Consider the following 142,045-nt stretch of genomic DNA (forward strand, 5'->3'; position numbering starts at 1 on the left):
AGTGCCATCACCGTGTGGTTGTCCTGTGGGCTGGGATCTGGGAGTGTGTGCATGTCTGGATGTGTAAATCTGCACGTATGCACCTGTGTGTCTGAGTATCTGTGAGTATGTCACCGTGTAGCTGTCTCTGGACAGCTCTGTTTTTCTCTATCTTTGTATATATTTGTGTGTCTTCCTGAATGAGTGTGTGTTGGTTGTGCAAATCTGTGTGTTTGTGACTGTGTAATGTGTCTCTGGGCATGTGTGCCCCTGCGAGAGGGTCTGTGTGTGTCTGTGTTCTGTATCTGTGTGTGTGTGTTGTTTGGTGTATGTGTGTATGTGTGTGTGTGAACTCGCCTCTCCTTTGGATGTCCCTGATTGTGTCTGTATTTGTGTGTTTATGTTTCTCTTAATGTCTGTGTTCTGTGTCTGTTTCTCTGCCTGTAGGTCTGTGACTGTGTGTGTGTGTGTGTGTGTGTGCATGCACGAGTGTCCATTGTGTGTGGGATCTGCCCTGTGGGGCTGTCTCATGGCCTTGTGTATCTGTGATCTCCTGGTGTGTGTGTGTGTGTGTGTGTGTAAGCCTGTCTGTGGGCCATACCCGTTTGTGCTCAAGTGAAGCTGGAGCGGTTCTGTGCCTCAGTGTCTCTGTGCTTGTGGTGTCTGTTTATTTCCCTGTGAGTTCCTGGGTTTGTGCACCTAAGAAATTAGCAGTCACAGAGGGCCCTCTGTGGGTGAGAAGGGGACGATATGTGCTCCTCTCATTCCCGGGCTGGGCCCTTTCTGTCCTTGCTCTTCCGAGTTTCTGGTGACCCCCTGGTAGTCCCCTCTTAGGCCCCAAGGAGGGATGGATAAAAGGGTCAGGTTATAGAATTCCAGGCCAGGGATGTGAGGAGGGCTCTAGATGCCTGGAGAGGGTAATATTCAAAGAAGGAAAATTGTCTGCGGTCAAGGGATTCTGGGTTGGAGGGACCCTGGGTCCTGGGAGGGTGAATGGGGGGGGTCCTCTGGGAAGGGCTGGGGGACAGAGCTCCTGGGTCACTGGGAAGGTCTGATATGTAGGTTCCTACTGGGGAAAGCTAGAGGCAGGGCTCCTAGGCCCATGGCAGGGCTACAGGAGTCCTGGGTCCCTAGAGGTTGGGGCTCTCACTCACGCATGCCAGGTTTAGGTTGGGATGCATGTGCACATGGGCATTATTAGGGGACACAAAGGCAGAAGACCACTGGGTGGAAGCCCATTGGGTGGGGCGGCAGAGGTGGTCTGGCAGGCAAGTGTAGTCCCCAAGCCAACGCTGACCACCCTGGACATGCATCCTGCCCGGCCTTGCTGGGGCCTCACCCAGGCCATGGGCAGGTGCCTGAAGCCACATGGGCATCCCTCCTGGACCCGTGTGTCCTGGCTGTTGAAGGGTGCTTAGGGCTACCTTGAGATGCGGGTGCCAGGAGGGAGAATCTGGTCCCAAGATATCTCAGGTTGGAGATTAGGGAGAATTACAGAGGGAGGGCATTTAACATAAGTTAATTCCCAGAATAAATGCTCAACACAGGGTATTGTTGATATCAGTATTTTATTACTTGCAATCTGAGTGCTCACCTGGGAAATTCTAAAGATACAGAGGACTTGGAGGAAGCAGAGTAACTGAATTTAACTTGAAAGAACAAAAACATTGGAATTGTGGCACTCCTGATACTTTCCCAAATCAACACTCTCAATGCTCCACCCTCGTCTTCACCATAGCGGGGAGACTAGAGTGGCCAGGGATTTGCCTTAGGTGCACAGTGGGTTGGGAGTTCACTGCCGATTACATCTGACCCATCTCCTTTTTCTGAAGTTCTTTCCGTTTAATCTTGCCAGTGATGGTTTTTGGCAAATCTGGGACAAACTCCACCTGGTTGAGGATAAAGCAAATCCACAGTGACTCAGTCCTGCTGCCATTTCCCACCAATTCTCCACTCTCCTCCCCTGTCCCTCTGCAGCCTCCCATGCAGGCTGACACCATATGTTGGCCTTAATGGAGTCCCCAAGTATTTCAGGTTCTCCCCCTGACCCCTAGAAGGTGGATGTAGCCATGGGATTTGCTTTGACCCAGGAGATGTGAGTGGAAGTGAAGCATATAACCTTGAGGCAAAAGAGTTGGGAGCCATCGAGACTGACCACCCTCTCCTTCATCTCTCAGAGCAGCTGGCAGGTCTCACATGGAGGCTGCTCCTTTATTCTGGTGGCAGAATGAGGGGATGTGGAGGACAGGTCCCAGGAGAGCCATGGAGGACATGAGGCATGAGCAGAAAAAGAGCCTTCAGTGTTGTAAACCTTCATTGTTTGGGGCTGTTTGTTACCTACAGTGATACCTAACCCGTCCTAGCAGGGAACTCTTCAGGGGCACTAGATCCCTTCCATCTGCCCTCACTCACCTTCCTTGGGTACTTGTATGGGGCGGTCACTGACTTGACATGATCCTGCAGTTCCTTGGTCAACTGATCCTTGTCATGAGACAGGAACTGTGGGGTCAGGACAATAAAGGCCTTCACCACCTGCAGAATGAAGGCATGGGCTCACAGTGAGTGCCAACCTACTCCATAGCTTAAAAAGTCAATGTTTATTGAATGAGTGGTAAAACAAGGTGACATTGAACCCTACAGTGGTTTTTGGAAAAGGAGAGGACCAGGTGTAAATCCCTGTACTTCCAATTCCCACTCCATGCCTTGAAAAGTTATTTGACCTCTCCTTAACCTCAGTTTCCTTTTCTGTGAAATGGGGACAATAAAGGCTCCATTCTTCATTTGGTTTCTTTAAAGCTTCCAGGAGATAATACATATAAAACATCCAGCTAGTTTACATTTATTACTCCTGTCATCAATATTTTCATCATCATTTTTACTGTTATTATATATGTAATTCTGCGCCAGAAACCCAATGGGCATTTCATAATTACTGGCAATTTATTATTTTTCTATTAGCAGCGTTATCCATATTTTATTGCACAAGGCCTCACATATAGAAGGTGATCAATAAAGACTTTTTTTTTTTTTTGGAGATGGAGTTTCATTCTTGTCGCCCAGACTGGAGTGCAATGGTGCGATCTTGGCTCGCTGCAACCTTGGCCTCCCAGGTTCAAGCGATTCTCCTGCCTCAGTCTCCCAAGTAGCTGGGACTACAGATGCCCACCCTCAGTTCCACCCACCCGCCCCCACCACAGCTGGCTAAGTTTTTGGTATTTTTAGTATTAATTAGTATTAGAGATGGAGTTTCACCATGTTGGCCAGCCTGGTCTTGAACTTCTGACCTCAGGTGATCGGTCCGCTTCGGCCCCCCAAAATGTTGGGATTACAGGCATGAGCCACCGTGCCTGGCCTAATAACACTTTTCAATATACAAATGCATGTATGTTCTCGAGCCACATTGCTGAGATGCCATTCTGCCTCCACCCCTTACTAGCTGCGTGATATGGACAGGTTAATTAACCTCCTTCTGCTTCTCTTTCCTCATCTGTAAAAAGCGTAAATGTTCTTAGATTACTACATTGTGTGAGAGTTAAGTGATTTGGTATATATAAGTGCTTATTAAATAGTATCTAGCATCCTTTTATTCAGAGCCACAGAGAGTCCACAGTGCCCCCTGGTGACCATACCATGTAAGTGCACATGCACACTATGCCCTTCCACCAAGCCTGCACAGATAAAGCCTGGATGTTTCCCCTGCACCTGCTTTCCTAGTGCCCACGCGCAGACATGATGATCTCTGTGTTCTCCTCACCTCTCCTCGAATCGGGTCTGGGCTGCTCACCACGGCTGACTCCGCCACCGCTGGGTGCTCCATCAGAGCGCTCTCAACCTCTGCGGGCCCGATGCGATACCTGGAGGATGAAGGGTTCTGAGGCAGATGCCGGGGCTGGGGTGAACCAAATCACCAGATCTCCTGCTTTGGAGTCGCAGCTTCCTTTGGCACAGAGGGTGGAGGTCATAGGAAGCCAGAGACCCCTGACTTGTCTGTGTCATGGGCCCAAAGTGTAAAGACCTGGACATTATAGACTGAGAAATACAAGACTCTGGTGCTCCTGGCTTCTTGCCTCACTGCCTGTATTGATGGAGGAGGGAGAATGTTTTGTCTCCTCCGGGCTTGGCCCAAGCAGCTTCCCCCCAGTACGAAATCTCTTGGAAGCCTCAAACTTGGTATTAAACATTCATGCAAATTCTGCATTCTAGTTCCCATTGTATCAGCAGGATTTTCGTCTTTTGTTATATATATTTAAGGCTTACAACATGATGTTTTGATGTACATATACATAGTAACGTGATTAAAACACTGAAGCACACTAGCATAGCCATCATCTCACATAATTGCCTTCTTTTTTTCTTTTGTGGTAAGAGCATTTAAAATCTACTCTCTGTGCAAATTTCCAGTACATCATGTTTTAGAAATTAAAAAAACAAAAATCCCATCCAGGCTGGGCGTGGTGGCTCACACCTGTAAATTTAGCACTGTGGGAGGCTGAAACAGGAGGATCACTTGAGGTCAGGAGTTCGAGACCAGCCTGGCCAAGATGGTGAAACCCCATCTCTACTAAAAGTATAAAAATTAGCTGGACCTGCTCGCCTGAAGCCAGGAGGCAGAGGTTGCAGTGAGCCAAGATCAGGCCACTGCACTCCAGCTGGGTGACAGTGTGAGACGCTGTCTCGAAAAAAGAAAAGAAAAAAAAAATCCCATCAATTTCTTTAAAATATCCAAGAAAAATTGTTACTGTAGTGTAAATGTGCCTTTTTAAAAATCATGTAGGGGTTAGGGACAGGGGCTCAGAGCCAGACTACCTCAGTTCAAATCTGGATTGCATCCTGTGCTTTCTTTGAGTCTTTAGGCAAATTTTCTCACTGGTCAGTGACCCACTTTCCTCGTTAGTAAAACAGGGATAATAATCACATCTCCCATCTAGCGTTGAGAGGTGGGTTATATAAAGCATTAAGGACAGTGTTTTCACATAGTAAGTACTCCAGGTTAGCTAAATAGTTATAATGAATAATATATTTATACTAATAAATAATTTTATAATAATAGATTTATTAATCTATTCCTAATAGATTTATTATGCTCATACATTAATAACAAATATATTCATAATAATAATGAACAATAACTAAAGGTTAGCTATTATTATTACTACGTTTGCCCTGTGACATTTGGTGCTGCATTAGAGGGGCACAAACATGAAATAGGCTCCCTGAACCTATGGAGACCAAGATAGTCTCCCTTCTCAATTCCATTCCCTACACCCCACTTTAAATTGCAATGTCTTCTTATGGCTCCTCGTCCAGACCCTCTTGAATTTCATTTTGCAATCAGGGCACCATAGACACGGCTCTATTCAGATTTAGGCTGAGGGTCCCATCACCAATGCAAGAAAAAATGTCTAGGTAAGCAAGATTCCATGAGGCATGTGACAGCAACAACAGCCAGCCCAGCGTCAACCACACCTACCCGGAGGCATTAATGATGTCATCACTCCTCCCCAGGAAACAAATGTAACCCTCTTCATCCATCATTCCTGCGTCTCCAGTGTTGAAGAAGTCCCCACATTCCACTTCAGCTGTCTTCTCTGGGTTCCCCTGCAAAAAGAAGAGAGCTCCTTTATTGAAGGCAGTGAATTTGGAGGTGATGAGTCACAACTTCGGGTTCCAATCTGGGTTTGAATGCTGCCTCTGTTTCTGCTTGGTACCTGGGCAAGTTTTGCCATCTCTCTGAGTCTATTTTCATTACACGTAGTGCATGGTGCATGCCACTGTTCTATGAGTGGTTGTGATTAAACCGCTTTCAATGACAATGTTTAAAAATATCAATTCGGCCTGGCACGGTGGCTCACGCCTGTAATCCCAACACTTTGGGAGGCCGAGGTGGGTGGATCATGAGGTCAGGAGTTCAAAGCCAGTCTGGCCAACATAGTGAAACCCCATCTCTACTAAAAATACAAAAATCAGCCGGGTATGGTGGCGCATGCCTGTAATCCCAGCTACTCGGGAGGCTGAGGCAGGAGAATCACTTGAACCCGGGAGGTGGAGGTTACAGTAAGCCAAGATCACACCACTGCAATCCAGCTTGGGCAACACAGTGAGACTTCATGTATGTCTCTCTCTCTCTCCATATATATATAGTGTGACACTACACTAGAATGAAATTTCCATTATAGTATGAACCTTGTTTACTGCTATAAGCTCAGCATTCACAGAGTCTGGACAGATAAGAGGGGTCAACAAACATTTGCTGAGTGAATTTTCTTCCCTAAATACTATCTCATTTGATCCTCACAGAAAGCCTATGGGTCTAGTATGTTTTTAAGTTAACTTTTCATTTTAAGATAAATGTGGACTGGCATGTAGTTATAAAAAGTAATATGGATTGATGCTCTGTACTCGTCACTAGTTTTCCGCAGTGGTACCATCTTACAAAACTATAGATGAGTATCTCAGGCAGAATACTGACCTTGATACAATCCACCAGCCTTCAGATCTCCCATTTCACTTGTGTGTGTATTTAGTTTTATGCAGCTTTATCGCATATGTAGGACTGTGCCTTCCCCACCTCATCAGGAAGGTTTCTGATGTTGCTCTTTTAAAACCACATCCACCTCCCTCTCATTCCCTCTTCCTCTCCACGTCCCTGACCCTTTGCTAACAACTAATTTGTTCTCCATTTTTATAATTTTGTTGTTTCAGGCATGTTATATAAATAGACTCATACAGCATGTAACTGTTTGGGACTGTTTTTTTTTTTTTTCTCAGCATAATTCCCTAGAGATTCATCCAAGTTGTGTGCACAAATGGTTTGATCCTTTTTATTGCTGAACAGTATTCCATGTTATGGATGTAGCTCAGTTTTTGTTTAACCATTTACCTGTCGAAAGGCATCTGGGTTGTTGTCTTCAGGTTTTGACGATTTTGAGTAAAGCTGCTCTGTACATTTACATACCTGTTTTTGTGTGACGCTTGCACTTTCTTTGTAGCCCATTTTAAATAAGAAAAAACCTAGGCCTGAGGGAGGCACCTTTGCCTGCTCAAAGTCACTCAGCTGCTCACTGAGAGGGTTGGCATTTGAATGTAATTCTTGCTTCATGACCGATTCACTTGATGCCTAAGCAATACCTCTTGTGGAACATGAAATGGTTTTAAGAGCTACCTGAAAAAAACATTTTAAAAACATCAAATTACATCCCTTTTTGGGTTCACTTCTGATTGTTCTGAGTATATCAAGTTGATTCTTACTTTAGTGCTGATATGCTTTGAACTCTCTGGAAGTCTCAAGAGGAAGACATGCTTCAGGATCAGAGCTTTCAGTGAAATTGGATTTAGGTAGACTATGAGAAGATTTTTTTTTTTAAGCCTATAGTTATGGTTATAAATGCCTTCTGTTTATGACAAGTAATACTGTTTTCCACTTGTGATATTAGATCAATGTGAGTGCCTTTGTGGACTGAGTTGAGAGGTACAAGGTGACGACATCAACAACATAAATGGAAGACAGAACCGTACAGGAGTAGAGTTTTTTTTTATGCAATTGAAGTTAAGCAGGTGTTAATTCAAATTAGATTGTTACAATCTTAGGATGTTGTATGTAATACAGTAATCATAAAGAAAATATCTATAGAATATAAACAAAAGAAAATCAGAAGGGAAAAAAATGTGTCCCTACAAAAAGGAAACTAAATGTAAAAGAAGGCAGTTATAAAGGAAATGAGGGCCAGAAAATATTAAGCCACACAGAAGACAAATAGCAAAATGGTAGAAGTCCTTCCTTATCAGTAATTACTTTAAATGTAAGTGGAGTAAACTTTCCAATCCAAAGACAGGAACTGGCTAAATGGATAATAAAACACGATCCAAATATACACTATCTACAAGAGACTCATTTTAGATTTAAAGACACGAATTCCACTGGGTGCAGTGGCTCACAACTGTAATCTCAGCATTTTGGGAGGCTGAGGCAGGTGGATCACGAGGTCAGGAGATGGAGACCATCCTGGCCAACATGGTGAAACCCCGTCTCTGCTAAAAATACAAAAATTGAGTGGGCATGGTGGTGCCTGCCTGTAATCCCAGTTACTGGGGAGGCTGAGGCAGGAGAATCACTTGAACCAGAACCAGAGTTGGAGGTTGCAGTGAGCTGAGATTGCGCCACTGCACTCCAGCCTGGCAACAGAGGGAGACTCCATCAAAAAAAACACAACAACAAAAAAGACCAAAATACGTTGAAAGTTAAAAGATGGAAAAAAATATATTCCCTGTGAATAGTAACCAAAAGAGAGTTTGGGTTGTGGGTTGTTATACCAATATTCGACAAAAAAAATTTTTTTTTGTAGTCAGAGTTTCACTCTTATTGACCAGGCTGGAGTGCAAAGGCACGATCTCAGATCACCGCAACCTCCGCCTCCAGTAGCTGGGATTACAGGCGCCTACAATCATGCCTGGCTAATCTTTTGTATTTTTAGTAGAGACAGGATTTCTCCATGTTGATCAGGCTGGTCTCGAACTCCTGACCTCAAATGATCCACCTGCCTCAGCCTCCCAAAGTGCTGGGATTACAGGCATGAGCCACCATGCCCAGCCAAAATAAAGTTTAAGTCAAAAACAATTGCAAAAGATAAAAAATGATACTATATATTAATGGAAGGATCAATTCACCAGGAAGATATGATAATCATAAACATATAGGCAATAAACTTCAGAGCCCCAAAATACATGAAGCAAACATTGACAGAATTTAAAGAAGTGTCCAGTTCTACAGCAATAGCTGGAGAATTTAATGTACCACTTTCAATAATGAGTAGAAAAACCAGACAGAAGATCAATAAGAGAATAGAGGACTTGAACAACACCATAAATTAATTGGACCTAGCAGACATATACAGGAAACTCCATCTAATGGCAGAAAAACACACATTTTTCTCAAGTGCACATGGAACATTCTCAAGGATGGACCAGAAGATAAGTATTAACTAACTTTAAAAGACAGAAATTATACAAAGCATCTTATCAAGTCACATGAAAGGAGTTAACAGAAGGAAAACTTTTAAAAAATCACAAATTTTTCCAATGTTTGAAAAATCAAACAACATACTCTTAACTAACAAAGAAGACATCACAAGGAAATTTAGAAATTATCTTGAGACAAATGAAATAAAAAACACAACATATTAAAACTTACAGATTGTAGCAAACACAGTGCTAAGAAGGTAATTTACACACATACTGTCTTAGCCTATTCAGGCTGCTATAACAAAACGCCATACACTGGGTGGGTTATAAACAATAGATATTATCTCTTAGAGCTCTGGAGGCTGGGAATCCAAGATCAAGTCACCAACCAACTTGGTGTCTGGTGAGGGTTCATAGACGGCTGTCTTCTTGATGTGGCCTCACATGAAGAATGGGATTCTTCTGGAGAACCCTACCGGAGTTGCTTTTTAAAGAGCACTAATATCATTAATCATCAAGGAAATGCAGGTTAAAACCACAATGAGATATTACCTTACTCCTGCAAAAATTGCCATAGTTGAAAAATCAGAAAACAATAGATTTTGGCATGGTTGTGAGAACACTTTAACACTGCTGGTGGGAATGTAAATTAGTACAGCTGCTATGGAAAACAGTTTAGAGATTCCTTCAAGAACTAAAAGGAGAACTACCATTCAATCCAGCAATCCCACTATTGGGTGTCTACCCAAAGAAAAAGTCATTATATGAAAAAGACATATGCACATGCATGTTTATAGCACAATTTGCAATTGCAAAGATATGGAACCAACCAAAGTGCCCACCAACCAAGGAGTGGATACAGAAAATGTTGTATATATACACCATGGGATACTACTCAGTCATAAAAAGCAGTGAAATAATGTCTTTTGTGGCAACTTGGAAGGAGCTGGAGGCCATTATTCTAAGTGAAGTAACTCAGGAATGGAAAACAAAATATCGTATGTTCTCACTTGTATGTGGGAGCTAAGCTATGAAGGCACAAAGGCAAAGAATGATATAATGGACTTTGAGGACTAGAGGGGAAGGTTGGCAGGGAGGTAAGGGATAAAAGACCACACTGTTCAGGTGATGGATGCACTAAAATTTCAGAAATCACCACTAAAGAACTTATCCATGTAGCCAACAACCACTTGTACCACCAAAACTACTAAAATAAAAAATAAAAAGGAAACTAACACCATTCATGAGGACTCCATGCTCATGATATAATCATCTCCAAATATTACATTGGGGGTTAGGATTTCAACATATGAATTTAGGGGAGACACAAACATTCAGTCTTTAGCACATATGTTAAAAAAGAAGATCTCAAACCAAAACCTTACACTTTAAGGAACCAGAACAAGGACAAAAAACTAAACCCAAGCACAGCAGAAGCAGGAAATAAAGATTAGAGTTCATATAAATAAAATGGCAAATAGAAAAACAACAAAGAAAACTTAATCAAAAGTTATTTCGTTTGAAGAGATGACGTCTTCAGCTAGATTGATTAATAAAAAAGTGAAGATTAAAATTACTAAGATTTTCCAGAAATGAAAAGAATTATAAGAGGATACTATGAACAATTGTATGCTAAAAGGTTTGATAACCTAGATAAAATGGAAAAACTACTGGAAACACACAATCTACCAAAAACATGAATCACAAAGAAATAGAACTCTGAATACATCTGTAACTCGTAAGGAGGTAAAATTAGTAAACAAAACCCTCCAGCAGAGAAAAGGCCTAGGCCAGATGGCTTCACTGATGAGTTCTGACAAGTATTTAAAGAAGAATTAAGACCAATCCTCTTCCAACTCTTTTAAAAAATTAAAGAAAAGGAAAAATTTTATAAGTCAATCTATGAGGCCAGCATTACCCTGACACCAAAGCCAGACAAACACTACAAGAGAAGAAAACTACAGACCAATAACTCTTATGAATATTGATGCAAAAATTTCAGCAAAACACTAGCAAACCAAATCCGGAAACACATTAAAAGGATTATACATCATGACCAAGTGGGATTTATTCCTGTTTCAACATACAAAACTCAACAAATATAATAAACCACATTAATAGGATGAAAAGAAAATAACCACATGGTTTTCTCTCAATTGAGGCAGAGAAAGCACTTGAGGAAACTCAATACCCTTTCATGGTAAAAACACTAAATAAACTAGGAAACTTCCTCAACATGATGAGGCCACATATAAAAAATCGGCAGCTAATATTATTCTCAATGGTGAAAACTGGAAAGATTTCCTCCTAAGACCAAAAATACAAGGATGCCTGCTTTCACCACTTCTGTTCTACATAGTCCTGGAAGTTCTAGCCAAATCAATTAGGCAAGAAAGAGAAATAAGAGGCATCTGAATTGGAAAGATGAAGTAAAATTATCTCTGTATGCAGATGGCATGACCATATATAGAAAACCCTAAGAATTTTACACACTCAAAAGGTTAAAGCTAATAAATAAATTCAGTAAAGTTGTAAAAAACAGAATCCATACACACACAAAAACTCAACTGTGTTTCTGTGCACTAAAAATTAAAACTCCAAAAAGGAAACTAATAAAGCAATTCTATTTACAGTAGCATCAAAAAGAATACAAGACAGTAGTGCTAGTAATAAATTTAATCAGGGAGGCAAAAGACTTGTACCCTAAAAACTACAAAACGTTACTACAGAAAATTAAAGAACAGATAAGCAAATGAAAAGACATATGATACTCATTTATTGGAGACTTAATATTAAGATGACAATACTGCCTAAAGCTATCTACAGATTCAACACAATTCCTGTGAAAATCCCAATGGCTTTTTTGTTCTTGCAGAACTAGAAATACCTATCCTAAAATGCGTAGAGAATCTCAAAGGACCCCAAACAGTCAAAACAATCTTTAAAAAGGTGAATAAAGGCCAGGCGTGGTGACTCACATCTATAATTCCAGCACTTTGGGAAGCCTAAGGCAGGTGAATCGCTGGAGGCCAGGAGTTCAAGACCAGCCTGGGCAATATGGAGAAACCTGTCTCTACTAAAAATACAAAATTAGCCAGTCTCATAATCTGGTCTCAAAAAAATAAGTAAATAAAAAATTTTAAAAAAGGATAATAAAGTTGGAAAACTCACACTGATCTCAAAACTTACTATAAAACTATAGTACTAAAAACTGTGTGGTATTGGCATAAAGATAGACCATTGCAATAGAATAGAGAGTCCTGAAAGAAAATTTCCCATATATCGTCAATTGATTTAAGTATACGTGCCAAAACCAGTCCATGGAGAAAAGTCAGTCGTCAACAAATAGTGTTGGGAAACTTCAATGTCCACTTGCAAAATAATGAAGCTACCTTACAACACATACAAAAGTTAACTCAAAATGGATAAAAAATTTTCTGGTGGGAATGTAAAATGGTGGAGCCATTGTGAAAGTGGTTTGGTAATTTTTTTCAAAAAGTTCAACATAGAATTACCATGGAACCCAGCAATTCCACATCTAGGTCTATACTCCCAAGAAATGGAAGAAGGAACTTGAACAGATACTTAAACAATAGCGTTCATAGCAGCAATACTCTCAATAAGCAAAATATGGAAATAACCAAAATGCCCATTAGGAGACGACTGGGTACACAAAATGTATTGTATACATACAGTGGACTTTTATTCAGACTTATAGGGGAATGATATTTTGTTACATGCTAAGACATAGATGAAACTTGAAAACGTTATGCTAAGTGAAATAAGCCAGATGCAAAAGGACAAATGATGTATAATTTCACTTATATGAGGAACCTAAAATAGGCAAATTCATATATTATAAAAAGTAGGTTAGAGGTTATCACATACTGGAGACTGGGGCAGTGAGATGTTGTTTATTGAGCAGAATTTCTGTTTAGGAGGTAAACATTTTCTGGAGATGGGTAATCGTGATGGCTGTACAACACTGTGACTTTATTTGATACTACTGAATTGTACACTCAAAAATGGTGAAAAGAGTAATTTTATGTTATATTTTACATAAATAAAATATAAAGTAAAAAATGAAGTATCTGTTCAAGTTCCTGCTTCCACTTCTTGGGAGTATATAGCCTTAGAAGTGGAATTGCTGGGTCTCATGGTAATTCTGTAATACTTTTACATAAATAACAAGGGATAAAAACCCAAAGAAGTCTCAATGGAGGAACCCTAACATTTCATGGACATGTAGGTGTGGGTATATGTTAGGACACCTTTGGAAAATAAAATATGTCATGCTCAATCAAAAAAAAAAAAAAATTAGCTGGGTGCAATAGCTCATGCTTGTAATCCCAGAACTTTGGGAGGCTGAGGCAGGGGGTTTACTTGTACCCAGGAGTTTGAAACTAGTCTGGCCAACATAGTGAGACCTTATCTCTACAAAAAATCAAAAAATTAACTGGACATGGTGGTACCTGCCCGTGGTCCCAGCTAATTGGGAGGCTGAGCTGGGAATATCACTTGAGTTCAGGAGCTCCAGGCTACAGTGAACTTTAATCACGCTCCTGCACTCCAGCTCGGGTGACAGAGCAAGACCTTGTTTTTTTTTTTTTTTTTTTTCTCTAAATATTGCTTTGGATTATCCCCATTTCAGTTCAACCATAATCTCTGGTTGGATCCAAGTACTACTATTTTTAAAAATCTCCTGGAATTATTATAATAAGCAGATATATATCTGTGGTTCTCAAAGTTGCCTGGACATTGTATAATGTATATGTGTTACCCCATGTTTAATTTTTCTTTCTTTCTTTCTCTCTCTCTTTCTCTCTTTCCGGCGTCTAGCTCTGTCACTCAGGCTGGAGTGCAGTGGTGCAATCTTGACTCACTGCAACCTCTGCCTCCCAGGTTCAAGTGATTCTCCTGCCTCAGCCTCCCAAGTAACTGGGAGTACAGGTGCATGCCACCATGCCTAGCTAATCTTTTGTATTTTTAGTAGAGATAGGGTTTCACTGTGTCACCCAGGCTGGTCTCGAACTCCTGACCTTGTGATCCACCTGCCTAGGCCTCCCAAAGTGCTGGGATTATAGCGTGAGCCATCCCGCCTGGCCTAATTTTTCTTTTATCCAACCTTTAAGTTGTGCTGCTGAGAATCAAGGCTAATTAAGGCCTGTATGTCCCCTTTTGGTCAACAGTATCATAAAGGAACCATCGCTGCCTTGAAACCACAGTGTGAGGATGGCAGTGACACCAGGACAGCTGCCAGTGAAGTGTCTTTGGAGAAAGGAGATGAAGTCTGAAATCAATTTCAGGGTCTGGTCATCCTTCCATGGCCAATATTGGAAGCTAAGATTTTCCTCTTTGTGGCCATTCCTATCCTGGGAGGGCCATTGCTTATTTGATCAGGAGTTTCAGCAGGTTTCCTTATAATCCATCTCAGTTTTCTATAATCTCTGGGTTACTAATTTTTTAAAATCCTAAACCTACTATGTATTTGATGTGCAGAGGAAGTGCGATGCTTTTTGTCTACAGCTTTTCTCTCTGTAAAATCGGATAATAGAGTTCCCTGGAGACTCAGCGAGGATAAGTGATTTGTTTACACCATGTTGTTGGTAAGTGAGATGACATTATTTGAATCCAGTCAAAGCCTATATTCTTGACTACAGTAGATCATTGGAATGCAAGTCTGATGGTTCTGAAGCCAGTCTTCATTCTACCCCGTCAGCCCAAAAGTCCCAGGTGGGTTAGGACAGGAAAGGATGGGGAAATGCACTGTGAGCTTCGAGTTGAATGAAAACTCATTCATTTCACTGAGTTGGAGCAAATAAAAGAAGACTTGAAGAAGCCTCAGGATGCAGAGTTCCCTGTCAGGATCCTTGGGGTCATGATGGTGGCAGATGGGGGGTCATTACCTCATAGCCCAAGAAGAGGGTTACAGGCCTGGCAGGTTTGATTCTGATGCCAATGTTTCCTTCTGTGTTGGGTGGCAGGATGTTGCCCTTGTCATCAATGACCTGTAGCAAGAGGCCTGTGAATCGTACCCTGCAGGAGGCCCCAGCCCTTCTGTCCCACCCAAGCACTGTCTAGACGGCTAACGCATGGAACACCAGTGTGGATAAAATAATGGAAGAAACATCAGAAAATGGAATAAAACTGTCAAAAGCCTTTCAAATAAGCAAATGTGAAACTCAAGCCTGGGGTCTATGTTTCATGGGTTAGTAGATGTCACCAATGTGTCTTCAAGTTGGAAAACACTGATCAAGAAAAATGAAAAGCACCAGTTGCTAGAGAGGGCTGCCAGTGCAGCTTCTAGGTGTTCTTTCCTACCCACTGTGTGTGATGCCCTAGCTGCTAGGGTGAGTGGTGTTCATGCCCACAATAATGCAGTTTTCAACTGAGACCTCCATAGGAAACTGAAGGGAAAAATGAGAAGACAGGAGGAAGGATGACTGGGGCAGAGAAGTGTGGCTGGTGTTGTCACCTGGTGTCAAATTGTCCAACCCCCACTGAGCCCTAACTGCTCCCTGCCAATGCCCTTAGGACCAGACCTGGACGTCGTAGGGTGGACTGGCCTTCCCCAGGAAACCCGGCTTGATCTTCATTTCCCGGAGGGTGGCACAAATTATTCCCTGTTCACAAAAGAAGATTGGGGTTGATCAGAGAGGTCAGGCTGATCACAAAGCAGCCAGAATCATACACAGCACCCCCTGCTCAGAGATGTAGTATTCCGCTCAATGGACGCTGCACAAAGAGCCCTTGTAGGGAAGCTGGAAGGCCTGGGTCTAGGCTCAAGGTGTTGACCCAACTCTATTCCACAGTCATTTTCTGCAACCAGTGTGGTCTGGCTCTGTACTAAGTGCAGAGTCTACAGAATCCAATGGGGAAGCAAAGAAAGAAGAAACAGGGTATTCCCCTGGCTGTGGGCATATAATGTGGGGCATGCCCACCATTGAACAGGCATGTGTCAGTTTGCTATAGGAAGGCCACTAGTCTATGTAACAAACATTTACATGGGGCTGTTAAGTAGTGATAGGGATTCTGCCACAACTTCTTGACTGATCCTGATGCCAACTTTTCCTTCTGTGCTGGGTGGCAGGATGTTGCCTTTGTCGTCAGTGACCTGTAGGAAGATGTCTGTGAATCTCACCCTGCAGGATGCCTCAGTGTGTGTGGAGGTTGTCTGGATTGCTTGTGCTGTTCTCTCTGTTAGCACTGCCCTATCTTCATCTGTCTTCCTGATGAACTTGATTCCTCCTTTATTGTTCTCACAAATATATTTATTTCTATAGCTGCATGCTTTACGTTCAGACCAATGAGGGTTTGAATCTTGACTCCACCACACACTAACTGCATGCCAATTAATCCCTCTTGATCTCCTCCATCAAAGGGCAATAATGATAACACTTACCTCCCAGAGTGCTTGTAAGCATATGGAAAATTCTGCATAATACAAGGCACACACCATGTGTTCAATGAATGATGACTACTGGCTATTACTCAAGCTGCAAGAGGAGTCAAGGGAAAGATTCTCTTTCTGAAGCATTTCTCCCATACTTCCATTGCAGCCCACAGGGCATTATAATTATTTTTGCTTGTCTGTTTCCTTCAGCAGATAATGAGCATCCCAAGAATAGAGATTGCCCTATTCATCCCTGAGCTTCCAACATCTGGAACAATACCCATCAAAAATAGCAAGGACCACAGCAGCTGCAATGTGAGCATATACTACAGGTTAGACACCAGCCAGAGCATTATATACTTCTTTTTATTTACCTTATCACAATCTGTTAAGATTGGCACTATAATTTCCATTTAAAGGTGGGGGAGCTGAGGTGAGAAAGCATACATAGTATCCCGATGGTCTTAAAGCTATGGCCGTGTGCGGTGGCTCGAGCCTGTAATCCCAGCACTTTGGGAGGCCGAGACGGGCGGATCACGAGGTCAGGAGATCGAGACCATCCTGGCTAACACAGTGAAACCCCGTCTCTACTAAAAAATACAAAACACGAGCCGGGCAAGGTGGCGGGCGCCTGTGGTCCCAGCTACTTGGGAGGCTGAGGCAGGAGAATGGCATAAACCCGGGAGGCGGAGCTTGCAGTGAGCTGAGATCCGGCCAGTGCACTCCAGCCTGGGCGACAGAGCAAGACTCCGTCTCAAAAAAAAAAGCTATAATTGGCAGAGCTGAGACTTGGACCCAAGTCTGTGCTCCTGGGATAGGAAGATCTTTGCCCACTGCCACATCACTGCTCACACTGTAGGCATGTGAAAAACGTTGCACACATGAGTGAACAGATGTGAAAGTGTTTTGAGAAATTAAGTACCATCTAGTGCTGCAAATATCGGAGTCATGGATGTTGTGTGTTGTCTTGGCCCACCATCCTCCTTGTCCAAATATGACCTGTGAGCCATTCAAACATAGGCCCAAAGTGTCACCATTTTTCAGGTCTGGAAGCAGACAAATTAACTGAATTGCTATTATATTTTTTTGCAAAATAATGTCAGTTGAGTATGTGAGTTGGCACTAAAATAATAATTTTGCACAGGGCCTGGGATAGCAGTCATCCTCTATGTGCTAGAGGAATAATGGAGGCAGAGGGGGAAAGTGGCTCTGTCCAACATTGGAAATGGATTGCAAATGTATTGGAAGAGATGCTCACCCATGCTGTAACTGATGAGGTCCTTGAACTTCCAGACATGCATAATACTCTAAATGTCCCACCCACCTGGCAGCTCAGTGATACTCTGGAATGACACTGTTTGTGTGTATATGTGTTTGGTATATACAGAAAGTATCTGCTCCCTTATCCACCCTGCTAGTATTCCACAGTCAAACGTGTGAGTTGTCCTCCTAAACACCAAGCAATGAACTTTTGGAGCCAGCTTCCACTTGCCTTTGCAGCCCTAGGGAGGGTTAGTGGAGCTGACAGTACTTGCTGGAGGAGGTGGTCTCCACGTTGCTGGAGAGAGTCTCCTATGCCACCCACCTTCTGGGGCTCCTTTGAGCTGATGACCACAGGGACAGTGTTAAAACAGCCTTAGACCCCTTTTTAAGGTTTTGTCCAAGAGTTGTCAGCACATTGGTCCCGTGGTAAGATGATGAGTTACACATTTTCTTTCTGCAGATAGATTTGGGACAAGTTAGCCTAGAACTCTAGAGCCTCCGATTGGCACCAAACAATGCTGTGCATGCAATGGGGCTGTGTCCCGCACATGTGGCATAATTCAGCACATCTGCTGGGCTCAGCTGCTGAGCATATCATGACTATCCAGAAGGGACCTGTCCACTTTGAAAGGAAAACGAATCCCAGGACCCCAAAATCACTAAGCCAAAGGGAAAACTCAAGTTGGGAACTGCATCAGTTGAAACTGCCTCCCATTTTATTCCTAAATAAGAGCTAAAAAGATAAAAAAAAAAACAAAACCACATGCCTCCCCTGCAATTTTCCCACTAAGAAATTCCTTGTGGGCCCCAAAGATCATTACTGTAAAACAGTTCTGTTAAATTTCACCCTGACATTGATAGCTCATCTTCACATGTATAGGACAAAGAACAGAACTCAAAATCATCCCTCTGCTCTCCTGAGACAAATGTGTACCCAATTGCTTTCTCTGACTTACGTTTATCTTATGTAAAAATGTAGATTCACTGATCTAGATGAATGCACAAGTGTCTTTTCCTCTACCCTTCTCTCACATGTAAACAGCTGATCAAAGACTCACAAGAATGCAACCGTTTGCCTCGTATCTACCCACACCTTTAAAAAATTTCTTCCTTTTCCTCCAAATCTGCCCTTTCCCCTTTAAATATTGAAACCCTCAAAATCATCTTTGGAGAAAGGCACAAACCTGTTTCCCAGGAGCGTGTCCTTAACCTTAGCAAAATAAACTTTTAAATTAATTCAGACCTGTTTCAGATACTTCCTGGTTTGCACCACCTACCGTTTCTGACTGCCCATAGATGTCGTAGAGTGGAAGGCCCGTCCGTCTTTTCCACTCCTCCTGATCCTTGGGCCACAGGACCTCCCCACCAGTACAGCAGTGCTCCAGGGCAGGGAACCTGATACTTAGAGGAAGACAAGGTGCCAGGCATTGGTGAGCCACCCCGGCTCTGTGCATTCAGAGCTCTTAGATCTATCACCCAGATCATTCATCCTTCTAGTTCTTCACTTTCTTATTTGCCTTTTGGTCATTTTACAGATGACCATCGCCAAATGGACGTCACTCACTTCCTGCAGTCCCTGTGAACTATTCTGGCAGAGGGTGGTTGGGTGGTGGTGAGGCTATTGTGTTCAATTGGGAATGTTTGGATTAAATTTGAATATTAATGTAACAAGAGGGAGAACTGTGTATTAATCAGAACTCATCTTGGGGAAGCATTCTGTATAGCTAAGAAGGAAATTTTTATAATCATAATGGGGTAAAGGATGAGATCTTAAGGACATGCCAGGGTGATAATAGAACCATACATTCTTTTATGGAGCCTACACTGTGCTAACTTAAGGGCTTTTGTATTTCTGAATGGGGAATGCATGTTAGGGGTTGGAAATAAATTGCTCAGGACATCAGAGCAGATTGAGCTGAGTGTAGGGAAAGAGACAGAGAGAAGTGTTACAGAGAACAGCCCTAACAGAAGAAATTTCAGAAAAAAGAAAAGGTTGATGTGAACAGAAAAAATTAAAATATTTTACCCCAAAATATATTTCTTTGACATATTTTGAAATGGCTGCCACTTGGCTAGCAAATAGAAGTGCCCTGGCAAAACCATCTTTTATGGGGGAAAATGTACATCTGTAGAGAATATCTATTAATGCAGCAATGCCCTGCCCTCTTTCTGTTGGGAAAAAACTGAGTGTTGGGAAGAAAGCAGAGGCAGGACTCGCATGTCTGACATAGTGTCCTCTGGAATGTGTCTAGACTTGCTGGCTCCTTGCTTCTAGCCTTCCTAGGCTCCTAGATTGTTTCCCATTATCTCAAGTAGCAGAGCATGTTCCTTATAAATTCTAAACCATCACAACTGTAGATCATGCACCTGCCCTTTGATCTCCACATTCTCACCACCTGTTTCTTTGTTGGATTACCAATAAATAGCATGGGCTCCCAGGGCTTGGGGCCTTCACAGCCTCCAGTCACAATGGCTCCCGGTCCCACTTTACTTCTCAAACTGTCTTTTTCTCAGTCCTTTGACACTGTCAGACTTCGTTGCCCCTACAACCTGGTGTTGGGCCTGATCACCCCAACATTCCTGGCTGCCCAACATGGGGCAATGAAGACCCTGGTGAAGGAACGCTAGAGCACGTGAAATAGGAGGACACATCATCAAAGGACACCCAAGGACATCTAAAAGAAACTCGGCAGGAAAGCTGAGCGCTCAGAAGAACCAGTGTAACAATGGGACAAAGTGAAAGCAGACGTTCTGCTTATTTAAATTTCTCAAGGCATTTATTACAAAGAGGGGGAGTGAAAGTCAGTACTCAGAATTTGTTATCACTCTTTAGTGCACGAAAGCAGTTTTGCCCGTGGTTCCCAGAACGAGGGACTATGGAGTTGGATGAATGGGAGAGAATTGGCAGAGATTTTTAAAAAGTATATAAAGATGGAGCAAAAATTCCAGTCTCGGTTTAGTCATTGTGGGCGCTAATAAAAGCAGCTCTCGAATCATTTCAAACAGATGATGAGGCCCATTCAGATGAGGAAGAGGAGGACAAGTGTAAAATCTAACTTCAGATTCTGAATGTGAGGAACAGGAAATGGAGGAAATTAAAGAAAAGAAAGGGAAACTGAAAAAAGTATGTTTTACTAGCCCATCAGCTCCACCTGCTGAATTAAGTGACGAACCACCTCCTCTCTCTCCTCTTAATGGCTGAGAAGATGAAGTAGCTACAAAACTTACTGCTCCTGTAGTTGCAACATTAAAACCCGGAGCAATTGGTGGTTCTATACAAAATTCTATTCAAAAGGCTAGAGCCAAGGGAGACCTTGAAGCATGGCAATTTCCTATAACTACAATCCAGCAGGGAGGACAGAATATAGCTAATTGGACCACCTTTCCTTTTAAGATGTTCTCCTCTCCAATTTCTACCCAGCTTATCCCCCCTGGAATACAATCTCCAAGCCTTGGATCCTTGTCCAGGGCCTTAGAATTGATAACCCAGTACTTTAACAACTGAAACTGGGTCTATGACAACATAACAGATCAGGATGAAAATGAATTAAGTTAAAGGGAGGCACATATTCCTATAATGGAAATGGGGACATCCTTCCACTGTGTTTCCAAAATCCACTTACAAAGGAGAGAAAGAGAAAGAGATATATGAGTAATTAAAGAAAAAGAAGTGTACCTTATTCCTTTAAAACCAGGATAAATTTAAAACCTATAATTGATAATTGAAGGTCTTCTCTGTGACCCTATAACACTACAATACTACCTTGTTGTCAGTGTAAACAAGGGTGTAGTCCAAAAGCACATGACTTTGAGAGTTCTGCTCATGGCCCCAGCGTCAACCAACCTGTTGTTGGAACCCCGGAGCTGAATAGCTTTCCTCTCTGTCGACACTTGGCTCAGCCCAGAAGTACAGGAAAAGTGGAAGGTGGTTCCAGGCAAACCAATGCTCCCAACTCCGAAGAGTTGGGGGTTGTTAGAGAGCCCTTTCCCAGAAAGCCTGACACCTGTGTCTTTAGTCTGGCAGCCACGCCAGTTGCTTTTAACTGGCTGGCAGGTGCCTGGTATTTAGCCCCCAAATTCTAAAAAAATATAGGACAGAATAGCAAGCAAAAGGGGTTCAATGGTGCTCACCACTTGGCGATAGGTGAGCACCTATCGTAGTATCATAGTCACCAAAATGTGTCTGGAATTTATTCCTTCCAGTGGGTTCTTGGTCTCGCTGACCTCAAGAATGAAGCCGTGGACCCTTGCAGTGAGTGTTACAGCTCTTAAAGATGGTGTGTCTGGAGTTTGTTCCTTCAGATGTTTAGATGTGTCCAGAGTTTCTTTCTTCCAGTGGGTTTGTGGTCTTGCTGACTTCAGGAGTGAAGCTGCAGACCTTCGTAGTGAGTGTTACAGCTCTTTTTTTTTTTTTTTTTTTTTTTTTGTTGAGACGGAGTCTCGCTGTGTCGCCCAGGCTGGAGTGCAGTGGCCGGATCTCAGCTCACTGCAAGCTCCGCCTCCCGGGTTTTACGCCATTCTCTCGCCTCAGCCTCCCGAGTAGCTGGGACTACAGGCGCCCGCCATCTCGCCCGGCTAATTTTTTGTATTTTTTTAGTAGAGACGGGGTTTCACCGTGTTAGCCAGGATGGTCTCGATCTCCTGACCTCGTGATCCGCCCGTCTCGGCCTCCCAAAGTGCTGGGATTACAGGCTTGAGCCACCGCGCCCGGCCTACAGCTCTTAAAGGTGGTGCATCTGGAGTTGTTTGTTCCTCCTGGTGTGTTCATGGTCTCAGTGACTTCAGGAATGAAGCCACAGACCCTCGTGGAGAGTGTTACAGCTCATAAAGGTAGTGTGGACCCAAAGAGTGAGCAGCAGTAAGATTTATTGTGAAGAGCAAAAGCCCAAAGCTTCCACAGCATGGAAGGGGACCTGAGCGGGTTGCCTGGCTGGCTCCGGTAACTTTTATTCCCTTATTTGGCCCTGCCCACATCCTGCTGATTGGTCCATTTTACAGAGCACTGATTTGTCCATTTTACAGAGAGCTGATTGGTGCATTTACAATCTTTAGCTAGACACAGTGCACTAATTGGTGCATTTACAATCCTTTAGACACAAAATCCTTTAGACACAAAAATTCTCCAAGTCCCCACCCAATGCAGGAGTCCAGCTGGGTTCACCTCTCAAGACCATTGACAACCAATAGCATTCCTATCAAAAATCCTAACCCAGTAACCCATGGATGGCCCAAGTGCATTCAATCTGTAGCGGCAACTGCTTTCCTAGCAGAAGAAAGTAGACAAATAACTTTCTTTTAGAAGAAACCTCATTGTGAGCACACCTCACCAGTTCAGAGCTATCCTAAGAAAAAAAAAAAGCAAAAATGTAGCTTACTAACTCAAAAATCTTAAAGTTTGGGGCTATTCTGTGAGGAAAAGGCGATTTAACATTAACCACTGAAAATTCCCTTAACCCAGCAGATTTCCTAATGAGGGAATTAAATCTTAATTACCATACAGAGGACTAATCAGACCTAGCAGGAAGTCCATTCAGGACAGGACAATAGATGGCTCCTCCCATGTGATTGAGGAAACACACGCACGCACACACACACACACACACACACACACACACAAAATGAGTATTCGGTAATTGATAGGGAAACTCTTGTAGAAGCAGAGTTAGAAAAATTGCCTAATAATTGGTCTGCTCAAACATGCGAGCTGTTTGCACTCAGCCAAGCCTTAAAGTACAGAATCAGGAAGGAACCATCTATACCAATTCTAAGTTAATTTAGACTAAACAAGGTCTTACAGACAGCAAAGGATAATTGAAATTCCAAACTTACAAGGGTTTATACAGAAGTAAAGTTTGCTAAAAGTTAACAGTGTAACATGTATTATCCTAACTTCTAGTCTTGTGGCCTTAGATAGTTTAGTCCACAGACACAAAGGAAGTTCACTTTGGAAAAGTGGTTATCTAAAAAAAAAAAAAACAAAACAACTCTATCTCAATCCTGACTCAAAAGGTTACCTACACTCTCTCTGAAATGAATTTGCCTAAGAACGGTTGTTTATGGGAGTGCATCTTGATGGGGTAGCTGGGTTATTATGAAATACTCAGGAACCTAGCCCAGCTCTAGAACTCACCTCTGAGTGCAAAGGCAATGTTGGGCATGCTGGTAAAGGACCACTAGAATCCAGCAGCCCAGACCCCTTTCTTTGTTGTCAAGAAAGACAGGAAAACAGGTGCAGGACTGCTACATCGGTGAGCATAACTAATCTGATAAGCAGAGGTCCATGGGTGGTTATGCATCTTGGAAAGGAATAAGTATTATGACCATAGAGGATGCTCTAGGACTAATGCTCATCAGAAAATGACTAGGGGTGCTGTCATCCCTATGTTCTTTTTTCAGATGGGAAACTTTCCCACAAGGCAAAAACACTCCTAAGATGTATTCTGGAGAATTTGGGCCAGTCAGAGTGTATGTACCTTTTTCCCTCTCAGACTTGAAACAAATTAAAATAGACCTAGGTAAATTCTCAGATAACCCTGATGGCTATATTGATGTTTTACAAGGGTTAGGACAATCCTTTGATCTGACATGGAGAGATATAATGTTACTGCTAGATGAGACACTAACTCCAAATGAGAGAAGTGTCTCCATAACTGCAGCCTGAGAGTTTGATGATCTCTGGTATCTCAGTCAGGTCAATGATAGGATGACAACAGAGAAAAGAGAAAAATTCCCCACAGGCCAGCAGGCAGTTCCCAGTGTAGACCCTCACTGGGACACAGAATCGGAACATGGAGATTGGTGCCACAGACATTTGCTAACTTGCGTCCTGGAAGGACTAAGGAAAACTAGGAAGAAGCCTATGAAATATTCAGTGATGTTCACTATAATACAAGGAAAGGAAGAAAATCCTACTGCTTTTCTGGAGAGACAAAGGGAGGCATTGAGGAGGCATACCTCTCTGTCACCTGACTCTATTAAGGGCCAACTAATCTTAAAGGATAAGTTTATCACTCAGTCAGCTGCAGACATTAGAAAAAACTTCAAAAGTCTGCCTTAGGCCCAGAGCAAAACTTAGAAACCCTATTGAACTTGGCAACCTTGGTTTTTTATAATAGAGATCAGGAGCAGGTAGAATGGGACGAACAGGATTAAAAAAAGAAAAGAAAAGACCACCACTTTAGTCATGGCCTTCAGGCAAGTGGACTTTGGAGGCTCCGAAAAAGGGAAAGACTGGGCAAATCGAATGCCTAATAGGGTTTGTTTCCAGTGCGGTCTACAAGGACACTTTAAAAAAGATTGTCTGACTAGAAATACACCACCCCCTTGTCCATGCCCCTTATGTCAAGGGAATCACTGGAAGGCCCACTGCTCTAGGGGACGAAGGTCGTCTGAGTCAGAAGCCACTGACCAGATGATCCAGCAGCAGGACTGAGGGTGCCTGGGGCAAGCGCCAGCCCATGCCATCACCCTCCCCAGGTATGTTTGACCATTGAGGGCCAGGAGGTTAACTGTTTCCTGGACACTGGTGCAGCCTTCTCAGTCTTACCCTCCTGTCCCAGACAACTGTCCTCCAGATCTGTCACTATCCCAGGAGTCCTAGGACAGGAAGTCACTAGATACTTCTCCCAGCCCCTAAGTTGTGACTGGGGAACTTTACTCTTTTCACATGCTTTTCTAATAATACCTGAAGGCTCCACTCCTTTGTTAGGGAGAGACATCCTAGCAAAAGCGGGTGCCATTATACACTAGAATTAGGAGAAGCAAAAAGGGTAAATATATATACATATATAGGTATGCTTACCTAGTCCTCTATGCCCACACAGCAATATGGAGTGAAAGGGAATTCCTAACTTCCGAGGGAACACCTATCAAACATCAGGAAGCAATAGGCTCCCAAATTCTCCTTACCTCTGAATCTACTTCCTCCGATCCCTGCCTAAAGATAATTTTATGGGGAAGAGAATTTGCTTGTGTCTCTCCAGGTGACAATCAGGTGCCTGTGTGGGTGCCCACCAAACATCTGAAGATCTATCATAAGCCACAGCATCTAGTGGACCCACCTGTACAGTGCAAATTGAAGGTTTGAAAAGCCTCGATTTGCTTTCCCTGTGCCTTCTGTTACAAGGGGCCTGTTTCTCATTATCAGTGGCCTCCCAGCTACAGCCACAAAAGTTTTTGCTTCTGTTTCAGTAGATTTACTAACATGGGGGTGAGGGTATGCTTGTGTTTTTGCAGTAGATGAATGAACCATGGGGATGCCCTCAAGATGTGTGTGACCATGGAATGGGAGACTGGAGGGACCCATGGATTCCAACCATGGACCGGGTTCCCCCAGTGTGAGCCATGAGCCAGTTGAATCTGAATGTGAAGAAGGAACGAAGACAAACCAGAGTCACGGATGCTTAATGGACCAATGCTTTCTGACTCAGTTCCTTTCTACCCTGAATACAAGAGACCCTAATAGTTAGGCAGGAATATCATCACCTCTATTCAGCATGAAGTTACAGAAGATGGACCTTCATCCTTCTGCAACCCCTAGGATTAAGGGTCCTCTTGTAAAAGGGAAAGGGGAGATATGTGGGAAGCATTCAAACCAGAGTAACTCCAGTTTGAATAAGGGCTAAAAAAAATGAAGCTGGATCACCAACTGAAAATTAAAGGCTTCACAGCCTATAATTGCCTTGCTCAATTAAAAGAGGTCACCTTTTATGCTAGTAATAATGATAGTAATAATTATACCTTCTCTTTTCAAAAAAGAGAAAGGGGGCATGTTGGGAAAAAGCTGAGTGTTGGGAAGAAAGCTGAGGCAGGGCTTGCATGTCTGACATAATGTCCTCTGGAATGTGTCTAGACTTGCTGACTCCTTGCTTCTAGCCCTCCTAGGCTCCTAGATTGATTGTATTCCCATTATCTCAAGTAGCAGAACATGTTCCTCATAAATGCTAAACCATCACAGCTGTAGATCATGTGCTTGCCTTTTTGACCTCCTCATTCTCACCACCTGTTTCTTTGTTGGATTACCAATAAATAGCATGGTCTCCCAGAGCTCAGGACCTTTGCAGCCTCCACAGTTGCGGTGGCCCCCTGGTCCCACTTTACTTCTCAAACTGTCTTTTTCTCAATCCTTTGACTCCGCCAGACTTCGTTGCCCCCACCACCTGGTGTTGGGTCTGATAACCCCAACATTTCTATGCCTTTCTCACATCCAGGAGAGACTGAGAATTGATACCTTTAAAAGTCTGAAAAGAAACATTTACCATCTATTCTCTCTGAAGGAGTCTTCATGTATCTAACAAGGTCAGCTTTGCTAGCTAATGTCCTTCTTTTCTCTCTCTCTTAACCTTTCTTGCCACTCAACCTGATTTACCAATATAACCTGTTTCTGGTCATGCTCTCAGTCTGCATTCTTTTCTGAAGCCTCAGGATGGTACTGTAAACCAAAACTGAAATTTTAAGCACCCCCAGCAAACTGAATGGACCCCTCCTCTCAGTCAATGGCATTCTAAAGTTAACCTGAGACAGGAGGTCAGGCCATGATGGAAATGGGTCATTGGATGTACCTCACTATACCCTCCTCCCTTTGGAATTCAGGCACAACTAACCAGCATTAACATTAAAACAGAGACCTTAAGATAATTTATTCTCTCTGAAGCCTGCTACCTGGAAGCTTCATCTGCATAATAAAAATTTTTATCTCCACAATCCCTTATCCTAACCCTCTCTTGTATTGATCCCAGGTCTTGAGATAAACTCAACCAATTGCCAATCAGAAAATCCTTCTATGACCTGGAAGCCCCTGCTTTGAGTTGTTCCACCTTTCTGGACCAAATCAATATACACCTTATGTATAATAACTGATGTCTTATGTTTCCCTAAAACATATAAAACCAAGCTGTAAACCAATCACCTTGGGCACATGTTCTCAAGATCTCCTGAGGCTGTGTCACAGGCATGTCCTTAACCATGGCAAAATAACCTCTAAATTGATTGAGGCATATCTTAGTATTGGTTTACAGTATAAAAATTTCTGTAAATCATTGAGAAGCTGGGTTTTCATTCTGAAGGCTCCCATGCATACATGTTAAATAAATTTGCAATATTTGTCTCCTGTTAGTCAATCTGGCTCATGTCAGTGACTTTACAGTGAAACTTTAGGGGTCCAAGAGCCTATGGCCCTAACAGAATGTTGGTAGTGAGGACTAAGCTCTGGTTTTTTTTGTTTTTTTTTTTTTAATCTTGGCCAAATTCCTTGGCCAAAGGGTCTGGGGAGTCATGCTCTACAAACCATAAATTCTTACCAGATGGGTTTTATTTAACCCTTTATATCATGACTTACTTTCCAATCTGACTCTGGCATAGCATTATGAGACAAGGAAGAAAATCAAAATATTTACCCTGGAACATATTTCTCTGCCATATCTTGAAATTGCCCAGCAAAGTCTCTTGTTGGAAAAGTCCACATTCTATAGGGAATCCCATTTCCCCTTTGTTTTCCTTCTTTCCTTTCCATATGAGATAATCAACTAAGAGCCAGGCACCCTTTTAAGTCCAGTAAGAAGCATTTTACAACCTGCTCTCTCTCTCTCTGAAGTCTGCTATCTGAGAGATTCCTCTGCACAATAAAACTTGGTCTCCACAATCCTTTATCTTAACCTGAACATTTCCTTTGATCCCAGGTCTTCAGATAAACTTAATCAATTGTCAGTGACAAAATGTTTAAATTTCCAGGCTATAGCCTGGAAGCTTCCACTTTGAGTTGTCTTGCCTTTCTGAACCAAATCAATGTATTTTTTACATGTATTTGATTGATGTCTCATGTATCTCTCAAATATATAAAACCAAGTTACACCCTGACCACCTTGGACACATGTTCTCAGGACTTCCTGAGGGCTGTGTCACAGGCCATGGTTGCTTACATTTAGCTCAGAATAAATCTCTAAACATATTTTACAGAGTTTCACTCTTTGTCAACAATAGTTTGGTGCCCAAACACGTGGGGCCTCAGAGAAGACTCAGGACCCTGAAGGAGTTGCCCAAACTCAGAGCTGAGGTACCAGCAGGGCCCACTGAAGCCTACCTGACTTTGAGCTTCTCCTCCAGTGGAACTGGTAAGTCCTCCTGAACCCCAGACCTCCCTTTGGTTGATGGTCCTTGATTTATTCTGAGTTGGTTTTCTCTTAGGAAGTTGTTGTGTCAGGATCCTTATTCTAGTTCAGAGCTGCATTCTACATGGAATTCTCTCTTGCTTTTTCTCCTAAAATTTATCTTGATTTGGTTCATCTGTGTGCATTTGCATAAGGAACTGAACTGTTGTTTTCATAGATAAATGAGAGACTGAATTTTTCAGCTCCAAAGAGAAAGGGCATTTGCTCCTCTTAGTCAAAAATGTGCCCTGGGTGACCAAGGGCCTCGTGGGAGTGTCTGGGGTGTTGACCCTCCCCAACGTGCAGCAGCCCTACAGGGAAATCCCCAACAAAAATTAATTTAAAATTGCTCATCCAGGAAATGCATATAAGGGCTGATCACCCAGGGTTATTGAGCCCTCTCAGAAGTCATAGACCTCTGGAGAGAGAAACCCAGACACCTGGGAGGGCGGGAATGATTCAGTAGTGATACACTGTGGAGTCCTGCCCACAAGCAGCACACATTGATCCATCACACAAAAACCCTAGGCTACAGCTCAGTTCCTCCTTTTAAGAAAAAAAAAAAAAAAGTGAGAAACAAATGTAAGAATAAGGAGAAAACAAGGAGAATGATCCTTTTCTGGGCACTCTGTAGGTTTTATGGCACCTCTACTTGCCAGAGTTTATATAAAATAGAAGTAATATGGTCTTTGTGCACATTTACATTAAGGAAAAAGATTCCTAAGGTCAACCTGCAAACTGTAGAGTACCTAGGTTCTATTTTCTTTTCTGCCTGCTTTAAATCTGCTGTTACTTTTCTACTGAGATAAAAACCACCGTTTGGATCTAACTGTTTTTTGCAAGCTGGCAAAGTTGTATTTATCCCATGGCTAAAGTACTGAAGAAATAGCTATGGGAACTCTGTGTATGTGTGTGTGTGTGTGCATTTAAAGGCCTTTATCATAGGCTTCTATAATTTCATGTTCAACTGGCAATTGAATCCATTTTAATTTCCCTCTAGCATACCAGACTTTCTCTTAGTACCTTATGATGTAAATTTTACTATCTGATTTCACCTGAGTTGCCTTTAATATGCAAATTTAAGGCTATTTAGCTGACAACTGCCTAGGGTAAGATTTTTTAAAAATGGCAAAAAGAAAAAGGTCTTTATGAGTCTATACAATGTGCTTCTACCAGCATGCCTAATACATCATATATTTATGTGTGTGTATACAATATTTTCACGACTAAAAATATATGAAGAGGCTGGGCCCAGTGGCTCATGCCTGTAATCCCAGCATTTTGGGAGGCTGAGGCGGGCGAATTACCTGAGGTCAGGAGTTCGAGACCAGTCTGGTCAACGTGGTGAAACCCCGTCTCTACTAAAAGTACAAAAGTTAGCCGGGCATGGTGGCACATGCCTGTAATCCCAGCTACTCGGGAGGCTGAGGCAGGAGAATTGCTTGAGCCTGGGAGATGGGGGTTGCAGTGAGCTGAGATTGTGCCACTCCAGCCTGGCTGACTAAGCAAGATTCTGTCTCAAAAAAAAAAAAAATAATAAAATAAAATAATATCTATACACACACACATATACGAAGAGCTCTGATTAACTGGCTTTTAAAAAGTGCTTAAATCAGATACTAAAAAAAAAAGACTGGTTAAATGCTTTTTCAAGTTCACATGACTTAAGTAAAATCTTTACTTAAATAAGATTTTATTTATTTATAAATAAAATCTTTACTTAAATAAGATTTTATTTAAGTAAAGATTTAGCTGGCTTTAAAATTATTGGTCAAATATCAGCAATGTCTTTAGAATTGTTAGCATTTTGTTTGCACCTATTGATCAAGTCGTTTCATGTTTATTCCTGCAGAATATTAGAAGATTTGCTGTGTTATAAACTATAAAACCCAGCCCAAGACAGAGTGATCTTTGATTTTATATGCTTATGAAATATTGTTGGTTTAAATGAAAACAGCTAAATACTGAGTTATTGTATAAATATCCTTAAAAGTAACCATAAGTTTTATTACTTAAGTAAACACCTGAAATTCACAGCTATAAAAATGGTTAATAGAAAAATAACTTAAAAAATATTGGCTATCACTTTTTTGCAAATAATCTAGGTAAACTACTAAATTAATCAGGTAAATGTAATGGAATAAATGCTGGTAAACAAACTTGTCATAATTTAGGATCTAAGGTTATTATTTGATATTAAGTATCTGGGTAATTTCCAATTTAAGAATTTTTTAATGTTTTTATTGAAGGTAAAATATCTTCTAATTCAAACCTGATTTAAGGTTATATATGAAACAAGGTAAACCAGGTAATAAGGGCGATATAAAGAAAGTTACAAAAATAAACAGGTATTTTTGACAAAAAAATTTAAAAAGACTTAAAGAAAAGATATTTTATATAAGAAAGAATTTTGTGTGGTAAATTTTTGTCCAAAATAAAAATGATGAGATTGTACAAGAAAGAGGGGTATTTAATATAAAACAGTCTGAACACTTGTGAATGAACTAAGTCATAATAACATTAATAAAATAAATTTTTAAAGGAGTTATGTAATTCAGTTGTCTATAACTAAAAATAATCATCATAATCTTTCTAGAGATGGGTCTTTAATATTTTAAAAAACGCACTAGTACAAAACTAAGTAATTGGTTAAAACAAGACTTTTTAGAAATATTGACTTTTGGCCGGGCGCGGTGGCTCAAGCCTGTAATCCCAGCACTTTGGGAGGCCGAGACGGGCGGATCACGAGGTCAGGAGATCGAGACCATCCTGGCTAACACGGTGAAACCCCGTCTCTACTAAAAAAAAAATACAAAAATCTAGCCGGGCGAGGTAGCGGGCGCCTGTAGTCCCAGCTGCTCGGGAGGCTGAGGCAGGAGAATGGCGTAAATCCGGGAGGCGGAGCTTGCAGTGAGCTGAGATCCGGCCACTGCACTCCAGCCCGGGCTACAGAGCGAGACTCCGTCTCAAAAGAAAAAAAAAGAAAAAAAAAGAAATATTGACTTTTTTTTTTTTTTTTGGACGGAGTCTCACTCTGTCACCCAGGTTGAAGTGCAGTGGCATGATCTCAGCTCACTGCAGCCTCCACCTCCTGGGTTCTAGCAATTCTCCTGCCTCAGCCTTCTGAGTAGCTGGGACTATAGGTGTGCACCACCACCCCTGGCTAATTTTTCTATTTTTAGTAGAGACAGAGTTTCACCATATTGGCCAGGCTGGTCTCGAACTCCTGCCCTTGTGATCTGCCCACCTCGGCCTCCCAAAGTGCTGGGATTACAGGTGTGAGTCACCGCGCCTGGCTGACTTATTTTTAATGTAAGAAGTTTTTACATTTTTAATTGTTTCTTTAACATTCTTCAGATTGATATCTTAAAAATGCTATTCTTTCTCTTTTGAAAAGGCCTTGAAGGATGGCTCTATCTTTCACCTTTTGTTGGCTCCTGTAACTTTTACTAGTTATGTAAAGTAAGGGAGAAAAATTGTTTTTGAAAACAGGCAAATAAAGTAACTTTTGAGCATGTCTTTTATTCTGCGTGCCTGTTATGTCTCCACATTTGTATGTGTCATGTGGAAGTGATACTTCACTTCAAAACTACAGGAAAGAGTTCTAATCTAACTTTAAAAATGTAAGTGCCGGCCGGGCGCGGGGGCTCAAGCCTGTAATCCCAGCACTTTGGGAGGCCGAGACAGGCGGATCACGAGGTCAGGAGATCGAGACCATCCTGGCTAACATGGTGAAACCTCATCTCTACTAAAAAATACAAAAAACTAGCCGGGCAAGGTGGCGGGCGCCTGTAGTCCCAGCTACTCGGGAGGCTGAGGCAGGAGAATGGTGTGAACCCGGGAGGCGGAGCTTGCAGTGAGCTGAGATCCGGCCACTGCACTGCAGCCCGGGCGACAGAGCGAGACTCCATCTCAAAAAAAAAAAAAAAAAAAAAAGTAAGTGCCTATCAGATTGGCAAAAGCTAGCTCAGATGCCCTTTTAATTTACATAACCTTGATAATCTGTGCTAAAAATTTAATTTGGTGAATTTAATCTCAAAACTCTCCAGTAACTTAAAAATCTTTTTTTTTTTTTTTTTTTTTTTTTTTTTGAGACGGAGTCTCGCTCTGTAACCCGGGCTGGAGTGCAGTGGCCGGATCTCAGCTCACTGCAAGCTCCACCTCCCGGGTTTACGCCATTCTCCTGCCTCAGCCTCCCGAGTAACTGGGACTACAGGCGCCCGCCACCTCGCCCGGCTAGTATTTTTGTATTTTTTTAGTAGAGACGGGGTTTCACTGTGTTAGCCAGGATGGTCTCGATCTCCTGACCTCGTGATCCACCCGTCTCGGCCTCCCAAAGTGCTGGGATTACAGGCTTGAGCCACCGCGCCCGGCCGTAACTTAAAAATCTTAAAGTCATGTTTTAACCCTCGGGTTTTGCCCCCCCTCAACCCCCCAAAACTGAAAATTTGGGTGACTAAAAAGTTAAAATACTAGAAGCACAAAATATGCATTTGTTAACATTTTATAAACACAAAGATGTCAATTCTCAAAAAAAGGTAAGTTTCTTTTTGGTTAAGAAACATTTAAGAGTTGCTTTATAATGAAGGATAGTAACTCTCGTAACTGTCAAACTATAAATGTTATTTATCTCTCCTTATTTGCTTCAAGGAAGCCAGTATCATGGTATTCTGAAGACCATATGAATCTCTCTCATTTGACATCCCATTGAACCTGGATCTGTTTCACTGCTAATGCTCTGCTTCTAAAATTATATAAGTTGCCTTCTTCTGGGCCCAGGAACTATCATGGAAGAGGTGGGAATGTAAGATTGTAAGGGCCAGCTTTGAGGGCTAAAATTAGGACAAGACCAAACCCTTCAAATCAAGAAAAGGGTACAAAAAAAAAATGCCTAAACAGCTGGTAAAACAAATTTAGTTGTCTTCTAAACTATTATGTGTCACTTTTGCATACATCCCAACCACAAAACTTTTCTGCTTACTGTAAAATTTAAATATATATATATTTACTAACAGGATAAAGTACCTTGTAACAAACCCTCCTGGGTATAATACTGCCAGTTATAAGTTGTGAAGATAAATACGTCTATACATATATACATACTTTAAATTATTTTTCAGAACAATGCTTATATTTTGAATAGCTAATTGCTATAAGTCTGTAACAGAAACCAAGCTTACAGTAACTCAACACATAAAAGTTAAAAAGAAGCCAGTCTTGTAACTTTGTCTTTTGGTTCTATTGTAGGGTTTTTTGTTTGTTTGTTTGTTTTTTCAGACAGAGTCTCTCTCTTTTCATCTAGGCTGGAGTGCAGTGGCACGATCTCGGCTCACTGCAACCTCTGCTTCCTGGGTTCAAGCAATTCTCCTGCCTCAGCCTCCTGAGTAGCTGGGATTACAGGAGGCCACCACCATGCTCAGCTAATTTTTGTACTTTTGGTAGAGAAAGGGTTTCACCATGTTGGCCAGGCTGGTCTCGAACTCCCGACCTCAGGTGATCCACCCACCTTGGCCTCCCAAAGTGCTGGGATTACAGGTGTCAACTACCACGCCTAACTTTTTTTTTTAACTTAAAATAATTTTAAGAAGTAAGAAATGCCTGTCCACATCCATTCCTATCTGGCCTAGAACAATTAATTGGCTATAAGTCTTTTGACTCCTAAGGTCCTCAGCCATGGGCAGTCCTGTCAAGGAAAAAATGGCAGTGCAGAATTGACTTCTCCTGTGACAAAATCTTTTCTCTCCCAGATACCAGTATATGGTCCAATTCAAAAGTGGTGGGAAAAATAGATTCGTCTACTGTTAACAAGTCTATAACAATTTAGATACAGAGGGACAGATGTTTCTTGCATTTAATTTACACCCTCCTCAGGATGCTTTATCTATGGAAACACATTGACCAGAAAAGATATTCAATTTATTAAATTCTGATTTAATGTTGGTCCCCAATTTCCAAATAAGATTTATCATAGGGTTCAAATAACTCTTAATAAGTTAGTAACCACATTGTGAGTCTGATCAAAGAATATGATGATTCATGCAGTGTTTATTCTGGCTGATTGATTTGTTTGCTGCTCTCTGATGCCACCTATAACCTTGGATGCCCAAATCTTCACTATCTTTATGATAGACATTTTCTTGTAAATGTTATGCCAGATACAGCAAAAGGGAAAGGCACAATTAAAGACCCGGATCATGATAGCTCAGAACATAGATCTGATCTGGGATTTTTTTAAAAAGACTGAACCCTAAGCCTGACTCCATCTCATCCCTTAAACTCCATGTCTTCCCCCCCATTATCCAAAACGCTAACATTTAAAACTATTGCCATCAAATCAGAGGACCAAAGTACACAAAGTGGGCAGAGTCTCAGATGGAGTCATTAGTTATGCCCTGATAAGATGTGTACCGAGTTTGGACCAAGGCCATCATCCGAGGAATGGCGCAAAACTTGGCTGTCATAAGAGCTTTGAAATACAGATGGAAACAGAGTACAGCCAGGCTGAAGCTTCGTGAGTAAAATCAAATTATAATTCAGATTTAGCTCTGTAAGGGCAATCATTAAACTCTGAAATTTTAACTTTTATGTCTAAAACATGTTAGCTCTGATTTTTGAAGCAGCCATTTCAATTTCAGAGTCCCTAAAAGATACATAAATTCCCATAAGTTTCAAAGAGTGTATTTTGGTTTAGCTTAAAATTAACTCTCAAACATAGGAAGATGAAAAATAAAGTTGTATTAAGATAACACCACACACCCAACAGCCTGGCAAAAGTTAATAAGTCTTACAATACCAAATGTTGGCAAGAACGTGGAACAATGGAAATTCTCCTGCCCTGCTTATATAAGGAAGCATAAATTGATTTGGAAGATCGTGTGGTATTGTGTTGTATCAGTGTGACCCGCAATTCCTTTCCTTGAAAAACTCTACAGAAATGCATGATCAGATAAATCCTAGGACACACCAGGGTGTGTGTCCTAGGATTCTATGCAGCATTAATCATCAGTAGCCTCAAAGTGAAAACTACAGAAATATCCATTAATAGTAGGACTGGCATAAGAAATTGTGGTATTTTCATAAAATAGTATGCTACATAAAATGAAGATAAACTACAGTAATATGCGACAACAGGGACACGTCTTAGAAGCATAATTATTATGTAATAGTGTAGCATTACATGTGTGAAGTTCAAACACATGTAAAATAAAATTTTGGTTAGGGATAGTTCCTTAGGAGGTAAAATTATAAAGGCAAGTAAGGAATTAACAACATAAAAGTCAAGATAGTTGTTTCCTTTAAGGGAGATGGAAGTCTCTGAGGTGCTGGCAATGTTATGTTTTTTTGACTTGGGTGAGTGGTTACACAGATATTTTCTTTTTAATAATTCATTAATCTGTATACTTCTGTCTTATGCATTTTCTGTATAATTGTTATTTCACAATTCAAATATTTAAAAAGGAATCAACCCACAGTCATGCAAGGCTCACTGAGTTTCCTTTGGATCTCTGGATCTGCTTTAACTAATTAACTTTCGATCATTATCGCCACCAATACTTAACACAAACACACACACACACTCCTCAAAGAACCAGAGGAAAAACAGACCATAACGTATCAGATTACTTGAAATCCTACGCAAAGATGTTGTTACAAGCCACTTCTACCATACCTGGTGAAATCTTGCTGCAGAATCATTCGAAATATAGATGGTGCCCCAAAAAACTGGTTGATGGGGTATTTCAACAATGCCTGGAAAGGGAAGAGAGAAGAAATTTTATTTTTACAGTGAAGATTAAACTAACAGCCAATTATTAGCAGTCTAGTTCTGACCTTCCCTCTAGAAGAGCCCATTTATTAATTTCTTAATCATTTAAATACACATATATTGAGCATGGATTTCATACATGGTATGCATCAGGTACTGTTGGGGAAATACAAAAAGTGAGATAATGTTCCAACTCCTATGGTGAGTAGGTGCTAATAGGATAAAACAGGACTCGAATGATAAGGCAGAAGTTGGTAGATGTCGTAAGAAATATTTGAAGTACAAAAGAGTTCTATAAGAACACAGGAGAGGGAAATACTCCTAGTTGTGTGTCCCAGGGGGCTTGATGGAAGAGGTGGAATTTAGTCAGGACATTAGCAAATACATATGGTATCTACAGGCGGAGAAACAGGGACTATCTTGGAGATGGATGAAATAACAAGAAATAGGGTCTCAGGAGCCAAAGAAGCATTTAAGTCAAGTCAAATAATATGATTTATTTAGATCCACTAGAAAGGAGCAATAATTAAATTTAGGAAGATAAGGTAAGTTGGAGTCAGGTTATTTAGACTACAAAATGTTTGGTATTCATGATTAATTAGTTGGATGTATTCTGTTTTAACGTTTCAGATCAGCGTGGAGATACACTAAGAGAGTGAAGAACAGTAAAGAGAAGAGAAAGTGGGTTTGGGTGTCTTAATTTAAATCCTCTTCCTTAATTTGTACATAATTCTATTTCCTTATCTGTAAAATGGGAATGTCCATATATTCCATGTAGAATCATGATTAAATAAAATTGTCATTTGTGGACAAATCTAGCTCTACTTCCAGTACCTCTTGATAGACCCAATCAGCTTTCAATCTCTAGCCTCTACCTCTTTAATATCTCACATTTACACATGCTTTTAAAATTTTTGTCCTACTCTCACCCTTGGCCCACTGCTCCTACCCCAACAGGTGTCTTTCCATGTCTGTGAAGGTCTCAGGCCCATGCCAGCAATGTCTGTGTCAGGAACCTCACTCCAGGCACAGAGAGTTGGATTGGTGACTTGGTGACAGACAATTGCCTTAGGCTGTGTTGGTAGAAGAGCTGAGGCAGGGCTGGCTTGTCTGTCATGACGTAAAAGAGTCTTGGAACATGTCCTGGGTCCAGGGCCTAAACCCCCTCATGGCCTTTGGAACACCAAGCTCTGTGCCAAAGGGTGGAAGGCTGCCCTGCTGCACCATAATCTAAGCCCAGGGCATAAAACCCCTTGTAGCTTGGATGGAATCCAGGGCTCAGGGCATAAAACCCCTCATGCACAGATTTGTTGGTTGCTCTCCCAGGCTTGTAAACATGTTCTCCATTATCTCAGGTAGCAGAGCATATTACATATGCATCAAAGAAAATGCTAAACTGTCACAGTTACGCTTGATGCACCGCTACCTTTCTACCCCCACGTCCTCACATCCTCACCTCTTTACCACCACATCCGCATGTCCTCACCACCTGCTTCTTTGTTTGATCACCAATAAATAGTGTGGGCTCCCAGAGCTTGGCCTTCACAGCCTCCATATCAGTGTTGGCCCCCTGGACCCACCTTATGCACTCTTGTCTTTTCTCATTCCTTTGACTCTACCGGACTTTGTAGCCCCCACAGCCTCATGTTGGGTCTGATCACCCCAAAATTCAGACCACTCAGCCTCTAGTTGACCTGGACTGGTTATCTGGGAAGGGGGAATGTCAGCCCTGAAATGCTGTGATTGCTATGTTTGACTATATGCATCTAAAGTAGCAAAAGTAGTTCTACAAACAGAAAGAAGGAAGCAAACCTATAGAGAAAAGCAGAGGAGACACTGAAGCTGCCTTGATTCTTAGTATCTTTCTAGTTTCTGTTTTAGATCTTTATCAAGCTCATATTGCTCTTCTACAGAATAATGAGCTATTATAATTCCCCCTTCCATGTATTTCTTTTTCTGCTAAGCTACTTTGAAGGAGGCTTCTGTTACTGGCAGCCAAGGGAGCTCTGCTTAGTAGGTAAGAATTAGACATCATAGGTGTCTGGGGCCTTTCCCAGAACTTGGCACTAAGTAGGTGTTCACCAAATGTGGGCTCTGGCTATTATCATGTAAGTCATAATCTATGACTCTTCTTGGTGCTTTGCAGCTTTCAGTAGGGGTGTGGAACAGACAGCAGGAGACTCTCTTGCAATAGATTTGGCAAGAAGGACTAAGTTGACAGGGGTGGGCAGAGAGGAAATAGAAGGAATGTTTTGTTTTACTAATTTGAATAATATTTACTTATTTATTTTTGGTCTAAATGCTCCCTTTAAAAGTCAGAGTGGCAAGATGGATAAAAATAAAAGACCCAACTGTCTTCTGTCTTCAAGAGGCCCATCTCACATGTAATGACATCCACAGGCTCAAAGCAAAGAAATGGAGAAATACCTGCCATGCAAATGAAAAACACAAAAGAGCAGAAGTCATTATTCTTATATCAGATAAAACAGACTTTAAGCCAGCAATGATTAGGAAGGACAAAGGAGGGCATTATATAATGATAAAGGGTTCAATTCAACAAGAAGACTTAACTATCCTGAATATATGCACACCAAACATTGGAACACCTAGATTCATAAGATGAGTTCTTCTTGACCTATAAAAAGACTTTGCCGGCCGGGTGCGGTGGCTCAAGCCTGTAGTCCCAGCACTTTGGGAGGCCGAGACGGGCGGATCACGAGGTCAGGAGATCGAGACCATCCTGGCTAACATGGTGAAACCCCGTCTCTACTAAAAAATACAAAAAACTAGCTGGGCGAGGTGGCGGGCACCTGTAGTCCCAGCTACTCGGGAGGCTAAGGCAGGAGAATGGTGTGAACCCGGGAGGCAGAGCTTGCAGTGAGCTGAGATCCGGCCACTGCACTCCAGCCTGGGTGACAGAGTGAGACTCCATCTCAAAAAAAAAAAAAAAAAGGCTTTGCCAAACGAAAATAGTGGGGGACTTCAACAACACACTGAAAATGTTAGACACATGATTGAGGCAGAAAACTAACAAAGAATTTATGGACTTAAACTCAACATTTGACCAATTGGACCTAATAGACATCTACAGAATAATTACCTAACAACCACAGAATATACATTCTTCTTGTTCCCACATGGAACATATTCTAAAATTCACTGCATGTTCAGTTATAAAGCAAGTCTCAATAAATTAAAAAAATCAAAATCATACCAAGTACATTCTTAGACCACAGTGCAATAAAAACAGAAATCAATGCCAAGAAGATCACCGAAAACTATACAAAAACATGGAAATTAAACAATTTTTTCCTAAATAACTCTTGGGTGAACAAGAAATCAAAAAAGTATCTGAAATTAATGAAAATGAAAATAGAGATACCATCTACCAAAATCTTTGAGACGCACCTGCAGCAATGTTATGAGGAAAGTTTATAGCACTAAATGCCTTCATTAAGAAGTTAGAGAGATCTCAAATTAAGAATCTAATATCACTTCTAGAGGAACTAGGGAAAAAAAGAACAACCAACAAACACCAAAGCTGTCAGAAGAAAATAAATAATTAGAATTAAAGAACTGATTGAAATTAAGATGCAAAAGTTTATACAAAATATCAATGAAACTGAGAGCTTGTTTTTCAAAAGAATAAACAATATTAATAGACAATAGCTAGATTAACAAAGAAAAAAATGAGAAGATCAAAATAAGCCCAATCAGAAATGACATAGATGATGCTATAAATGGTCCCACAGAAATAGAAAAGATCTTAATAGACTATTATGAACACATCGATGCACATAAATTAGAAAATCTACAGGAAATGGATAAATTCTTGGAAACACACAACCTCTCAAGATTGAACCAGAAAGAAAGTGAAAACCTGAACAGACAAATAAGTTCTGAAATTGAATCAGTAACTACTAACTCCCCAAAACCCTGGACAAGATACATTCACAGCTGAATTCTAACAGATATACAAAGAACTGGTACCAATCCCTCCATAACTAATCCAAAAGATTGAGGAGAAGGGGCTCCTCTCTAACTCATTCTATGAAGCCAGAATCATTGTGGAACCAAAATCTGGCAGACGTACAATGACAAAAGAAAACTCCAAGTCAATATTCCTGATGAACATAAATGCAAAAATCCTCAACAAAATACTAGTAAACTGAATCCTGCAGCATATCAAAAAGTTAATTCACCATGATCAAGTAGGCTTTATTCCTAGGATGCAAGGTTGGGTCAACATATGCAGATCAATAAATATGATTCACCTCATAAACAGAAGTAAAAACAAAAGTCAGATGATCCTCTTAGTAGGTGCAGAAAAAGCTTTCAAAAAATCTAATATCTCTTCATGATAAAACCCCTCAATAAATGAGGCATTGAAGGAACATACCTCTACATAATAGCCATCTATGACAAGCCCACAGCCAACATCACACTGACCAGGCAAAAGCTGGAATCATTCCCCTTGAGAACTGGAAAAAGAGTAGGATGCCCACTCTCACCACTCCTATTCAACAAAGAATTGGAAGTCCTAGCCAAAGCAATTAGGCAAGAGAAAGAAATAAAAGATATTCAAATAGAAAAAAAGTCCAACTATCTCTTTTTGCTGACGATATGATTATATACATAAAAAACCCTAAAAACTCTACCAGAAGGCTCCTGGAACTGATAAACCACTTCAGTAAAGTTCCAGGATATAAAATCAATGTACAAAAATTAGCATTTCCATACACCAACAATGTTCTAGCTGACAGCCAAATCAAGAATGCAATCCGATTTACAACAACCACTAAAAATGAAATACCTAAGAGTACATCTAACCAAGGAGGTGAAAGATGGCTACAAGGAGAACTACAAAACACTGCTGAAAGAAAGCAGAGGTGACACAAATAAATGGAAAAATATTCCATGCTCATATATTGGAAAAACCAATATTGTTAACATGACCATATTGCCTAAAGCAATTTACAGATTCAATGTTATCCTTATTAAAATACCAATGTCGTTTTCACAGAATTAGAAAAAAATGACTCTAAAACTCATATAGAACCAAAAAGTGCTTGAATGGTGAAAAGAACAAAGCCAGAGACATCATGTTGCCCAACTTCAAACTATACCATAAGGCTACAATAACCAAAGCAGCATTACTGGTACAAAAACAGACATATAGACCAATGGAACACACAATAGAGAACTCACAGCTCTTAGTCATGTGGTCTTCAATAAAGTGAACAAAAATAAGAAAGGAGAAAGGACTTCCTATTCAATAAATGGTGCTGGGAAAACTGGCTAGCCATATGTAGCAGAATAAACCTCAGCTCCTACCTTTCACCATATAAAAAATCAACTCAAGATGGAGTAAGGATTTAAATATAAAACCTTACACTGTAAATATCCTAGAAGAAAATCTAGGAAATACTCTTCTGGATATTAGCTTTGGCAAAGAATTTATGGCTAAGTCCCCAGAAGCAATTGCACCAAAATCAAAAATTAACAAGTGGGACCCAATTAAACTAAAGAGCTTCAGCACAGCAAAAGAAACTATCAAGAGAGTAAATAGCTTACAGAGTGGGAGAAAATATTTTCAAACTATGCATCTGACAATATCCAGAATCAAATATCCAGATTCTACAAAGAATTTAAGTTCTTTGTAGATTCTAATACATAATGTCTAATTAGAACTAATATCTAGAATCTTCAAAGAACATAAATCAACAAGTAAAACCCAAATAATCCAATTTAAAAAATGGGCAAAGGACATAAACAGACACTTCTCAAAAGAAGACATGCAAGCATCCAACAAACATATGAAGAAATGCTCAACGTCATTAATCAGATAAATGCAAATTAAAACCATAATGAGATACTATCTCACACCTATCAGAATGGTGATTATTAAAAGGTCAAAAATAAATGCTGGTGAGGCTTTGGAGAAAATGGAATGCTCATATACTATTGATAGAAATGCAAATTAGTTTAGGCACTGTGGAAAGTAATTTGAAAATGCCTCAGCAAACTTAGAACTACCATTTGACCCAGCAATCCCATTACTGGGTATATATCCAAAGGAAAATAAATGGTTCTACCAAAAAGACACATAGGCTCATATGTTATTGGCAGTGGTATTCACAATAGCAAAGACATCGAACTGACCTATGTGCCCATCAATGGTGGATTGGTATAAAGAAAATGTACTACATATGCACCATGGAATACTATGCAGCCATAAAGAAGAATGAAATCATGTCCTTGGTAGCAACATGGATGAAGCTGGAGGCTGTTATCCTAAGTAAATTTATGCAGGAGTAAAAAACCAAACATCACTTTTTCTCACTTATAAGTGGGAGCTGAACATTGAGTACACATGGACATAAAGTTGGAAACAATGATGCTGGAGATAACAATAGGCACTATGAGAAGGGAGGGAGAGGGAGGGGGTCGTGGGCTGAAAAACTTATTGGGTACTATATGCACTACCTGAGTCATGAGAATATTCTTACTCCAAACCTCAGAATCATGCAATGTACTAATGTAATGAATCTGCACATGCACCCTCTGAATAAAAAATTTAAAAAACTTTTTGTCTTAGTCTTCAATAAGATGGACTAATACAATATATAAATTAAAAATTATTATGAGTAGTTCATAAAAATAGTAAGTGGGAAATAGTAATGCAAATGCTTTTTTGGTAAATTTGTAGCATTTTAAACTTTAAGCATTTACTAAGGTTTAAAATACATAAAGACCTTTTGAGACACTCTCTATAGTAGCAGGAGAATTAGGCATGAGGATGGGAAGGGTGGTCAGTCTTGTTTGTGGTGCTTTAAGTCTCAGATGCAGAATGTGGTACAGAAAATAATGATGGTGACACAGGAGGAGGCATTGATATAGAGGCAGGGAATGAGATATGAGAAGTGCAGTTTGACGTTCTGGAGGAATGATCAGATGGGCTTTACCAACTAGCAGGTTGGAAATGTTTTGCTAGCCTGAGAGAATCAGTTTGAACCGGGGAGACTAGACCCTAGGTACAGTCCTGACAGCCACCTGCATTGATGTGCTTGCTGAGGAAAATGGAGGTGAAGGAAATTGCTTAGAAAGAAGAGGAACAGTAAGGGCAGACCATTGGGGAGGACTGCAGTATTCAGGAGCAGGCTAGGTGAAGCAGAGGTGGCTGCAGCAAGTGGAGAATGTTCTTTGGTGAAGTTTGGTATTAAGGTGGAAAAGATGGGTTGACCCAGTGTATAGCAGGTTCAAAGGGAGGAATTTTAGGATAAGTACACTGAATGTGTTTATGGACTGAGGGTGTAAAACTAGCGAAAAGTGAGAGACTGAAAATACAGGAGAAAATGAGTAGTAGATTAAAGATTAATAAAGAAATGCTATTTCTCCAAGGCCAGGAGATAGAACTCTGCAGTGGTTGTGCAGAACGGGTGGATTTTGAGAGGTGGAGGGCAAGGTCTGCCTCTGAGAGGGAAAGCAAGGATGTGAGTGGAGACATAGGGAAAATTTTGGGGTGAAGGGACATACAGAGGAGTTCATGCAGGTGACTTGAATTGTCATCATGATGTACTCATCTTAAAAATAGCAGCAGCAGCTCCCACTGATAGAGTGGTTTCTATGTGCTGATGTCAGGGTTAAGTACTTTACACATATTGCCTCTATCATCTCATTAATATTACCTAAGATTTTATGAGGTAGTAATCATTTTTTGTTATTTAATTTATTTATTTTTTTAAAAATTATACTTTAAGTTCTAGGGTACATGTGCACAACATGCAGGTTTGTTACACATGTATACATGTGCCATGTTGGTGTGCTGCACCCATTAACTGGTCATTTACATTAGGTATATCTCCTAATGCTATCCCTCCCCGCTCCCCCCACCCCATGACAGGCCCCGGTGTGTGACGTTCCCCTTCCTGTGTCCAAGTGTTCTCACTGCTCAATTCCCACCTATGAGTGAGAACATGTGGTGTTTGGTTTTCCATCCTTGCAATAGTTTGCTCAGAATGATGGTTTCCAGCTTCATCCATGTCCCTATAAAGGACATGAACTCATCCTTTTTTATGGCTGCATAGTATTCCATGGTGTATATGTGCCACATTTCTTAATCCAGTATATCATTGATGGACATTTGGGTTGGTTCCAAGTCTGTGCTATTGTGAATAGTGCCACAATAAACATACATGTGCATGTGTCTTTATAGCGACATGATTTATAATCTTTTGGGTATATACCCAGTAATGGGATGGCTGGGTCAAATGGTATTTCTAGTTCTAGATCCTTGAGGAATCACCAGGATATTAACAGACACTTCTCAAAAGAAGACATGTATGCAGCCAACAGACAAATGAAAAAATGCTCGTCGTCACTGGCCATCAGAGAAATGCAAATCAAAACCGCAATGAGATACCATCTCACACCAGTTAGAATGGCGATCATTAAAAATTCAGGAAACAACAGGTGCTGGAGAGGATGCAGAGAAATAGGAACATTTTTACACTGTTGGTGGGACTGTAAACTAGTTCAACCAATGAGGCAGTAATTATTAAAAGTCCTGTTTTGCAGATAAGGAAACTGATGCTCAGAGTGGTATGTAACCTGCTAGTTAATTTCAAAGGTGGGATAAGAAACTAGATCTGTCATATTCCAAGGTCTGTTTTTAAACATTTCATCATATTGAGTAAGAACACACACACACACAGACACACACACACACACACACCCCAGCTGCTTGTCCCTGGCAGCATCATGGTCCAGGATCTGGGACACTTGGACTTGTGCTTGCTTTAATTTTTCAGAATGCACATCCTGGGTCCCAAGTCCACAAAGGCTGATCTACAGGTCTGGAGGATGGCCCGGTAATACGCATTTTCTTCAAGGTCACGATTTGATGTCACTCGGGTATAGTGACTCAGATTCAGTGCTTCACACTTTGAGAAGCCCAGGCACAGGATCATCTTAGGCTCATAGGCTTCTTTGCTTAATAAAATATATATATATATTTTAGCAAGGTCCAGCTTTTGGCCTGGAAACATGGATTTTTTCTGGAATTTTGCTGATAGTGGAAGTTGAGTCTTCTTACCTGTATGATGACCTTGGTGTCAAACTGTGGCAGATGGTGGATAAAGGCTGTACACCCCGCTGTCCATGGCTCCACCAGGGCCCCCATGGTAGCCAGAATCCATCCTGGGTCTGACAGGCACCAGGAGACATCAGATGTCTTCAGGCTCCGTATTTTCCTGCTAACTCCAAAATGCAGTGGCTTCAGCTGTGTGATCATGGCCGATGCAATGAAGGGCTATGCACTCTGGTTTTTAGCTATGAACCCACCCCTCTCACTCTCAGTTCATGTGATTTGTGTGGGGCTCCATACCACCCTCAGGCCAGGTCTCAAAGGTGTACTGCTAAATATTTCCTGATTACATACAACTGAAACTGGTTCAATCATGCTACCTCTCTTGAACTGATTCTCCTCCAGTGTTCTCTGTATCCAGACATGTCATCCCTGTCCATGAAGTTGCCCAAGCCCCAAACTTTGGCATCGTCCTTGACCTCCTTCCATCTCCCATGTTTAGCCAGCAGATCTGGTCCACTCTACTTCCTGAAATCTCAACTGTGTTAATTTCCATCATATCTCCAGCACCTGGTCCATGCCCTACTAGCTTGCACCTGGATTAGACTAGGAGCCTTTAACTGCTCTTCCCTAACTCTATTCTGACTTTCTCCAATCCATCCTTCACCCTGTAGCCATGGTGATCTTATCAAAATACAGATTTGATCAGATCTCCTCCTCCCTAAAAAACCTTCAGTATCTGCCCATTGTTTTCCTAATAAAGTCCAAAATCTACTACAAGGTCTGCAAGCCCTGTCAGGTTTGTCATGTGTGTGGCTTGTGGAATGTGTGCTGTCTCTACCCACATTTCCTCACACCTCCTATGAAGATGCTCTGATAGAACCTAAATGTGCCTCCTTTGTCGCTCTGAGGCCTCTGTCAGCAAACATTTAGGACTCCCAGCCTTCACCTCTCAGACCCTGAGAGGTCTGAACCAAAGAGAGTGAAAGGGAAAAGGAGGATGGAGTCACTTCTACTTACAGCTCCTTTCCCAAGACACACACACACACACACACACACACACACACACACACATCTCCCACATCTGGGATCCAACCTCTATGTCGGTGCCCTCTTTCCTACCTTGTAGGGAAAGAGGATTGTAAGGCCAACCCATGACAGTGTTTTGCCATCTTCGGGAAGCCTGTGGTCCCACTGGTGAAGAAGATGACCATTGGGTCCACGGTCTTTGACTTAATACAGGTGTGTTCTGGGGATGCTGATCTGCAAAGGGGTTCAAGACAAAAGGAAAAAAAGTCATTATTGCTGTTTCTTCATCTTCTGGGGAAGCAAAAGAAACATAAGGCATGGACAGGAAACTGGGAGTTTGCAAAACTAGAGGAAAACTGGCTCTCGCGGTGTTAAGCATCACACTGACTTGATGGGTGATTTGGACATGTGGACCAGCATTTTTTTATTTGAAAACTTGGTAAAATACAACGAATCTTTAAGTAATTTAATGAACATTTAAATAGCACTTGCTATGTTCCAGGCAATACTCTCAGTGATTTATAAATATGAGTCATTCAGTACTCAGAGCAACCCTAGCAGGTGAGTACTACTCTAATCATGTCCATTTTGCAGGTAAGGAAACTGAGACTTAGAGAGGTTAGGTAATTTGCTTGGTAATATACAGCTAGCAAGTGGCAAAGCCAGGATTCAAACTCAGTCTGCACCCTAGTCTGTGCCCTTAACCAGACTGCTAAGCTTGTTTTTTAAAACTAAACTCTGTGACCTTGGTGATGAGGGGTGGGGAAGAGAAAGAGAGAAAGGGTGAGAGTAAAAAAAATACATTTAGCTGGGCATGGTGGTGGGCACTTATAGTCCCTGGCTGTCCTCCAGCGCTAGTCACTACCTACCTTAGAACACATAGCCAATTTATCTATAGTGCCTTCGGCTGGCCATCCAACACTAAAAGAGGGCTATTCTAATTCATGTCCTTAACTTTTGAACATCTAGTTTCATCCCATAATCACCTCTAAATCCTTCTTAAAAATTCTTTTTCATGCACTCCAAAGGAGTTGGTTTCGATGCTTTTCCTCCTGTTTCCTCCCCTGAGGCACACTTTTACCAGACAGCGTCCTATTACAGGAGTTTCAGACACTGCTTAACCAGGAACGTGCCTTTCCCTGTCACAGCCTGCTGCAGCTGTGAAGCTCATCCTATCAGCTGTATGCAACATCCTAGGTCTGATTTCCCCCACACTTGCCTCGGAGCACACAGCCTGCGCTAAGGGATCTGTGCCTCTCCACATCACTCCCCATGTTGGCCTCTCCTGAGACCAGCTCTTTCACACACTTTCACACACCTCTCTTGCCTCAGGACTTCCCATCAGACAAAACAAGCCTCTCTTATGTCCAGGGTGAGCCTCATTAGGTTCCCACATGCACACACATACACACACCATTCCTACCCCAAGACTCTTCATCAGATGAAATGAGCCTCTCTAGTGTCCTGGGTAGGTCCACACACACCCACACACTCCCAGTCGGGGTGGCAAACCACTCTTGCCATCCTGCCAGCAAGCTCTTCCTTGCTGCAGTTGCCGCTCTGTCGGCCCATTTTCTCCACCAGTGAGCCACTCTCACTTTGTTGGGGGGACATGAGGTTCATCCAAATTGGCAGGCCACTCCTGTCACCCCCAGCCACTCTGGGTTGCTTTGGCGGTCAGTCCCTGGGAGGTGATCAAGCTCCCCTTTATCCCTATCGGATGGGCTTTCCTGCCTTGGGCCCTTTCTCCTTACCACCGTTCCTGAAGTTCTGGTATCATCCTGCAGCCCCATCTCTGGTTCCGTTGCGCTGCCGGGCAGGGCCCCGGATGCAGGGAGAGCCAGTCTCCAACTGGGTGAAGCTCCCCCATGGCGTGCCTTGGATGCCGGGTCTCCCCCGGCTCCAGGGCCCTAGTCCCACAGGCAAAGGAGACAGTAAATCTGTTATCTCCAATCCCCAAATGGGCCACCAGAAATGTTTTGGGATAATTTAGGAATCAGAGGGACTGATGGGGTTGAGGAGGATATATTTGTTATTTAGGTGCACCAGCCCAATCAGATTAACATCCAAAGGACTGAGCCCCTTTAAGCATTTTGTGGGGGGTGAGGAGGGAGAGATCTGTGCAGGGGGAAGCATATTACCGAAGTAAGAAACAAAGACAGTTATTCAATTAAGATATGCATTACATCATTTCTTACTTTTCAAGGAAAAACATGTTTTACAACTTGAGTTTATCTGTCTAGATGAGGAAAGAAAGAGACCCTCTCATATTGTTTTATATTGTTTTATGCTTAGTACCTGTTTTAAGAAAGAAACAAGGAAGTAAAGCTAAAGACAGGCAGCCCAGCGCCAGGCCCATAACCAGGCCCAGGTCTGCCTGGCCTAAACCCAGTAGTTAAAAATCAACTCATGACTTGAAACCGATGTTCCTGACATTGTATAGAAGAACATTGTGAAACTCCCTGTCCTGTTCTGTTTTACTCTGACCGCCGGTGCGTGTAGCCCCTGTCACATACCCCCCTGCTTGCTCAAATCAATCACGACCCTTTCACGTGAAATCTTTAGCGCTGTGAGCCCTTAAAAGGGACAGAAATTGTGCACTCAGGGAGCTCAGATTTTAAGGCGGTAGCTTGATGATGCTCCCAGCTGAATAGAGCCCTTCCTTCTACAACTCGGTGTCTGAGAGGTTTTGTCTGTGGCTCGTCCTGCTACATTTCTTGGTTCCCTGACCGGGAAGCGAGGTAGCTGCTGGATGGCCAAGGCAGCCCCTTAGGTGGCTTAGGCCTGCTCTGTGGAGCATTCCTGTGGGGGACCCCAGTCAGCCTGAGTCACGAGATCTGAAGGGCACTCTTGGGTAGGCAATTGTTGCGGTGGAACGCCTCACCAGAGCAGCACATAGCAGGTCCCTGCGGAGGATTAACACAGTGGCTGAACACCAGGAAGGAATTGGCACTTAGAGTCCCGACATCTGAAACTTGGTAAGACTAGTCTTTGGAACTTGCTGCACTCCATCTGAGTGGAAGCATGGCCTCATCACCCACAGTGTGTGCCTCAATTGGCACTTTTTTTCTGGTTTTGACTTGGCTTGACTTGGTAAGACTTGTCTTTGGAACTTGCTCCACTCCATTTGAGTGGAAGCGTGGTCTGATTACCCATGGTGTGCCTGGATTGGCACTTTTGTTCTGGTTTTGACTTGACTTGAATTGCTGGATACTTTGGTTTTGGTTTTGACTTGGCTTAAGTTTCTTGGTACTCAGATTTTGAATTTCGTGGTATTCTGATTTTGGTTTGGTATAAACGATAAAAGTGTGTGTGTGCTCTCTTTACCCGTTCTTTGTTTTGTGGTGAGTGTGTGTGGTGTGAGCATGGTATTTTGTCTTGGGACAACATGGGTCAGGCGCAAAGTAAGGCCACCCCATTGGGAACTATGTTAAAAAATTTCAAAAAAGAAAAAAGGGAGGAGGCAGGATTTATACAAAAAGAATGTTATAGGCTGGGTGCGGTGGGTCATGCCTGTAATCCCAGCACTTTAGGAGGCCGAGGCGGGCGGATCACGAGGTCAGGAGATCGAAACCATCCTGGAGAACACGGTGAAACTCCTTCTCTACTGAAAATACAAAAAAATTAGCCGGGTGTGGTGGCAGGCGCCTGTAGTCCCAGCTTCTAGGGAGGCTGAGGCAGGAGAATGGCATTAACTTGGGAAGTGGTGGAGCTTGCAGTGAGCAGAGATCGCGCCACTGCACTCCAGCCTGGGCAACAGAGCAAAACTCCGTCTCAAAAAAAAAAAAAAAAAAAAAAAAGAATGTTATATAGTAAATTCTTGTCCTGAAATAAATTTTTAAAAAAAGTTCGTAATAAGTCAAAAAGTTGAGACATGTCAAAAAAAAAATACTGTCTGCGAAAGTCAGAAAGGAAAAAAAGTTATAAAAAAACTTCATGCCAAAAATATCATGTAATTTATATGTAATTTAAAAGTAATAAGGCCTCCTGAGTACTATTGAAGAAACAGTTTATGTGCAAGGTGTATAAGAAAAGTAAAATGTACCTTTGGTAAAAAGATTATAAGGAGGCATAAGAATGTAGATTTTTACCTACATTAAAAGGTTAAAAAATTATTGTTTTGAAAGTTTAAGCAAGTTTTAAAACGTTAATTGTAAAGAAAATTCTGTGTGTAAACATATTAGCTGAAGTTAAAAAGGTATCATCCAGTTTTTCTGTAAACTAGACATTAAAGGGATACAATAGGTTTTTCTTAAAGCATCAGCCTGCTCTTTAACAAAAATTATAAAACATTAAAAAGAGTCTATAAAATCTTACCTTATGGTCAAACATGAAAAATAGGACAAATATGTTTACAAGGTTTTATTAAAATTAATAACACACTAATATAAAGGTAAAATTTAGCTTAGCTGGTATAAAAATCATACAAACAGCATTATTAAATATAAAATAGTGAAAAAACTAGCCGGGCGACGAGGCGGGCGCCTGTAGTCCCAGCTACTCGGGAGGCTGAGACAGGAGAATGGCGTGAACCCGGGAGGCGGAGCTTGCAGTGAGCTGAGAGCCGGCCACTGCACTCCAGCCTGGGCGGCAGAGCAAGACTCCGTCTCAAAAAAAATAAAAAATAAAAAAATAAAATAAAATAGTGTTTAGCTTTTGTTTGGTCTAAAAACTAATAAAAATAGGTGCTAAAGAAAACATTCATTTTACTAGAAGATCATAGAAGTTAAAGACTTAAAACGAACTTTGGCAATTAAGACAGCATACCAAGATGCAAATGCCTGGTTGAAATGGATCAAATATTCCATCTACACGTTAAACAAAAGTAATTGTTATGCTTGTGCACATGGCAGGCCAGAGGCCCTAATTGTCCCCCTTCCACTAAGGTGGTCCTCCAGTCAACCACAGGTGGGCTGCATGGTAGCTCTTTTCAAGGATTCTACAGCCTGGAGTAGTAAGTCATGTCAAGCTCTTTCTGCTATTTCCCAAAGTCCCTGCGGGTCAGCCCCCGAGGGCCATCCAGCTTCCATCCCCCAACACTAAGTTCACTTCGTGTCTCTCACGGCAAGGAGGAAACTTAGTATTCCTTGGAGACCTGAAGAGATGCGATGAGCTTAAGAATTTTCAGGAGCTTGTCAATCAGTCAGCCCTTGTTCATCCCCGAGCGGATGTGTGGTGGTATCATGGTGGACCTTTACTGGACACTCTGCCGAATAACTGGAGTGGCACTTGCGCTTTAGTCCATTTGGCTATCCCTTTCACCCTGGCACTTTGTCAATCAGAAATAATAATAATAATAATAAGACATCGTAAAGTGAGAGAAGCCCCTTATAGGTCTTTCAACTCTGACATCTATTTAGATGCAATTGGAGAAATACTAGATCAATTTTACCTTGAAATTAACCACAAGAAATACCAGATCAATTTAAAGCTTGAGATCAAATAGTTACAGGATTTAAATCAATATTTTGGTAAATGACAGTCAATACAAATATGAATTAAATATACATCTATTACAACCAACAGCAATGAGCTTCTCATAAGTTAAAAAGAAAAACTCATGTCAGTCCCAGCCCTGAGGCTACCTGACCTGATAAAACTCTTTACACTCTATGTGTCAAAAAAAAAAAAAAAAAAAAATGGCAGTTGGAGTTTTAACCCAGACTGTAGGGCCCTGGCCAAGGCCAGTGGCCCATCTCAAAACAACTAGATGGGGTTTCCAAAGCCTGGCCCCCATGTCTAAGGGCCCTGGCAGCAATGGCCCTGTTAGCACAAGAAGCAGAGAAGCTAACTCTTAGGCAAAACCTAAATATAAAGTCTCCCCATGCTGTCGTGATTTTAATAAATACCAAAGGACACCATTAGCTAATCAATGCTAGACTAACTAGATACCAAAGCTTGCTCTGTAAAAAATCCCCGCATAACCTTTAAAGTTTGCAATACCCTAAACCTTCCACCTTGCTCCTGGTATCAAAGATCCCAGTAAAACATAACTGTGTAAAAGTATTGGACTCAGTTTATTCTAGTGGCCCTAGCCTCTGAGACCATCCTTAAACATCTGTAGACTGGGAGCTGTACGTGGATGGAAACAGTCGCTAACCCCTGCAAAGTGACTCTGAAAAAGACGACAAGCCCTGCTCCAGTCACACCCAGAAGCTGACTGGTCCACACATGGCCGAAGCATGAGGAAACTCATCGTGTGACTCATTTTCCTTAAAATTTGGACTTGTACAGTAAAGACTTCAACTGACCTTCCTCAGACTGAGGGCTGTTCCCAGTATATACCTCAAGTCACTGAGGTAGGACAAAAGATTGCTATAGTCCTATTATTTTACAGTTGTTATAAGTGTCCCAGGACTCTAAAAGAAACTTGTTTGTATAATGCTGTTCTATCCAAAGTATGTAACCCAGGAAATAACCAACTTGATGCATGTTATGACCCATTTTAAGCCTCCCATGATCACAGTTTTTAAAATAAAATTAAGTTCTGGTCCTTTTCTAAGTGACACAAGTAAAGTAATAGCTAGAACAGAAGAAAGAGGGGTCCCCTAAAATGTAACCTTAAAATTTGACACCTGTGCCACTATTAATAGTAAGCAGCATGGGATGGGATGCGGTTCTCTAGATTGAAAAAAAAGTTACACAGCAGAAAGTAAGTATATCTGTCAAGAATCGTATTTATGTGAAATGTGTCAATACACAATGATCTTGTGTCATTTGGGCTACTTGAAAAAAAATTAAATAAAAAAAAATCCTGTTTAGCTCCAAAAAGAAAAGGTCAGCCCCTCCTGCATGAGTGGGAGCTGTAATCCTTTAAAATTAGTAATCACAGAACCCTCAGACCCAAAATGGAATAAAAAAAAAAAGTAGCATAAGGCATTGATTAAAAAAGACTAGATCCTAGCGTAAGCATCCTGATAAAAAGAGAGGTTCAAAGACACTCTCCAGACTGAGTATTTCAGACTTTCTATGATAAACTAAATGTGCCAGTACCAGAGACTCCAGGAAAAAATAGAAATTTGTTTTTGCAATTAGCCGAGCATGTAGCCCATCTCTCAATGTTACTTCATGTTATGTTTATTAAAAAACTGTAATAAGAGATCAATGGCCATAAGAAGCCCGAGTTCCTGATGAACCCAGTTCCTGATGAATTCCTGGCCCGAAAGAATCATCCAGATCATCTCTAGGTTCTAAAAGTCTCAATTATTAGACAGTATTGCATAGCTAGAAAAGAAAAAGGATTCACTCATCCCGTAGGGCGGCTTAGTTGTCTTAGGCAAAAGCTGTATAATAGTACCGCAAAAACAGTCCCACCCAGAATTCCACCAGGACTAGACTGCCCCACCGGGTTATACTGGATACGTAGACACAGAGCCTATGCTAGGCTGCCTGACCAGTAGACAGGTGGTTGTGTTATGGGCACTATTAAACCATCTTTCTTCTTACTGCCCATAAAAACAGGTGAACTTCTGGGCTTCCCTGTCTGTGTTTCCTGTGGAAAATGAAGCATAGCCATAGGTAATTAAAAAAATGATAAATGACCTCCTAAAACATTATGTAATACTATAGGCCTGCCACTTAGACACAAGACAGCTCATGAGAATACTGGACCCCCATTTACGTGCTCAACTGAATCATACGGTTGCAAGCTGTTTTAAAAATCATCACTAATAAAACTGGTCATGCCTTGACTATTCTGGCCTGGCAAGAAACTCAGATAAGAAATGCTATCTATCAAAATAGATTGTCTCTCAACTACATGCTAGCAGCAGAAAGAGAGGTCTATAAGAAATTTCACCTTACTAATGACTGTCTACACATAAATAATCAAAGGTAAGTAGTTAAAGACATAGTCACATGTGTCCGTACAAGTGTAGCACAAATTCCACCCTGAAGCCATGTTTAAAAATTAGTTCCTAGCACTAGGAGGATTTAAAACTCTTATAATAAAAGTTACAATTGTAATAAAAACCTACTTACTGCTCCCTTGTTTGCTACCTGTACTTCTTCAAATGATAAAAAAGCTTCATCACTACCTTAGTTCACCAAAATGCTTCAGCACAAGTGTACTATATGAATCACTATCAATCTATTGCACAAAAAGACATAAATAGCAAAAATAAGAGTGAGAACGCCCACTAATAAAAAGTGAGAGTCTCAAACGGGGGGAATGAGGAAAGAGAGAGACCCTCTCATATTGTCTCATGTTGTTTTATACTCAGTATCTGTTTTAAGAAAAAACAATGAAGTAAAAGCAAAGACAGGCAGCCCAGCGCCAGGTCCGGAACCAGGCCCAGGTCTGCCTGGCCTAAACCTAGTAGTTAAAAATCAACTCATGACTTAGAAACCAATGTTCCTGACATTGTTTGGAAGAACATTGTGAAACTCCCTGTCCTGTCTGTTTCACTCTGACCGCCGGTGCATGTAGCCCCTGTCACGTACCTGCTGCTTGCTCAAATCAATCATGACCCTTTCATGTGAAATCTTTAGTGTTGTGAGCCCTTAAAAGGGACAGAAATTGTGCACTCAGGGAGCTCAGATTTTAAGGCAGTAGCTTGATGATGCTCCCAGCTGAATAGAGCCCTTCCTTCTACAACTCGGGGTCTGAGAGGTTTTGTCTGTGGCTTGTCCTGCTACATACTACTTGTCAAAAAGACTAGAAGGACTCAAATGCATCCAACCCCACAATTCCAGGTCTATAAGTCATTCTATAAGCATTTGGATCAGTCAGTGCCTGAGCTTTCCCCACCAACCAAAACTTATTTGCTCAACTAGCTGAAAACATAGCAGGCAGCTTAGGAATTTCCTCATGCTAGGTATGTGGAGGAACTAATATGGGGAAGCAGTGGCCATGGGAAGCAAAGGAATTAATGCCACAAGATAATTTCACTTCACCTAACCCTGCCAGTGAACCAACAGCCTCAGCCAGTGTTTGGTTGTTAAAAACCTCCAAAATTGGAAAGTACGTATTGCCCAATGGGGAAAGGCTTTCACAGAGGCAGTAGGAGAAACAATGCCTAGGGCAACAGTATTATGATGAGACTAAAAACAAAACTCTATGGAGAAACGCCCAGAACGACTCCTGCTTACCAGATCCAAATCCTTTCTCTCGATTCTCTACCCTAACCAACACTTGGCGTCAGCTACAGGCTCCAAACGCTTGGAAAGCACCCTCTGGCCTATATTGGATCTGTGGAGCATGGGCATATTGGCAACTGCCAGCTAAATGGACAGGGGCATGTGTGTAGGAACAATCAAGCCATCTTTCTTTCTAATTCCTCTAAAGCAAGAGGAACTCTTAGGGTATCTAGTCAATGAAGAAAATAAAAGAAGAATTAGAAGGGCATAATCACAAAAATAGACACAAATGTCAAAAAAGATGTGGACATAGGAGACTGGAAAGATAATGAATGGTCTCCTGAAAGAATCATTAAATATTATAGGCCAGCTATCTGGGTGCACGACGGGTCACGAGGGTACCACACCCCAATCTATATGCTCAACTGCATCATAAGGTTGCAGACAGTCCTTGAAATGATAACCAATGAAACATCAAGGGCACTAGATTTACTGGCAATACAAGCAACACAAATGAGAAATGCTACATATCAAAATAGATTGACTTTAGATTATTGCTTAGTCTCAGAAGGAGGAGTATGTGGAAAATTTAATTTAACCAACTGTTGCCTAGAATTTGATAATAATGGCCAAGCTGTCATGGAAATCAGAGCTAGAATGAACAAGTTGGCCCATGGTCCAGTTCTGACTTGGTCCAGATGGTCCCTGGATTCTTTGTTTGGAGGATGGTTCCCAACCTTTGGAGGATTCAAAACCCTCATTGGTGGGTTTTTGTTTATTCTTGGCATCTGCCTCATTCTCCCTTGTCTTTTACCCCTGTTTATTAGGGGCATTCGGTCAACTATAGAGGCAGTAATAACTCAACACACTACTGCACAGTTGATGGCATTAACCAAATATCAGCCACTGCCAGTAGAAGCTCAGCTCAGCAAAGAGGTGGCAAATAGTGGTGCTTTCTATTAACACCTTTGTTATAAAAAGCACCAAAGGGTGGGAATGGAATAGGAATTAAAAGAAATTAAAGAATGTGTAAGCAAAAACTCAGTTGTATGTAAGAAAACCCAATTCCCCCTGAGGAAGAGAAAGAGGTGGAGTCCTTTAAAAATTAACTGCCTGTTTTTCTGTCTGTAGCTAGTGAGCCTTATCTCTCCCTTTCCCAGGCATTGTGAAGACCCTCTTTCTCTAGCTGTGCAGCTGTAAGGTCACTAGACATATAAACTCAAGTTGTAAAACATGTTTTTCCTTGAAAAGTAAGAAATGAGGTAATGCATGTCTCAATTGAATAACTGTCTTTGATTCTTGCTTCTGTAATATGCTTCCTCCTGCACAGATCTCCCCCCCACCCCACGAAATGCTTAAAAGGTAACCTGACTCTTTGTTTGGGGCTCAGTCCTTTGGATGTTAATCTGACTGGGCCGGTGCACCTAAATGAATATATCCTCCTCAATCCATCAGTCTCTCTGATTCCTAAATTATCCCACAACACCTGTACTCAGAGACCATATTCATCAGACTGGAAACTCACTTAATCAGCGATCGGAAGTCCAGCCACCCTTCACGGCTGTGATCAGATACTAGGAGCTTGGTTTTCAGAGAAGGGCACTCAGAAGCCATGGAGTCCACATCTGAGGCAATGGTATCTGTGGTCACAATGCCCTTGGCTTTAGACATTTGTAGTCGATAGAGAATGTCTTTGGCCTTCAACATGGTGGTCGCAGGCATGAAAATGATCCCTGGGGATAAGAAACGAACTGATTGTTTTGGTTTCTTTTTCACAACCATGGGCTTTAGGCTTGGCTTGTCTGCACTGAAATCCCTTAACCTCTTGTTATGCAAAGTATGGACCACAGAACAACAGCAGCAGCAGTATCCAGGTGCAGAATCTCATACTCTGTTTCAAAACTACAGAATTAGAATCTGTATCTTAACAAGTTTTCCAAGTGATTCTTTTGCACATTAAAATTTGAAAGTCCTGTCCTAACCTTTTCTACTGTAAATGGATCTAGCCAAAAAATGGGTGGACACTGCTTTACACATGTTTACACAGGATCTGGAAGTATAGATGTAAACAGGACAATGTCTCTGACATTAAGAATAGCTGCATCTCTCCCCAATCTTTCCCTTCTTATTCCCTTTTCTGTCATTCCTTGGATGTCATCTTGAATGTCCCCTCTTTCCTTCATTCTGCATTTCACCACATTGTCCTTTGAATTTTTTTGTGTTCCCTTCTATCTACATCGCCAACAGTGAGCTCAAGTCTTTGTGTTTCCTTTTGGATTCTCATCCCTCCAGCAGTTTTGAATCTTTCTGCTACCCATCTTCTATATTATTACTTGCTTAGTTCCATAAACATTGACTTTTTTTCCCCTCTAAATTTTTCTTCTTCTTTCTTTCTTTCTTTTTCTCTTTCTTTCTTTCTCTCTCTTTCTATCTTTTTCTCTTTCTTTCTTTTTTTCCTTTCTTCCTTTTTTTCTCTTTATTTCTTTCTTTTTTTTTTTCTCGAGGGAGTCTTCCTCTGTCACTCAGGCTGGAGTGCAGTGGTGCAATCTCAGCTCACTGCAACCTCAGCCTCCTGGGCTCAAGCAATTCTCCTGTCTCAGCCTCTCCAGTAGCTGGGATTATAGGTGTCCACCACCACACCCAGCTAATTTTTTTAATTTTTATTTTTAGTAGAGATGGGGTTTCACCAGGTTGGCCAGGCTGGTCTCGAACTCCTGACCACAAGTGATCTGTCTGCTTTAGCCTCCCAAAGTGCTGGATTACAGGTGTGAGCCACTGCACCTGGCCTCTCTACATTTCTCCTCTGCACTAACACCTGTGCCCTCTCTCCAGGAAAACACCACACTTCTCATCCTGACTTTGAAGATGCTGCTTTCTTTCCATCTTTCTCTCCCACAACTTATTTTCTATTTCAAAATGGCCACTCCTCACCCCGTGCTTGGAATGCCCTTCTTTTGTTTCTAATCCTCTTTAATTTTTCTTATCCCAGAGGGCTCAGCTCAAGTATTTTATTTTATTTTATTTTATTTTTGATGGAGTCTTGCCACCACTCCCGGCTAATTTTTTTTTTTTGGATTTTAGTAGACATGGGGTTTCACAATGTTGGCCAGGATGGTCTTGATCTGCTGACCTCGTGATCTGCCCACCTTGGCCTCCCAAAGTGCTGGGATTATAGGCCTAAGGCACCACCCCTGGCCAAGTCTTAGATTTCCCATGGACCATCTTACAGGTCCACAGATGACATGGCTTTTCATCTCTAGACTCCTTCCACCAGTTTTATTACTTCTTGATTTCACATGATCTGGCTGAATGAATCACCTGTTTTATTTGTGAGAGAATATGAGATGGAGAGACAGAAAATATGATCAAGAGTGTAGCAGAGTGCTGTACACACGATAAAATGAGATAAGTGATTCAAGAAAGAATCTGTGAGTCACTGACTCTAATTTATATAGATAAAAAATAGGCCATTAAAAGGGGAAGGGAAATCGCTACATAAGAATTCTAACTAATAAATGTAGAGAAACTGACAGAAATAGAAAATTTCCAGGTAAAACCAATATGGTCATATTCAATTCATCACTAGATACCCAAACCATAATGTGGAAGACTGTTAGGAAACAGGAATATTCACACAATCGCTTAAGGATCACACCACACCATGAATTATTTATTAATTACAAGGAAAAATTGTGCCTTTGTAAAGGATAAAGGTTTTCTGTGAAAATCACCTTACTCAAGTGATGAAACAGTATAACTGAAGAGGGAACAAACTGACTTCAGAATATACCCCCTGATGTGACGCACGGAGGAAAACACAACTTTGTCCTTGTAATTCTCCTGCCTAGCATGTCTAATCTGAATATAATCACGAAGAAAGAGTCAGAAATACAAATTTGGAGATATATTCTACAATATAACTTGTATTCTTCAAAAATGTCACTGTCATGCAGAAAAGGCTGTGGAATATTCTGGATCTTATCAGATGACTGCTTTTGTGTTTATGAGTGTTTACCTGGTGTTCATAGGTGTCACAATGCCCACAAGTGATTCTTAAATAATTCAGTGAGAAAGGGAGAGAAAGAGAGAGGGAGAGAGTGCTCAAATATGGGAAAAATGTTAACAATCAATGAATCTTTAAAAAGGTAAGAGTACCTGAGACTGTGCAAGAGAAAGTGTATGTGTGTTTGTGTGTGTGTGTATGAGAGAAAGTTTGGCACTGCACTTGAGAGTGTATGAATGTGAGAGTGTGAGGGAGAGAATAAGAAAGAATAAGAGAGTTTGTGAGGGAGTATGAGAAAGACAAAGACTGTGAAGAAGAAAGGAGGTACAGAGAAGAGAAACTGTTTTGTCTCCAACTAAACTGTTAATTCCCAGAGTGCAGGAAGCCTTGTTTTGTGGTCCCAGCACAGAAACTGGGACTAGGGCTTCAAAGCTGTGTCAGTGCCAGGCTGGGTGCACAGTAGCTAATATCTCAGGAAACATTGGCTCTTGAACAGCCCTGAGGTCCACCAGGTCCCTCTTGCATCACTGACCTGTTCGCATGCAGCCCACAGTCACCAGCCACCACTCAGGCACTCGAGGCAGAATCAAGGCCAGAAGGTCTCCCTGTTGCAGGCCACAGGTCTGTGTGAAGATGTTGGCTGTGCGGCGGGTCAGGTCTGCAATCTCTCTGAAGCTCCACTTTACTTCATCCCCTTGGCCATTCACCCACCAAAAGGCTGGATTTGGACCTCTCTTGCCCTCCTGGTCAAGACCATACATTATGTGTTACTTTCTGCTTCTAAGAAAAATAGCACTTATTAAACTAATCCACAGCCATAGTCACGTTCCGATGTGAACACAACTTAAGGACTGAGATCCCATTTTAAAACATTTAAAGTGCTTAAAGAAAAAAAAAGCCAACCAAGAATTTTACATCCAGAAAGACTGTTCTTCAAAAGTGAGGGGGAAAGTAGGGTATTCCCAGATAAACAAAAGTCAAAGTTCACTATCACTAGACTTGCCCTACAAGAAATGCTAAAGGAAGTCCTCAAGGTGAAATAAAAGGATGTTGGAGAGGAACTCAAATATGAAAATATAAAGTTCTCTTGTAAATATAAATTCATGAACAAATATAAAAATCAACATTATTGTAAGTTTGGTTTATAACTCCACTTGTTATTTGTTATAGTATTTAAAAAATAAATCATAAAATAATTATAAATATGTTAATTTATTATCATATATTTATAATACATATTAAATAAATGTTACTTAAGCAATATACAAAAATGTTATTGATGACATCAATAACATAAAGTGTGTGTGGGGGCTGGCTGGGATAGAACTGTAAAGGAGAAGGATTTTTACATTTAATTTTCATTATTGGCCTTATAATGTCACAGGAGTAGGGTGTTTATATGTGATTAAAGTTAAGTTGTTATCAGTATTAAATAGATTGCTAGAACTACAAGATATCATATTTAATTCCCATGGTAACCACAAAGCAAATATTTATTGAATATACACAAAAGGAAATGAGGAGAAAATCAAAGTGTATCACTACAAAAACTCAACTAAACACAAAGGATATCAGTAAGAGAGGAAATGAGAGACAAAAAAGCTATGAGACATCAAGAAAACAATTAACAAAATGGCAATAGTAAATCCTTGTCTATCAGTAATTACTTTAAATGTAAGTAGACTAAACTCCCCAACCAGAAGACGGAATGGATAAAAAAATAAAATTCAACTACATGCTGTCTGCAAAAATTAAGCTACTTCTATGGGATTGAATATGATAAAATCAATGAAAAACTTTTAGAATTGTTTCTACAATAAAATGCTTATAGTATAATATTAATTTTAAAAAGCAAAATTGTGTTTATATTATTCAAATTTATATAGTAATGTTCACCCATTCACCTCCTCCTTTTACTTCCTTCCTCTCCAACCCATGTCATGTTTCAAAAATTCTCAACCAGATTTCCAGTCTGGGCAATGAAAAAAATCAATTTATACTCTTAAGGCAGAGATATTTTGGCATCATTAGACTGTGAGACTAGGTTAAATAATAGATTGTGAAGTCAGACAGCCTGGACTCAAACCCTGTTGTTCCAGTTATTAGACATGTGATTTCAGCATGTTAGTTACATCCTTTGATCTTCAGTTTCTTCATCAGGGAAATAGAGACAATAACAGTATCCATGGAATCAGATGATTAAATGCAAGGTGATTGTCAAGGCACATAAAAATGCTCTCTGTAACTGAGGGTTTTATTTTTCTTGAGGTTACTATGCAAATTCAGAAAAAGAAAAAGAAGGGAGTGAGGAGGAAGATGTCATAAAGACATATAGGCTTTGGATAGTAATACATGAATACATGTTCATGGAACACTTAAAAATTTATAAACTCTCCAGTTCCATTTCAGGGGGATTCTCTCTTTGGTTCAAAGACAGTGCTGGGTGACTTTTCACACTACCATATTGGCAGCTGAGAGTTAGTAGCTGGAAACACCATCCATTGTCTACCCTGACTCCTCATGTCACTACGGCTTCTCTCTTGGTCTGTGTCCTGTGAGAAGACAAACCAAGCACTTGGGGTTTTCTGCAGAAACACAAAACCTCTGGAAGACACAGAGCTTGGTTTTTCTTGACATACCTTAAAGCCACAGTCAAGTAGGTAGTTGACAAAGAGGAATCTAATTAGACTTGCCACCCTCATGGGAAGATGGATGGCCTAATATAGGTAAACGTGTCAGACACTCATGTGCACATTCAGGTGGTCTATCCCCTCCTCTGGGTGCAGTCTCACGTCAAGCCCAAGTTCGATGACATGAATACCAGTTAAGACACACTGTCCCATTCATTGAAGATGAGAACTCAGACTAATATGAATTTGCTGACCTTGTGATCAGAACTTTGCACTTGGTCACTATAGGGAGACCCCTTGAAACTATTGCTGTGGAATAAAAGATGAAATGCTCCTGATTATTGTAAATACAAAATTGCATGCAGGATTGTGTAAAGACAATGCCAGGTTGGACGGCCAGAATGAGCCAACAGCGCGTGATGTGCTTCCCCCTGCAGAGAGCCTATGAATGGATGTGCGGTCAGGGAGGTTTCACATCACCAAGATTCCTATCCCAGAAAAGCAGATGTTCATAGCTCTGGGAATGGAATGCGCCCCTTGTGGAGAGCCTATAAATGGATGCATGGGGGGCGCCTGTCCATATGGAAGATAGGGCTATAAATGCCCTCACCTTGCCACGGCTCTTCTAGGCCTCTTTAGGGTTAAGGCATGCTCCCTTCTGAGAATTTCTGGTCTAACTTCACGTCCTGTTCCTATGAATTGTTTGTAACCAACTTTTGCTGTAACTGTTACTGCTGTTCCTGTTTTAAGGCTCTGTTAGAAATTACTGATGCACACACTATATTGTAAATTCTTATCTCTGTACACTGTACTTCTGCATACAGATGTTATATTAAAGAATTACTTCATCCCCATGTGACCATCTCACCTCATAATCAAATGACCCTAAATCCCTCAATAACCTACCCCTGACCTCACTAAACTTAATAATAAATGCTGGCATATCCAGTGCATTGTTGGCACCGTGGGACCAGAAGGTGGTGACCCCCCTGGACCCAGCTTTCACTATCTTGTGTGTGTCTATTATTTCTCAACCTGCCGATCCACCTGGGAACAAAGAGACAGCCCCGCTGCATTGTGGGCTGCTGGCCAGATCCCACAATAGGTCACAATTTTAATACCCTGATTGAACAAAAGATACATTTACCTATTTTTTTGTTTTTAAAGGAGTTAATTCCCCATTTCATAGATGAAACCACTGAGGCTCAGTGAAGTAAGGAAATGGCCATGCTGGGAATAGAAACTTGAAGTATAAGCTTCTTCCACAACACTGATAAGTTGAGGCAGAAGCAATTTTGCTTCTGTACCTTTCAACCTAGCAGGAGCAAGATAAGGAAAGTGAGGCCACCCTTGTTCTTGTATCACCATCATGGCAGTCCTCTTACCTTCTCCATTTGAGCCCAGTAGTCCAGAACACAGCTTGCAAAATTAAATTCCTCCGGTACTTCATAGTCATTCCATCTTGGGGCTCCAACTTCTGATAAAGACCGGCAGCACAGCTGCGAAGGGGCAGGGTGGATGTTGTGGAAGGATTTGTGGATGCCCCAGAGGATCCGGAACCTCATCAGCCACTGCATGGTGAAACAGTCCTCAGAAACCGGGCACAGAGTTCTCAAGTCACCACCTGCCTTGGGAAGAGATAGCTAATAGATTGGTTGTGTATGCCAACCTTTCTCCCTGAAACGGATGCATGTTTTTGGTTAATTGCTAGAATTATAGCTTTGCTTCAGGTCACCAGAATTTGGAAGGCAACTGATTGATTTTGGTGGGCATTTATCTTCCCAGCTGAGGAACCACATGGCAGAAAGAGAGAGAGAAGCTGTCCTTCACCTCTGTCTTACCTGGTACTGTTTAGGGCACAGCTGAGCTAGGTCCCGGGTAGGTATGGAAAAGGAGGTTGAGCTCTCTTTTGTAGGTTCAGTTCTCTCTGATCAGGTGATCCACAGGAATGTGTACCCAGCAGAACTTGGCTTCTGGCCACAGCGGAGGGGGACCTTGAACAGAGAACTTGCCAGGAATTGCGTAATTCAGTAGGGGGAGGAGATGCTCAGTAAAATATGACAGAAACAATTACAGGCCTCCACGGAGAGATAATCAGTTAGAAAAGCAAACCATGTGGGCCAGGAGCGGTGGCTCAGGCCTGTAATCCCAGCACTTTGTGAGGCCGAGGCAGGCGGATCATGAGGTCAGGAGATCGAGACCATCCTGGCTAACACGGTGAAACCCCGCCTCTACTAAAAATACAAAAAATTAACCAGGCGTGGTGGCGGGCGCCTGTAGTCCCAGCTACTCTGGAGGCTGAGGCGGGAGAATGGTGTGAACCCGGGAGGTGGAGCTTGCAGTGAGCTAAGATCATGCCACTGTACTCCAGCCTGGGCGACAGAATGAGACTCCACCTCAAAAAAAAAAGAAAAAAAAGAAAAAAAAAAAAAGAAAAACCATGTATACGAAGTCACCTCCAATTCCTGTGGCATAGCTAGGGGTGTGAATGAACCAGGTCCTATGGTGCATTTTCAGTAGTTCTCTGTGGCTAATCTGCTCCCCCTTCCCAGCCCTACATCTCCATAGTCTCCCTTAAATGACAGCTGAGAGGCAGCATAGCCTAATAGATAAGAGCCTGGGCTCTGGAGGTCTGGAGACAGAAAGGTCTGAGTTTGAGCTTAGGTCTGCCACTTAACCTCCGTGTGATCTTTGTGGACCTCCTTGCTCTTGGCCTCACCTTCTTTAATTGGTTTTTGGTTGCTTTTGAGACGGAATCTATTGTTGTCACCCAGGCTGGAGTGCAATGGCATGGTCTTGGCTCACTGCAACCTCCGCCTCCTGGTTTTAAGTGATTCTGTTGCCTCAGCCTCCCAAGTAGCTGGGATTATAGGTGCCTGCTACCACACCCAGTTAATTTTTGTATTTTTAGTAGAGACTGGGTTTCTATTAAAAATAGAAACCTAGCTCAGCTGTGCCCTAAACAGTACCAGGTAAGACAGAGGTGAAGGACAGTTTCTCGCTCTCTTTCTGCCCTGTGGTTCTTCAGTTGGGAAGATAAATCCCCACCAAAATCAATCAGTTGTGCCTTCAAAATCAAGTTGGCCAGGGTGGTCTCAAACTCTTGACCTCAGGTGATCTGCCCCCCTCAGCCTCCCAAAGTGCTGGGATTACAGGCATGAGTCACAGCACCCAGCACTTACCTCATTTGTAAAATAGGAATGGTAACAACAATACCTACCTCCAGGGTGTTTTCTTTACTTCTTCATTTGTTTGAACTAGATGAAAGAACTAGATGAAATAATTTATAAAAAGCATGTAGCACACAGTGCTGGGCATAATCAACGTTAGCTCGTTTTGTTCACTTGGGATTCTCAGAGGAAAAATTTGGTATCCTGGTAAAATGCAGGGTCTTTGGAATCCCAAAGTCTTGAGTTGAAGTCCAACCTCAGGCACTTACAAGAAAGCTCTTGGTCCCAGCACTTTGGGAGGCCGAGACGGGCGGATCACGAGGTCAGGAGATCGAGACCATCCTGGCTAACACGGTGAAACCCCGTCTCTACTAAAAATACAAAAAACTAGCCGGGCGAGGTGGCAGGCGCCTGTAGTCCCAGCTACTCGGGAGGCTGAGGCAGGAGAATGGCGGGAACCCGGGAGGCGGAGCTTGCAGTGAGCTGAGATCTGGCCACTGCACTCCAGTCCAGGCGACAGAGCGAGACTCCGCCTCAAAAAAAAAAAAAAAAAAAAAAAAGAAAGCTCTTGGGTGAACCATTTTCCTTTCAAAGTTTGGTCTTGTCATTTGTAAAATGAAGTGGGATTTGTCAATAAGATTTGTTGCATAGGATCATTGAAAGGATTATGTGATACCAAGCCTGTAAAGCACCTGGAGCAGGCATTTAGATGGAGGCTTGATAGTGATATTGCACTGGATAAACCGAGGTAGTCATAGGTAGTGACTTGTACTGTGACTTTTCTACTGGAGCCATTTTTGGGGTATTGTTGGAGAATGAGGGATCTCCAGTATTTTCATTGAATCTGGGAAGAAATTATTTCTGATCAAAGTCATGGCTAAAGATTTCTGGAGACACCCAGGACATCCCTGACAGGACCGTGTGGCAAGCTATGATACTTCAGGTGTTTAATGTTTAGCTTTCTGTGGCCAGTCACTGGAGAGGTGAGAAGGCAGGGCTAGTTGACTGGCTGTGGTAAGCTAAACTTTCAACACCCAAAGCATCAAAGTACTGAAACAAAAACAAAAAACAAACAAAAAACCTCTGTTACTGAAGCAAAAGGAGCAGTCACTTTTCAGAAAAGAATGGAGACAGGAGGAAAAGCCCTTGACACACTGTCTGCATCTCAGTAGGTCTCCCCTGTGGAACTGCAACATGAGGGTATGGACAAGAAGACAGGCTCTGGCACCAGGCAGCCTGGGCTTGAGTCCAGCTTTTACCAGTTACCAGCTCTGTGGCATTGAGCAGATTTCTTATCCCTCTTTTCCTCAATTTTCTCATCTTTAGCAAAGGGTATACAGCAGACAAAGGAGAACTCTCCAAACATTCTATGCATGTCCTCTTTCATTTTCCAACCTCTCTTAAAGCTAGAGTGAGGCCATTAAACTCTAGTCCTAAACAATAAACTCCATGTGGAGATGATACAAGTCACTTCTGGTCTAAGGCATTTATTTAAGAGCAAGTATGAGTTTTCTGTACTCTCTTTCCCTATTCAATGCTCCTGGAAACCATATATGGAGATAGTGACATCATAAAATGGCAAAGTCTCTATCAGCCTTGTTCTCTGAGTGACTTCATGTAGCTAAATATCCTACCAACTTCAGCTTTTTGCACTTGCTATCCTCTGGTTATTATAGAAAACCTATGATACATTCATTCATTCAGCGGATATTTAAGGAACATCTTCTAGGTATGCTTTGAACATATAAGACAAGGTTGGGGTTCTCAAGACATTTACATGCCTATGATAGAAAGGCAAAAACCAATAAGCAAAAAGTCAATTAATTAAGCAAGAGGATTTCAAATGGTGATACTGCCAAAAAGAAAACAGAACAGGGCAATATGATGGAGCGAGTGTGGGGAGGTGGCTAAGGATGTTCTCCCTTAAGAGGTGACATTTTGAGATCTGAAGGAGGACAAGCAGCCAGCTAGGGAAAAAGAACTCCAGGTAAAAGGCACAGGAAGTGCAAAGCCTGAGGCTGACATTTTCAAGGCATAGGTGGGGGGCTGGAATGGCAGATTACTGAGTGAGGAGAAGTGTGATAAAGTGTGAGGTCAGTAAGAATCTTTATGGGCATAATAAGGAGTGTGGATTCTATTCTAAGTGCAATCAGTGAGTGCATGGGAGTCTTGTGAAGACATAAGAGGAAAGAGACATGATCCTATTAAGTAGCTCATTTTCTTGGTGACTTGATTTTGAAATAAAGTAATACAGGAAAGTAAAACATTCAGAAAAAGAGGTCAGATTTGCATTTAGAAAGCCCGCTGTGGCAATTCTGTGGAGAAGATATTTTAAGGAGGCAAGAATGGATGTGGGTATGCCAGTTGAGAGGCACTGCAATAGACTAAACAAGTAATGATGGTGGCTCAGACAAAAGTTATGGCACTGGAGATGGAGGTAAGCAGATGGATGTGGGATAGATCTTTAAGATAACCTTAGGAGGACTTGTTGATGGTTTTGATAGGGAATGAATAGAAAGAATCAAGGATGAATCTCAGCCTTTGACTTCTTCAATAATAGAAATGGTAGGTCCTAATTTATATATAAAAAAAAGAAAGCTGAAAAGATTATATAGCATGTACAAAGTCACAGACACTGTAGAAGGCAGGAATAGGACTTGAATCCTGATTTTATTTAAGCTAGTTTTTCCTGCTTATAGGCTGTCTCTATCCTTCTGCCATGCTTCTCCACACTCTGGAATTGATGACAATAGAAAATTCCAGTGTGGTTTTATTTTTGTTCAACCATGCCATATAAACTGACCAATGACTTCTCCACTCATCTCAGATTGAGTTTTGCATGGACTTATATACTGTGGAAGGAGTGATTTGAAATAATGTTCGGAAGACACTTGACAATGTCTACCATACAGCAAGTGCTTTTCAAAGGGTGGCTGTTATAATTTTTTAAAAAGAAACTTCAGAGCCAGATAGACCCAACGAGAATCTTTTTAAAAAAATTTTACTTTAAGTCTGGGATACATGCGCAGAATGTGCAAGCTTGTTACATAGGTATACATGTGCCATGGTGGCCTGCTGCACCTATCAACCCATCATCTAGGTTTTAAGCCAGACATGCATTAAGTATTTGTCCTAATGCTCTCCCTCCCCTTCCCCCCAACCCCTTGACAGGCACTGGTGTACGATGTTCCCTTCCCTGTGTCCATGTGTTCTCATTTTTTAACTCCCACTTATCAGTGAGAACATGCAGCGTTTGGTTTTCTGTTCTTGTGTTAGTTTGCTGACAATGATGGCTTCCAACTTCATGTTCCTGCAAAGGACATGAACTCATTCTTTTTTATGGCTGCATTGTATTGCATGGTGTATATGTGCCACATTTTCTTCATCCAGTCTATCATGGATGGGTATTTGGGTTGGTTCCAAGTCTTTGCTGTTGTAAATAGTGCTGCAATAAACATACATGTGCATGTATCTTTATAGTAGAAAGATTTATAATTCTTTAGGTATATACCCAGTAATGGGATTGCTGGGTCAAATAGCATTTCTGGTTCTAGGTCCTTGAGGAATCCCCACACTGTCTTCCACAATAAATGAACTAATTTACACTCCCACCAATGTTGTAAAAGTGTTCCCATTTCTCCACAGCTTTGCCAGCATCTATTGTTTCCTCACTTTTCTTTTTTTATAAGACAGAGTCTTGCCCTGTTGCCCAGGCTGGAGTGCAATGGTGCAATCTTGACTCACTGCAACCTCCACTTCCCAGGTTCAAATGATTCTCCTGCCTCAGCTTCCCAAGTAGCTGGGATTACAGACATGCGCCACCCTGCCCAGCTAATTTTTTGTATCTTTAGTAGAGATGGGGCTTCACCATGTTAGCCAGGCTAGTCTCAAACTCCTGACCTCGTGATGTGCCCACCTTGGCCTCCCAAATGTTTCCTGACTTTTTAATAATCACCATTCTGACTGACGTGAGATGGTATCTCAGTGTGATTTTGATTTGCATTTCTCTAATGACCAGTGATGATAAACTTTTTTCTTCATATGTTTGTTGGCTGAATAAATGTCTCCTTTTGAGAACTGTTTGTTCATGTTCTTTGCCTACTTTATGATGGGGTTGTTTTTATTCTTATAAATCTGTTTCAAAAGAACACACAGGCCCTTATAAATCATATTTTGTTTTGATTTCTAGAGTTAACATGTCAGAATTTCAGGAAGTGAAAATGCTCTGAGGCAGAATAAAGCTTAACTTGAATCTTGAATACTGATTCCAATAAAAAATGCTCTCCTACATTGTCCTGAGAACTCTTAAAATGTCTTATTAAAGACAAAAAAAAGAAGAGACATATAAAAGACATATTAGGAGTTCCTAAGACAATGTAGGAGAGTATAAAAGTATAGCCAAGTTATAAAACAGGATGTCTTCATTAAAGAGGATGATTTTGGAGTATAAAAGTATAGAGTATGAAAGTATAGCCAACTAAAGCCAAGTTATCATAAAAGTATAGATGAGTTATCATAAAAGAGGATGATTTTGGAGTTGATTTTTCTAGGTAAGCTAAAATTCACATGTTCACAATGAGTATTGGTGGCACAGATAAATCAAATAATTCACAACTGGAATTATAATTGTAGGGCTTTTGCTTCAGGTATCATGATCTTCAAGTATCTTGAAGTGAAATCTACTATGTAGTATTTTACATAAGATCAACTTTTTGATAGTTTTTTGATAGGTACCAACTATAAGCCCTGGACAAAATATAAATAACAACTTCAGAATGCATTAGAGATCAGGCAACACAAAAATAAATTAGGAAAAGTCTACCTTTGAATAAATAAATGGCATTGAGTGAGTTTTTTTTAATGGAAAAATTTCGAGAGAGAGAGTCAGGGAAGAGGAACTTCCAATTTTGTGTATAAATTCTGCCCAAATCCATGGTTGATCCCTGAAATACACAGAATCCATGCAGCCTCAGGTGAACAGAAATGAATGGAATTTTCAGATGCTGGACACTATGGAGGGAAAAGAGTTTGGAGTTTGAGTATAGTCAAGTTAACCACCTGCCAAAAGAAATGAATAAACAAAACAAAATTCAGAATCTCTACAGTATATTAATGACAATGTTCAATATAAAATCTAAAATTACTAGATACACAAAGACACAGGAACACATGACTCATTTGCAAGAGAAAAAGAACATCAATGGAGAAAACTAAAGACTCAGATGTTGGAATTAGTAGAGAAGGATTTCAATAACAGTGCTATAGCTGTAATGATTATGCTCAAGGACTAAAAAAATTACGTTCAGTGTGAATAATAAAAAAGTTAGTGGACAAATACAAATGATTTTAAAATTGAGACTGTTTAAGAATGTATTACTCTAAATTAAAAATGAACTTAATGGACCTTATAGCATATTGGAGATCTAAGAAATGTAGCATACTTGAAATTAGTTCAAAAGAAATGAACAATCTGAAGAACAGAGAGAAAAATATTTTTATAAAAAGTGGAGCCTCAGTGAATCATGGAACAATGAATGTGTGTGTGTGTATGTGTGTGTGTATATATATATGGAGTTCCAGAAAAAGACAGAAAAAATATTTTAAAAAATAATGACCAAAAGTTTTCCAGATTTTGGTGAAAGATACAAATTTACAGCTCCAAGAATATTAGAAAAATCTAAAATGGGAGAAATACAAAAAAGAACAATACTTAGGCGTGTCATAATCAAACTTCTTAAAATCAAAAAGAAGATAACATTTTGAAAGAAGATAGAAGAAAATCACACATTACACATGTAGGACAATTGTTCAAATTACCACTGACTTCTCCACAGAAACAAAGGAAGCTAGGAAGTGATGTCAGCAAGATGGCAGAGTAGTTAGTTCCCCACTCACATTCCCCAATAGCAACAGTAATTGCTCATCCATTCACAGGCAAAAGTGCCTTTGTGAGAACCTGAGGATTTAGGCAGGAGTTGTAAAACCCCAGTGGAGTCCGAGACCTATGAGAGTTGTTTGGAGAGGGTAGACCCACACATGGGTGACAAACTCATTGACTGTGGTCCTGACTCTGGATTTGGAAATGGCTCCATCTGCCTCATGTTTGGTGAAAGCCCTATTTGGACTTGATCCTGCTACCAAAACCATCTGCCTTGGGGTCTGACAGGAGGGAGTCATGCACAGTAGTACATCAGAAAACAGGCTCAATGAACTTGGCCTCAACTGAGGCCTTGAAACAACCCTCTAACTCAACTCCAGCCTATCTCAGCTGCAGTATGCAATCAGTCCTGCTTGCATAAGGACCCAGAGAAAGACATGTCCATATGAGTCCCTAGGGCAGGATTTTGGATTTTAGTCGCCAAGCAGACCAGAAAGGGCCCTCAATCTTGCCTCCAAACCCTCTTAGCAGCAGCCCAAGAGCAATTTTGCTTGTACATGGAGCTGCTGAGAGACTTGCCTTCTGTGCCACTGGGACAGCCTTGCCAACTTCAGTCACATCGCAAATCCTGAAATGACCCTGAAGTTCAGCCCAAGGCTCCCTCAGCTGAGATCTAAGAGCAGTTCTGCCCAATCAGGGAATAGCTGGGAGACAAACCCATGTGAGTCCCCTGGGTCATACCTGCCAACCTCAGTCCCCATAGCAGATCTTGAAAGGCCCTGAATCTCAGCTCCAACTTCACTTAGCTACAGATCGAGAGCATGGCTGCCTGCCCAGGGACCCACTGTGAGACATGCCCATCAGTGACACCAGAGACAGGCCTGAAGATTTCAGTCTCAGTTGTAGACCTTGAAGCAGCCCTGAAACTTGGTTTCTGCCCCTCTCAGCTGCAGACTGGAGCAGTACCACCTGTCCAAGGTCTCACCCAGAGGTTCAGCAAAAGCCCCCCTGGGGACCTGGAGGAGTCATATCCGTTCACAAACTGGGTAACAGGCCTGTTCCTGTGCATTTGAAGTAGACCATCAGCCCAGTACCAGCCCTTTGGACTGAGGTCCTGGAGACAGTAGAGACCACCCTGGGCCCAGACAGGATCCACGCCTGCTAGAGTCCCTGGTAGTAGGCTCACCAACTGTGGACTCCATGTGGACCCAGCAGCAGTCATGTTACCTGGCTCCAAAAGCATTTGGCTACAATCCCATAGGCAAACTCATCTGCCTGGGAATCTAACAGAACACAAACTGGCCAAAACCAGTTTCTAAGGCCTGGAAGAAGCATTTGCTCTTTCAAATGCACAGATGCAAAGGATACATGAATAACAAGAAATCAGACAAACATGAAACCACCAAAAAAATTAACAAAGCCCTAGCAACCTACCACAAAAAATTGGATATCTATGAATTGTGTGAAAAACATTCAAAACAATTATTTTAAAGAAGGTCAATGAGATGCAAGAAAACACTCCTAAACAACTAAATGAAATTTAAAAAAACAGCATCGCATAAAAGTTTTTCTTGCAGGGCATGGTGGCTCATGCCTGTAATTCCAGCACTTTGGGAGGCCAAGGCAAGTGGATCACTTCAGGTCAGAAGTTCGAGACTAGGCTGGCCAACATGGTGAAACCTCAACTCAACTAAACATACAAAAATTAGCCAGGTGTGATGGCACAAGCCTGTAATCCCAGCTACTTGGGAGGCTGAGACAGGAGAATTGCTTGAACCCAGGAGGTGGAGGTTGCAGTGAGCCGAGATCCTGCCACTGCACTCCAGCCTGGGTGACAGAGTAAAAGCCTATCTCAAAAACAACAACAACAACAATGACACCTTTTGGCAGTGTACCATTATTATTTTTTAATAGAATCTTTAGAATTTTTCTACATATAAGATCCTGTCATCTGCAAACAGAACTAATAAATTCAGTAACTTTGCAGGACACAAAACCAACATACAAAAATTAATAGTGTTTCTATACACTAACAATGAACTATCTAAAAAAGTAATCAAGAAAACAATTCCATTTATAATAGTGGAAAAATAAAACACTTAGAAATAAATTTAACTAAGGAAAGTAAAATACCTGTACACTGGAAACTATAAAACACTGATGAAAAAAATTGAAGAAGACACAAATAAATGGAAAGATATCCTGTGTTCATGGATTGTTCATGGATTATCATGTTGATCTATGGACTCAATGTAATCCTTGTCAAAATTCCAATGATATTTTTCACAAAAATAGAAAAAAAATTCTAAAATTCATATGGAACCATGAGAGATCCGAAATACTCCAAATATCCTTGAACAAAAGGAGCGAAGCTGGAGGCACCACACTCCCTGACTTCAGTATATTACAATATACTACAAAATTATAGTAATTAAAACAGCATATTATTGTCTTAAAAACAGATACATGCATTAATGCAATAGAATAGAGCCCAGAAATAAACTCATGCATTTACAGTCAATTGATTTTTGGCAAACTTCCTCAGATAACGTAATGAAGAAAGGACAGTCTCTTTAATAAATGGTACAAGGAAAGCTGGATATCCACATGCTGAATAATTAAATTGGATATCTTATCTCACACCATATACAAAAATAGACTCAAAATGGATTATAAACGTGATATCTGAAGCTGTAAAAGTATTAGAAGAAAACATAGGAGAAAATCTCCGTGACCTTGGTCTGGGCAATGATTTCTTGAATATGAAACCAGAAGCACAGGAAGCAAAAGCAAAAATGGATGAATGAAATTACATCAAACTGAAAAGTTTCTGTACAGCCATGAAAACAATCAACAGAACAAAGAGGCAATCTAAGGAATTAGAGGATATATTTGCAAAATATATATCAGATGAGAAGTTAATATCCAATACATATAAAGAACTCAAACAACTCAATAGTAAGAAAACAACTGATCTGATTGTAATATGAGCAAAAGATCTGAATAGACATTTTACAAAAGAAGACAAACAGATGGCCAACAGGTATATTTAAAATGCTCAAAATCACTAATCATCAGAGAAATGTAAATAAAATTACACTGAGCTATCTATCACCTCACACCTGTTAGAATGGCTATTATCAAAAAGATGAGAAATAATAAGCATTGGAGAGGATGTGGAGAAAAGGGAATAATTTAAAGTGTATAAGAATACACTGTTGGTAGGAATTTAAATCAGTAAGCCAGTATGGAAAGCATTATGAAAGTTTTTCAAAAAATTAAAAATAGAATTGTCATATGATAGTTCTATTCCCACTACTGGGTATATAATATTATATATTCCCACCACTGGGCATGTAAATCTCATGTCCTCACATTTCAAAACCTATTATGCCTTCCCAACAGCCCAAAGTCTTAATTCATTTCAGCATTAACTAAAAAATGCAAGTCCAAAGTCTCATCTGAGACAAGGTGAGCCCCTTCCACCTATGAGCCTGTAAAATCAAAAGCAAGTTAGTTACTTCCTAGATACAATGAGGGTACAGGCATTGCATAAATACACACATTTCAAATTGGCCAAAATGAAGGGGCTACCAGCCCCATGTAAGTCTGAAATCCAACAAGGCAGTCATTAAATCTTAAAGTACCAAGTCAAAATGATCTCCTTTGACTCCTTGTCTCTCATTCAGGTCACACTGATGCAAGAGGTGGGCTCCCACAACCTTGGGCGGCTCTACCCTTGTGGCTTTGCAGGATGCAACCCACATCCCAGCTGGTTTCATGGCCTGGCATTGAGTGTCTGTGTTTTTTTCAGGCACATGGTGCAAGCTGTCAGTGGATCTACCATTCTGGGTTCTGGAGGATGGTAATCTTCTTTTCACAGCTCCACTAGGCAGTGTCCCAGTGGAAACTCCGTGTGGGGGCTCTTACCCCACATTTCCCTTCTGCACTGCCCTAGCAGAGGTTCTCCATGAGGGCTCCACCCCTGCAGCAGACTTCTTCCTGTACATCCAGATGCTTCCATACATCCTCTGAAATCTAGGTGGAGCTTTCCAAACCTCAATTATTGACTTCTGTGCACCTGCAGGACCAACACCATGTGGTAGCTGCCAAGACTTGAGGCTTGCACCCTCTGAAGCCATGACCTGAGCTGTACCTTGGCCCCATTTAACCATGGCTGGAGTGACTGGGACACAGGGCACCAAATCTTGAGGCTGCACATAGCAGGGGGTGCCTGGATCTGGCCAAGGAAACCACTTTTTCCTCCTAGGCCTTCAGGCCTATGGTGGAAGGGGCTGCCATTAAGGTGTCTGACATGCCCTGGAGACATTTTCCCCAGTGTCTTGGAGATTAGCATTTGCTTCCTCTTTACTCATGCAAAGTAACTGATTTCCTCCCAGAAAATGGGTTTTTCTTTTCTACTGCATCATCAGGCTGCAAATTTTTCAAACTTTTATGTTCTCCTTCTTCTTGAATGCTTTGCTGCTTAGAAATTTCTTCCACCAGATACCCTAAATAATCTCTCTCAAGTTCAAAGTTCCACAGATCTCTAGGGCAGGGGCAAAATGCCATCAGTCTCTTTGGGTAGCAAGAATGACCTTTACTCCAGTTCCCAAGAAATTCCTCATCTACATCTGAGACCACCTCAGCCTGGACCTTATTGTTAATACTATCAGCATTTTGGTCAAAGCCATTCAATAAGTCTCTAGGAAGTTCCAAGCTTTCTCACATCTTCCCGTCTTCAGAGCTTCCAAGTTTCTAGAAAGTTCCAAACTTTCCCATATTTTCCTGTCTTCTGAGACCTCCAAACTGTTCCAACCTCTGTGTGTTACTCAGTTCCAAAGTTGCTTTGACCTTTTTGGGTATCTTTAAAGCAGTGCCCCACTACCTGGTATCAATTTACTGTATTAGTCGGTTTTCATGCTGCTATAAAGACATACCTGACAATGGGAAATTTATGAAGGAAAGAGGCTTAATGGACTCAGAGTTCCACATGGCTGGGGAAGCCTCACAATCATAGCAGAAGATGAAGAGCAAAGGGACATCTGTCATGGTGGCAGGAAGGAGAGAACATCTTCAGGGAAACTCCCCTTTATCAAACCGTCAGATCTTGTGAAACTTATTCACTATCGTGAGAACAGCACAGGAAAAACCCGTTTCCATGATTCAGTTACCCCCCACCAGGTTTCTCCCATGGCACACGGGGATTATTACAATTCACAGTGAGATTTTGGTGGGGACACAGAGCCAAACTGTATCACTGACTAATGCAAATACTATTCAGGCTTTAAAAAGAAGGAAATCCTGTTATTTGCAACAACATGGAGAAATCTGGAGGGCATTATGCTAAGTAAAATGAGTCAGGAACATAAAGACAAATATCACATGATCTAATAATCCAATTTATATGTGAAATCTGAAAACGTCAAACTCATAGAGCCAGGAAGTAGAATGTTGGTTACCAGGGGATTGGGTAGGGGTAACAGTGAGTTGGGGGAAATGGAGAGGTGTTTGTTAAAGAATACAAAGACATGGAATCAACCTAAATGCCCATCAACAGTGGCCTGGATAAAGAAAATGTGATACATATACACCGGGGAATACTATGCAGCCATAAAAAAGAATGAGATCATGTCCTTTGCAGCAATATGGATGGACTAGAGGCCATTATCCTAAGCTAATTAACACAGGAACAGAAAACCAAATACCACATGTTTTTACTTATAAGTGGGAGCTAAACATTGAGTACATGTGGACATACAGATAAGAATAACAGATAATGGGGCCTACTTGAGGGCAAAAGGTCAGGAGGGTGAGGATTGAAAAACTACCTATCAGGTACTATGCTTATTACCTGGGTGACAAAACAGTCAGTACACCAAACCCCCACAACATCCAATTTACTTATGTAATGAACCCACACCGGTATTCCCCAAGCTAAAATAAAAAACAAAACAAAACCCTACGGTGCTTCCAAATGTCCTTGGAGCAAATTTTGAACTCTATAATGCAGCCTACTCTGCCCTCTGACTAACTGTCCTGCCATTATCTCCTGGGGAGAAAGCCTTCATGTCCTGCTTTAAGGCTGCCCTAACAAAGTAGCACAGGATAGGTGGCTTAAACAACATGATTGATTGTCTCACAGTGCTGGAGGCTGGAAGTCCACAATCAAGATACTGGCAGGGTTTGTTCCTTCTGAGGGCTGCGGAGAAAGAAAGGATGTGTTCCAGGCCTCTCTCCTTGGTTTGTGGATGCCTATCTTCATGTTCACGTAATGTCAGCCACATTAATGTGCATCTCTGTGTCTAGATTTCTTCTTTTTGTAAGTGCACCAGTCATACTGAGTTAGGGCCCATCCCAATGACCTCATGTTAACATAATTATCCTTGTAAAGACCCTATTTCCAACTAAGGTCACATTCTAAGGTATTGGGGATTGGGACCTCAAAATATGAATTTGGGAAGAGGGCATACAATTCAACCCATAAAAAGTACAGCATGTTCTTTCTTTCTCTCTCACTCCCTATCTCCATCTTTTCTTACTCTCTCTCCTCCAGTCTTTTGACATTTTTTTCAGGTGTTACTAGTCACCACTGTCTATTTTCCTGGGGCTCACTCTAACCTGTTCTCTCTGCCTGGAGCATTCCCCAGATCTTCATAGGAAGGTTCCTTCTCTTCACTCTTATCTCTCAGAGAGGTCTTCTCTGGCCAACCTACCCAAGACCAGTCCCTCCTTCTGCTCCATCAAGCTATCCATTTTTCCTGTTTGATTTTCTTTGTCACATTGTCCATCATCTGAAATAGTCTTTTAAAATTTGCCTACTTGATGTTGCACGTGTTCCTGTATAGAATGTAAGTTTCATGAAGACAGGGAGTTGGACTCTTTTCATTACAGCTGTGCCCCACCTCCTACCACAGAGCTTCATGCTTAGTAAGTCCTTGTGGTGGATTTAAGGATGGCTGCAAATTCTTTGGCAACCTTCTGATTGAAAGATGGGGCTATTTCTGGCGGTCACCCTTGAATCTTTGCTGGCTTGTGATTTCTTTTCTCTAAGAGAATGTCGTAGACATAGCTATACTGGTTTAGGCCTAACATTGAACCAGACTGGCAATCTATGCCATGGTCTCAGGGAGTCTGGGCCACCATAAAAGAAGCCAGACTATCCATGAAGGGCCCTGATACGGTTTGGCTCTGTGTCCCCACCCAAATCTCATGTTGAATTATAATTCCCAATGTCGGGGAAGGGATCTGCTGGGAGGTGATTTGATCATGGAGGTGGATTTTCCCCTTGCTGTTCTCTTAACAGTGAATAAGTTCTCATGAGATCTGATGGGTTAAAAGTGTGTAGCTAGTTTAAAAATTATTTGGGAGTGATGATGTGTGCCTGTAGTCCCAGCTACTTGGGAGGTTGAGGCAAATGGATTGTTTGAGGCTAGGAGTCACACATTAAGTTGTGATTGCCCCGCTGCACTCCAGCCCAGGTGACAAAGTAAGATCCTGTTTAAAACAAACAAACACTAAAAAACTGTTAAAAGTACATGAATCCAGTTTCTCAATTGGAAAACAAAAGACAGTACTCTATTTTATTATATCCCAGAAATATTCTATCCCTCAAAATAGAAAAAAATAGCAATCACTGATTCTTACTTGCTTAATTTTCTCCATGCTACTTATCACAGCCTATTCTATTTTGTATTTTGCTTATAAATCTTAATTATTGTGTGCCTCTGCCTCTGCCTCCCACATTCCCTACAAGTAGACTGAGTTCTGTGAGGTAGAAAACTTTTTTTTTTAAATGGAGATACAGGTCTTGCTTGAGTTCAGTGGCACTGTGGCCTATACCTCCTGGGCTCAAATGTACACCACCATGCAAGGCTAATTTCATTTATTTTTTATTTTTCATAGAGATGGAGCCCCCTGTGTTGCCTAGGCCTGTCTCAAACTCCTAAACTCAAGTGATCCTCTGGCCTCTACCTCCCAAACTGCTGGGATTAGAGGTGAGCCACTATGCTTGGCCGGAAACTGTTGTTGTTTGTTGTTGTTGTTGTTGTTTAAAAAGCTGTGTCCCAGGGCATAGGGTAATATCAGGCACTAGCAGTTGCTGGTCAGATAAATGAAAGCAAGACTTTGGGTGCCACCTGGTGGAAAAAGCAGCTATTAGCAATTGGGTTTTGCCTGTTTTTCTTTTGCAGCTATTTTGGTTGGGTGTGTCTGGTAATCTTGGAAGAGTGGTGGGGGTAGCGACCAGGACACACCTTCGGCCAGGTGTGTCCTTGTCGCCACCTTTGGCTAGTTGAGCTATATTTATCAGGTCTGGCTCTGCCAAAGAAGCTCAATCTTTGGCTAGTACCATCTTTAGAAGGAAACAGTTAACTTGGAAATCAGCTGGACTGCTGCAAATGAGAAACTCTACAGTGCTAAGGCACTATGTACTAAGGTAACTAAGGGTATTGAGATGAAGATTTCATTTTCAGAAAATAATAAAGTTGCTAAAGCTGAGATCTGTCCTCATGCCATTTAATCACATTATTACTAGATTGGCCCTGGAGCCACCAAGAACCAGCTCACTGTCTGGTCTGTTCTGTACCCCATACTGTGATTCAGGAAATCCAAGTCTGTTACAAAAGCCAATTATTGAGAGGTGAGAGTCCCTGGGCCTATCTCCTTCCAAGGTGACCGTGCCCTGGCAGAGAGCCCCTGAACACCAAGACGGCATCTGGCTTCTAGGGTAATACCAGCTGAAATGCTGATCTATGTGTCCAGGTCAGAATCATAGTGGCAGACATTCCTGAGGCTTTTCCTGTTCTGCTCAGACTGCTGGAGAGATGAAGAGAGGACCTGACAGCTAGCGAGTTCTCTCTTGCAGCAGAGGCCAGAGGGAGTTCCAACAGAGTGTTAACCATAGCACACATAAGTAAGAAGAGAGATGATAACTAAGCTCTCCACCATCTGGCTCCCTCCGTATTCTCCCTCAGATATCACTGGAAAGATTCACAAATAGCCAGTGTTATTTACTGCTGGGGAGGAGAACTGTGATAGTGGTGGGTGAGTGTTTTTACTAAAATTCTTTAACAGCTTCTGAGCATCCTTTGGTATTAGGTATATGAAAGGTAAACAAAATGACAAGAGAAGACAATGATGGTTCTTTGAGGATGGTGCTATCACTTAGGAGGCCTCTTTCTGAATTACAAGTTTCAGATATCGTGTTCTTTCATAAATTCTTCTGCTTAGCTTGCTGGGGTGTCTAATCCTCCCTCTGACCCAAATAAATTGTGGGTCATTTGATTGGATGGGCTCTTCATCCAGCTCACAGTCCCATAATCTCTGTTTCTCTTATTCCAGGACCCTCTTCTTTTTAGAGTATCCAGCTTCTGTATGGACATAGGAGATGGGAGGTCATTCAAGACTGGATTAAAAAAAATGACCAAAACAAAATCTTGACTCCATCAAAAAGCTGGATCTTCATATCTGTGCATACCCTCCTCTCCCTGCCCAACCTCCAATGCCTGCTCATTTCTCCCCTTCACATCCTCTTCTGTGGGCAGCCAACCTCTCTTGATTGACTGATCAAAGGTATACAAAATGAAGCAAGGGGTTATTTCTGTTCATGGCCTCCAGATTGCAGAGGCAGCTTCATTTACTTGCCCCAACCCGTCTGTCACACTAGCACCTCTTAAACATTCATTTCTTCCTAGTTGTTTACCTGAACCCTGATAGGTGCTTCCACAGACATGGTCTGCTGCAATCTCTAGTGCATCTTGGTGGTGATACTGGATCATTCTTATTGACTGGATGAGGTAACTGAAGTTCAGTATGGGCAGGCACTTCTCATTAGTAACAGAACTAGAACTCAGACTCGTAGCCTTCAGCTCTAAAATTAGCTACTTTTCCCATGGATCCTTGACTACTTCCTTTTAGGTAAAATGACACTACTTGCCCTGCCCTTTGGGTTTTCCTCGTGGTTCCATCCTTCGCTTCTCCTCCTATTCAAGTGTTTATCAAACTTCAGCCATCGATTCCTCACCTGCATTGATTTTTTTTTTTTGCTACAATCATACACTGTTACCTCTCTTTTTATTTACTCAATGTTTTTTACATTGCTTCTCTTAAAAATATTTTCGAAGAAAAAATACATTAATGAAAATGCTCTGAATTCCTACTACAGTTAAAACATAAGTTTTACATGCCACAAACAAATAAAATGAAAAGTGAATACAATAAAATCACAAATGCTAATGTTATTATGTCTCATTTGGGTATAGTTGCCTGCCAATTATTTGAAATTAGTCTTGTTCTCTTTTTGTTAAAGAAAAAACTGAGGTTTTATCAGTTACTTACCACTATCATATTGTCAGATAACAAACAACTCTCAAATCTCAGTGGCCAACTCATTTTTTCTCTCACAGATCTGCAGATTGTCTGGGGAGGCTCTGCTTTAGGCTAAGGGTCAGGTTTAAGGCTTTTCTGGAAGGCTTTCTTTGGGAGACTTCTGACCCTCCAAGGTATGCTCCTCTCATGAAGATGGCAGATGCCTCACAAATAAATACAAACCATGTACACATGTTTAAAAAGTCCACTTGTGTTAAGCTCACAAACATTCCAGTAGCCAAAAAGCTATCAAACCAGCTCAACCTCAATGGAACAGAGAATGATTTTCTTCCCATGGGGTGTGGTGTGCAGTAAATAGAGATTAAATATTTGCTGAATAACAAATATACTCTACCACAAAGGATGAAAGGGTGTAGAAATAGCAAAACAAACTTTCTGGGATAATTGAAAAGAACTGGAAAAGGACTGCCTTAGACCAATCATAATTTATGTCCTAGTGGTGAGCTCCCTGCTATTCTGACCAAAATTAGAGGTCTTTTAGCAAGAAGCAAGGTGTAGTACAGGTAGGTGGTTGTGGGGAGTGGCTGTTGGGTAGGAGAAAAACGAGTTTGCAGCAGTTTTTCAGTTTCCTACCTCTTTTTCAAATTGCTTCTCTAATTCTGTATCTTTTCTTTTGTTCTTTCCCCTTCATGTTTATTAAAAGAGTGAACTACATTAGCGATTCCTATTTCTTTTCACTTCTCACTGATAAGCTCACAACTATCAGTCTCCTACCCATAATTACTCCACTGAACTATTTTTTGTTTGGGTTTTGATAATAACTTATCGAATATTCTTGCTGCCAAGTGCAATAGATCCCTTTTGACTCTTCCTCATGGCTGTTCTTGGCAGTTGATATGGTTTTGCTGTGTCCCCACCCAAATCTCATCTTGAATTGTAGCTTGCTCAGGGCTGGCCCGGGGCTCCCCCTTGCCTGGCTTATGGCCCTGCCTTGTGGGGGCACCTCCAGGAGTGGATTGTAGGTTCCAGAACTGGCCATCAGGAGAGTCAGGCTTGGCAGTCACCCTGATGTGTGGTGGGCCCTCCGGAAGTGCAGGAACCTGGTGCTCTCAGCAGGGTGGGTGCGATGGCCATACTGCTGGCCAGGTCCCTGAAGTGGGTGCTGCTCCATCCTCTTGCTCTGGGCTCCTGAAGTGCTGCCAAAGCTCCATGCCCCAGTCCTGGCACCCGTGTTCCATGTGCAAGCACCGCACCACCCCGGGCCCAGTTCCACCTTGGGACCCCCTCTCTGCCAGACCTCACTGCTCCCCCACCAGCAGGCAACTCAGCTTGGACCCATCACAACAGCTTCCAGGGCTTCCAGGGGCAGGCTCAGGGCCTGTCTACCTCTTCTCCATGCCCTCCTTACAGTGGCAGCGAGCAAGAGTGGTGATGTGGGGTCAGGGTCTGGAGTGGTGGAGGCTCGGGTCCTGGGGGCCGGTCCTGCCTGGTCACACAAAGGTGGGGTTGGTGCAGTTAGCTGCCTTGGGGATGTAGGACACAGGGGTCCCCCCACTGCCACTGCTGCTCTCACAGTTGCTCCTGCCACCACCACTTGCACCTCCCCACTACAGATGGCATGGTGGCAGTGGCCACTCCAGATGGCCCGCCACTGCCATCAATCCCCCCTCTGAAGACGTACATCTAGCTGCTGTAAGGATAAGGATGATGACCACTCTTAACTGCTTCATGCTGCCATGGAGTATTGTTTTGGGGAAAACGGCACTTGGATCTCTCTCAGAGACCTATCTAAGGATCCCTGGTTAAAAGGCAGCTATTGTGTGAGGCTTCAGTTGCGTTACCGCTTGGAGTTTGATGGCCCATCCCTCTTGTCTCTTCTGAGCTGCAGTCATAAATCACTGGTTGGTTCACAGGAATAGACTTTACTCAATTGTCAAAAGCTGCAAATAGCTCAAAAGAACGCCTTCTTTGACTCTGAAAAGCAAAACAAAGGATCAGCAATGTTCTAAGCAAAAAGTCAAAAATATTACTTCAGTCTTCCATTAGTTCAATCCACCCAGTCAACTCTTGTTTGCAATCTCTAAAGTTATCAAACACCTGCACTTGAGGACTATAAGCCATCTTTTGAAGGGGATCAAAACAAGACAATTGTCTGTGAATGTCAAAATATCCTAAGTTAGTTACAGTAAAAAACACGATTGACAAAGAAATTTAGTCACCTCTGTGGTCTACAATAACCCAACACAATAACCCCAATTATGATTAATAACACATACTCAGACATCAGAGTTTTAGAAATCCCATACTATTTTAGAATACGTATTAACATTTTTCACTAAAATATAACCTGAAAATTAAACACCACCTTATTTTGACAATCCTATGTAACTAAACATGTCAAATAATCCTGTTTACTTCTCCTTTGGATGCTCCAGGGGCCCTCTGTAGCATCCAAAAGTTAAGGGTTAGAAAAGACAATTTCGAAGCTGAAATTTGATATTGGGAAGCCTACCAAATACGTTGAAAGCTTAAAACACTTAATAGAATTTCAGGTTACCATAAGTCATCCATTTAGCTAAAATAGATAATTTAAATTTTGAAAAACAAAAATCTTTACTCATTAAGAGAGAAGACCAAGTTTTCAAAGCCATCTAACTCTTGTCCTTCCCTTCTTTTTTTGGAAGTTTATTCACAAGGCAAACAAAAATCTTTCATTACACTAAAATCTTGTTCAAGTGAGAGAAAGCCAAATTTCACCCTTGCATTAGTCAACTATTAATGTCAACCTCAATTTTTTGTAATGAAACCTTACAGACAAATCCATCCAGTCTGAGTTTGACCATGAAGTGAGATTCTTATAAACCTTTTATAACCCTTTACACCTTCTACAATTTGTTCAAACCTTTAACGTTTAAGGAATTCTTTAACCCTCTAAACTTAGGCAGAAATTTACATTCCCATGCCTTCTTATGATCTTTTACCAAAACCAGATTTTACTCTCCTTACACACTTTGCATGTAAATCTATCCTCAGTAGTCTCAATTACATATTACAAAGTTAACTCTCAGCCATTTTAATTTTGGTTTAAAACCTGGTAAGTTATTTTAATTATGTGTTAGGTGTGGATAAGATCTGACTCTCTCCAGCATAGTTAGGGGTGTGGTTAACTCCATATGTCCCCAGGCCTTACCAAACTGTGAAGCAGGCAAGTTGAACTGTTTTCAAAAGCCAAAGAAGCAGTTTATGACCTTAAACCATTTAGCAAGCCTAATATCTGAATTATTTCAGGTATAAACTGCATGTCTACATAATTTGGATCACATGTGTACATTTTGAAGACATTTTCATTTTATGAATAATCTTTAAAACTGTTTTTGTTTCTCAAAGATTAAAGTCATGTCAACTAAAAGGCATTAGAGTTTCTATTTTTGTTAAGAATAGTTGATATAAGCACTTATTTTTCCCTCAGCCACTCAATTAGAGCTCTTTTATATAAACATCACACACATAACACATACATAACTACACAGATAGACAGAAGGAAATCCAGGAGTTGTCAGATTTTTCATGTGCTAATCTCTTAATTGGATTACTGGCCTGAGAGTTGAGCCCTTCAAAAAACAGGACTAGGAAAACATGCAGTTTCTAAGGCCTAATAGGCACAGATTTTGAGAGAGATCCATCTGCCTCCAATTCCTGGGGTTCTGTGAGGGTAACAGGTTTTTCCCAAAACAGGGTCAGTGGTGCCTCCTCCATTTTCCCAAAGAGTCCCAGGCCATCAGAAGTTATCTTGGGGCCTCTCATGTGTGCAGTAAGAGTGGCAAGACAAAATGGGGGAAAATAATTCAGTGAACTGAGAAGAAAAAACCTTTTTTCCAGAAAAACACCACCAAGAGACATCAAGTCCTTTTAAATATACCTGTAGGTTGGATATCCATTTTAATTAAGCTGACTTTTAACCATAGCTCTCCTTTTTTAAGAAGTGCTTTTAAATCTCTTATTACCTGACCTTAGCCATGCCAAATGGCCACTACTTCTGGCTTTTGAGCTCATGGAGGGGCAGATAACACAGTGATTTTTACCATTCTTGCAACCACTTTGCACAGAGAGACAGAGAGGCCAGAAGTGTGACTGGTAGGAACTTTTACCTTTTGCCTGCATGTCAGGCTTCTGGGTTCCCTTCCCCTGAGCCATGGAGTCCTGTGCAGGGGAACAGACAAAGAACAGCAGTCCCTCCTCAAGAGATTGCCAAGCAGTTTAAGATTTGAGGAAATTAAACTCTTCCCAGGATGTATCTAAGGGGAGTGTCCTGTGGTACAGAGACATGATTACCCATCTGTGAAGAGACACACAGGAAGAACAAAAAAGCATTTTTTTCCTTTCTCCAGAGTCTGAGGGCCAAAGGAGTTCCAGTGATTTAGGATACACTCATGAGGAGTGCAGTGCAGGCTGAAGATGATTGATTACCCATCTGGAAAGAGGGGAAAAAGGCATCCCTTTATTCCTTTCTCTTTCTAGGAAACACCCAGGGTACATAAAGGAGGGAAGAGAAGGCATTCCTTTCTTTCTTCTGGCCCTATATCCCTGAGTCCAGTGACCTGTGAAGGTGCCGACCATGGGGGCAAGCGTGACCTTCACCCATGAAATGGGGAAGCATAGCTGGCAGAAACATTCACACTCACCTGGGCGGTGCCTAAGCCTCCCACTGTCAGTAACCTTTAAGTTTCCTACCTCTTATCTATGTCATGGATGTGAGCATGACCTCCGTCCATGGAGTGGGAGAGCCTAATCAGTAGCAATAGGCATGCTCCCCAGTGCTGTGCCCCTCGATTCCCACTGAAAGTAACCTTTGGTCTAGTGTTCCATTCCAGGGCTTCAAACCAAAGCTTGGGAAAAAAAGGTGCCTCAGGAGGGTGTATGGACCCATTAAATTAGTTCCAGGTGGCCCTCGCCAAATTGCAGCTAGCAACTGGAGGGGGCGGCTCCTCTGTTGCTTCCCTATCTTAAGCAGGTGGAGCTGTGGGACCAGGTCCTCCTCAAACAAGGGAGAGAAAGGGAGTCCCAATAATTGGGCACCTGGCCTAATAAGGTTCCTTGCAAAAGGAACCCCTCACATAGAAAAGCTCTGTGTATTCACAGGACTATTTTGACTCCTGACGTGGTGGAGGAAGGAGACCTGATGCCCCTCATGGTTGTGCCAAGAAAGGAGGGGGGTCCTAGATTGGAGAGGAGAACTGAAAGGTCCACTCCAGAGTCCAGGAGAAGGTCTGCCCTCTTTCCCTTGACCGCCAGAATCACCTGGAGCTCGTGGATGGCAATGGTGTTCTGAACTACCAGAGCTGGGGAAAGGAGCCCTGGGCCCCATCAGTACTGCTGCCCCATTTGGGATACTGGCCCTGGACCCAGTGACCCACATCTCTGGGGACAGTCCACCTTCAAATGATCCTCATGCAAACTTGACAGGATCGAAGTGGCCTCTGCCTGCTGTCCCAGCAGATTCCCTAGACCTTGGAGCAGAATGAAACCATTTCCACTATTCCTTTTCCACATTCTTCACCCACAGAATTTGTGAACATAAGGAAGTGGTTGTTTTAATCTGCCATATTTTAGTGTAACTTGTTATACAGCAGTGTATAATCAGAATAGGTGGATGTATGTGTGTATTTAGGTGTGGATGACTCTATGTTTTCAGAGTTACTCAAAAGATAATGTTTGTAAGTGAAGACCAGAAAACCAGCAGAAAGGATAAAGTGGTCTAGCTTTGTCTGATCCTGAGAAAGGCGAGTTGGTGATTTCATAGTAGTCATAGCAAAGGAGTCTTTGTGAAAGATACAGGCTGAATATTATGATTGCTTTGTCAAAGTCATAGGCAGAAGGAGATTAAAGTGGGGGGTGAGCAGAGAAGCAAGGCAGATTCTATACTATGGGTAGGGCATAGCTTTCCTTTAAAAGTGATGTGTTTCCATCATCAATCATCCCTGAGCCTGGAGAAGTTAACGAACTCGTGGATTGGGTGGTGAGTAAGCAGATGTGATCAAAAGCCTTCTCAGTACAGAATAAAAATAGCAGGCCACAGGTTAAAAGGAAAGACAGCCAGAGTTAGCAGGAAACTTCTTTAAAGGGGAATGGCACATAGATAATTAGTATCTAGGAAATCAGATTCTAATCACTCTACTAATTAAATCCTCTCTGTGCCTTTCACAGTGAGAGAGAGCCCTACTAGACAGATATTTTCTCCAGCAACTGAGGTCTCATTAGACAGGGTCCTGAGAACAGCCAGTTGAAGTCTTGGCCTTTAATCAAGATTTCAATGAGAATGAATGGGCAGAAGGTCTATGTATGGAGAAAAAGGCTTTTAGGAAGAAGGAGGAAAGAGGCATTTAGGAATGTCAGAAGGTAGGCTCGATCTTTGCAAAAAATTTGCTAGTTTGTATCTAAATGGGAAGTCTAATTTGGAGGTGTCTCATGCCATCCTTTGTCCCTTTTCTCTGAAAGTTTTTCCCACTCCAAAGAAAATGGGCCCCTGTAGCCATATTTGTACTATGTGATAATCAGAGTACATGTGGGCAATTCACATGAGCTGGGTCAATCAGATTCATCCTCTCTAGAATTTAGTTAGTGGCACTGAAGCTGGAGGATGATGAAGACAGAGGGTGGGAGAAGTCACTTTATGACATTAGTCTCAATACTTACAAGGAAAAAAAATGATACACATAGTTGGGTGGGGGGGAACGAGATAGACATGTTGTAATCTGTTCCCACTGAGCTGGATAGAGTGACTTCCTGGGTTCCTAATGGTTCTGTTTTGTTTTCGTTTTCTAGTAGCTGGTTATGCCCTTATGAGGTCTGGTTGATTGCCCTTTTCCTCAGTCCTGTGAAATTATCCATGGGTCCTTGAAATAGAATACATTTTGCTAGTCTGAATAGGTTTATACATTTTGCAACTTAATGAAGCTTATTTAAGACAACATTTATGACAGACAATGGGCCAGGAGTTACTCCCAAATCTCACTTGCTTACTTAAAAGTTTCCATTCTTACTAACGACACCTTTATGTGATCCTGACATGATATGCTAATCAATGTATAATTCTAATAAATACCAGGAGCCTATGTAGTCTAGTCTTTGCATAATTTGGCAGTCTTAGAAACTAGAGTTCAAATCCTCAAAACTCAGTAATGTTTGCTTAAACAGAAACCAATGAAGTTTATTTAGATAACATGGTAATGGATTGGGGGTTCACACTGATTTTAATTGGAAATCTTCCTTTAAAAATTGGTTAGTTTCCCTCTATATCCAAAGTTTCTCAGTTATGGCATACTCTAAAATTTCTCCAACTCATTGGCCCTACACATCTCTACCCATCATTTTCCACTACTGCTGTCTTCCACTCCAACTCCGAGACAGAAGTCACCTCATGAAGCCACATCAAGTGCTTCTAAGGCAGCACCATGATCTCCCAACTGTGTATACCCCTTTCTTCCTTGCCGTCCACAGAAGCATCTATAAAATATAATTCTTTTTCACATCTCTTAAGATTGGGAGATTGAGGGGCTATTCACACTGAGAAAATGGGGATGAAATGTGAGGCCTTATCAGCAGATGATCATCCAGTATGAAGATGGTGAGACCTCTTGCGGCCTATGCAAGCATGCAGTGGATAGAGAAAACTAAACGTGAATCCAAGTATCAGAATGAGCAATATGCCTCATTTTAAATTCTTGGAAGCTTTCAGTTAAATGAGACTCCCTCAAACATTGATAAATTCAGATTGAGGAAAACAAAGTTTTGTATTTGATTAGCAGATTGCATTACTCTACTATGAGAAACAAATATCTGCAGTATTTCAGTGAACTACAGGAGGAGCATATCACAATATACCTGCTTTCTAGTGTATATTTTATAAGATGATTGTGTAATGGTTAACTTTATGTGTCAAGTTGACTGGGCCATGGGGATCTCAGACCTTTGGCCAAACATTATTTTGGGTATGTCTGTGTTTCTGGATGAGATTAATATTTGAATCAGATTGGGTAAAGAATATTGCTCTCCCTAGTGTGGGGGTGGGGGACTTATCCAAGCAATTAGAGACCTAGATAGAAGAGAAAGGCTGAGTAAAAGGGAAGTCCTCCCGCCTGACTTCTTGAGCTGGAACACTGGTCTTCTGCTGCTCTTAGACTGGGACTTACACCATTGGTTCTTCTGGGTCTCAGGTCTTCAGACTAAGACTGGATATACACATTGGCTTTCCTGGGTCTTCAGGTTCCAAGCTGTAGATCTTGGGAATTCTCAAACTACATAATTGTTTGAGCCAATCTCTCTCTCTCTCTCTCTCTCTCTCTCTCTCTCTCTCTCTCTCTGTGTGTGTATACAGAGGATTCTTGACTTACAATGGTTCAACTTAGAATTTTTTTGACATTATGATACATTCATTGGGATGTAACCCCATCCTATGTTGTGGAGTACATATATGTGTATATTGGTTCTATTTCACTGGAGGACCCTAACAAGTACAGATTGAGAGAGCAGCTTTGCCAAGGTCCAGAAGCCAAAACAAGCAAATTGATGGAGTGAGTATAGAAATTGAAAGCATAGGTGTTGTATGCAGCTTGGCCTTTTTAGAATCTGGCTTTGTCATTTAATCTCTCTAAGTCTTAATTTCCTCCTTTGTAAAATGGAAAAAATAATAGTGCCTGAACCAAACTGTAATTGTGAACCTTAAGTAGGATTAATATGTGCATTTACTTGGGATAGTGCCTGACTCTTGGCAAGTGCTTGATGAATGATCAATATTATTATTACTATTGTTGTTATTATTACCAAGTCTTCTTAAGAAGAGTCACGGGCTCTCAGATAACCTTTGCTTTCTTCTCCTACTTACTTGAACTTGCTAGGAGCATTCATCCTCCATCTCTGAGTTGTAGGTGAAGTCCTCATAGTACTCACCTCTCTCAATCTCCTGGACCATAGATCTGGTGTCCCAGAAGCCCCAGGAATTGAGGTGCTTGTTGTTCCTTCAATAAAACCACCGCTCCAGTCTCTCTCCATGGATTCCCCAACTCACAAACTGTTGGAAGCATACACGTACCTCATCCCTGCCTTTCTTTGTTTTTCCCAAAGACTACTGTCAGGATCTTGGTTTTAAAATTATTTTAATATTTGAGTCTAGGAAGAGTAGATAACACCAAAAACAAGGTATGGGTAGCTGATAACTTTGGCAGTGCTTATGTTGTTCTCACAGCTATGATCTGAGGTCTGTAGATGCCATACAGAGGTGAAACAATGTGGTATTTATCATGCATCTGGGTCAGTGCCTGGCACATATCAAATGCTTAATAAATGGTGGTTCCCCTCTGACCCTGACAGTCGCAAGGTTTGGGGTGACTTGGGGATGATTCTAATGTCCCAACCCCACACACAAGTCTTCCTGTATGGAGGTCTTCTCCTAGGGTAAAAGAAGGTGCCACGGCCTTTCATTTCCTTCTCAAGCTCCAGTTTTATGCTTGACTTTGTCTATCTGTGGGAGTATTTATAAGTTTTCCTCTTTTCTTCCCTCTCTTTCATTCTTCCTGTCTTCCATTACTTTTCTTTATCAGTTTTTTTACTATTTTTATTTTTTAATTTTTTTCCTCTTCCTTTCTCCCTCTTTCTCCCTCTCTTTCTTATGTTCTTTTCCTTTCTTCTTTCTCTATTTCTTTTCTTTCTTCTCTTTATTTTTCTGATTCTCCCTCCAATTATTTTTCTTCTATCTTTTCTCCCCCTTCCATCTTCTCTTTCCTTTCTTCCTCCTTCCCTTGCTTCCTCTCTCCTTTCCTCCCTACTTTATTTCTTTTTCAGTTGCTTTCCCTGGCAGCTTTAATATTTCCCTGACTTACTTTTCTTTCCTTTTTTTCTGTTACTCTTTCCTTTTCACTCTCTCTCATTCCTTCCCTTTCTTCTTTCAACATCTAACATGGTAATGTTTTGTGCTAATAACCAGGCAAGACAAAAATTACATTCATGTTCTTTCATAAAGAATATCATATCATCACAGTAAGGCCAAGGGTCCAAAGGGAAAAGAAAGAGAAAGAAGAGGGGAATCCAAATGAATGCCTCCTACACGTATCACTGCGCACGGGCTTTCCCAGACATCTTCCACTCCTTGTCTCGAAGCTTGGTTCGTTGAATTTTCCCTGTGGAAGTCTTGGGCAGGTTCAAGACAAACTCTATCTGTTGAAAAAAAAATCAGTCCAGGGTGGGTGGTCTGTGACCACAGTGGGTTGCATTTTTCAGAACTGCCGTAGGGTGAGGGGAAGTCCTTCAGGCTGGAGCCACTTCAGGGCAGCCTCTCTGTGCAATAAGAAGCTTCAGAAAGTGCTCTGGGATGAGGACAAGAAGAGGTTGGCTAGAATTGGGTATAAAGGTCTTTGACATATTTTCAGACAGAGGAGGAGCAGCATAACACACAACATGGCACAGCAGTCAGCCAGTTGAGCCTTGACATCAGTCTCTCTGGACCCCAGCTCCTCCTCTACCAATCATCTGGCTTTAACTAGGTCCTTGGCTTTGCTAAGACTCAGTTTCCCCACTGAGTAAGCTGGAGGATAATAGCAACTTCATTGGGTGATTGTGTGGACAAAAGGAAATTATGCAGGCTAAGTTACTGGCATGGAGTCAGCACTGAAAAATATTAGCCATTGTTATTAATCTGGATTAATCTGAGGTCTTTAGATATCTAAGACATCTAAGAATTAGGATACCTCATTTTGAATTCCATATCAATCATTTCCTATCGATGCACCCTAAGCAAAACTATAAAATCTCTCCAATTTCACTATTTGCTCTTGTTAAAAGGAATGTTTGAAGTTGAGGATCTTCTATCTCTAATATTCCCAAATCCGAAGACATGGACGATGAAGACGCCTCATTGAGGCTTCCAATGATGTGGCTCAATTGCCTTGACATTGGTTTAAGCATCACATGGTTTTGAATTTAATAAAAATTAACCTTTTTAAACTTTAACTTAATAATAGGGATACTGAGATGGAAAAAGTATCTTCTTAGTGGCTGGTATAAGAATTCTTCTATAAGTCAAGACTGACTTTGTTGAGAAGGGTTTGTTCAAACCACAATGAAATGGAGCAGAGGTCAGCAAACTATGACCTGCAGGCAAAATACAGCCCATGTCCTGTTTTTATCAATAAAGTTTAATTGAAACAGTCATGCCCATTCATTTAGAAACTGTCAACCTTTAGCACTGCATGGGCAAAGTTGAGTAGTAGCCACAAAGAACATATAGCCTAAAATATTTACTATTTGTGCCCCGAAGGGTAGATAGAGAGTGGATGAAGGCCACAGGAGGTATCTGGATTTAATGCTAAAAAGGAAGTTACTCTGCTTGTCATGAAGAGAGGCAGAAGGGAGTGGATGTAGTTGGTGGAAGGAGGGGGAAGGTGGAAATAACCTGTTGCCTTGAGAATTCTAGAGGAGATACTTGTGGAAAGAGACACATCTAGTGAGATAGTTGAGTAAGACACTGCACACTGTGTGATAGGACTCCTTGACTCAGCCTTCTACAATATTCAGTTATACTTAAACGTTCATAATAATTTTGGTGTGCCTGGATTTCTAACCTCCTTTGTAAATACTTATGAAATGCTTATTATGTGCTAGTCACTCTTCTAAGTGATGCCTTCTTAAATGAACTCATCCTTAACAACCTGTGAAGGGGTAACAGCATAATTTTCATTTTGCAAATAAGGAAACTGAGGAACACAGAGGTTATTGAGTAAGTAGTGGAGGTGAATGTTGAGCCCAACAGTCTGATTCCTGAGACTATGCTGTGTTGCCTCACTCTCAGAGGCTGCAAGTCCACCTAGTGGACTCTGATATGCAGCTGAGATGCCCCTCCAGGGACAAGGAACTCCCACCCCACTGCCAGACCCCTGTGGGAATTGCCTCAGCCAAAGACAGCTGTCTTGTCCAAGGTCACACTCCTTCCCAGGGCAGCCTACATCCATACTTGATCCACCTGTGACTGTAAAGACCCCCTTCCCTTCCTCACCTTGCCTTAGGACAACACTGAAAGGTTATGCTAGCTTCAGAACTACCATGGGATTGGCTGGGGTTCCCATTGAGACTAAGTCGCAGTGCAACTTCACCCTCTGCTCAATCCTGCTCCTTTCTTTCCCTTTCTTTCCCTTCCCCCAGGGGTTGATTCCAAAACACTCCCTAATAAGCCTCTTGCATGTTAACCTCTTTCCCCAGCACCTGCTTCTCAGAAGACCTATGACAATTAGTCTGTGCTGAGGAAAGGCAGGTGGCATCTGGACTACAAAAGAATCTAAGGAACTCTAAGCTCAGCATGGTTGCTCTCACCTTCTACCCCAGACTCAATTTTCTTTCTTTCTCTGGGACAAGCTCCTATCTGGGACCCAAATCCAATAACTGGGTTTTCCTGCCATGTCAAGCTCCATGCCTCAGTTCTCTGTCCCAGAATGAAAGAAGCTGAAAACCATGCTTTTGTCATTTCTCATAAGAACACTTCCATTTTCCTATGGGGAGTCTCCCCTCCGTCTCAGTCCATGTCATGGAGTAGGGCAGCTCTCTCTCCCCCATCCCCGTGCATTTTCTGTGAGGATGACATGGAACTGGCTATCAGTGTGGCACTGGCCTGGCTACAGGGATTCATTTAATAATGGGCACATGGCCCAGTTGGTCCAGTGAGAGTCAACCCAGAGACTTTTGTTGAGGCCTTTAGAGAAAAATATGCTCATTTTCTACTGGAGTTTTCTAAGCTGCTGAGAATATATGTTTGGAGCTGATGGGGCCACAAAGAAAAAGTATTCCAAGAAATCAAGTCATTACAAAGGAAGGAGAGTCAAAGGGTGAAAGAGATACACCTGACCACATCCTAGGAATGCCTGAGACCAGCCATAATGAAAACTTTCCCCACCCCTGGACTTTTCAATTGCATGAGCAATAAATCTCAAGCTAGATTTCTGTCACTTGCAACTGAGTGTTGCACAACCCTGAATACTATAGCAAGAACCCAGTGCAGAGAATGGGAATACAGGTAAGATGCTGGCTAGAACTTATTCCCTTGACAGCATTTGGCTTTTAATTCAGAGTGAGTCAAAAGCTGAGGTCATTTTTCAGGCATCAAGATAGTTGCTAGATTGTCTTCCTGGGCTTTCTTGATCATAGTCAGAAAGACATTTTTTTTTTTTTTTTGAGACAGAGTCTCACTCTGTCACCCAGGCTAGAGTGCAATGGCACAATCTTGGCTCACTGTAACCTCCACCTCCCAGATTCAAGCGATTCTCGTGCCTCAGCCTCCTGAGTAGCTGGGATTATAGGCGCATGCCACTACGCCTGGCTAATTTTTGTATTTTGAGTAGAGACGGGGTTTCACCATGTTGGCCAGGCTGGTCTTGAACTCCTGACCTCAAGTGATCCACCTGCCTCAGCCTCCCCAAGTGCTGGGATTACAGGCGTGAGCCACTGCACCTGGCCCAGGAAGACTTTTTAAAATTAGAGGGCTATCCTCCTCTTGAAGAAGGTAAATATAACAGGAAAACAATCTATTTCTCAAGTTTGAGTGACTTGGGATCTCAAAAGCCTTACCTTTCTTGGGTACTTGTACGGGGCTGTCACTGACTTCACATGCTGCTGCAGCTCCTTGGTGAGCTGTTCTGGGTCATGGGACAGGAACTGTGAGGCCAGGACCACAAATGCTTTCACCACCTGCAAAAAAGATGAAGGCCAAGAGAGAAGGGATTAGAGTGTGTAGTCATCTCCTGGAATAATGTGAAATTGGCATTAAGACTTCCATCACCATTGTATCTCCTCATTTGCATCCCCAGTGATCCAGGTCAAGGGAAAGGGAGAAACTGGGGACAAGAATGAGGTTCCAGCTGTCTCTGAAGTTGTTTATTGGAGGAGCAGGTGGACAATAGATTGAGACCAGGCTCGCCTCACACTCCAAGGACAATAGAGACAGATGAGGAGAAAGAAGATACATGGGGAGAAAAGAGAAAAATAGACTGAAAACCATAACCCTAAACAGTGTGTTAACTTCTCCAAACTTCAGTGTTCCCACCTATAAAATGGGGATAAAACTGCCGTATTTAACTTATGGTAAATAAAATGAAATCATGTACAGCAGGGCTGGCTCAGAGCTGGACACACAGGGTTTTCTCAGCAGAGGATCCCCCTTTGGCCTCACTGCTCAGTGGTTCCCATAATTTTCTGTGCGATGTGTTCTGTACCTACCGGAGGTATGATAGTGCCAGGCTTATACCCTGTGGGAATGTACTAGGACATTGATCCACACATCCCACCTTAATATTTTCCTACACACACATCAAAGTCCACTAGACCCCATCTGAGCCTATTTCTATAACCCTGACTTTATAGGGGTCTTTCTTTTTCCCTTTATTTTCACTGCGAACCCTGTGGCACAGGGGCTCTATCTTTTGGCTCAAATCCCTCCTCTGTTCTTCTGGTTAGGAATCAGAGTCTGATTCAAACACAAAACAGCAGGATAGAATTCTTCCAGTTTCATCAAAAGAGACATTACATAGTACTTACTATGTGCTAGGCCTTGTTCCAAGCACTTCAGTTTTTTTTTTTTTTTTTTGAGACAGAGTCTCACTCTGTCGCCCAGGCTGGAGTGCAATGGCGCGATCTGAGCTCACTGCAAGCTCTGCCTCCCGGGTTCATGCTGTTCTCCTGCCTCAGCCTCCTGAGTAGCTGGGTTTACAGGTGCCTGCCACCGTGCCAGGCTAATTTTTGTATTTTTAGTAGAGACAGGATTTCACCATCTTGACCAGGCTGGTCTTGGACTCTTGACCTCATGATCCATCCGCCTCGGCCTCCCAACCAAGCACTTTACTTTCTAAAAATTTTTATCGATTCCTAATATTTGTACATATGTATTGGGTACAAGTGATATTTTGTTACATGCAAATATTGTAATTATCAAATTAGGATACTTAGGGTGTCCATCACCTTGAGTATTTATAATTTGTATGTGTTGAGAACATTTCAAGTCCTCTCTTCTAGCTATTTTGAAATATACAGTACACGGTTGTTAACTATAGTCACCCTACTCTGCTACTGAACATTCGAACTTATTGCTTCCATCTAACTGTATGTTTATACCATTCACCCACCTCTCTTCATCCCCTGCTTCGCCACCCACACACCCTTCTCAGCCTCTGGTATCTGTCACTCTACTCTTTATCTCCATGAGATCAACTATTTTAGCTCTCACTTATGAGTGCAAACATGTGATATTTATCTTTCTGTGCCTGGCTTACTTCACTTAACATAATGACCTCCAGTTCTCTCCATGTTGCTACAGATGACATGACTTCATTCTTTTTTAACGCCAAATAGCATTCCATCGTGTATATATACCACATATTATTTATCCATTCATTCATTAGATACTTAGGTTTATCCCATATCTTTGTTATTGTGAATAGTACTGCAATTAACATGGGAGTGTAGACATCTTTTTGATATGCTGATTTCTTTTTCTTTGGATAAATACTCAGTAGTGGGATTGCTGGATGGTATGGTAGTTCTGTTTAGTTTTTTGAGAAATCACCATACTTTACAAATATTAGCACATTTAACCCTCATAACAATCCCTCATCTTACAAATGGGGAAACTGAGAAACAGAGAGGCCAAGTAGCTTGCCCAAGGTCATATAGCTAGTAAGCGGCAGGGCCAAGATTGGGTCTCAGAGTGTTTGGCCCCCCAGTCTTTGTTCTTAAACCATCATACTACACGGCCCTTGTGTTGCTATCTGTTCACCCCCAGACTGCTGCCTCCCCATCACCTCTCCTCGGACGGGGTCTGGGCTGCTGATCACAGCCGTCTCAACCACAGCAGGGTGCTCCATCAGCGCGTTCTCTACCTCTGAGGGTCCAATCCGGTACCTGCAGAAGAACCTGTCCTTCAGAGAAGACTGGACACCCAACCTCTAGGCCATCCCAGAAGTCTGGAATCAGCCAGAGTAAAGACCCAAATTTCCCCTCCCAATCCAGAAACCAAGCTCACCCGCTGGAGTTAATAATATCATCTGCCCGTCCCATAAACTGGAAATACCCATCTTCATCTTTGATTCCCCGGTCTCCAAGGAGCCAAAAGTCCCCTCGAATGTTGGCTACTGTCTTCTCGGGATTGTCCTGGTGACCACAGAAAGACAGAGTGATTGTGCCTGCAAAGCCTAAATTTCCTATCCTGGGGCTGCCATGAACGGATGTCATAAGTCTTATTAAAACTGCAGGTGTGCAGTGTATAACTTGACCATGGCAGACATGCCCTGAACAGCCAACCCTAGACTGCAGATAGAACTGGATCTTTCCCATTTATTGAAGTTATTCCACTCAGAGTCTCTCAGCTACTCCTCTAGGTCCAGTCTGATGGATATTATTGATGTATTCGTTCATCCAGGCTTAGGGATTTTCCCCAATTGTTTCTATCTCCCCTTTCATAGATATCCTAATCTCTGCTCACTCCATGGCACCACTCAAAGCTATCATTTTGCTTAGGTACTTTTCTTGGCTTCTGTGTTAAATTTAAAAGTTCTAGGGACATTAGCCAGGAAGCCCCCTGGGACCCTGGCTAATGTGCATGTTTCTACAATGACTGGATCCCTCTATTAAGCTGAGGCACTTGCTTATGAGTAATGAAAAGGCTTGAGTTTTTTCCCTTGTCAGGGCATCTTCCTATATGACTCTGGTATGGGGGCATGGGCTCCAGACTGGAGATTCAGTTACTGGATGATATGGTGGCATAAAGAATTCTTAGCCTCACTCCGTCACTGGGAATAGAGGGATGCTAATGATCAGAGACACCAAGAGGCTGTCTGAAGCTAAACAGCCATTACAGAAGGTAGAATTGAGACTAGAAGCCACTGGCCACTGGCTTGACTTTCTCATGGCCATCACGGAGCCTCTGTGGCCTCAGAAGTCTGCCCAACAGACACTTCTGAGTCTGTTTCCTTTTCTGTCAAATGGGGAGAAGCCCATGACTTAGTACCTCACTGGCATTTGAGAATAGAGTGGGACTGCGCACAGGAAATGCTTGGAGAAGGGAACAGTGTAGCTCTGCCCTGATCTCTGAGGCTCAGTTTTCCTCATCTGTAAAATAGGAATAACCATTCGCATCTACGACAATTATTTTATTGAACACACTCACAACACAAAACTTACAGATGAGGAAACTGAGACATGAGAGATAAGTAACTTGCCTAAGATCACGCAGGACATAGTAGAGCAGGGTTTTGAACTAGAGCAAACTGAGTCCAAAAACTGTATAGGGTGGCTGGGAGGATTAAACGAGTTTAAAGTTTAAATGAGTTTAAAGTTTACAGATTAAATGTGTTTATAGGACAATGCTTGCCTCATGGTATGCATTCAATAAGTGGTGGAAACTACTATTATTTGATTTATTATTTATTTTATTAATGAATTATCTCAGGGATCAGAAGGCATGCCCTTGGGGTCTTCTCTGTCCAGTTTCTAATGGTTGTGAGCTTCAGCAAGTCTTGTAATCTCTGGCTCCAACATCCTCACCTGTCAAGTGAGGTGGCTAGATTCAAGGATTATCTGTCTTTACCTTCCCAAGATGTGAAGATAGGGATTCTTCCAGCTGGATAGCAAAGTCTCAATGTAAAGTGCCTGGCAGGCTCTAAAGAAGATCAATGGCATAGAGCATGGGGATGATACCTATGGGAGGGGCAAGGCCCTTGGGGGAATGGTGCTGTGTATAGTTCAGGGTCAATAATATTTTGGGCATGAAACAGAGAGTTCTTGAGAAGTCTGAGGGCTAATTGAAGAAAAATAAGTCTTCCAATGAGGTCACAGTGATAGGCTGAGGAAGGCAAGGCTGAATAGACAGTCTTTTCTTCCACTAGCAAAGCATACATTCTTGAAAACTGGACACTCTTTGTCTTCACATCTAATGCCTCTTGGAAGTTTCAGAACATTTGGCTTCCCTCACCCCATTTAGTGCTCCCCACCCTCATTGAGGAACAGAGGAGGAGGAGCACAGTTTCTCACCACATAGCCAGAGAAGATGCCTATAGGCTTGATGGGTTTGACCCTGACGCCAATGTCTCCTTCTGTGCCAGGGGGCAGGACGTTGCCCTTATCATCTATGACCTGGAGAAAGAAGCAGGTTGGAAGAATGATGCACAGAGCAGGAGATGGCTTCAATGGCAGCATGAGATTACTGAGTTGGTCAAATGAAAGACCCTCTTGCTCTAGTGGAGACTGAAAACAACAACCAGAAACCAAGGGAACCCAAGAGTCTTAAACTCAGATCTCTGATCCATCTACCTGGAATAGTTTAGGTGAATCCTTTTATTGAGACTGGCCCAGATGAGCCTGGGGAGATGCTTTTGGCTTTAGGAGCTCAGATAAAATAATAGCCTCCCCTTATCTTTGAGACCTACCTCACCTGTGGACTTAGAAATCAGGCAGATCAAAACTCACATTTACTCTGCTACCTTACTAGCTGACTTTGAACTACTTAAACTCTATGCTTCAGTGCTTTCACCCATAAAATGGGTACTGACAGCTTATTGCACAGGATTTTTATAGGAATGAATTAAGATACTAAGAAAGGGGCTTAGCAAATGGTTATCATAGTGAATATCATGGCAAGTAACTGGATATGACACTGAATAGAGTCTAAGTTACACTTTAGATATACAAAACTATACACATAACACAGATACACAAACACAAATTCTAGTTCTCAAAAAACAATAAAACCTTAGCTACAATGCATTCATTGTAGTGTATTTTTACTAGTGAAAACTGGGACATCATCCCTTGATCCAATAAAAGGCATAAACAGCGGTGGATACCCACTATTTACTACTATATCATCATTAAAAATCATGCTGCAGGTTGGCATTAATTGAACTGAAAAGATCATTACCTAAATTGTTAAATGATAAAAGCAAGTTACAAAATGTTATGTCAAGATTCACCCCTAGTTTTGTTTTTAAAGCATATATACTTGCGTACTGTCTAGCTAATTTGCTAGATATTCAAAGTGGGTCCTTCTGGATGGTAACAATATAAATCATTTCCCCTTTTCCTCCTTCCTTCCCTCACTCTCTCCTTCCCCCTAACCTCCCTCCCTCCCTCCCTTTTTCCTTATATTATCTTAATATCAGTACTTTCTATTATTTTGACTCAGTAAACAATGGAATACATAAATTACTGAAAATCAGTGTTTCCCCTAACTTCCTCCCTCCTTAGTGTCCCAAGCAAACCTGTACATCATAATGGCGAGCAGCTATTCCCATGTATCCTGGTTTGATTTTCATTGTCTTGGAAACTACGCAAGTTAATCCCTGTGGAAAGAAGCAGACAGATCAGCAAACCTCGGGAGGAGGTACAAGGTCATACAAAAAGAAAAAGTTTCTGTAGAGCAGGTCCTGAACTTGGCCTACACTTGGGGGCTCGTCCCGCTCCTCATTCCCTGGCTGTCTCCCCATTACTGGAACCACAATCCTAGGGGCTTTGCCAAATTGTTTGTTCAGTAAGCAGTCCAACTACCACTCCCCAGGAAGAGGACCTAACAGTCACAGTATAATCTCTTTTAGGGGGAGCCAGATTTTTATATGACACTATGGATACTCAAAGTCCTTTCAAACTATATGGAATCACCAATATGCAATTTATAAGGCCTGAAATATACTGACTTTTGTTTTTATTCTGAATTTTCATGGGTATATAGGTGTATGTATTTATGGGATATATGAAATGCTTTGATACAGGCATGCAATTTAAAATAATCACATCATGAAGAATGAGGTATCCATTTCCTCAAGCAGTAAAATATACTTTTAAATTATCTCCCATGGCAGCACCAGTTCTGCTTGAACCCTGAAATGAATGTTCCCAACAGAATAAGAGATGAATGGTGGATGCCTCACTGACAGAGACACAGATTGTCATTTTCTCAGATGTAGCCTGGACGCCAGATATCACAGTGATCCATCTTTTCCCACCACCCACTGTGCTGAAAAGGGCAAGTTGATCGACCCACCTCAGAAGAGAGGCTGCTGAGTGATTAAGATCATGGGAGTCTGAGTGTCCTTGTAAGCATATCCTAAACAAGTCCTCCTCTGAATGGTTGGAGGCCCCTGCCAGGGTATGCTTGCCACAACTCCATTGTCCTTATTCATATTTGCAGAACTCTTCCTGGCTCTTTCATACCACAGAGCTGCCATCAACCCTCTGCAGAAGTTCTTCCAAGGGTACTCATTAGCCAAAGAAGGATGCAGGGTAAGAGAGTGGAGAGGAAAAGGCAAGAAGTGCTGAGAGTTACAAGTAAGAGGCACTGGAAAAAGGAGAGAAAGAGTTGAGGGAAAGTAGTCCCCATGTAGTTTGGATAAGTAAAACAGTATAGAGTAGCATAAATTCATATTGTGCACATGAGACCTCAAGAGTTCCAAGAAGATATCTCAGGAAGTACAGTGAAGCCGTGGTGTGTTCTTCTTCCCATTCCTCACTTCAGTCTAAGCAGCTTTGTACAGTGCTTGACATGTTTGATAAACTTTGGTCTCTGCTAAAATGTTTCCCTATCACAGAGGACCTTTCTGACTACCATATCTGATTTACCAACTTCTCACCCCATCTCATCTACTTTACTTTTTCCATCGCATTTCTCACCACCTGCCGTGCTAGATAGTTCTTACTTTATTGTCTCTCTCCCCAAATCTCACTGGAATGTAATCTCCCAGAAAACAGGAGCTTTGCCTGTTTTGTTCTGTGCTGAATTTTCAATCCCCAGTACCTGTCCCTTCATGGAGGCTCAATAAATATTTCTCAAATAAATGAATGATAAATGGTGGCTAACATTTTTCAGTGTCAAAGAGACTTTTGAAGCCCAAAAAGTGCATCCAGCCCATGGTTCCCCTGGGAGCAGATACCGTTTCTGTCTGGCCATAGAATTCTCGGATGTCCAGTCCAGTCTGGGCCCTCCAGTTCTCCAGAGTTTCTGGAAGAAGGGACTCCCCTCCAGTGAGGCAGTTCTGTAGATGGGGGAACTTGTAACTGAAGAAGAGAAATAACAGTTTCCCCTCAGCCTCCCTGGAACCAAAGTCCACCTAGGCCTAGACCTGGTTTCTGGGTGCTTTGATGATGCAAATGGCTTCATGGGGTTATCTGTGTGCAAGACATTCAGATAGATAGGCATGCATGTATGTGAGGGAGTCAGGGGGATAGGGCCAGACTCTCTTACCAATCCTCAAAGCCCCATCACCTGGAAAGATCCTGCTGTAGCAACATCCGGTAAACAAGGGGGGCACCAATCATGTTCTTGATTGGGTAGCTGGAGAGCGTCTGGGAGAAGAGAACCAGGGGAGACATTGGTCACCAGGTCAGATGCCAACTTATGGCTATGCACAGTGGTTACAGTTGTGAGCTATGGAGTTGTAGAGGTTTGGATTAAAATGCTAGCTTGTTTACTATGTCTATTTCAGGTCAAATGAGCCCCACAATTCTTATGCACCCTGAAAACACAAATAACAGGGAAATGAATACATATTATGGTAGTGGAAAAAGTCTAAGACTATTTTGAAACCTTTTTGTCAAATCCTGGATGTTTGTTCCTGCCAGTTTAAGACTTGCCCTCATTAACACAACCCTAGGAGTATATCACCCCCTAGCAACTAAGGGAAGATCAGCTGCCTGAGCATAGCAGCTGTCTTGGTTAAGTCCCTTAACCTTCTGTAGCCAACTTTATAATAGTTTGTTTCCAACCTTATTTTCCCAAAAATATTTTTGGGATATATTTTAGCTATAAAAGGTCTTTGAAAAGCTAAAGACGTTAGACATTTATGTCTATAGACATTTCAAAACAAGTGCTACAAAAAGACCTAGGACTGAATACTTGCCTTGTCCTGTGTTATCTCATTTAATTTTCACAATAGCCTCATAGAGTGTGTACTATCATCCTCATGATTCAGAGTGGAAACCCATGATGCACAAGGTTAAGTAGCTGCTCCAAGGTCACCTAGTCAGCAAGTAGTGGGATCATTATTTGCAGCATGTATTCCTGTCATATAATACCATCTCCATCCCATGCTTTTCTTCATGCAGAATGTAATAGAGTATTGTCTTAGTCTGTTTTCTGTTGCTGTAACTGAGTACCCAAGACTGAGTAATTTATGAAGAAAAGAAAGTTATTTCTTGCAATTCTAGGGGCTGGAGAGTCCAAGGTCAAGAAGCTGCATCTGGTGAGAGCCTTCTTGCTGATGGGGACTCAGGGCATCACATGGCAAAGGGGCTCATGAGACAGAGCAAAACTGGCTTTTTATATAACAGACCCACTCTTCAAAACTAACCCACTAACATGATAACCCGTTAATCTATTAATCCCTCATGAGACCCAATCATCTCTTAAAGGCCCTACCTCTTAATACTGTGCCACTGGGGATTGAGTTTGTTGATAAAAGGAGCCAAACTCTGTAAAATATTTGAAGAGATTTATTCTGAGCCAAACATGAGCGACCATGGCTGTGACACAGCCCTCAGGAGGTCCTGAGAACACGTGCCCAAAGTGGTCAGGATGCACCTTGGTTTTATACATTTTAGGGAGACATGAGACTTCAATCAAGCACATTTAAAAAATACATTGGTTTGGCCCAGAAGGGTGGGATAACTTGAAGTGGGGTATTCCAGCTTATAGGTAGATTTAAATTTTTTCTGATTGACAATTGGTTGAGTTTATTTAAAGACCTGGGATCAATAGAAAGGAATGCCTTGGTTAAAATAAAGAATTACGGAGACCCAAGGTCTTATTTGCAGAGGAAGCTTTTAGGTACTGGCACTAGGCGTTAGAGAGAATAGGTTGTAAAATGGGTTGTTTTTTTTTTTTTTAATCAGACTTAAAGTCTGTATTGATGTTAATACCAGAGAGGTATAATGAGGCATGTCCCACTCTCACTTCCTGTCATGGCCTGAAACAGTCTCTCAGGTTAAATTTTTAAAAGAACCCTGGCTGAGGAGGAAGGTCATTCAGATGGTTGGGGGTGGTGGGACCTTAGGATTTTATTTTTGGTTTACAAGTTTCATCATGAGTTTTGAAGGGCACAAATATTCAAACCATGGCAATGGTTTAAGCAAAATGTCTAGAAAAAATGACAAATGTGAATATCATGCAATCATTTCCTTCAGATGCTCTTGGTAAACAGATATAAGCTATGAAAGTGATGCCATATTCCTTATTGCTTTGCCTTACTAGAAGCTCAACTTGCAACTACATACTCATTTGCTATATTTCTCCTTAATTTCCTTAGTCTTTCCCCCCATACCTCCAACTTATATTTTCCTAATGGACTTTATAATTTTGCTTCTGTTTTCATTTTTTTTTTTTTGATGATGAAACTTAATAAGAGCCAGTTCAAATCCTTTTGGGAAGGACACAGAGTAAGAATTTCTTTAAAATAGAGAATGATAGTATCATTTGAAGATAATTTCCTAAGAAAATTCAGACCACACCTGACTTTTTGACTTTTGAAGATGTCATCTATGCCTTAGCTTGAATCTTTGTTGCAGCCAAATAGATGTCTGGATGGGCCATCAGAGATCTGGGGGCATGGCAGGGAAATAACCCAATCCCTCTATCATAGAGTCCAACATAGGGTGTATCTTTGTAAGCAAAGTGAGGTCATTTTTATTGCTTTGTTGCTACAGGATAATGCATAGCTGCAGTTTGTGGGTCTTACCTAATGGCTGTACCATCAAGTTCTATAGGAAAAAATTCCATTTATTCTTCTGAGTTGCTTCTAGAAAATCATCTTAAATTGGAAATAACCCAATGTTCATTAACAATAGGATGGGGGAAATTTTTGATAGATTCACAGAATGAAATACTACGCAGCCAGTTAAAGAACAAACATCTGATACCCACAATACGTGGACTAATCTCACAGAGAATATTTTGAGTAAAAGAAGCCAAATGCAAAAGATTATATATAATGTGGTTCCATTTACATGAAATGCAAGAAGAGATAAAATTAATCTATGGTGATAGAGATCAAACGAATGATTAAGTTATGGGGTGTAGACACTGTCAGAGAAGGCGTATGAACACCTGCAGTGGTAGGAATGTTTCATGTCTTGATCTAGTGGTGTTTACATGGGTGTCTGATATTAAAGCTCCAACTCTCAACTTGATGGTATTTGGAGGCGGGGCTTTTAGGGGTAATTATACAAGGTAATGAAACAGGTGCCCCAATGGTAGCATGAATGTCTTTATTTTTAAAAAGGAAGAGATACCAGCACTGTCTTTCTCAACCATGTGAGAACAGAGCAATAAGGCAGCCATAAGCCAGAAAGAGGGCCTCCCCAGGAATCCAATTATGCTGGCACCCTGATCTCAGACTTACAGCCTCCAGAGCTATAATAAGTAAATATCTGTTATTTAAGCCACCTAGACTATGGTATTTTATTATAGTAGCCCAAGCTGACTGAGACAGTATCTTAACATAGGTAAATTATTTTCAAACTGTACACTTAGGATAGTGGCACTCTATGTACTTTACCTTCAGTTTGTATTTTATGCTGCAAATAAAAAAGGAAATGAAATGTGTGCGCGCACACACACACACACACGAGGGAGATGGCATCCTCTCCAATACTCCAGCTTTCCCTTTTACATGTGGTTCATCAGCATCTATCTGATAGGTGACACCAGCAGACGAGCCCATTGCAGTTGTTGAGTGAACAAATGACCTACAATGTCTTTCTCCTGAACATACTGCTTTCATCTATCTATGTGTCTGTCTCCTTCCCCAGAACATGAGCTCCATGAGGTCAGCGATCATTTCCATCTTGCTTACTGAACACTGTTCACCACATGGCAGGGGTTTAGCAAAAATTAAATAAGTTGAAACAAACTACAATAAATTGAAGTGTGCAAACCTCGGGCTCACTCTGAATAACTGGTGCAAACAGGATCCTCTCTTACCTTTAGAATAATCAGTGGGTCAAATGTTGGCAAGAGATGAACAAATGTGCATGCTCCTAATGCCCAAGTTTCCAAAAGTGAGGTTATAATGTTCAGTATCCAACCTGTGTCTGATATGGTCCACATTACATCAGAGCCTTGCAGGCCTGTCCAACTGAAAACACAGACAAAACACATGTACATATAGGTGGGTGCATGCTGACCTTAGGATGTGTGGGACACTAAGGTGTAGGGGAGGAAAGAGAGGTGTGTGCACAGAGGTGTGTGTGTATCTGCCTGCAGGTTTACAGGCATATGTCTAAGTATAAATAGGAAGGGGGAAGAAAAGTTGTTCTATCCACACATCCTGCATCAACAGGAGATGAATGTTCAGAAGGTGGGACCCCAGTTGACATGACTTAATATATAATTGGGTCTCATTCTCATTTTACCTCCAAAACTTAGTACAGTTTGTGGCATGCATGTGGTAACCACCCAGGAAAATTTTACTAACACAAGGCATCTGCATGACAAATATTCTGACAGATGCCTTGTCAAGTTCAAGTTTGGCTGAATAGAACTTTGCTTCTCTTTTCTTCAAGTACTGCAAATTGCCCGTACAGCTGATGGTCTTGCACTAAGTAAACTTGTCAGTTTTCTCTCTTCATGGAAGAACAAAAGATTTAGACCTTTCTTAAAGCAAGAATGATGTAGGCTAGACATGAACAACTTCCTTGTGACTGGGAACTGCCATAGTGTATCTTCTTTCCTGAAGATGATTAATGCTTTCAGCTCTGTAGGGAAATTAGGTCATAGTATAAGACTTCTCTAAGTCTCACTTTATATCTGTGAAAAATGAGATCACTACCAAATTTTTTGGGGGAAGGGGAATTTCATATTTTAGTTACATTTAAGTAATTTATCCCCTATCTTTTAGAAACTGCGTTTTACTGCAGCTCTTCTATTGTATAATTTTTATTAACTTATTTAATTTGCTGTCACTATGTTCCATAGATGGAACATTTACACTTTCCATTTTTTGCATTATTATATTTTCCCATTCTAATAACAAAATTAACATGGAAGGAGGGATCTACTAAAAAAATTCTGATGATTTATAGATATCATTGTGTGAAGACCTTGGCACAGTGTTTCATGATTCCACAAATGGGATTAATGTAGCAGTGGAAAAAAAAAGCCCAACTATGAGGTCTGTGACCCAGAAATCCTGAGATCTTTGTTCGCAAATTTATGCAATTATATCTTCCACTTCAATGAATTTGCAAAGTAATTTTCCACTGACAAAAACTGCCCTCTTGGAACGTGGACAGTATCAAAGCAAATTGCCAGCACCCCAAACAACAACATAGAGATCAGTCTGGGGAAATGCACATAAGCCTTTTGCTAATTATTCACCCTGCTAGGCACATGGCTCAACACCTGGAAGAAGTTTTGAGACCCTGTGTTATCTAAAAGATGTGTCCCATTGGAGATCAGTGGATACCCAGCATGTGAAGCCATGTCCTCTTTAGCTTTCCTTCTGAATTTTCTTTCTCAGAACCACAAGGTGGTAGCCCAGCCCAGGAGCACTGAATTTGAACTCAGAAAAGTCTTCATGCCTCGTCATACAATTCTCTGTAGAGAGAAAGAGCTCAGCTTACCCAGCATCTATCTTGGCCTTGAGGCCCAGGCTTGAGTGGGAATGTTCTGCCATCTTGGGAAGACCACTGGTCCCACTAGTGAAGTAGATGGCAACTGGTTCATGGCTTCCAGTCTCCACGCATCGATGAGTGGTGGATGCCTCGCTGACAGAGACAGAGATTGTCATTTTCTCAGATCTAGCCTGGACACCAGATATCACAGTGACCCATCTTTTCCCACCACCCACTGTGCTGAAAAAGGCAAGCTGATCGAACCACCTCAGAAGAGAGGCTGATGAGTGATTAATATCATGGGAGTCAGAGTCAATCAGAGTTGGGTTTGAAAACCACTCAAGTTTGGCACTTTGTTATCAATGCAACCCTAAAGTAGTTATTTAACTTCCCTGTGTCTCACTTTATATCTGCAGAAAGTGAGATCAAGTCTAATAGAGTTACTGAGAAAGTTAACTCTACCACCAAAGAAATGAGCAACTTTCTTAGCAAGAACTCAATAAATGCTAATCTAATTGTTGTGAAGAGCCCTGGCATGACACCAAGTGGATGGGAGGTGTGGAATTATTATGAGTTTTCCAAGTACTTTCTTGGCACTCTCTTCTATTCCCTGGAAGCACCTACACATCTCTTGGACATCTCCGGTGTCCTGATTTTGAGCCTTTAAAAGCAGGCATTGGCCAGGCATGGTGGCTCACACCTGTAATCCTAGCACTTCAGGAGGCCGAGACAGGCGAATCACGAGGTCAGGAGATCGAGATCATCCTGGCTAACACGGTGAAATCCCATCTGTACTAAAAATACAAAAAATTAGCCGGGCATGGTGGTGGGCGCCTGTAGTCCCAGCTACTCAGGAGACTGAGGCAGGAGAATGGCATGAGCCCGGGAGGCGTAGCTTGCAGTGAGCTGAGATCATGCTACTGCACTCTAGCCTGGGCAACAGAGTGAGAGTCCATCTAAAAAAAAAAAAAAAAGCAGGCATCATGTTATTTATTTCTATGACATCTACCTTAAAGACTATGGCATTAGAAAGGAAAAGCTGAAGTTATCCCTTCAAGTTTCCAATCATATGTGCCCCTAATAGGGGGATTTCAGACATGTGACAGAGAAAATCATTAATCCAGCCAATCATGCTATCAACTTTTGGAAGGACACATGGAGAGACCTCTGCCCTTCATCCACCTCTCTTAGAGATACAGAAGGTGGGAAGAAGAGTCTAGAAACTCGGTGTATCAGCCATCTCTTGGGTTTTCCCTCATGACCTTGGCCTCACCCCTGATTTGAGTCATAGTTCCAGTGAATAGTTCTGGGTGGGTTTCAACCCACTTGGTGTTAACACCATGTTGTTTCCAGTGTGCACCACAAGTGATTCACTTTGTGCCCCATAGTTTCTCTGTTTTACCATAGCATGGAACTCTGAGCCACTCTTCATGCATGAGTGTGCAGCCCAGCGTGTGGAGGCCATAACATCCCCAGGACAACCCTCAACCTGTGGGGGTCAGATGCTGTTGGGTCAATGCTTTTCAGTCCTTTAGAGGACAATCCTGGGAGGCATTATATGTGCTGCTCAGAAGGTCCAGGCAGATCAAGCCCCATTTAGTCTTTGCAATGACTTGAAAAAAAAGAAAACAAAAAACCCTTGCATTAGCTTTTATTTCTTCCCAGCTTCACTATTCCTAGTCCCATGCTCTGCTTCCTGCACCTCCTCAATAAAGCACTTGCACCTAAGTGCTTGGCTCTGTTTCCAGTTTTAGTTAAAACCCAGGCTGAGACACGTAGATACTCACTTTAATAGTTTCTTGAAGTTCAGCCACCCATCCGAGCTTTTCTCAGACACCAGTAACTTAATTCTCAGAGAAGGGCATTTAGATGCCACTGTGTCCACTTCTTGGATGACTTCATCCCCAGCAACGATAGCCTTGGCCTTAGACATCTGCAACCTATACAGTATGTCGGTGGATTTCATCTGGATGGTTCCAGGCGTAAAGACGAGACCTAAAGAAGCCAACAGTTTAGAGAATTGGAAAGGATGGTTTTCTTTGTCCGTAGAGAAGCCTGATATAAACATCAAGCAGGGAGAAAGTGTGGAAGGAGAGGATGGGGAAGTAATGACCAATGGAGAGTGTCAACAAAAAAGAGGACTAAGGAATAGGGAGTGAATTTAACCTAGGATTCCCTGCGTTGTCAGAGTCTTAAGGGCCCTACTGAGACAAAGAAAAGAAATGGAATTGCTAATATCACACTTTTGACAGTCTAAGACACATACAATTCTCCTCACCCATTCTCACCCCTCAAAAAAAATTTTCTACAGGAGTTTGCTGTATTCAAAACTCTTATATGATAACTAAAGAATCATGAAGAAAGGCACTAGGAATTCTCCATGGTCTTGAAACACCAGTAGCTCTAGGTCCTGGCTATTTCTTTCAACCCTGGGACACTAAACGCATTTTTCTTACATGAGAGTACCTTCAGTTTTACATATACATGCACACACAAAGTATAGTTGTATATATTTATTGGGTACCAAGTGGTATTACAATTTTTGAAGACAATGTGAGATGATTAAATTAAGCAAATTAACATATCCCTCACCTCAAGTATTTAACATTTTTTTGTGATGAGAATATTAGAAATTTTTGCTCTTAATGATACTGAAATTTACAGTACTCAATTATTAGCTATATTTAGCATGCTGTACAATTTATCTTTAAAAATCAGACTTATTCCTTGCACATAACTGAGGTTTTATACCCCATGATTATCACCTTCCTAAATTCTTGTTCTTCGTTACTATCTTAATGAGACTCCTTTGATTTTTAAAATCTTCTGTAGAATAACTAGACTTAGGGTCAGGCATGGTGGCTCATGCCTGTAATCCTAGCACTTTGGGAGGCCAAGGAAGGTGAATTATTAGAGGTCAAGAGTTCAAGACCAGCCTGGTCAACGTGGCGAAACCCCAGCTTTACTAAAAATACAAAAATTTTCTGGGCTTGGTGGCACACGCCTGTAATCCCAGCTACTCTGGAGGCTGAGGCAGAAGGATTGCTTGAACCTGGGAGGCAAAGGTTGCAGTGAGCCAAAATCGCACCACTGTACTCCAGGCTGGACTACAGAGGGAGACTCCATCAAAAAAAAAAAAAAAGAAAGAAAAGAAAGAAAGAAAAAGAAACAAAGGAAGAAAGGAAGAAAGAAAAGAAAAGAAAGAAAAGAAAAACTACACAGGTTTCATTTTTTATGAAGCTTAAATCACATGCCCCTCCTGTTAAATAGCTTTTAATCTTAGCTCACTTTCTTCCCACTCTCAACACTTTGGGATTCTCACTGCACACCTGTAAATATCCTCGAATGTTTCTCTACCACGGTGGTCATATTGAATCAGACACAGAACAATAGACACAACTTTTCCTCTGGGTTCTCCTTTCTGTCTGGCTATAATTTCAGTATGTCACCTTTCTTTCTGACTTGTTCTCTCTTTCTATGGGCTTCCGAGTTCCTGCAATTGGTTTGGTTGCCTCTGATAGTTTCTAATTCCTGGCTGCATTTATGTCTTTCTCTTTACCCACTCTCATGCTCAGTCCATTGTCCTCAGAATATGGGGTGGATGGGAATTTTTAGTTGGGGTTAGGCTGTGTGCAAACAGAGGTGGAAAAGGCAGTTTGTGAAGGAGGTTGCTGGAGTTTCTTGAGGTTCTTTTTTATACCACTGTACTTCTCATCCTTTTAATGTAAAAGTTGCTGATTCTCAAATTTCTGTCTCCACCTCAGATTTTAGACCCTTAAATTCAATTTGTCATCACTTCTGGAGCATCACATGGACATCCCGGACTCAACATGCCCAAATTGAACTTGTCATCTTTTCCTAACACACCCATATCTCTTTCTATATCTGTGTTCTTCATTCCAGTGAAAAACAGCACCATCCACCCACTTGCTGAAATGTCTGTGACTTCTCTCTCTCTCCCTCGTGTCTTCCTTGAAAAACCCTGTTATTAGTTCCCCTCAATTGCCTGTTAAATCCACTTATCTCCATCTCTACTACCCCGACCAAATTGAAGCCATCACCATTCCTTCACCTCTTATTGGAGATTTCCAATCCCACTATTGCCTTCTTCATCCCATTCCCTATTGAACATCCAGTATGACCATCCAGAGGATGATCATGTCACTCAATGCATCAATGGTTGAGTGTCACTCAATCCATCAATCATTTCCCATTCACCACTGGATAAATGTCTACAACTCTTACCATGGCCCACAAGGCACTGCCAATTTAGCACCTGGCCACCTTTACATGTTCATTCTATTGCCAGTACTTTCTTTTTATGGCCTGGACTTTAGGCACACAGATATCCTTTTAGATTCTTTTGTAATTTTCAAGCTTCCCTCCCCTGTGACTTTGAAAATGCCTTTGCAAAAATTATGACACTGAGGGAAATCTGACATAGCTGACTTCATCTTGTTTCCAACCTCACAAGCTATCTGTCTTTGCTCATTCCTGGACATAGTTCAAGCTAACTATGGGAGGAATTCAGCTTTAACTTTAAAATAAAAATGATAATAGCTCCTTCCTGAAACTAACTACCTCCATGCTTGGAGACTGAAACTGCCTTTGGAAAAATAACAAATTGGTCACAAGGCTAGAATTATAGTTCAGGAGTCATGGAGCCAGAGGTCACAAGATTTGTAACCTCCCCAATTTCTCCTATAGATTACATCACTATGGTAAAACCTAAGACTGATGTTTGAGGTGTTCTTCAGACCTTGCATTCTGATGGACCCGCTTGTACTACCCAGACCAGTAACTGATACCAAGAAACTAACTCAACCAGTTCTGTGATCTCTAAGAAGTTGACTCAATACAAGAAGACAGCTTGAACCCATGTTTTCATCCCCAGCCAAACCTATCAGCATTTCCTATTCCCTAGCCCCCTGCATGCCAAAGCATCCTTGAAAAACTCTGGTCTCTGATTTCCTGGGGAGGGGGATTTGAGAAACATCCTCCATCCTTCAGCTTGGCTGTCTATGCAATTATTAAACTCTTCTCTACTGCAACTCCTACTGTTTTCAGTGTTTGGCTTTTCTGGGCAGAAATCATCAGATGATTACATCTTCACATATGCTGTTCCCTTTGCTTGGCACAACCCTCTTTATCTCTTGGCAAAATCCTACTCATCCTGCAGATCTCAGCTCAAATATCACTTCCCTGGAGACTTTGTTACTCCTTATATTGGTTAATTCAAGTCTTCTTTTAGACCAGTATTGGCAAACTTTTTCTGCAAAGGGCCAAATAGTAAAGATTTTAGGTTTTATGGCTCAGACACTCTCTTGTTCCAACTACTCAAGTTACCATTATAGTGCAAATGCAGCCACATATAATATGGAAACAGGTGGGCATAGCTGTGTTACAATAAAACTTCATTTACTAAAACAAGCTGTGGGCAGGATTTGGCCTGCAGGTCACAGTCTGCCAAATTTGTTTTTATAGATTTTAATAGAATTTGTTTGGACAAACGGAGGCAAGATGGCGCAGTTCCGGGTTCTTCACTGTCAACTTTCCCGCGCCCGGGAAAGACACGGGTCGACTGCGCAGGCGCAACCCGACCTCCGACGGAGAGAAACCGGAACCCGCCTAGCCACGCCTACCGCCCCGCCCCCGCCCCGCCTATGACCCGCCCACTGCCCTCCCACTCCCGGGCCGGGACATAAAAGCCGCTCCCGGCGGGTGCGCGGAGCGAACTTCCTCGGCCCCTCTTAGTCTACGCGGGATTCAGGAACCTCGTCCGAGAACGCCGGAGCGAGCTTCCTTGGCCCCTGCTCCTGTGTGGACCTGGGAACCTCGCCCCAGAACGCCGGAGCGACTTCGTCGGCCTCCACCGCCGGAGGCCGGTGAACCTCGCCCCTCCCTCACATTTGGTTTGTAAATAAAGGTTTTTTTGCCTTGCCTACTTGCCTTTTCTCTGGCATTTGCTCTGGGGGTCGCATTAAAGCCAATCAGAATTCTCATGCCACTTATCATAATTCTGATTAAATATTTCTATGTGCAGTTAATAGTTCAAGAGCTTTCTCCAAAGGTCTGTAAGTCCCATGAATATGTAAATTATGTCGTTGTAGTTGTTCACTCTGCATAAGTGCTTGGCACATAGTTTGCTTAAATAAGTGGAAGAAGGGAGATGTCTTTCTTCATATGAGAGAGGACAGCATGCTCCAAGGAGGGGACTTCTTTTGGGAGAGGTGGCTGCATTTCTTTGCTATCAGTTTTCTTCACAAGGAAGACAGTTCTCTGTCAAGGTTGTCAGTTACCAACCTGCTCGAATGCAGCCCAGGATCACCAGCCACCACTCAGGCACTCGGGGCAGCACCACTGCCACACGGTCCCCACGCTGCAAGCCACAGGCTCCCGAGAGGACGTTGGCTGCCTGCTGGCTGATTTCATTCAATTCTCTGAAATTCCATATCAATTCCTTCCCCTTCCCATTCACCCACCACAGGGCTGGGGTTGGGGGTCGCTTGCCAGCCTGAAGAAAGAGAAGCCCTGTTGATTAGGCGGCACTGGTACACAAGCAGGTAGGATAAATTCCAAGTCTTGGGATTGCCAAGTTGGTGCTTAGTAAGCTTTTTTATCTCAGCACCTCCATAAAGTCTTAAAAAGTATTGAAAACCCTAAAGAGTTGTTATTTATGTGAGTTATATCTATCAATATCTACCATAGTAGATATTAAAACAGAATTTTTATAAACGCATGCTTTCAGAAATAATAGTAATAAACCCATTATATATTAGCATGCATAATTTTTTATAATGATAAAGTATACTTTTCAAAATGAAAAAATAATGAGGAAAGTGGCATTATTTTATTTATGTATTGCATCTATTTATTCTTCAATTTCCTTTAATGTTTTAGGAGAATAATATTGGATCCTCTCATCTGCTTCTGCATTCACTCTGTTGTGAGTACCAACATGTACCTTCTGGAAAATGCTATTGTATACTCATGAAAGAATTAGAATAAAAAGGCAAATATCGCTTTAGGTTTATTTATATATTTATCTCTATTTATTTATTTTTTAAATTTTGTGGTAAAAATACATATAACATTTCCAATTTTAACTATTTTTAAGTGTATGGTTCAGTGTCATTAAGTACATTCTCATTGTTATGCAACAATCACCACCATCGATCTCCAGAACTTTTTCATCATCCAAAATGAAAACTCTGTCCCCATCACACAATCACCCCTCATCCTCTCTCCCCTTCGGCCCTGATAAACACCATTCTACTTTCTGTCTCTATGAATCCGACTATTCTAGATACATGATATTGCTTGAATATTTGTCCTCTCCAAGTCTCATGTTGAAATGCAATCCCCAATGTCAGAGGTGGGGCTTGGTGGGAGGTGATTGGATCATGGGGGCAGGTCCCTCATGAATGGCTTAGCACCATTCCCTTGGTGATAAATGAGTTTACATAAGACCTGGTTGTTTAAAAGTGAGTGGCACCTTCTCACTCTCTGTCTTGCTCCTGATCTTGCCCTTTGTTGTGCCTGCTCTTCCTCATCTTCCACCATGATTGTAAATTTCTTAAGGCCCTCATCAGAAGCAGATGCCAGCACCATGCTTCCTGTACACTGTGCAGAACTTTGGGCCAATTAAACTTCTTTTCTTTATAAATTACCTAGTCTCAGGTAGTCCTTTACAACAACACAAGAACAGTCTGATACAGAAAACTGGTACCAGAAGTGGGATATTGCTATAAAGATACCTGATGATGTAGAAGTAACTCTGGAATTGGTCATGGGAAGAAATTGAAGAGTTTGGAGGGCTTAGAAGAAGACAGAAAGATGAAGAAAAGTTTGGAACATCTTAGACACCGGTTAAATAGTTGTGACCAAAATGCTGATAAAATTATGGACAGTGAAATCCAGGCTGACCAGATTTCAGATGGAAATAAGGAACTTTTAGGGAACTGAAGCAAAGGTCCCCCTTCCTATACTTTAGCAAAGAACTTGTCTGCATTGTATTCATAGCCTAGTGATCTGTGGAAGTTTTAACTTAAGAGCAATGACTTAGGGAATCTGACAGGAGAGATTTTTAAGCAACAAAGCATTCAAGATTTGACCTGAATGTTTGATGAATAGATAAATAATTTTGAATATACATAACAATGGAATATTATTTCAGCCTTAAAAAGGAAGGAAATTCTGACTTATGTTACAACATGGATAAACCTTGAAGACATGCTAAGGGAAATAAGCCAGATACAAAAGAACAAATACTGTATGATTTCATTTATATAAGGTACTATATTAGGCTGTTCTTGCATTGCTATAAAGGAATATCTGACACTGGGTCATTTATAAGGAAAAAAGTTTAATTGGCTCACAGTTATACCGGGTGTACAGGAAGCATGGTGCTGACATCTGCTTCTGGTGAGGGCCTCAGGAAGATTACAATCATGGAACAAGGTGAACGGGGAGCAGGTGCATCACACGGCAAGATCAGGAGCAAGAGAGAGAGAGCATAGGGAAGTACCATGTTTGTTTAAACAACAAGATCTCTCATGAACTCATGCATAGCCAAGGGGATGGTGCTAAGTCATTGGTGTTGGACTTGCCCCTATGATCCATATGCCTTCCACCAGGCCCTACTTCCAACTCTGTGGATTACATTTCAACATGAGATTTGGAGAAAACAAATATCCAAACTATATCACTTTGCTCCTGCCCTTCCAATTCTTGTGTCCTTCTCACATTGAAAAATATAGTAATATATTTTAAAGAGATTTTTTGTCTATTTGTTAATAAGTATTTGGGCTGTTTAACCTTCCAACTACTGTGAATAAAGCTACTGTGAACATGAGTGTATACATATTTCTCAGAGACCCTGATTTTAAGCTTTTTTGGTGTATGCCCAGAGTTGGAATTGCTGAATGGTAATCCTATTTTTTAATTTTTTGAGAAAATGTCATATTGCTTTCCATAATAGCTGTAACATTTTACATACCCATCACGATGCACAGGGGTTCTATTTTCTCTGTTTTATTGTAAAATAGACTCTTTGCATATGCCCTAAAAGGTCTCATGGATCTCCAGGGGTTCTCAGTTTGAGAGTAATGATGCAAAATCAAAGAGAAAACGTGTTGGCAATTTTATTAGATATTTCAAAATTTGGCTCCATCAGAGTTATACTACCTTGTGGTAACACATGAGAGTGCCTGTTTCTTCACAGCCTTGCCAATAGAGTTGTTAAACCTTTGTATTTTGTTCTCGCTCATTCCTGGGCATAGACCAAACTAACTATGGGAGGAATTTAGTTTATAATCTAACTTTAAAGCAACAATGACAATAGTCTCTTCCTGAAACCAACTCCCTTCTTGTTCGGGGACCGAAACCCCTTTGTGAAATTAATGCAATTCCATGGCATTAGAATTATGGCAGATGATAGGGACCTCAATTCTGCTAAGCTATAAGCATAGTTAAGCAGTAACCAGCTGTTGTTCCCTAGCTTGCTTACTGCTTAGGAATCATGTAACCAGAAGCCACACTTTGTAACTTTACTAATGGCTCCTGTAGATAACATCACTATTGTAAAATCTAAGACTGGCCTTTGAGATATTTTTCAGACATTTGCATTCCGGAAAATATAGTGACACTACCTAGACCCATGACTCTATAGCAAGGAACTGACTTCACCTGTCCTGTGACTGCCTTACCCAGAAACAGACTCAGCACTTGAAGACATTTCTCACATCTCTATAATTTCATTCCCAACCAATCAGTAGCACCCATTCCTTAGCCCCCTGCCCACCAAATTGTCTTTTGATAACCCTAGTCTCTGAGCTCTCAAAGGGGCGGATTTGAGAAATATCTCCCATCCTTCCACTAAGAGGTCTTGTGATAATTAAACTATTTTTCTGAAAGAAAAAAAATATTTTGTATTTGACTAACAAGATAGGTGCAAGAATGTTATTTCAGTAAAATTTTCAGTTGCTTTACTCTTTTTATGAGGGAGGGTGATAATTTTTTTATGTTTAATGGCCATTTGAGTTCACTTTTTTGTGAACTATCTGTTCATATACTTTGCCCAGTTTTATAATGAGTTGCACCCTTTTATTCTTGGTTTCTACAAGCTCATTTCATATTATTAACTTTTTTGCTGTCATATGAGTTGAATATTTTCCCCACGGTTGTCATTAGTCATTTATTTTGCTAATGGTGTTATCTGTGAATGGATAAATTTTTTGATGTTTATATAGCAAGTTTACTTTTACAGATTCAGAATGGTGAGTCATGGTAGTAAGGGCCTTCCTCAATATTTAAAGGGCCTTCCTCATATTTAAAGGAAGTATAACTTTAAAAAAATCCAGAAATCTAAATTTTTGTTTGAAAATTTTCAATTTTAAAATGTTAACCTTATGTTTTTTTTTTAAGAGTACCCACACCTAGGGCCGTCTTCAGTCTAGAGGCAAGGCATTTGCAATCTCTACACTAAGACTGTTTCATAGTGTTGGGAACTTAGGACATCATGTCATAATCATGACTGTTTTTGAGCACCAATGTATTAAGCCCATGCTGGTAGCTCCACCCCTTCCCCTACCCCTAGCCAGAATGAATCCTTCCATCCTACAGAAAGAGTCACAGGACTTCAGGTGAAGGCAATTGATGGATCAGTAGTGAATGGATTAAAATTCTAGAAGCTCAGGGCTGGGAAGGAAAATCAGAAATTTCTTCAACTTTTTATTTCTTGGATGTCTCATATTGAAGCCCTTTTGGTAATTGTTGCCTCATAACTATCTTACTTGCACACCTGTATTGACAGGGACACGTGACCTAACTTTCTGGGAAGACTCAGTCTTTGATCAGTGCTGATTTGCCTCCCACTTTTTTGAGAGACAGGATCTCACTCTGTGGAGTGTGGTGGTGTGATCACAGTTCACTGCAGCCTCCAACTCCTGGGCTCAAGCAATCTTCCCACCTCAACCTCCTGAGTAGCTAGGACTGCAGGTATGCACCACCATGCCTGGCTAATTTTGTTTGAAAATTTTTGGTTGAGACAGAGTCTTCCTGTGTTGTCCAGGCTTAATTTGCTGTTATTAGATTCAAACCCACCTCTTCTACGACCCAGACCACTAGTCCTCATTTCACCCTGGGAGGTCACAACAGAGCATGCGCAGTCTACATACAGTGTAAACAAACTGTGTGTTGGCTGTCGGGGAGTTACCAGGTTGCCACGCTCCTATGCCCTTCTTCCTTCCAAGCTCATGCAGTCTCTATCCCATACCATACTGCCTTCATGGAAGATAAGTGTTTTGTCCATAGCGTATTACAGTGTCTTACATGTAATAAGTACTTAACAAATATTGACTGAATTAATGGATGAATTTTAAAAGCCAACCAAATTGTCTCACTTTGTGCCTCTTTTCCACCCCATTACCTTCTCCATGTCAGCCCAGTGATCCAACACATCACTAGCAAAGTTAAACTTGGCCGGCACTTCCTGGTGGCCCCAGGGCACGGACACCAGTTGCCTAGTATTAATGTAGACAGTGCGGCTGGACATCTGAGTGCCCCACAGGGTGCAAAGTCCCTGAACTTTTCGCAGCCAATGCATGTTCAGACCTGTAAAAGAAAGAAGGGACACAGGTGAGAGCTTCTTTAACAGATTGCTCTACTGATCATCAGCAGCTTCAGGAGATTCATCCCAACCTTATAGGATTCTTTCCAGGAATTAATTTGCTGTGGTTATGAGTAAATTGCACTCTGCATCTGTTTCAGTCTCCTTGTGGGGTGCTGTTTTCTAAAGGCACAAGATGATACAGACCCAATCCTAGATCCTATGTCTGCAACACTTCTGACAGTTTTGTGAACACCCAATTGCATATAATAAATCCCCTTGTGCTAAAATACAGTAGATTGGATTGTTGTTCCCGGAAATTCACTCCCTTCCTATTCTAGGATTATAAATCCCCATTCATTTTTATGTGACTTCCCAGTGCATTCAGGAGGAAGAATATGTATCCACCTCTCATTGACTTTGGCTTGCTCATGAAATATGCTTTGGTCAATGAGATGTGTCTGGGTTTGTATGGTTCATCAGAAACTCACATTTCTCCCTTCTGTCTGAGACTTGCATAACCCAGCTCATGCTGTACTTTCAGACTGGGACTCAGAACAACAAGAAATGTGGAGTTGAGCTGAGCCTAGCATGGCCACTAGCAACACACAGACCCATAGGGGGAAAATATGTATGACCAAAAGCTACTAAGATGTATAGGGTGTTTGTTACTGTAGCAAATGCTATCTAATACAAGTAGCATTCTTTTCTTTAAATTGAATCTGGACTGATACATCCTAAATCCCAGATCCTATGCATCTAGTGTGCAGGACTGAATACAATCACTTTGGAAATTATAGCTGTCATAATTTTTGTTTCTATATAAGTTCTTTATTGGTGACTTGTGACATTTTTGTGCACCCATCACCCGAGGAGTATACACTTAACACTTACAGTATACACTTAACAGTATACATTTAACCCACTTTGTACCCTTTTATCCCTCACCTCCTTCCCAGCATTTCCTCCAAGTCACCAAAGTTCACTGTATCATTCTCATGCCTTTGCAATCTATAGCTTAGCTCCCACTTATGAGTGAGAACATATGATGTTTTGTTTTCCATTCCTGAGCTACTTCATTTTGAACAATGGTCTCCAATCCCATCCAGATTGCTGCAAATGCCATTAAGTCATTCCTTTTTATGGCTGAGTAGTATTTCATTATATATATACACACTATATATGATACTATATATTATATATACTATGTATGCATATATATAGTATATATGAAACATGAAAAATTCTATTTTATACATATTTACATTTTATATAATATATATTATATGGATATTATATATATTGCCATATGCCTGTGCCTTTCTTCCTTCTAAGCTCATGCTTTCTCTCTCCCATACCATACTGCCTTCACGGTAGATGATATATATATTTTACATATATATATTAAAAAAATCCATAAGCTTGGAATGAAGAAAGGCACAGGAGTGTGGCAATATAGATATATATAATATACATACCATGTTACATGTAATATATGGATATTATATATACTTATATATAATATATTATGTAAAATATAATGTAATATATACTATAATATATAATATATCCATGTTATATTATAAATATGTTATATATAATATATAATATATTATATCTATATCTATATATAGTATACTATTATATATCTATATCTAAGTCGTGAGAGTGAGCATTCATGTCTTGTTCTAGTTCTCAGAATGAATTTATATATTTAATAGTATAGTGTATATATAGATATATAATAATATATAATATAATATATATGATATATAATAGTATGTTATGTATAGATATATATAACATACTATTATATTATATATAATATTATATATAGAGATACATAGTATACTATTATATAGTGTGGCCATAGTGTATATATATAATATATAAAAAATATAAAAATTTATTTTTTATATATAAAATATATGAAAATATGTTTTTATATATTTTATATATAAGATATTTACATATTTTATGTATTTACATATTTTATATATACTTATATTTACATATTTTATATATATTTATATTTTACATAATATGTATTGCCACACTCCTGTGCCTTTCTTCCTTCCAAGCTCATGGTGTCTCTCTCCCATACCATACTGCCTTCATGGAAGATTTTATATATATATATATGTTATATGTTCATGAGCTTGGAAGGAGGAAAGGCACAGGAGTGTGGCAAAATATATTATATATTATATATAATATAATATATATAAATATATAATTTTTATATATTTTACGTTTTATATATACTATATATAGCCACACTATGTAATATATAGTATATATAGATATATAAAATATATACATAGTATTATATATTATATAATTATAAAATGCATATATGATATATTCACATATCATATATTATATAATTATATATACTATACTACTATGTATAAAAATATATATTTATATAGAAATATTAAAAATATTTATAAAAATATATAAATATTATATATTATATATATACACACAAGTTTCTTTACTTGTTGGTTGACAGGCATTTGGGCTGGTTCCATATTCCTGTAATTGTGAATTGTGCTACTATAAACGTGCATGTGCAGTGACTTCTTTCGTATAATGACTTATTTTTCTCTTGGTAGATACCCAGTAGTGGGATTGCTGGATCAAATGGTAGTTCTACTTTTAGTTCTTTGACAAATTTCCACACTGTTTTCCATAGTGGTTGTACTAGCTTACATTCCCACCAGCAGTGTAGAAGTGTTCCCTTTTCACCACATCCACAGCAACATCCATAATTTTTTTATTTTTTTATTATGGCCATTCCTGCAAGAGTAAGGTGGTATTGCATTGTGATTTTGATTGGCATTTCCCTGATCATTAGTGATGTTGAGCATTTTTTCATATGTATGTTGGATCTTCTTTTGGGAATTGTCTATTCATGTCCTTAGCCCACTTTTTTACAGGATTTTTTTTTTTTCTTGTTTGAGTTCCTTCTAGATTCTGAATATTAGTGCTGTGTTGGATATATAGATTGTGAAGATTTTCTCCCACTCTGTGGGTTGTCTGTTTACTCTGCTGACTATTCCTTTTGCCATGCAAAAGCTCTTTAGTTTAATTAAGTCCCATCTATTTATCTTTGTTTTTGTTGCATTTGCTTTTGGCTTCTTGGTCATAAAATCTTTGCCTAAACGAATGTCTAGAAGGATTTTTCTGATGTTATCTTCTAGAATTTTTATAGTTTCAGGTCTTAGATTTAAGTCCTTCCTCCACCTTGAGTTGGTTTTTCTATAAGGTGACATATAAAGATCCAGTTTCATTTTTCTACATGTGGCTTGCCAATTATCCCAGAACCATTGGTTGAATAGGGTGTCCTTTCCCCACTTTATGGTTTTGTTTGCTTTGTCGAAGATCAGTTGACTGTAAGTATTTGGGTTTATTTCTGGGTTCTCTATTCTGTTCCTTCTGTTCCATGGTTCTATGTGCCTATTTTTATACCAGGACCATGCTGTTTTGGTGACTATGGCCTTATAGTATATTTTGAAATCAGGTAATGTGATGTCTCCAGATTTGTTCTTTTTGGATAGTCTTGCTTTGGCTATGAAGACTCTTTTTTTGGTTCCATATAAATTTTAGGATTATTTTTTCTAGTTCTGTGAAGAATGATGGTGGTATTTTAATTGCACTGAATTTGTATATTGCTTTTGGCAATATAGTCATTTTTACAATATTTATTCTACCCATCCATGAGCATAGGATGTGTTTCCATATGTTTGTGTCATCTATGATTTCTTTCAGCAGTGTTCTGTATATGACCAGCGGATGAGTCCAGGGACCCACTAGACACACTTTAAGTTGGACCTGAGCTAAAACTCCATGAATCACCTGACCTTCCTAAGCCCCTACTTTAACTGGAGTACCACAATGACGTTTTGGGTCCCCTGGAATCAACATCAACTCAGAGCCAGTGTCCAGTAGTCCTTAAATGTCTCATAATTTCCCTTTCCCCAATGCATAGTTACCCTAGTAAAAGGCTGGAGGTCTCCTTGGGGAAGGATGGGATAAAGATTCACTGCATAAATTGTTGGTAATGTAGTGGGGTCCTTCCTCAAGGGGACCTGGCCTCCCCTTTATTCAAGGGGTTCTGGGTCTGTAAACTGGCTCAAGTCTGGAAAATGATTGAGGGGCCATGATTCTGTTTTTATAATTCAAATTAGTCTTTTGTCCTAGAAGTCATTTGACCTAGAAGTTTTCTGCTTGCATAAATTAGGCGTCCTATCAATTTCATTTCTGGGAACACTGTGATTAATTAGCCAATGCCAGAGCTCTAAATGAGTCAGACTACGCTAATTGCCACTTTGCCTCTGCTGTCCATTACAGTAGCGATGTCCACCTTGCCTTTGATAGATGGGTGCTGCCACTTGGCTCCTGCCACCTCAGGATCCAATTATTCTCATTGTATTTAAATTTTGTAGTTGAGTGACTGCAGTTCCCACTGTTAGATCTGACATACAGAGAAGAACAATTACAGGGTCCTTCAAAGAGGCAGGTGTTGCCTTCACAAATGTATTTTGTAAGGCATTGGTCAAGGGTACATCTTCTGGATGCTTCCAGCTGGGAAGAGTAGGTCTAAAGTGACTAATCCACTCCACCATCCAAATCTCCCTAAGTCTTTGGATCCCTTCCTCTACATTAAACCAGGGGAGATCAGACATTTCTAGCTCGCTCATGGTGGGCCATCTATTAATCCGTATTTCAGTTAACCAAGCAAATAAATTATTATAACATTTTCTAACTCCCCAAGCTGCAACATTAAATGAAGAATCCCTACTTAATGGGCCCAAATCCATAAATTCAGACTGATTCAACTCTATGTTCCTTCCACCATTATCTCACACCCTTAATATCCATTCCCATGTCTGTTCTCCAGATTTCTGTTTATATAAATTAAAAACTCAAGCAGTTATTATCTAGTATAGTGAACTTCCTGATGTGTCACACTCTCAACCTTACCTCTAGGGGCGCACTGGGACTTTAGTCTAGTTATAATTCTAGAAGCAAACAGGAGTGTTGGGGATGGCTCCTGAGGAGAATCAACATTGTCTTGCTTGGCAACCACCTCAGGGGAGGCCATCACTGTTGCCTCAGGCAGTGCAGAATTTATCCCCTCAGACAAAGGTAGAAAGGCTGATGGCAGCATGGGTTAGGGAGGGAATGCTGCCACTACTGGGTGGCTGGGTGGGAAGCTGTTTCTTCTGGCAAAAAAAGTTCACCAGAGTTTACAAACTCAGTGTCCCCAGCTTCACCAGGGTCCTCCCACACTTTCCTATTCCAAATTGCAGGGTCTTATTCTTTTCCAATTTATCAGGGGAAACAGCCCCCAATATTTCAACATAGGTCCTTTCTATTTTCCCTAAGTGTCAGATGGTCTGAGAAATAAAGAGAAAGAGTACAAAGAGAGAAATTTTACAGCTGGGCCTCCAGGGGTGTCATCACATATTGGTAGGACCATGATGGCGACCTCAAGCCACAAAACCAGCAACTTTTTATTAGGGATTTTAAAAGGGGAGAGGGTGTATGAACAGGGGGTAGGTCACAAGGATCATGTGCTTCAAAGGGCGATAAGGGTCACAAGGTGAAGGCAAAATTAGAATTACTGATGAGGGTCTGTGTCCCACTGTGCACACATTGTTTTGATAAACATCTTAACAGGAAACAGAGTTCGAGAGCAGACAACCGGTCTGACTAGAATTTACCTGGCTGGAATTTCCCAATCCTAGTAAGCCTGAGGGTACTGCAGGAGACCAGGACACATTTCAGTCCTTATCTCAACCTCATAAGACAGACACTCCCAGAGTGGCTGTCTATAGACCTACCCCCATGAATGCATTCCTTTCCCAGGGTTGTTCCTTGCTGGGAAAAGAATTGAATGATATTTCTCCTACTTGCACATCTGTCTATAGGCTTTCTGCAAGAAGAAAAATATGGCTGTATTCTGCCTGACCCTGCAGGCAGTCAGACCTTATAGTTATCTTCCCTGGTTTCCTGAAAATCACTGATATTCTGTTCTTTTTCAGGATGCACTGATTTCATATTGTTCAAACACACGTTTTACAATCCATTTGTACAATAGTGGTCCTGAGGTGATATACATTCTCAGCTTATGAAGATAACAGGATTAAGACATTAAGGTAAAGACAGGCATAAAAAATTATAAGAGTGTTAATTGGGGAAGTGATAAATGTTCATGAAATCTTAACAATTTATGTTCAGAGATTGCAGTAAAAACAGGCATAAGAAATTATAAAAGTATTAATTTTGGGAACTGATAAACATCCATGGAATCTTCACAATTTATCTTCTGCCTCAGCTCCAGCCGGTCCCTCTGTTCGGGGTCCCTGACTTCCTGCAACACAATCAATGCCCTCACTTTAACAGTAGACACTTGGTGAGGCTGGGCATGCACCTTTCATTGCAGGTCAGCCACTCACATGATAAGAGCTTATGTCTATTTTTCCACAATTTCAGCTCTTTCTCTACAGGAGATTAGACTCTCACTCAGGGCAATCTTGGCAGATTTGAGGCTCAATATCTGCTTCTGAAGCTGGGAGATAGAATCCCTGAGTTCATCATTTTCTTTCATCACTTTATCCACTGAACTTAGGAGCAACCAACCAGCTTCATTATGTTCCTTGGTTCTCCATGTATGTATGGTCAAAGGTATTATGTATAGGGTCACTAAACTCCTTGCCTCTCATGAGCAATGAATCAGGAGTGTCAAATGCATTTATTTTGTATAACTCTTTAAACAGTTCACATCAAGGGCTATCAGTGATCTTCATATTATTAGAAGTAGAGTCCTTAGTATTTTGGGGTCTAATCATATTAAGAAGCCAACTCCATAAACCCCAAAACCAACAAAACAACTCCATCCTTAATATTCTATTCCTCTAGAACCACTTCTGGTACCAAAATATGTATTAGTCGGGGTTCTCTAGAGAAACAGAACTAACGGAATATATATACTTAATAAACTCATATATATAAGTATATATATGAGGTGCAAGGAGAGCCAGTTTGAGTTCCAAAACTGAAGAACCTGGATTCTGATGTTCAAGGGCAGGAAGCATCCAGCACGGAAGAAAGATGTAGACTGGGAAGCTAGGCCAGTCTCTCTTTTCATATTTTTCTGCCTGCTTATATTCTAGCCATGCTGGCAGCTGATTAGATGGTGCCCACCCAGATTAAGGGTGGGTCTGCCTTTCCCAGCCCACTGACTCAGATGTTAATCTCTTTTGGCAACACCCTCACAGACACACCCAAGGTCAATATTTTGTATCCTTCAATCCAATCAATTGACACTCAGTGTTAACCGTCACAGTGTCTGACATTTCTGTCTCCTTTTTTTCTACAGAATAAGAATTGAAGATTTCTGTACCTGCTCCTGAGCAGAACTACGCATTGCCTTTGTACCTGCTGGTCCCTCTCTTTTTCCATAATAGGCTCTTCCTCATTCTTCTGGCCTCACCTCCTCTGAGATTCATCCTTCTGTGACAACCACCCCACTCCCAGCCCCCTGTTACCACCCTTTTCCAGCTGCCCTCGTCTCTCCCTGTTGCTGTGATAAAGGTACCTTTTCCTCTGCCCAGTGTTTCCTCCTCACTAAGACTTGACAGGTACTGCCTTTCATGGTCCCTAGGAATTTCTGCTTTTCTGTGAGGATTTTTGCTCTTCTCACCAGCCGTGACTCTAAAAGATTGGTGAGATTATCATGGATTATGACCCCATCAGTCCATTCCTTGAAACAGTGCTCACCTGCCAAGTCCTCTCTGGAGGTCTTTCTGGGGAGAGCTTGGACCACCTCCCCTCCAGCCAGCAGCTCCAGAATTCCTACAGCCTTGGAAGAGAGCACGGTAACTCAAGAAAACAACTTCACAATCCCTGCACTCTTGGAAAGACAGCACAGCTAATCATTGACAGTGGATAACTTTGGAGTCTTTCAAAGAGTAACAGCAGTCCTCCTAGCCAAGTTTACAGACATTACAAAATTAGGGCATTTGAGGCCAACTGGACTTGCACTTTCAATCCAAGGGGCATGAAGCAGGTTTATGCCCAGGACTGACAGAAAAGTATTGCTTCAACCAAAGAGAGAGAAATGGAGCTCACATGGGCTTGATGAACACTCTTTTAAGTCTTTGCTTTGCTTGGTTCCAGCATACCACTTTTGCCTGGTTTTCCTCTTGCTTTTTCCTTCTCTTTGGCTGATTCCTCCTCATCTTTATCCACACTCGCTCTGTACATTACCTCATCAAATGTCATAGCTTGGATACCATGTGGCTTGCCAATGGCCCACACATGTGTGTATCCAGCCTGGTTTTCTCTCCTGCATCCTCATCTGCCCAACTTCTCCACCTGGATATCTAACAGGCATCTCAAACATACTTTGTCCAAAGCTAAGAGGTTGATCATATCCTTCCCTGTCCTCTCCCATTCCAGGTATGGTTTTATCCATCTCTGCAAATGACACCCCTATTCCTCCAGCTCTTCCAACATCAAATCTTAGAGATTTTCCTGACTCTTTTCTTAAACACAAGGATGTGAAAAAGCCATCAGGTTCACCTACAGGCTACACTCAGAGTCTGACATGTTCTCTTCCCTGTTCCAACTCAACACTGTCCAAGTAAGTCCAAAACTCAACAGGGAAAAAAAAGTCTTTATATCTCCTTATATTTATTTTATTTGGAAATAGGGTCTCACTCTGTTGCCCCAGGCTGGAGTGCAGTAGTGTGATCACAGCTTATTGCAACCTCAATCTATCATGCTCAAGCAGCCATCCTACCTCAGCCTCCTGAGCAGCTGGGATTACAGGCACATGCCATTATGCCCAGAGAATTTTTTAATGTTTTGTAGAGACGGGGTCTCACTATGTTCTCCAGGCTGGTCTTGAACTCCTGAACTTAAGTGATCCTTCCATCATGACCTCCCAGAGATTACAAGCATGAGCCACCATGCCTGGCCAACATTGACTTAAAGCTGGTCTCAGCCCATGCTTCAGCTCTCTCATGCTGGAGTTGCAAATTAGTGATCCTACAGTTCTGTGTCTTGGGGGTGGCCCCACTTCCATGGCTTCATGAGGATTTCCCTAGTGGGAATTCTTTGTAGAGGATCTTACCACAAAGCATCTATGGCTCCTACATTCTGGGTGCCTGCAGAATTAATACCATTCTGTCTTTCTTGGTCTCTGGGCCTGTGATGGAAGGAGCAGCCTCAAAGGTTTCTGAAATGCGTTTGGAACCTTCTTCCTAATTATCCTATTAGCACTAGACCCCCTTTTAGTCATGCTTTAGCAAAGAGTTATTCTGACACATCGTTGGATTCCTCTCCTGAAAATTGTCTTCTCTTCTCTACCACTATGTCCAGGCTGAGAATTTTCCAAATTTTAATGCTGTTCTTCCCCTATAATTATAAACACAGTCTTTAGGTCATTCCTTTGCTGTCACGATTTAGCATAAGCTATTAAAAGTAACCACACCACTTCTTGAACTCTTTGCTGCTTAGATATCTCTTGCACCTGACACCGTAGGTCATCACTCTTGGTTCAGCCTTCCACAAAGCCTTAGGGCATGGACACAGTGCACCCGAGTTCTTTGCTACAGAGTAACATGGGTCAATTTTGCTCCAGCTCCCAACACGTTTGTCATTTGTATCTGAGAATTTTCAGCATGGCCTGTACTGTCCATATTTCCATCAGCATTGTGAAAAATTTAAATTTAGGACCTTCCAAATTCATCATGCAAAAGGGAAAACCTAAGCCCTGAAAGCTGACTGAGGTAACAACTTCCCCCGACTCTGGTGCATGACCGTTGCTTTCTGACCTTTGTGTTGAGATGTTATACATTAACTAGACTCTTCTTTATTCAAATCTGAACTAAACAACATGAAGATAGAGACCCTTGTGGACTGTCTCCTTTTAATAGAATGTTAAACTATGCCCTTAGAGTGTCATCAAAAGTAGCCAATGAAATCTTATAGCTGTATGTTAGCCCTTTTTTTTTTATGGAAAATGTTGTAATTTTGTTCATCAACTTCATTTTGCCAGTATAAGCAATCCTCATTTTCCCTTACACCAGGAGCACTGCTCACCATTCTTTGGAATAGCTGTGCTCCCTGCATGGCCGCACTCATACTTTGTGCTTCAATGAGCTCTTTTAACTAGATGCTGAGTCTTTTGACTATTTTAGGTTGACAGCATTTTGGTCACAACCATTTAACCAATCTCTAAGAAGTTTCAAACTGTCCCTCAATTTTTTGTCTTCTTCTGAGCCCTCCAAACTCTTCTAACCTCTTTCCATTGCCCAGTTCCAAAGCTTCTTTCACATTTTCAGGTATCTTTATAGCAACACCCTACTCCCTGGCAACAATTTCCTGTTGTAGTCCATTTTTTGTTGCTATAAAGAAATATCTGAGGCTGGGTAATTTATTTCAGAAATGTTTATTAGGCCCATGATTCTGATAGCTGGAAATTTCAAGATTGAGCATCTGCAGCTGGCAAGGGTCTTGGGATGCTTCTATTCATGGTAGAAGGTGAAAGGGAGCTGGCGTGGGCATGGATGACATGGTGAGAGAGGAAGCAAGAGAGATAGTGGGGAGATGACAGGCTCTTTTCAACAACAAACAACCAGCTCTTGTGGGGAATAATAGGATTAGGACTCACTCACTCCTGAGGGAGGGCATTAATCTATTCATGAGGGATTCTCCTTCATGACTCAAACACCTGTTAGGCTCCATCTCAAATTTCAATATAAGGTTTATTGGGAGCAAACATCCAAACTGGAGCACCTCAGAACACCTTTCCCCTCGGAAATATCTGTCCTTATCAATTAGTCAACAAATATTGACTGAGTGCTACTCTCAGATAGACACAGAGATAAGCATGACAGATTCATTCCTGTTCGGAAGTGAGACAGATAATAACGTGTAAAATAATTAAGTTCATCTTATATACCATAAAGGATAAGTCAGAGGTCAGATCATGTCACACCTCTCCTCAGAACGCACCAGTGAATCTCAATTTCATGCAAAATTAACTTCAGAGGTTTTACCTTATTATTCAAGGTCCGGTATGATTTTCACATGCTCTCTTCATCTCTGGCTTTATGTCCTGTTCCTTTACCCCCTTATTCACTGCACATCAACTACATGGTCTTTCTTCCTGTTTCTTGAAGGCACACTCTGCCTTAGGGTATCTGCACTTGCTGTTTTCTCTTCTCAGACTGATTTTTCATAGATATCTACATGGATAACTCTCTCCTACTTTATTTCCTTGCTAAATATTTTTGTCAGCTTCTCAATGAAGCTTACCTTCTCAAATTGGCAATCCACCTCCAAGTTAGTTCTTCCTCCTCCTCATTACTAGGCACTATTTTCCCTAATACTCACTACCTGCTAACATATCTACTTACTATTTTTGCCTCTCTCTCCTTCCATTAGAATCTAAGCTTCATGAGGGCAGATATGTTTCCCCATTTTGTTCAATGATTTAGCTCAAGGACTCTTAACAGTAGCTAGCACACAGTAAGTACTCAGTAAATAGCTGAGAGAACGAATAAGGGCTGTAAAGAAAAGAAAACATGTTGTTATGATAATGTGTGTGCCCGTGTGAAGTACGTAGCTGTGTATGTGAGACAGCCTAAGTGCATGTATGTATGTTTTTGTGTGTGCGCATGTGACTGTGTGGGATGTATGTATAGCTGTTATGTGTATGCGGTTCTGTGTGTAAAGACGTGTGTCATAGGCTCAAAATAAAGGGATGGAGGAAGATCTACCAAGCAAATGGAAAACAAAAAAAGCAGGCGTTGCAATCCTAGTCTCTGATAAAACAGACTTTAAACCATCAAAGATCAAAAGAGACAAAGAAGACCATTACATAATGGTAAAGGGATCAATTCATCAGGAATAGCTAACTATCCTAAATATATATGCACCCAATACAGGAGCACCCAGATTCATAAAGCAAGTCCTTAGAGACTTACAAAGAGACTTAGACTCCCACACAATAATAATGGGAGACTTTACCACCCCACTGTCAATATTAGACAGATCAACGAGACAGAAAGTTAACAAGGATATCCAGGAATTGAACTCAACTCTGCACCAAGCGGACCTAATAGACATCTATAGAACTCTCCACCCCAAATCAACAGAATATACATTCTTCTCAGCATCACATCATACTTATTCCAAAATTGACCACATAGTTGGAAGTAAAGCACTCCTCAGCAAATGTAAAAGAACAGAATTTATAACAAACTGTCTCTCAGACCACAGTGCAATCAAACTAGAACTTAGGACTAAGAAACTCAATCAAAACCGCTCAACTACGTGGAAACTGAACAACCTGCTCCTGAATGACTACTGGGTACATAATGAAATGAAGGCAGAAATAAAGATGTTCTTTGAAACCAATGAGAACAAAGATACAACATACCAGAATCTCTGGGACACATTTAAAGCAGTGTGTAGAGGGAAATTTATAGCACTAAATGCCCACAAGAGAAAGGAGGAAAGATCAAAAATTGGCACCCTAACATTACAATTAAAAGAACTAGAGAAGAAAGAGCAAACACATTCAAAGCTAGCAGAAGGCAAGAAATAACTAAGATCAGAGCAGAACTGAAGGAGATAGAGACACAAAAAACCCTCCAAAAAATCAATGAATCCAGGAGGTGGTTTTTTGAAAAGATCAACAAAATTGATAGACTGCTAGCAAGACTAATAAAGAAGAAAAGAGAGAAGAATCAAATAGACGCAATAAAAAATGATAAAGGGGATATCACCACCGACCCCACAGAAATACAAACTACCATCAGAGAATACTATAAACACCTCTACGCAAATAAACTAGAAAACCTAGAAGACATGGATAATTTCCTGGACACTTACACTCTCCCAAGACTAAACCAGGAAGAAGTTGAATCCCTGAATAGACCAATAGTAGGCTCTGAAATTGAGGCAATAATTAATAGCCTACCAACCAAAAAAAGTCCAGGACCAGACGGATTCACAGCCGAATTCTACCAGAGGTACAAGGAGGAGCTGGTACCATTCCTTCTGAAACTATTCCACTCAACAGAAAAAGAGGGAATCCTCCCTAACTCATTTTATGAGGCCAACATCATGCTGATACCAAAGCTTGGCAGAGACACAACAAAAAAAGAGAACTTTAGACCAATATCCCTGATGAACATCAACGCAAAAATCCTCAATAAAATACTGGCAAACCGAATCCAGCAGCACATCAAAAAGCTTATCCACCATGATCAAGTGGGCTTCATCCCTGGGATGCAAGACTGGTTCAACACACGCAAACCAATAAACGCAATCCAGCATATAAACAGAACCAAAGAAAAACCACATGATTATCTCAATACATGCAGAAAAGGTCTTTGACAAAATTCAACAGCCCTTCATGCTATAAACTCTCAATAAATTTGGTATTGATGGAACATATCTCAAAATAATAAGAGCTATTTATGACAAACCCACAGCCAATATCATACTGAATGGACAAAAATTGGAAGCACTCCCCTTGAAAACTGGCACAAGACAGGGATGCCCTCTCTCACCATTCCTATTCAACATAGTGTTGGAAGTTCTGGCTAGGGCAATCAGGGCAAGAGAAAGAAATAAAGAGTATTCAGTTAGGAAAAGAAGAAGTCAAACTGTCCCTGTTTGCAGATGACATGATTGTATATTTAGAAAACCCCATTGTCTCAGCCCAAAATCTCCTTAAGCTGATAAGCAACTTCAGCAAAGTCTCAGGATACAAAATCAATGTGCAAAAATCACAAGCATTCTTATACACCAGTAACAGACAAACAGAGAGCCAAATCATGAATGAACTCCCATTCACAATAGCTTCAAAGAGAATAAAATACCTAGGAATCCAACTTACAAGAGATGTAAAGGACCTTTTCAGGGGGAACTACAAACCACTGCCCAGTGAAATAAAAGAGGACATAAACAAATGGAAGAACATACCATGCTCATGGATAGGAAGAATCAATATTATGAAAATGGCCATACTGCCCAAGGTAATTTACCGATTCAATGCCATCCCCATTAAGCTGCCAATGACTTTCTTCACAGAATTGGAAAAAACTGCTTTAAAGTTCATATGGAGCCAAAAAAGACCCCGCATTGCCAAGACAATCCTAAGCCAAAAGAACAAAGCTGGAGGCATCACGCTACCTGACTTCAAACTATATACAAGGCTACAGTAACCAAAACAGCATGGTACTGGTACCAAAACAGAGATATAGACCAACGGAACAGAACAGAGTCCTCATAAATAATACCACACATCTGCAGCCATCTGATCTTTGACAAACTTGACAAAAACAAGAAATGGGGAAAGGATTCCCTATTTAATAAATGGTGCTGGGAAAATTGGCTAGCCATAAGTAGAAAGCTGAAACTGGATCCTTTCCTTACTCCTTATATGAAAATTAATTCAAGATGGATTAGAGACTTAAATGTTAGACCTAAAACCATAAAAACCTTAGAAGAAAACCTAGGTAATACCATTCAGGACATAGGCATGGGCAAGGACTTCATGTCTAAAACACCAAAAGAAAAGGCAACAAAAGCCAAAATTGACAAATGGGATCTAATTAAACTAAGGAGCTTCTGCACAGCAAAAGAAACTACCATCGGAGTGAACAGGCAACCTGCAGAATGGGGGAAAATTTTTGCAATCTACTCATCAGACAAAGGGCTAATATCCAGAACCTACGAAGAAGTCAAACAAATTTACAAGAAAAAAACAAACAACCCCAGCAAAAAGTGGGCAAAGGATATAAACAGACACTTCTCAAAAGAAGACATTCATACAGTCAACAGACACATGAAAAAATGCTCATCATCACTCGCCATCAGAGAAATCCAAATCAAAACCACAATGAGATACCATCTCACACCAGTTAGAATGGCAATCATTAAAAAAATCAGGAAACAACAGGTGCTGGAGAGGATGTGGAGAAATAAGAACACTTTTACACTGTTGTTGGGACTGTAAACTAGTTCAACCATTGTGGAAAACAGTGTGGCAATTCCTCAAGGATCTAGAACTAGAAATACCATTTGACCCAGCCATCCTATTATTACTGGGTATATACCCAAAGGATTATAAATCATGCTGCTATAAAGACACATGCACATGTATGTTTATTGCGGCACTATTCACAATAGCAAAGACTTGGAACCAACCCAAATGTCCATCAGTGACAGACCGGATTAAGAAAATGTGGCACATATACACCATGGAATACTATGCAGCCATAAAAAAGGATGAGTTCGTGTCCTTTGTAGGGACATGGATGTGGCTGGAAACTAGTTTACTATCATCATTCTTAGCAAACTATCGCAAGAACGGAAAACCAAACACTGCATGTTCTCATTCATAGGTGGGATTTGAACAATGAGATCACTTGGACACAGGAAGGGGAATGTCACACACCGGGGCCTATTGTGGGGTGGGGGGAGAGGGAAGGGATAGCATTAGGAGATATACCTAATGTAAATGACGAGTTGATGGGTGCCACACACCAACATGGCACATGTATACATACATAACAAACCTGTACATTGTGCACATGTACCCTAGAACTTAAAGTATAAAAAAAAGACATATGTGTAAGATTGTGCATGTTTGTGCGCATGTGTGCCTACATGTATGTCAGTACATGGATGTATGTGAGACTGTGTATGTGTATGTGTGTGCAAGTGTGTGTAGGGCTGCATGAGCAGGTGTACAGGTGTTTATGCATACTTACATGCATGCGTGTGTGTTGGTAGATGTGGATGTGTGTGAATGTATGTGTGCGAATGTGTATGTAATTATGTGTGTGTGGATGTATGTGAATGTATGTGTGCAAATGTGTATGTAATTATGTATGTGACTGTCGTGTATATGTAGCTCTGCAGTTAAGTGTATGTCTATATATCTGTTTATGAGTTTGGCATATGCATAAGACTGACTGTAAGTGTGTGTATTCATGTGTGTGAGTGGTGGGGGGCTAGAAGTGTGACTAGATATTTGTGCTTGCATGTGTGAGTGTCTATGTGTGGCGGTGGAATTGCAGATGTATGTGTGGCTGTATCTATATTTGTGTGTGTATGCGTGTGTCTGAGTGTGTGTAAGTCCTAAATAGCACTCACACTATTTACAATGGTCTGAAAATCCCTCTCTGGGTGGTCCTTTGCACCTGGCCACTGGGGACACTGCCAAGTCATGATGCTGGACTTTGCTGAGTGTCTTTTCCTTTCTTTCTATTTTACAAATTTTGACCTTTAGACACATTTCAGGATAGCATATTCTACTGGGAAATCTGTGAGGTGGAAAATCAAAATTTTCCTGATGACTGTTTAAAAAGAATAACGGCTAGCTCATGTCTTCAGTGTTTTATAGATGTGCTCACATGTAATCTTAACAAGAACTCTACAGGAGAGGTATCCAGAGCCTCATTTTATAGATAAGGAAATTGAGGATGAGAGAGGACGAGCAACTTGGCTAAGCTCCCACAGCTGGTAAGTGCTACAACAGGACTCAAATCTAACATCAAAGTCCAGTGTCCTTCTCATATGGAACACCATGTTTCTGCAAAGAGGCATTTTAAAAGAAAATGATTTGAAATAGTCACTGTTGGAGGCTGTGCACAATCAACTGACCATCTCTGTGTTCCTAGAATCTGGCCCACAGCGGGGATTCAATGTTTGGGGAAAATAGAAACAGTGCTGGAGTTTCTGGGGAAGCGTTGGGAGCAGAACTCTGTGTTGGGGGGCTCAGAATTTCCCAGGGCAGGGGGTTTTGAGTCAGGAATCAGAACCATCGCCGGAAAAACAGATTTTCTTTATCATGCTCCACCGCTGATTGTCTCAGGAAGTTTTTGGTGGCCTGGGTGGATGGACCCAAGGTTTCGGAAGCAGCCTGAAGCAAGAGACAACGCCTGAGAAGACCCATTTTAAATCTTAGCTGTACTACTTACCAAATGAGCACACACACTGACCTGCTGTGCCTCAGTTTCCTCCTGTACAAAATGGAGATAAAAATAGCATCTATTCTGGTAGGATCATGGTAAAGCCTGAGTGAGACAATTCTGGAGGTTTCTCACTTGTCCTGTTGCCAGAGGGGTATGAGGCTGCACCCCTAAGCCTCTAAGACATGGAGAACAATGCAAAGTGCTAGATTTCTGCAAAGCCTTATGTTTGATCTAAAAAACCTGTTCAAAAGTACCCATGTGCTTCAGGAGATAACTCTGCCTCTGCTTCTCACTTTCAGAGTTGGGGACTGCCTCTGACAAGTGGCTATGGTTTCGAGTCTCTGGAGTCCCTTTTTTTTTTTTCTCTTCCATGGAGTTTGCTGCAGTTTGAGGAGCCAAGGCATATGAGAAATACCAGGTACATAATTAGTGCTTTGGAAAGAAACTGCTATTTCCATGATGATTGGGAACTTTCATGAGGCAACTCACCCAGAGACCCCTTGCATGAAGGTAGGAAACTCATTGGTCGTCTGGGGTGCAGGATCTTAATGTCCCCTCCGGAAAATGGGATTGTAGACTGAGTAATAGTAACTAGGAATAACATTTGTTGGTTGGGCGCAGTGACTCACACCTGTAATCCCAGCGCTTTGGGAGGCCAAGGTGGGTGAATCACCTGAGGTCAGGAGTTTGAGACCAGTCTGGCCAACATGGAGAAACCCCATCTCTACTAAAAAAAATTCTAAAATTAGCTGGGTGTGGTGGTGGGCACCTGTAATCCCAGCTACTCAGGAGGCTGAAGCAGGAGAATCGCTTGAACCTGGCAGGTGGAGGTTGCAGTGAGCCGAGACAGCACCACTGCACTCCAGCCTGGCGGACAAGAGGGAAACTCAATCTCAAAAACAAACAAACAAACAAACAAACAAAAACACATTTATTGAGAGAGCGTTTAGTGTGCCACAAACTATGCAGCTGTTTCATTCAATCACCTCTGTAACCCTAGCAGTTATCTATTATTATCTCCAATTCAGCATGTGGAAACTGAGGCTCAGACTGTGTAAGTCAGCCGCCCAAGGAGGTAAGTGGCACCACAAGGCCTCAACCCAGGTCTGGTTCGCATCATGCCTAGCTCTTAACCACTCTGCTGATGCCCCAACGCCTACATCCTCAGTGTCTGAATTGAAAACTATGAGAAAATGAGAAACAAATGTGGGTTTGGGGGTTGTTGGGCCTGGCATTCAAATCCCAGCTCTGCCACTTACAGCTGTACAAGTTTGGGTGCGTGACTCCACCTTTCCGAGCCTCAGATCTCTCTTCTGTAAAATCAGGTTCACCAGGCGGTTGTTTCTGTCTCAGTGCCTTTGAACCTGCTCTTCTGTCTCTGGGAGTGTCCTCCCCAACCCCCACATCTGCACAGCTCGCTCCCTCACCTTTCAGTTTGCTCAAACATCATCTTCGCAAATCCCCTCCTGGCTACCCTATTTCAAATCCTGCGCCACCATCCCATAGTCCCTATTCACTACTTGTACTTTATTTTCCTCCTTAGCCCTGACCCTGTCTGACATACTCTCATTTTTAAAATTAGATTTATGCAAAAGTAATTGCATCACAAGTAATGGCAAAAACCGCAATTGCTTCTGCACCAACCTAATAGTTCTTTGTTGTCTCTCTTTTCATTAGGTTGCCATTTCCAGAAGGTGGGAGTTTTTGTTTCTTTCATTCACTGCTGTATCCTCAGTGCCTAGAACTGTGCTGGGTACAGAGTGGGAATAGAATCATTTTTTTGCTAAATGAAGGGATGAATGAAAGATACCTACTTTATTGCTTTTTGCAGAGCTTAAGTGAGATAATGGCTAGTAACTCCACAGTGAAGTTCAACAGTTAAGAAAGAGCTCAAGCTGTGGTAGTGGTTTACTGTCATCATCATCACCACCACCACCACCCTCATAATCCTCTTGTTCATCTTTATTACTGTAAGTGTACAAGGTGAGCTGTGGATTCTCAGGCAGAAATCCTGAAATGAAAGGATCAGTGCTCCCATCCTGGCATATCCTGGACTTCTTGATTCTCTCCTTACCTTAAAGATGTTGCTGTGAGGCTGCACACTGTGGCTCACGCCTGTAATCCCAGCACTTTGGGAGGCCGAAGTGGGTGGAACACTTGAGGTCAGGAGTTTGAGACCAGCCTGGCCAACGTGGTGAAACCCCATCTCTACTAAAAATACAAAAATTAACTGGGTGTGGTGGTGCACGCCGGTAGTCCCAGCTACTCGGGAGGCTGAGGCAGGAGAATCGCTTGAACCCAGGAGGCGGAGGTTGCAGTGAGCCAAGACCACGCCACTGCACTCCCTCTCAAAGTGAGACTCTCTCTCAAAAAAAAAAAAAAAATGTTGCTGTGATTTACCACATTGCACAATAGGAGATTGGGCTCTTTCTAGCTAAGGATTATTTATCAAAACCAAGATAAATACTAAAACAAGAAAAATAAAATAAAATTAATAGCTAACATACAAGCATCACTACCCAATAAAAGCTGACACCATCCCAAATTCTGATGGACATACTGGGATTGGAAGGAGTATGAACTCTGAGAGAAAATCTTTCTAAACATGATGGCAGAATGATAGAAAGGAGTGCACAGCAATGGAAAGGCTTGGGAATGTAGGTCTAGTATAACACTCCAGCCCCCAATATAGAGATGTGGAAAAAGAGGCCTACAGAGGGAAAGTCACCTGCCTGTGTACCAGATAGAACTGTTAGGTTTCTATTAGGAATTTTTCAGTATTCAAGAAAAGAAACAGACACATTCATTTGGAGAGAAAAAAAGAGGTGAACAGTCTTCAGGTGTAATTCTTGCTTGACACCTCTTCAGCTCCCTATTCCCCTCAATTAGTACCTTATTTTTCATTCATTCATTCATTCAATGACTATTTACTGATACCTACTAGGCAGCAAGTCCTGATATTGGCACTGGGATGACAGACAAGACTATGATCTAGCCAATGATTTAGAAGAGTCCACAATCTACTAGGAAAGACAGGCTAAACAAACCTAAAATAATAAGCAATAGCAATGAGCTATGATGCCCATGAAAGAGAATGTTAAATGGGACTTCCTCTGTTTTCTCAGAATCTTGGCTGAAGCTCCAAGTGAAGACCAGGGTAACACATAACCACAGTTTAATGAGAGGGTGTCACATGACATGCTCAGAAGTAATCCCAACTTGATTTTGGAGCCTCACTCACCTCCAGCCTGTATATGACAAAAGGCTACTGATAAAGCCAGCAGGTGGGTTTGATGGAAGGAAATTGTAACTGCTCAGTGGGTTCACCTTGCCCACTGCCTAGACAGAGCTGATTTATGAAGTCTCATTCTGTTACCTAGGCTGGAGTGCAGTGGTGTGATCTCAGCTCACTGCAAACTCTGCCTCCCGGGATCAAGCAATTCTCTTGCTTCAGCCTCCTGAGAAGCTGGAATTACAGGCGCACTCCACCACACCCAGCTAATTTTTGTATTTTTAGTAGAGACGAGGTTTCACCATGTTGGCCAGGCAGGTCTCCAACTCCTGACCTCAGGTGATCTACCTGTCTCGGCCTCCCAAAGTGCTGGGATTACAGACGTGAGCCACTGCACCCAGTTCAGGGACGTTTTTTTTGAGACAGGGTCTCGCTCTCTCGCCCAGGCTGGAGTGCAGTGGCGCGATCTGGGCTCACTACAAGCTCCGCCTCCCGGGTTCACGCCATTCTCCTGCCTCAGCCTCCCCAGTAGCTGGGACTACAGGTGCCTGCCACCACGCCTGGCTAATTTTTTTGTATTTTTAGTAGAGACAGGGTTTCACTGTGTTAGCCAGGATGGTCTCGATCTCCTGACCTTGTGATCCACCTGCCTCGGCCTCCCAAAGTGCTGGGATTACAGGCGTGAGCCACTGCACTCAGCCCAGGGACTTTCTTATAGAATCCTTCCTGATACCCTCAGCCCCCCTGAGTCTTGATCAGTCCCCCCAGTCTATGTCTTAAATGTATTCTTTTCTTCATGGCATTACAATTGTACATTTATATGCATTATTCTGTGATAAATAATAATGGCCTTCTTACTAGACTCAACTCCACAAGGGTTTGGGCTGAAACAAATTCTTACGTTGAAGGCCTAACCCCAGATACCCCAGTTTCTCCCAGTACCCCAGACTGTGACTGTCTTTGGAGACACGGTTTTTAAAGAGGTGATTAAGTTAAAGTCAGGTCATGAGGGTGGGCCCTAATCCAATCAGACATAACCGTGTCCTTAGAAGCAGAGGAGATTGGGCCCCAGACACACATAGGCAGAAGAAAGACCACGTGAAGACAAAGGCAGAAGTCGGCGATCTACAAACCAAGGAAACGTCCTCAGAATGAAACCAAGCCTGCCAACCTCTGATCCTAGACTTCCAGCCACCAGAACGGTGAGGACTTTAATTTCTGTTGTTTAAATGGCCCAGTCTGTTGTACTTTGTTATGGCAGACCCAGAAAACTCACATAGGTAGGGACTAGGCTGGCTTTAGTGTATCACTGCAGTCTCAGAGCTCAGTACTGAGTAGGTGCTCACTGAATTTTCCCTGGAGGATGTGGCGGTGCCAGGGGTGGGGTCAGCAGCGCTGGGATTGCTTCAGTTTCCATCTGCTGCTTTTCCTCCAGGTTGCTCCCAGAACCACCCTTTCCTGTTTGCAGGCCTGAGCCGTGGCTTCAGGTCCTTATGCCCCTCCTGGATAAGACTTTGTGATGGTTAATGTTACGTGTCAACTTGACTGGGTTAAGAGTTCCCAGATAGCTATGAACATTACTTCTGGGTGTCTCTGGGAGGTATTTCCAGGTGATACTAGAGATAGAGTCATAGACTAAGAAGATCTGCCTTCATCCACATGGGCAGGCATCTTCCAATCCATTAGAGCATGAAGAGGAGAAAAAGGAGAAAGGACGAATTTGCTCCTTCGTTTTGGGCTGGAACATCTGCGTTTTCTTGTCCTCAGACGGTGAAGCTCCTGGTTCTCGATCCTTTGCACTCGGACAGGGAGTTATAGCATTGGCTCTCCTGGTTCTCAGGCCTTTGGACTCAGATGGAATTAC

General features: G+C 41.4%; 2 protein-coding genes and 1 long non-coding RNA gene across 6 annotated transcripts; 1 reads left to right on the plus strand and 2 right to left on the minus strand.

Moving 5' to 3' along the window:
• Window positions 1–1,530: 1,530 nt before the first annotated feature.
• Window positions 1,531–64,519, minus strand: ACSM1 (acyl-CoA synthetase medium chain family member 1). Of its 3 annotated transcripts, none has more exons than XM_033217830.1 (14): window positions 64,169–64,518; window positions 63,713–63,951; window positions 60,230–60,440; window positions 57,220–57,427; window positions 46,710–46,850; window positions 45,597–45,756; window positions 36,407–36,486; window positions 18,871–18,994; window positions 15,480–15,560; window positions 14,844–14,945; window positions 5,450–5,577; window positions 3,734–3,833; window positions 2,392–2,511; window positions 1,531–1,868 (listed from the first exon to the last, which is right to left on the minus strand). In XM_033217830.1, the coding sequence occupies exons 2-14, from the start codon at window positions 63,902–63,904 to the stop codon at window positions 1,782–1,784; spliced, it is 1,734 nt and encodes a 577-aa protein (XP_033073721.1). In that variant the 5' UTR covers window positions 63,905–63,951; window positions 64,169–64,518; the 3' UTR covers window positions 1,531–1,781. The 3 variants fall into 3 exon arrangements, with proteins under 3 accessions (XP_033073721.1, XP_033073720.1, XP_033073723.1); XM_033217829.1 differs by having other exon boundaries at window positions 63,713–63,955; XM_033217832.1 differs by lacking the exon at window positions 57,220–57,427 and having other exon boundaries at window positions 45,597–45,760; window positions 63,713–63,955; window positions 64,169–64,519.
• LOC117087532 lies at window positions 49,169–49,942 on the plus strand. Its single transcript, XR_004438843.1, has 2 exons — window positions 49,169–49,632; window positions 49,749–49,942. It is a non-coding gene; the product is annotated as an uncharacterized LOC117087532 (long non-coding RNA).
• Window positions 64,520–90,839: 26,320 nt separating the features above from the next.
• Window positions 90,840–127,939, minus strand: LOC117087533 (acyl-coenzyme A synthetase ACSM2B, mitochondrial). 2 transcript variants are annotated; one of them, XM_033217836.1, is made up of 14 exons: window positions 127,726–127,939; window positions 119,755–119,939; window positions 114,630–114,840; window positions 110,114–110,321; window positions 108,336–108,479; window positions 106,696–106,849; window positions 102,985–103,064; window positions 102,653–102,776; window positions 100,988–101,068; window positions 99,762–99,863; window positions 97,756–97,883; window positions 97,535–97,634; window positions 95,310–95,429; window positions 90,840–91,913 (listed from the first exon to the last, which is right to left on the minus strand). In XM_033217836.1, the coding sequence occupies exons 2-14, from the start codon at window positions 119,929–119,931 to the stop codon at window positions 91,809–91,811; spliced, it is 1,734 nt and encodes a 577-aa protein (XP_033073727.1). In that variant the 5' UTR covers window positions 119,932–119,939; window positions 127,726–127,939; the 3' UTR covers window positions 90,840–91,808. The 2 variants fall into 2 exon arrangements, with proteins under 2 accessions (XP_033073727.1, XP_033073728.1); XM_033217837.1 differs by lacking the exon at window positions 90,840–91,913 and adding an exon at window positions 91,945–92,062.
• Between the last annotated feature and the right edge of the window lie 14,106 nt (window positions 127,940–142,045).

Source organism: Trachypithecus francoisi, unplaced genomic scaffold (assembly GCF_009764315.1).
Source record: "Trachypithecus francoisi isolate TF-2019V2 unplaced genomic scaffold, Tfra_2.0 Lachesis_group10, whole genome shotgun sequence".
Classification (NCBI taxonomy): Eukaryota; Metazoa; Chordata; class Mammalia; order Primates; family Cercopithecidae; genus Trachypithecus; species Trachypithecus francoisi.

Coding starts and splice junctions, on each gene's coding strand:
- LOC117087533 (XM_033217836.1), bottom strand. CDS start 119,931: ATGCATTGGCTGCGAAAAGTTCAGGGACTTTGCACCCTGTGGGGCACT. Junction 103,065..106,695: donor ACCCACTGATTATTCTAAAG/GTAAGAGAGGAT, acceptor CTCTTCTCCCAG/ACGCTCTCCAGCTACCCAAT. Junction 91,914..95,309: donor CGTACAAGTACCCAAGAAAG/GTAAGGCTTTTG, acceptor TTTTTTCAACAG/ATAGAGTTTGTCTTGAACCT.
- ACSM1 (XM_033217830.1), bottom strand. CDS start 63,904: ATGCAGTGGCTGATGAGGTTCCGGATCCTCTGGGGCATCCACAAATCC. Junction 46,851..57,219: donor GACTTCCGATCGCTGATTAA/GTGAGTTTCCAG, acceptor ACCCCTTTGCAG/ATCAGCATCCCCAGAACACA. Junction 14,946..15,479: donor GTCCACCCTACGACGTCCAG/GTCTGGTCCTAA, acceptor CTCTTGCTACAG/GTCATTGATGACAAGGGCAA.